The sequence below is a fragment of the Heterodontus francisci genome, chromosome 24, assembly GCF_036365525.1.
Source record: "Heterodontus francisci isolate sHetFra1 chromosome 24, sHetFra1.hap1, whole genome shotgun sequence".
Classification (NCBI taxonomy): Eukaryota; Metazoa; Chordata; class Chondrichthyes; order Heterodontiformes; family Heterodontidae; genus Heterodontus; species Heterodontus francisci.
The window spans coordinates 50934189-51078367 of record NC_090394.1 but is presented as its reverse complement, the minus strand read 5'-3'; the positions used below and the strand labels follow the sequence as shown (position 1 = coordinate 51078367).

The 144179-nt window shown below is 42.3% G+C and overlaps 1 protein-coding gene across 1 annotated transcript; it reads right to left on the bottom strand.

The window, feature by feature from the left end:
• Positions 1–54119: 54119 nt before the first annotated feature.
• gpr139 (G protein-coupled receptor 139) lies at positions 54120–119999 on the bottom strand. The gene is made up of 2 exons (XM_068056768.1): positions 119873–119999; positions 54120–55054 (listed from the first exon to the last, which is right to left on the bottom strand). Exons 1-2 carry the CDS (start codon positions 119997–119999, stop codon positions 54120–54122), a joined length of 1062 nt encoding a protein of 353 aa, XP_067912869.1.
• Positions 120000–144179: the final 24180 nt, after the last annotated feature.

The window sequence follows — 144179 nt, the reverse complement described above, 5'->3', positions numbered from 1 at the left end:
CCATGAAGAATGAGATGAGGAGTCACTATTCTTTCTATTCCAGGATAACATAGCACATAGCTGACACTAGCAGGACCTGACTAGGGGAGGGGAGACACAACTACATTCGATTACTCTCTTCGACGAGGCAGTGCTGGCGGTGATGGAGAGGGAGGGTTGGCAGATACTATGGCTACAGGTAGAGCAGTGGACATCTTGCCTGTGGATATGTAGCCAGTCCAATTTCCTTATATATCCACAACTACTCATCATCCGTCATCCCCCAAATCTATCTTCATTCAAAAGCTCCATATGGTCTCATCACATACATCCTCCTATAGTAACCACATGCGTCACACCCTAACCCTTCTAGCTTTAACATTGCAGATTCCCAGCAGCAAGACCCACCTCACCTACCTGAGGAAATGGAGGAGGAGAAGGAGGAGGATGAACTTCAGGCTGTTGGGGGCGAGGGCTGGACGTTTATCATTGTCCAAACACCTGAGCTGCTCTCTGGCCACTGTCACTCTGGCTTCTTCTGGGAGGCCCCCACCCATGGAGCAAGGAGGATCGGAGTTGGAATTCACTGCATCCTGGGTATTGCTGCTGCTAAACAAAGGAGAGCTCTTCCTGCTGGAAAAAATTGTGCAGTTCACAGCAGATGTGATAATCCTCACCACTTTATCAGGGGTGTACTGATGTACAACACCCCTGACCTGTCCAGGCACCAGAAACATGATGTAAGCACCCGATTGTCCTCACCACCACTTATCAAGTCACCGTGCGTGGACTGTTGAACATTTTGCTGTGCTGCGTGATTGGTGACACAGAATGGAGTCATTAACCGCAGCTTCAATGAGTAGGCCTTGTCCCCAAGGATCCATCCACCTCCTTGTCTCTCCCTTCTGATTAAGTCAGGGTCTTGTATTGATGAAGGATAGCGTCATCACAGCATCACTCATGCAAGATCCTTAGTTGGGCATTCCAGACAAATAGGATAGAAAAGACTGCCAGCACTGACAGCATTGAACAAATACTCTGAAAACAGTTTCCAGGCTGCAGGGGTGAGATTCCATGGTTACAATGGTCCCTTTGTTGGTCCCTGCCAGGCAGAGAGTTGAGTGAAGGACATAAATCACATTGCGCACATTATTATTTTCCATTCCGTGGTGCAGTTAATGTTTAATAATGGTGTAAATCCACTATATTTGCGATTGCCATTGACTACAACCATGGGCTCATCAACAATTTTTTTATCAGCTCAGGCAAGCCTATCGAAGGAGCTGCACAGAAGTTCCCGCAAATTATGACACAATACAACTCATGCCCTATCTTACTTACTCCAGTATTTTCTGAAATGTTTATGTATCAATATGGTGCATGGCATTAATCCACCATTAATATAGTGCAAGTTTCCAGATAATTCAGCTTTGTTAGCTGTACAAAATTATAGAAGGATTAAAGAGCATGTATGATCACCAGCTATGTTCTCTTCAAAAGTCAAAAAGAATTTAAATACAGATTTTCCTTCAGTTTCATCATCAATATTCATTGGCGGACTGGCTTGGTGTAATTACTGGGCCTATTAGTGTGAGGGAGATGAAAGAAACATACCCATTTGAAGTGTCCTAGATTAATGACTTGAGACCAATTTTTCATTAAATGGAAATGATATAAGCGGGGAAAAGTTTTTATTTCCAGCCCAGTATTAACAGCTGGGTTGTTCAAAGTACTTATTTAGATCCAGTTATTTATGTTTGAAATCCTGGTTCATTGGTGGTAGTCATACACTTGAGTAGTGAGTGCCTTTGAGGGTAACACTACATTTTTTAAGTTGAAAAGAAACAATTTTAGAAAGCTTGAAATGCTCATAGAAAATTCAGGGCTGTTTCAATTGGGCCTAAACAGAGCTGGAATGGTTGGTGGTTACTACTGCCTAGCCTTGGTTTGCATAAAATGTCCACAGGAATATTGAGCATAATGAGTAGCAAGTCGAAGGGTATGCCACAAGGATGCGGAGCTCATTGCAGATATGAAGATGCACCAATAACCTTTATTCTACTCCAGTTTTCTCCCTTTCTACCCAGAGGATGCTGATTTAAACTTTATCCAGAAGGAACTGACTCCCTTTCAAAAGTGATAGTCTGCATTAGACAGCGAAAAACCAAATACACCTGTTTCTTGCTGAATTCCAGAGAGAAGTATTGAAACAGGTGTTATCCCCAAGATTAGCATATGCAAGGAATCTAACGCCTTTAAGCAGGTTTCAAGCAGGTGCGTTGGACCATATGGGCGTTGTTGACTTCCAATTTGGCAGATGTTGCACTTCTGGGGGGAAATCAGGTGTGAGATACTGCTGCTCAAAATTCATCCTCTAACCTTGTTGATGCACCCAGTAATGGTCTGCAACACATACCAATGGTCATATGCAAAGCTGCTAATTAGAGGCAACTTGTGCCTTTGGAATTGGATTGAGTTTGCCCAACTTCACTTCACATTAAATCCTTGCAGCCAGTGGCCACAGGAGACTATTTTAATCAGTTGGATTTGCAACTAGGCCTGATAAATAAAAGGACAAAGTGCTAACTCATTTGTTTGCAGTTTAAAAAAACCCCTCCATTTGAACAGAGCTTTCATTCTATCTCCAGTGGAGCAGGATTCTGCTATGTAATATAATACTAAAGCATTTTCCTACTGCAGTATAGCTACAGCTCACCATCTGTTGGCTCCTTACAGTTAATGCCAGCCAGAAAGAAATAGCCACCTCTCTGCCAAGCATTTGTGTGAATATTTCCATCTGCTGGTTATTACCAATCTGCAAGTGGGGAAACTCATTCCTCTCTCCGGAGGAGAATATCTTTGCTCTGAATATTACAATTTACATTTTTAAAATATATTTGAGATATGAGTGTCACTGGCATGACCAGTATTTATTGCCCATCCCTAATTGCTCTTGAGAAGGTGGTAGTGAGCCATCTTCTTGAACCGCTGCAGTCCTTGGAGTGTAGGTACACTCACAGTGCTGTTAGGGAGGGAGTTCCAGGATTTTGATGCAGTGACAGTGAAGGAACGGTAATATAGTTCCAGGTCTGGATGGTGTATGGCTGGGAGGGGAACTTGCAGGTGGTGGTATTTCCATGCGTCTGCTGCCCTTGTTCTTATAGGTGGTAGAGGTCACAGGCTTGGAAGGTGCTGTCAAAGGAGCTTTGGAGAGTTGGTGCTGTGCATTTTGGAGATGGTACACACTGCTGCCACTGTACACCAGTGGTGGAGGGAATGAATGTTTAAAGTGGTGGATTGGGTGCCGATCAAGTGGCCTGCTTTGTCCTGGATCATGTCGAGCTTCTTGAGTGTTGTTGGATCTGCATTCATCCAGGCAAGTGGAGAGTATTCCATCACACTCCTGACTTGTGCCTTGTAGATAGTGGACAGGCACTGGGGAGACAGGAGGTGAGTTACTCACGCAGAATTCGCAGCCTCTGACCTGCTCTTGCAGCCACAGTATTTATATGGTGAGTCCAGTTAAGTTTCTGGTCAATGGTAACCCCTAGGATATTGATAGTGGGGGATTCAGCAGTGGTAATGCCATTGAAAATCAAGGGTACATGTTTAGATTCTCTCTTGTTGGAGATGGTCATTGCCTGGCACTTGTGTGGAACAAATGTTACTTGCCACTTATTACCCCAAGCCTGAATGCTGTCCGTATCTTGCTGCATGCGGGCATGGACGGCTTCAGTGCTGAGGAATAGTGCTGAACATTGTGCAATCATCAGTGAACATTCCCACTTCTGACCTTGTGTTGGAGGGAAGGTCATTGATGAAACAGCTGAAATGGTTGGGCCTAGGACCCTGAGGAACTCCTGCAGTGATGTCCTGGGACTGAGATGATTAGCCTCCAACAACTATAACCATTTTCTGTTGTGCTAGGTATGACTCCACTCAGTTTTACCCCTGATTATCATAGAACAAAATTGAAGTCATTTATACAACACATGTTGCACACTCCCACACTTGTGTGTGAGGGACAGATTCCTACCCTATTTTCAATTCAACAATTTGTTTAGAAAAATTGAAGTAAACAGAAAATATAAAGTGACTTCCACATCACAGGAGACATTGAAAGAAGAATAATTGGCTCAGTAGGTTTATCACTTGGTGACATTATTTTAAACAAAACACTTATTAGCATTATTGATTGATGATGGAATTGAGGTCCAGGCTGTGTTTGTTTATTCCAAATATTAATCTGATCCTAACTTGAAGAAATGAAACACCAGCCTGGCAATTTGTTACCTATTATACCCTCTCTTAACTTGGACAAGTACAAGAACCACTGCAACATGGATTTTCTTCTGAAAAGAAGGCTTTTATTGTAAGATCACACTCATAAACACTTGGATGTGTCTGAAAATTAGGTCAAAGACAGCTGGATGATAGAACAAAGCCAGTGTTTTTGGATTGAATTGCTAAAGGGTTTAATGAATCAGTCCTTTGACAGGGTTATGCTCAAACAACTAGCTCTGCAGTTTTTGGAAGCAGGTGAATGTAGCTCCAAGCATGAAAGAAGCGGCAAATCTCCAGATAAGTGGAAACCAGTTGACCTGATGTTAATTTGATTGTTACATATTAAAAGACATCTACTACAAAAGAATAACCATGGGGGAAGATTCCTTTTGTGCCATGTGTAACAAAATCATTGACCCATTTATAAAATGGCTAATAATGTAGAATGCACAGAGAAAGTCTTTCAACCGTGCAGAAACAATTACATCTATAGGGTTCAAGCGGATTGGTGAACTAAATGTAATTTTCAAAATAAGTGCATTTCAGAGAATTGTACAATCATAGAATCATAGAATAGTACAGCACAAAAGGAGGCCATTCAGTTCATCGAGTTTGAGCCAGCTCTTTCGCAGAACAATCCAGTTAGTCCCACTCTCCTGCTCTTTAACCATATTGCTGCAATTTTTTTTTCTCCTTCAGAGAAGACTTATCAAATTCTCTTTTGCACACTACTATGGAATCTGTATCCACAACCTATCAGACAGTGAGTTCCAAATCCCAATACTAAAGCAAAATATTGCAGATGCTGTAAATCTGAAATTGAAACAGAAAATGCTGGAAATACACAGCAGGCCTAGTTGTATCTCTGGAGAGAGAAACACAGTTAACGTTTCAGGTCGATGACGAAAGCTCATCAACATGAAACTTGACCAGCCCATTGGAGACAGGCTGGGAGGTGAGAGGATTGGTAAAATTAAGGCGGAAGGCATTGGGAGGGAAGCCCGACATCTTCATGTTGCGATGGAATGTTATGAAAGGCAACTGGGCTGCAAGGAGAAGGTCGCGCTGCATCGAGGCGGAAGGTATTTAAGTCTGTTGAACAGGCAATTAACAGTGATTTTACCAGATTTTTAAAAATCTTTCATAGGTGCATGGGAACAATGGAGCTTCAGAGCCTCACCATTTATAATGAGGCGGCGGCTTAGCGGGATGTCATTGTTGACTGCAGGCAGCAGCCATTGCGAGTGGTAACATGGCTTGGCAGGTAGGGTGGAGCTGGTTGGACAGCAGAAGTAGCAATCAGGAGCAGGGGCTAACTTGCTTAACACAATGGGGGCATTCCACTTGAGTGCCACTCGGACTTGGCAGCTGTAGCTACAGAGCAAGGGGTGGGGCGGGGGGGGTGGTGGGTGGTGCCCAGAGAACTGAGTGTAGCTGTTTGTCTTGGGCCTCATTCACTCGGGCTTTGAGACCCCCAGTGAGGACAGCATCAGAGAGGCAGCAGGATCAGGAGCTTGGAAGGGGCAGGGAGGAAGAGGGAGCGGAGGAACACACAACCAGCCGCTTGTGTGCGGACGACAATAACCCCTGAAGCGGGTCAATCAGCAGGGGATCAAATTCCTAGAAATATTGCAGCAGCAGTGTCGCTGAAGAATACACTGCTCCAAGGAGGCCGTTACTGAGCTGTGTGCCATGATGGCGGAAGAACTGAACCTGATGGGGAAGGGTGGGCACCCTTTGCCTGTTGTATTGAAATTCACCGTGGTGATGTATTTCTATGCCCCAGGATCATTCCAGGGATCCTCTGGGGATATGTGTATGATTTCCCAGTCTGCAGCTCATTGCTGCATCAAGATGGTCACCAACACCATGTTCAAGGGGGCCAGCCAGCTGGCAGATCTGCACTGATCCAGACAGTCAGGCTGAGAGATCCATAGGATTCAGGGCCATCGCTGGATTCCCCCAGGTGCAGCGTGTAATCGGCTGCCCATATGTGGCCATCAAGGCTCCCACAGACCAGGCAGCAGCCTTCATCAACAGGAAGAGCTTCCACTCACTCAATGTACAACTGGTCTGTGACCACTGCAAACTGATCCTTCAGGTCTGTGCAAGATTCCCAGGACGTTGCCAGGACACCTACATATTAATTCAAGGATGGTTATTAGCTGATCAGGGCTAGCCACTGAAGAAATGGCTGCTGGCGCCTATGAGGAACCCAAGCACAGCTACAGAGTAGAGATATAACATCTGCCATGGCACATATGAAGCAACTATTGGCTAACCTCCTCTGCAACCTCCATCCAGGTCTGCTTGGTCTGCCGCGCTGATCTCCTCCTGCTATCCTGGGAGAACAGGACTTCCCTCCACTCCCTCCTGGAGGAGTATATCTAGGGAGGCGTTGCTGAATCTTGGGGTGGCCCTTGATTGAGCTTTGGCCATTTCTTCCACTTGCAGTGCAGCCAGGGCTCTTTCAGTGCTCCCTCTGAGACTGCTGCCTTATCCTGTGCTGCTGCCTGGCTTTAAAGATAGCACCAGCGATTGATGCTCCAGAACAACCTCGCACCTGCTCCATCTCACTGGGCGTCTCCCCCACCTGCCGGCCCTTAATTGGGCGGCCCTGACAAGATAGCATGTGAAACTTTCCTCCCCCCGCCCGAGTGGCCACGGCACCCGCTTTCAGTCCTGGTGACAGGAGTTGCCACCTTCATGTAAAGTTTAGCCTCTTAACTCTTTCTTTCTCCACAGATGCTGCTCGACCTGCCGAGTATTTCCAACATTCCAAATCCTAACCACTGATTGTGTAAAAAAATGTTCCTGATGTCATCACTGGTTCTTTTGTCAATCACTTTAAATCTGTGGCCTCTCGTTATCAATCCTTCAATTGGAAACAACTTCTTTTTATTTACTCTATCTTAACTGCTCATGATTTTAAACACCTCTATCTAATCTTCTCTTAGCCTTCTCTGCTCCAAGGAGAACATCAGATTGGTAATAGGAAAGGTCACCCTCTTTCATTAAGTTTGCCCTTTGCACGAGGACTTCCCTCCTGCAGAGATATGTTTCCCAAGCTCTCATTTCTTACCCTGAAGGGCACATCTAAAGCTTCTTATGAGAAAGGTGCTTTTATGCCAACCTGCAACTGCAAACCCATATCATATTGTAAATCTGCAAAGCATTAGTTTTATTTAAACGCAACTACTGAATATTTCTGTAGAATGTTTGAGAGGACTCTAAATACCCATCTGTATCTCTAGGTAAAGTTCAGCATTTCTGTGGCAATAATGAACAATACATGTCTATCCTGATGGACTCCCTGTGACAACACCTCACTTCTGGAGCATTACGATAGCTGGTACACTACAAGCTGCCCCATATAAGTCGTTCAGTCTCACTGAAGACCGATGTCCATTGTGTTACTGAGAAAACTTCATATTTGGGATAAGATTTACTAGAAAATATTACTGGGAGAATGGATATGAGAATGTGCATTCATATATCCAGAGCTCTGTGCCTACCATGATTCGGTTGCTTTAGAGAAGCTCTTGCTGCTGGGCTCTACACCTTCAGTTAGTGAAACCATCATTCTTAGGGGTATGATATATGTCTATTCTGTTATCAGGATGAATGCGCCAATGCACTCGCATATTGTGCTGTTCAACATGTCGGGAGTTCCTGGTAACTGCTGTCTACCTAGCAAGAGGCCAAACCTGTTCTAGTCAGTTATCAATTTTTTTCTGATTATGCTCCTGTGAAGTGCCTTAAGACATTTTACTATGTTAAAGGTGCTATACAAAAGCAAGTTGTAGTATTTGTTGCTGTCAGCCAACGACCAATTAACGAATAACCCACTTGAGAAGATGGGAAAGGGAAATATTGACAGGGTGCTTTTGGATTGAAACGGCAAATGGCACACCTGGCAATGAAAGTTCAAAACTAAGTCATTCTTTTGCAGCAGATGTGGTAATCTGATACCTCAAACAGGCAGATCCACAGCTCTCTAGGCACACTAAAGGAATCCAGAAGAGTAGATCACTAAGAAAAACTGGGATTCTTCCCACTTGGATTCCGGTAAGTCTGAAAGCAAATACCCTCATAAATATGATGGTTTTGTTTAGACAACAGTGAGAACTTTACTTGTGCTCTGTGCTGTTAAGCTCCATGGTTATTATCTGTTAAACTCCAGCAGCACCAAGGGACATGACCTCTAAGCCTTGGCTTGGCCAACTAGTTTGTAAGCCCCTGTGCTTAAGTAATTAATGTGTTGATTATGGATAGACTGTATGTAGTCAATATTAGGTGCATAGAAATTATACTGACAGAGATTGCTTGGTTCGAGGACTTGATGGGATTCAGTGTATGTTGGACAAAATCCAATCATTAAAATGTGAATTCTGGTAAAGTAAGCCACCAGAGTTTGTTCTATCTTTAAAAATAATTACTTTGCAGAGCTTTGCACAAGCCTGTGCCCATCATTCCTAATGTGAGGACGCTGTTCCAGGTGATTTCCAAAAGATGATTGACAAACTACATCTTGGACTTACCAGATAATGTTCTAATGATACTGAAGACCATCAGTGACTCCAAGCAATCACACTAGCACTATTATGACATTGAACATAAGATTAAAGCATTGATCAATCGTTCCATACGATCTGTGGGACATATGAAGCTTGCTGTTTCTAACATGATTGATTTTTGCACCAGACAATGTGGCTGAGCAGTAACGAATAATCTTTGCTGGGAATTTCCTCAGGGTTCTCCTGATTTGTTGCTGTAACTTTGGCAGAAGATAGTCACAAGCCCTGTTAAGATATTTTATCTGGAGTTTCCATTGATCAGGAGAACCCCAGTGGAAACTCCCAGTAGTGACATATATCACTTTCTTAATGTTAACAGATCTGTATTTATGATCAGCAAGCTTGATAGAAGACTGCTTATTTTTAGGAGTAAAATGCATCATTGGAAGTCGCCTTTTTAAATGAAAATGCAATTGTCACTCCAAATTAGTGATGCATGGTGCAACGATTCACAATAAATTTGAGGTCAGTGGCATTATATTGAACATTCATTATCCTCGCACTCTTATTCAATTGCTTCTGTCAGTTATTTTAACACATGCTCATTCTGACTAAGCCACATTTTGACACCATGCCATGCTTGGACCATGCATCATTCGGATGTACTTAAATCACATTTCCAGATCATTTATGTTCGACATGTTTGGATGATGTATATATGCACTACCCCAGTTTGTGCCGATGGAAACAATAAAAATGTGCCGTGTTGCACATTCAGAATGTATTGGTGCGTAAATCCAGATGGTGCCTTGCGTGTGCACAAATACAAAGTAGGACAGAAGCTAGCCGACGTGAGGCTAATGCATAAGTTGTCTGGGGTTTGAGTAACTGGATTATGGAATGTTTCAAATTGACTGTTATAACTCATTGAGCGCAAAAATCTTGCTGCATCACTGGCTATGCATTTTTCTCTACTTAAAAGCATTGATACAATAATTGAAAATCTACTGAAATAGTTTGGACAGGAGCTTTAAAAGAATGTGAGCAACAAAATGGAGCAGTTTGTAGGTGGAATTGGTCTGTGCCAATGGAAATGAAAATTCCCAAAGTGTAAAACTGGCCATTGATCTGTTAACGGGCCCGTTTCACACGACTGATGAAGACCAATTTCATACCTTTTATCATTAAATGAACTAAAATACTTTAGGGCTGATTTTAACTTTATTTGTTTCAAAATTCATTCAATTATATTTTATAGGATAGAACTAAATAAAAGCATGATAAAGCCTAAATCTCTAAATTTCTGGGGAGAGATATTTAAACCATTTGTAATTTTTTAGTTTTGTGTAATGTTAATGTGCTATCAAGGTGAGGGAGGTGAATGGTGAGTAAAGGAAAACAGTTGAAATTTTGAAGCCCTTACCCCTAATTTTAACCTAACCTGCCCTGCTGAATTTTCCACTGCATTGAAGTTGGGGTGTAAAACAAGTGCCAGACCTGACCCCATTCCATTCCCGCTGAGTGGGTTAGGTTTAAATCAGGGCTAGGTGATATAACTGAGCACTTTGATCTGGTACATTATGGTGCAGATAAAGCTTGCGCACTATTATTGTCTTTCCTCTGACATCTGAAGTGAATGCCTTGATTGCATAAGTGTGAGTTTTTCATTTCTTATCTCAGCCATCCTGATTGCTTCTAACTGCTTAAACTCATCGCAGATTGGACTTTAAGAGGCAGAACATGCACAGTTACTAATCCATTGAATGGGCTTGATTTAGACCCTGGACCTGGATGTGTAAATGCAAATTACTGCATGAATGTAGGAATAGTAGATACAAGTTGATCAAACTTAAATAGTAGTAGTGCTGTGCAGAACTTTGACTAAAGTTGAGTGTTCACAAGAGACAGAGGGGTAGAAATTGCTGTAAGTGGGGTTTTGTGTACAAGAATGGGTGTCACAATTACCAGACCCCATAAAGATTGTCCCAAGTTCATGCCTCTCATTAATTTAAATAAAATAGGCAAGTTGGAGGCAGAATATTCAAAGATCCTCCAGTCTTTGGATGCTCCGTTGGAGGTTTTGGTGGAGGAGATCATCAGGAGGAGGGACATGTTCTATTCACTAGACAGCAGGAACATATCCAGGCAAACTGCATGGCATGATTGTGCAGAAATAGTAGAGAGCGAGTGCCATTAGTATCGTCCCCAGAACATGGCTGCAGTGCCAAAAAAGTTTAATGACCTCACAAGGCTAGCTAAGGTAACCCTCCTAACTCATACCTCTCACTATTCTCTGTATTTAGCCTTTCACTGTCTGTTGCCTCTGCACTTGCAACCCTTCCCTCCCACAATTACTAGGAGCCTTCTTCAATCACTGCAGCCATCTTTCACATACTAGCAACAATAATCCACCCTCAGTATTCTAAAAACTGAAATACTTTCTTCTTTCTTGCAGGACAAGGTCACACACACTAACAGTGAACAGGCAGCCCCAGGAGGAGGGCCATCATTCATCCATGTGTTACCCTCAACTGAAAAGTGGGTGATGGGTATTGGGTTCAGGAGACGTGTCAGGAGCATAGTGTCTGATGAGGCTAGAGTCCTACAGGGTTCGCAACCATCTTTCCCTCCTTCCCTTCTCACTTAAATATTGTCCTACATATGATGCATGGAAAATTTTTGCTGCTTTTGGAAACCAACCCTGTCTCAGCTTATCCATGCCACTAAACTTTTCCCCCATTTTTCCTATTTCAACCTTCAGGAAGAAGAAAAAGGAGATGGCAGCACTGCACAATAGGATCCATCACCTGACCTTACTCTTAGAGATACCATTGCAGAGCTTGTCCAGCTCTAACTTATATGCTGTCTTGGTGCCAATGCTGTGCACAATCAAGTCAAGCATGGAGCAAGTGGTCAGTCCTATGAGCACCACAGGGGCATCCACAGATATGAAGCTTTGATGCAAGTTCAGACTACTGCCATCTTGCTCTGGGGACCAAAAATTCCACCAGCTTACAAAACCTGAAAGAGAGCATGCATGGGGTCTTTGAGAGCCTCCCAACACACCGGTACATGCAGAGCAATGTGATTGTTGAGACTCAGCCCCTGAAGGTGTTATTGGCTTCATGGTAGAACCTTCTGTTCTCTCTCAAAGGGACATTGTGGCTGCTTCTCTGCCAGCCTCTCAACCAATACCCTTGTTGGTGCCAGACAGCCAACAGGGCCAGCTTGCACTGGCTGAAGCTGAGTTTTGGCAGTCTGCAACCAGGTTGTCAATGGTCAGAAACACTGGGAACCACCATGACCATCTCAAGGGCCCTCAGTGAAGTGAAGCAGCATTCCACCTCCCAAGCTGTGGCACTGTGGATCCAATTTGTAGGAGCACTACAATGCATAAAAGTGTGTGCAAGACAGGCACTGGAGATTTGCACACAACTGAAATGTAGATATACAGCAGTCATGTGACTATTTGTGACATCAAGGACAGAGGCTGATGGAAGTAAAAGCATTTTATTTTGATATAGCTGTTGACCATCAAGTGATGCGATAGAAATATTCATGAAGCTGCTGCCAGATGCTGCCAGACCTGCTGAGTATTTCCAGCATTTCTTGTTTTTATTTCAGATTTCCAGCATCCGCAGTATTTTGCTTTTATTATTATGGAAAGGAGGGAGTATTGCTGCTCTGGGCAGGGAAAGGACTGTTTTGGAGAATCTCTCCTTAACAATTTGTTGTCTTCCAACTCTGGCAGCTTACTTTATTGCTGTGCTTTGCTCTTCTTCTGAATCATCCAGCTCCTCATTCTCTTCTTCCTGCTCTACCTCTTCCTCATGAGGCAGCTCCAAGGCAACTCCCCTTTGGATGGCAAGTCATCAACCATGCAGTAAATGATAATAAATTCTGACACTTGCTCTTTTCTGTACTGACAGACCTCTCCTGAGCTGTCCAGATAGAAGAACAACTGTTCCACAATGCCAATAGTTTGCTCAATTGGAACCCTTCTTGCTGCATGGCTCTCATATTGGCACTCCGTATTTATACCTGGGTTCCTGACAGGAGCCATGAGCCAGTTGGTGAGGAGATGTTTCTTGTCCCCAATAAGTAGCCTGCTGCCCAAAGGGGGTCTGGATGGAACACAGGGAGTATTGAGGATTGGCACAGTATGAAAGCCTCATGACTACTGCCAGGAAGCCTGACATGGACCTGCATGAGTTGCTGCCTATGGTCACACACAAGTTGAACATTGAGCAAATGGACGTCCTTCTGTTGACAAACACAACTGGTTTGTGATGGGAAGCTCTCAGGGCTAAGTCTGTGCAGTCTATAATGCTTGTACATGTGGGAATCCAGCAAATTGGACAAATCCTCATGCTCTATCATCCTGTTTTCCAATCTCCATTAGGGAGATATTATCTGTTCATGTCTTGCAAACAGTGCATCAATGACCTGACGGTTGACTACACACATGGCAAACTGACTAATGTTTCTGATGTCACCAGAAGCAGTTTGGAAGGAGTCAGAGACATAAAAATTTACAGCCATGGTGACATTCACTGCCACTGACAATGCAGTGCATGCCCTGCTCTTGGGCTCTTTTCTTGAATACCCACATGCTGTGATGCCTCCTTTACCCTTGCCTTCTTCATGCAGCATCTTCAGGTCTTTATTGTCTTCCTTGTTGCTGTTCCTCCATCTGATTTGGGAACCTTAATGGTAAAACCATCAGAACTCCCATATTCAGTAATTCAAAACAAGCAAAATTCAGTGAAACATTTCTTGCTCTTCACAAACTCACTCTGCAAAAGCATGAACGGAGAAACACTTGCCAAAGGCCCAAAAGTCTCCTAGCAGCCTAATGTTACTAACTAGAAGCTTACTTTAAAGGAGATGAGGATACCTTTAAATATCTTGTGAAATTTGCTTATCGATTGTTCCTGCCATGATTTACTGGGTGAGTGAAGGAAATGAAATTTCAGGTGTGCATGGGCATCAATTTAGCAAAAGGGCTCTGATTCCGGTGCAGGGCCCCAATCATCATATTCAAATAATGCCTGTGCTTGTTGCAGGCAGCTGCCGTGGACGACTATTGAGCAACAGATCAATCAATATGGCATCAAAGAGCATTGTGACACTGTGCCCGACCAGGCTAAGCCCATTTTACACCCGGAAAATGTGACAGACCCATCCCACTTTCTCCTCCAGCATGTTGTATGCCAGTACTTTGGAGGAAAGTAGAAATGAAAATATTAATGAATAACAACTGAGTTTTTTCACTAAAGTTTCAAAAATAAGTTACTTTTCGATTACAGTTATACATTTATCGTGGAGATTGTGCAGAACAAGATGAAATATAATTTGAAATTGGGAGTAGAATTTGTTAAATTTTCACAGTGGGGTCCAATTTCTGTGTACTACTCACACGAGGATGAAATCGTCAATTTAATGTTATACAGCTGGCTCTACTTAGCCTATCTCAGCATCACACACTTTCCTGGCACTCCCCCGCCCACTCCTCAACCAATTTCTAGCCTTTAACCACTTGTCTCCTACATCTGTTGAAGGTTTACAGAACCAAACAAATTTATTTTCAAAGCCCTGTAAGCTGTGCAGCGCTCTTGTTCACGGGAAATATCGAAGGGGAAGACTTTTAAATATTGTCTTGGCACTGAGATGCCTTGCAGAGATGCTCAATGTCACTGTGACAGCAGTTTGGTCACGTACCTTGTGGAGTAAATTGGCACTTTTGTGAAATTTGGCATGATTATTTATGCTCATTGTTACTGTAATTAATTGTGACTTAATTTTGTGCAGGTGAATTACATCAGAAAGAACTGGGCAGTGAAAAACCACTTACTGCTAGAGGACAATGACATTTATATTTTTGGGATTGATAAATGCTGAATTTTATTCTATGTCCCAATAGTTAAAGTTTTGCAGGAATACTGTGCTGTGCTGTGCATAATTGTGTTGCTGGTTTTGTCCGAAAATATATTGTCAGCAAGAGACAGAGGTGTAAATTCCCTTGTCACTTTTGGTACATTAGCATCACTGGAACACTGTTGGAACCATTTTAGGGGAGGAAACTTGGGTTTATGGAATTCGCACAGCTTGTGTGCCTTTTAATTGCCTCCCTTTACTTTTCTTGATCTTTTTGACCCTTCATACAATCTGCCCGAGTCTTCCTACTGAGATTTGCATTTGATTTTTCGCCACCCGTTACTCATCAGACCATCTGAAGATTTTCGGAACCCCAACCGCAGACAGAGCACCTCAAGAGCAGATATACCTATTGTCCTGGCAATATATCGATGCCATTATAATGGAGGAGGAGGAAAAGCAGCACAGGTTCGAGGAAGGCAGAGTCAGGCACCATTGCAGAAAAACACATCCCACCACATATTACTGCCCACTAAAGAATTTACAAGCAATGCAGGTCCTATCAGGATCTCTCTGAGGAGCACTGCATCAGAAGAGTTTGCTTTTCAAGAGATGTAATCGGACATCTCTGACCTATGAACATACAAATATATGAATTAGGAGCAGGAGTAGGCCACTCGGCCCTTCGAGCCTGCTCCACCTACCCATAATAACCTTCCACCCCTTTGCTTATCAAGAATCTGTCTACCTCTGCCTTAAAAATATTCAGAGACTCTGCTTCCACCACCTTTTGAGGAAGAGAATTCCAAAGACTCATGACCCTCTGAGAGAAAAAATTTCTCCTCATCTCTGTCATAAATGGGCGACCCCTTATTTTGAAACAGTGACCCCTAGTTCTAGATTCTCCCACAAGGGGAAACATCCTTTCCACATCCACCCTGTCAAGACCTCTCAGGATCTTATATGTTTCAATCAAGTTGCCTCTTACTCTCCTAAATTCCAACGGATACAAGCCTAGCCTGTCCAATCTTTCCTCATAAGACAGCCCGCCCATTCCAGGTATTAGTTTAGTAAACCTTCTCTGTACTGCCTCCAATGCATTTACATCCTTCCTTAAATAAGGAGACCAGTACTGTACACATTACTCCAGATGTGGTCTCACCAATGTCCTGTGTAGCTGAAGCATAACTTCCCTACTTTTGTATTTAATTGCCCTCGCGATAAATGATAACATTCTATTAGCTTTCCTAATTACATGCTGTACCTGCATACTAACCTTTTGCGATTCATGGACTAGGACACCCAGATCCCTCTGCATTTCAGACCTCTGCAATCTCTCACCATTTAGATAATATGCTTCTTTTTTATTCTTCCTGCCAAAGTGGACAATTTCACACTTTCCCACATTATACTCCATTTGCCAGGTCTTTGCCCATTCACTTAACCGATCTATATCCCTTTGTAGCCCCCTTATGTCCTCTTCATAAGTTACTTTCCTACCTATCCTTGTGTCATCAGCAAATTTAGCAACTATACCTTCAGTCCCTTCATCTAAGTCATTTACATAAATTGTAAAACGTTGAGGCCCCAGTACAGATCCCTGTGGCACACGACTCATTACATCTTGCCAACCAGAAAATGACCCATTTATGCCTACTCTCTGTTTCCTGTTAGCTAGCCAATCTTTTATCCATGCCAATATGTTACCCCCTACATAATGAGCTGTTATTTTCTGCAATAACCTTTGATGTGGTGCTGTATCAAATGCCTTCTGGAAATCTAAGTACAATACATCCACCAGTTCCCCTTTATCCACAGCACATGTAACGCCCTCAAAGAACTTCAATACATTGGTTAAACATGATTTCCCTTTCACAAAACCATGTTGATTCTGCCTGATTAACTTGAATTTTTTAAATGCCCAGCTATAACATTTTTAATAATAGCTTCTAACATTTTCCCTAAGACAGATGTTAAGCTATATGGCCTGTAGTTTCCTGCTTTCTGTCTCCCTCCCTTTTTGAATAAAAGAGTTATATTCACTATTTTCCAATCTAATGGAACCTTCCCCAAATCTAGGGAATTTTGGAAAATTAGAAGTACTGCATCAACAATCTCACTAGCCACTTCTTTTAACACAGACTCGGTGGGCCGAAGGGCCTGTTTCAGTGCTGTATCTCTAAACTAAACTAAACTAAACCCTAGGATGAAGTCCATCAGGACCCGGGGACTTGTCAGCCCGCAGCTCCAACAATTTGTTCAGTACCACGTTTCCTGGTGATTGTAATTTTCTTGAGTTCCTCTCTCCCTTTCATTTCCTGACTTACAGCTAATCCTGGGATGTTACTTGTATCCTCAATAGTGAAGACTGATGCAAAATATCTGTTCAATTCATCTGCCATCTCCTTATTATCCATTATTAATTCCCCAGACTCACCTTCTATAGGAACAACGCTTTCTTTTTGAAATATCTCTAGAAACTCTTACTATCTGATTTTATATTTCTAGCTAGCTTTTTCTCGCACTCTAATTGTACCTTCTTTATCAATCTTTTAGTCATTCTTTGCTGTTTTTTATATTCTGGCCAATCTTCTGACCTGCCTCCCATATTTGCGCAATTATAGGATTTTTCTTTAAGTTTGATACTATCTTTAACTGTTTTGGTTAACCACGGATGGCAGGTCCCACCCTTGGAATTTTTCTTTCTCGTTGAAATGTATCTATTCTGTATATTCTGAAATATGCCCTTAACTGTCTGCCACTGCATTTCTATTGGCCTATCCCTTAACCTGATTTGCCAGTTCACTGCTATTCCCATCTTACCAGCCCATCTATATCATCCTGTAATCTAAGGCTTTCCTCCTCACTATTTACAACACCACCAATTTTCGTGTCATCTGCGAACTTACCTCCTATATTCACATCTAAATCATTAATGTACACTACTTACAACAAGAGTCCCAGCACCGATCCCTGCGGTACACCACTGGTCACAGGTTTCCACTCGGAAGAACAACCCTCGACCATCACCCTCTGCCTCCAGCCCCTAAGCCAATTTTGGATCCAATTTGCCAAATTGCCCTGGATCCTATGGGCTCTTACCTTCTTAACCAATCTCCCATGTGGGACCTTATCAAAAGCCTTACTGAAGTCCACGTAGACTATATCAACTGCTTTACCCTCTTCTACACATTTAGTCAACTCCTCGAAAAATTCTTCCAGTTTGTTAGACATGATGTCCCCCTGACAAAGCCATTCAAACTATCCTTGATTAATCCCTGCCTCTCCAAGGAGATTAATTCGGTCCCTCAGAATTATTTCCAATAATTTCCTTACCACTGATATTAGACTCACTGGCCTGTAATTACCTGGTTTATCCCTGCTACCCTTCTTGAATAATGGTACCACATTCACTGTGCTCCAGTCCTCTGGTACCTCTCCTGTGGCCAGAGAGGATTTGAATATTTGTGTCATAATTGCCCTTATTTAAGTTTAAAATCCTAGTCTTGAACCCACTCTTCTCTCCCTGAAACTGAATGTAAAATTCATTCATATTATGATCGCTGCTACCTAGGGGCGCCTTAACTATGAGGTCATTAGTTAATCCTATCTCATTGCACAATACCAGGTCTAGTATAGCCTGCTCTCTGGTTGGCTCCAGAATGTATTGTTCCAAGAAATTATCCTGAAAACATTCTATGTACTCCTCATCTAGGCTACCTCTGCCCATCTGATTTTTTCAGTCTATATGTAGGTTAAAATCCCCCATAATTATCGCTGATGACAAGCTGCCATTATTTCTTCCTTTATACCCCGTCCTACAGTGTGGTTAATGTTAGGTGGCCTGTACACCACTCCCACAAGTGACTTCTTGCCTTTATGGTTTCTTAACTCTACCCAAGCTGCTTCTGCATTCTGGTCTCCTAAACTTAGGTCATCCCTCTCTATTGCACTAATATCATCATTAATTAACGGAGCTACCCCTCCATCTTTTCCTAGCTTCCTGTCCTTCCTTAATGCAATGTACCCTTCAACATTCAGGTCCCAATCTATGTCGTCCAGCAGCCATGTCTCTGTAATGGCTATCAGATTATACTTATTTATTTCTATTTGCGCTCTCAGTTCATCTGTTTTGTTTCAAATGCTATGTGTATTCAGATATGAGCCTCTAGTTTTGTCCTTTTATTATTTTTGTAACCTCTAGCCTTATCTGTTGATTTACTCTTAGATTTGTATGCTCTCGCTTTCTGTCACAATCTATTTATCATTTCCCATATTCATACCTTTCTCTCTTTCCTTGTCTCTACTCCTTGATTTACCATATCTTCCCAAATTTGATCCCTTGTCCCCACTATTCAGTTTAAAACCCTCTCAAGTTCCCTAGTTATGCGGCTTGCTAGAACACCGGCTCCAGCACGGTTCCGGTGTAGACCATCCCAATGGTACAGCCACTACTTTCACCAATACTGGTGCCAGTGCCCCAGGAACTGGAACCTACTTCTACCACACCAGTCTTTGAGCCATGCATTAATTTCTCTAACCTTACTTGCCCTATGCCAATGTGGACGTGGCTCAGGTAATAATCCAGAGATTATTACCTTTGACGTTCTGCTTCTTAATTTAGCACCTAGTTCCTCATACTGACTATGCAGAATCTCTATCCTTGTCCTGCCTATGTTGTTGGTACTTACATGGACGACGACGACTGGATCCTCCCCCTCCCACTGTAAGTTTCTCTCCAGCCCTGAGCAGACGTTCTGAACCCTGGCACTGGACAGGCAACACAGCTGTCTGGACTCCCGCTCTTTGCGGGACTGTGTCAATCCCCCTAACTATACTGTCCCCTACTACCACTACATTCCTTTTTTCTCCTTCCACTTGAATGGCTTCCTGTATCATGGTACCATGGTCAGGTTGCTCATCCACCCTGCAGCCCACACTCTCATCCAAACAAGCTGAAAGAACCGCAAACCTGTTGGACAATTGCAAAGGCTGAGGCCCCTGTACTCCGGCCCTCTTACCTGCCTCAGCTGCAGCCACACTCTCCTGTCCCTGACCACTGACCAAATCAGAAGACCCTATCCTAATGGGTGTGACCGCCTCCTGGTACAAAATATCCAGGTAACTTTCCGCCTCCCTGATGTGTTGCAGTGTCTGCAGCTCAGACTCCAGTTCAATGACTCTGAGCCGAAGCTGTTCCAGCCGCAAACACTTACTGCAGACGTGTTTGCCCTGCATCACACTGGCATCCAGGAGCTCCCACATGCTGCAGCCGTGACACATCACCTGTCCTGCCATCCTTAATGTGTTTTAATTAACTACTAAATTATTTTATTCAATTATTTATTTTATTTTCCTTTTTTATATATATTTTATTAAGCTTACTAGTAGTTCCTTTACTATTTTAAATGCTAGAATTAGAATGGACCTTAATCACTTACCAGATACTCACCAAACAGGTAGCTTCTTCCCAAACCAATCACATATCTACTTGCCTGTGATGTTTGATGCTATGTTTGATTTAATTAAATTAAATTAAAAGCTTACCGGCTGCTCTCTGTTTCCCTGCTCTCACTGTTGATTATGACTTCACTCTGATGTCACTTTTCGATTTTTCCCTGCTCCACTCCCGCCGTGCTCCTCTCTCTCTCTGCTCCCGCCGTGCTCCTCTCTCTCTCCGCTCCCGCCGTGCTCCTTTCTCTCTCCGCTCCCGCCGTGCTCCTCTCTCCCCCCGCTCCCAACGTGCTCCTCTCTCTCTCCGCTCCCGCCGTGCTCCTCTCTCTCTCCACTCCCGCCATGCTCCTCTCTCTGCTCTCGCCGTGCTCCTCTCTCTCTCTCTGCTCCTGCTGTTCCCCTCTCTCTCTCTCTCTCTCCACTCCAGCCATGCTCCTCTCTCTCGCTCTGTCTCCGGTCCTGCTGCATGAAGATCTCAGGCATAATTATGCTCACCTCCCAATAATGCTCTCTTTGTGCGAGGAAGGCCACCAATTTTTATGACTTAGGTTTCTTTCAGGCAGCCACGTAGAGATCTCTGTAACATAAACTAGAGAGCAGTGAGAATTACATATGCCAGATTACCGACATCCTTTACAAAAATGCAGCTCACTTCATTAGCTTTGGCACCCAGACAGCAGAGTTAAAGTCCAAATGGTTCTATGGGATTGCAAGGTGCAGGGTGCTGTGCGCAGAGCTCCCCCTCACCTATGTGAATGGGAAGGGATGCCACTTCATGAATAGGCAGATAATGTGTGACACCTTCACGATACTACATCAATGCAAGTTGCTATGATTCTTAATGTTCAAGATGCCAAAAGCTGGAAAGGTGCTTTCATCTTACAGTATTCTAGGAAGGAAGTAAAGCACGTCAAAGATGACTACTGGGAGATAAGGCATACCCCTGCTGCCATAGCTGATCACCCCACCCAGACTATCCCAAACAGAAGTAGAGGAGTGGTACAATGAAGCACATATAGCAACCAGGATGGTGTTTGAAGGGACCGTTGGGATGCTGTAAACACACTTTCAATGCCCAAATAGGTTGGGTGCGGATCTGCAGTCTGAGCCAGAGGAGGTCTTTAGAGCTATCACCGCCTGTTGCGCCCTTCACAACTTTGCTATCCAGAAGGGCTGTGGTTTGATGTGGCAGATTAGAAGGCACTGGCTGCAGAAAATCTTGAACTGCAGGGATCACAATCGGATGAAAATCAGATGGCTGATATCATGGATGGGTGATCCAGCCAAGTGGCGGTTGAAAATTACCCTTAATCTCTCACTAGCAGCTTTCTCAAAACTAATTTATATATTTGACACCCAATTATCAGCAAACTTTATAGTGAACCCCTGAGGTGGACATTGTCTTACATAGGATTACATGGACATCATCTTGATAACTAATCATCCATTATAAATTCATCCTCTATGTGTCATTAACGAAAATTAATATTCTGATCCAACTGAATTTATTTTGTCCATGGAACTGATTCACTTAGATTAGACTCATAAATATTAGGTACACTTTAGTGTGAATTTTTTTAAGAATCGAGTTTAACAAATCCCAGATCATTAATCTCAAAAACAGATCTAAAACATTGAAATATTCATTTAGCATAAATGAAAGCTTGGCTCAGTTCCTGCACGGATAAAAATCTGCCTTTGCACAGGAAATTCAAGTGGAGTTCACTAAAAGCCAGCTGTAGCCCCAGCCTGATTATCAGCTTAAACGTGGGTGCTTTTTGCTTTGTGTTTCAAAACCAGATATACTTGCATTACTTAATAGGCATTAAATAGCTTCTGAAAATCTTTGTGTGTTGTAGATGTTGTTCAACAATTCAACTAATTTCTTATTTGGGAAGTGAAGTGCTTTTGTGAGCCACTTTGAAAGTTTTGCTAAGTTAATTATGTTGTCATTTAAGTTGTAGACGGGCCAGAATTGTGATGTAGAAAAGTGAAAATCAGGTATAATATTGGTTATTCAATTTGCTCCAATTAATATTTCCAATTGTCTGTTATTTAAATGGACTACAGAAATTGTTGTTTGTTCACCATATTAAGTCAATCAATTGCCTGTGTCTATGATTGTGGTAAATCAGAAGATGCACAGTTGTGCTTGAAAGCTGTGTTATGCCGTAAAATATACAGATTATCATAAGGCAAGATATATCTGGTAGAGCAATATTTGCCAATTTCTCTAATAACCAGAACATTTTAAACTATAAGGCACAAAACTATAAATAATCTGAATCTGCCACAAAGACAGAAAATGCTGCATTGGCTCAGCAAATCATACATCATCTCTTTTGAATGGATAGGAATTGAATCTTGTACTTGTTTTACTTCAGGCCTCCCAGTTGTACATAGGCTGCATGCAGAGTGCTGATTCTGGACCCCAAAAGGTCCTGAAGCATTGTCCCTGATATAAGTTCTGAGATAGCCTTCGAACTGGGGGATTCCAATATTGCATGGGGAAACTCAGAAGTAAGTTTAGAGGTCTGTGCCTTTTAATGCTGCTACCTCATTATCACTAAAATAAAAGCAAAATACTGTTGATGCTGGAAATCTGAAATAAAAACAGAAAATGCTGGAAATACTCAGCAGATCTGATGAAGGGTCACTGACCTGAAACATTAACTCTGCTTCTCTCTCCACAGATGCTGCCAGACCTGCTGAGTATTTCCAGGACTTTCTGTTTTTATTTCATCTCATTATCATTTTACTTCTGGGATTCCTGTCCAATCAGCAGCAGCAGGTGTGCTGTGGACTGTTGTATGTTTGGTTAGTCTGCCACCATTTGTATATTTGGTTAGTCTAGCTAAGAGAGATTACTGAGTCTTCAGTAATTTTAGCATGAACTCACTTATGACATTTTAATAACATTTTAACCGAATACAGTTTTACATAATAAAGGGTCAGAAAAGCATATAAAGCCATAGCTCACAAGGACATTGTTGCTGCAGCTGGGAAGTGTGACTTGGTCAGTCACAGGAAGTTGTGTGGAAGACATTGTTCAGAGGACCTGACCACCGGGGAATGAATTTCTGTACGCGGGTCTACTGAGCAATTGGTGGTGTAAGTATATACTATTGCTTGGTGAGTTAATAAAAGTGTTCCACACAGAGTGGAAATTGTATCCAAAGTCTGTTTCGTGCAATTGATACTCAGTACAGGATCAGGATCTTAGAGGGAAGTGAGTCCCCCTTTTTAAGAGTCTTACAAGGGGTTCCCTCGGATCCTGTCTGTGTTCTGCACATATCTGGCAATTAGAAATCATTTCTTCTGTACCTTTCAATATTCCCAGCCACCACATGGATGACTGAGCCCGTGCTCTACATTTTGTTATACCCATGAGGCCCTGGTGTATTTTCTCCAAGATGTCTACATGGAATGAGTCTGGAATCACCAGCCTCTCATTATATACCAGCAAATCACGCACAATCGTAAAGTGTCTTCTGTGTTCCAAGAAGATTTTCATCCTCTTACCGCTTGGATGCTGCTGCAGCCAGCCTTGCTTGAAATATTAGCTTATATAATGCATTCCTCATCTTCCATCTGAGCATGACGAATTTCTTGGACTTTTTGAACTTACCAGCCATTGTGATGCAGTGAACTGAGAATATAACTCAATCTCATAAATATAGTTAACATCCTGTCAACAGTAGCTCTGGCCAATGCATCTGCTGTCATTTGTTGCTTGCACCGTACGTATACCGTTTCGTACATGAACTTCATTAACTTCAACCGGAAGCTCTGGATTCTCAGAGGCATCTTAGTGAGTTCCTTTTCATCAAGTAAGGAAACTAGGGGTTTGTGGTCTGTCTCTATGGCAGCCTTTAAGCTGATAATATAATATGAGAACTTCTCACAAGCCCACGTGACTGTGAGACTTTCTTTCTCTATGACGACGTACCTCGTCTCGGTCTCAGACAATGCTTGTGATGCATAATAAACCGGTCTTTGACAGCCATCTGGCTGTTCTTGAAACAAGACTGCCCCTAACCCTGTAGATAAGATGGCTGCTGCAATTGTGGTTAATAGTAAGGAATTAATATGCACTAAGATATCTGGCGAAATCAGCATCTCCTTAATCCTTTGAAATGCTTGCTCCTGATATGCATCCCAGCACCATGCTTGAGCTTTCCTTCATAGTTGTTGTAAGGGTTCAGTAACTTGCGCTAGATTGGGTAAAATCTTTGCCAGCTGCATAACCATTCCAAGGAATCGTTGAAGATCCTGGACAGATGTAGGAAGTGGGAATTCACCAATGGCTTTCATTTTTTGCAGGCCTGCCATTATGCTGTTGCTACTGACAATGTGCTCTAAGAAACAAATTTCGTTTTCAACAATTCACTTTTCATTAAGTATCAAACCTTCTTCTTGGAGACAATTCAAAACTGCTTTAACCCTCAGGTCATGTTCTTCAATGGATTCACCATGGACTAAGGTTCACCAAACTAATTCCTGGGATGGAGGGATTGTCCTATGAGGAAAGATTAAATAGACTTGGGCCTTTATTCTCTGGAGTTTAGAAGAATGAGAGGTGATCTCTTCTTTGGAATATTTCCAGTGCTGATGTTATACCGAATGGTAAACGATTAAAACAAAATCTTCTGAGCAGAGTAATAAAGGTTGTCAATAACCTTGACTTCTTATTCAATGGAACTTGCCAAAAGCTTTGTGAACATGGTACTTTTGGATAACTTTGCCAAGCTTTCATCTACTGAGGACATCGGATGAACTTCTCTTGTCATAGCCTTATTATGTCTACACAAATGCAAAGAGTACCATTAGGATTAGAACTGGACCATTCCCGAGCACCACTCCGTAGGCTCAGTGACAGGAGAAATGACTCCAATTCTGGTCATCCCTTCTAGCTGATGTTGGACTTGCTTCATTAGTGGGTGCATTAGTATGCAGGTACAGCAGGTAATAAAGAAGGCTAATGGAATGATATCCTTTATTACGAGAGGAATTGAAAATACTAGTAAGGATGCTATGCTTAAGGAAGCTCTTAAGTAGCAGTTAATTGGCCACTTAAGGGCCTTGATTGGCCTGGGACAGCTGGGCCGTTTCTCACTGCTGCCGCCCCTGGTAAAATTGCAAAGGGGCGGGAAGGCATTGGGACGCATCCCCGCCTTCCACTCTATTTTACGACCTTCCCCCCGTCAACAGCCCGCTCCTGTTGAGCGGGGTGGGGGGGGGGTGCAAAATTCCAGCCACAGTATTTCCAACATCTGCTTTCCCTTGTACTGGAGTGTTGCCTGTAGTTTTCCCTTGACTTGACTTTCAGTTAAACCCCTCCTGGGCCATGTAACTGAGTTTCTGTTGGGTGTAGGTAATGCGTTGATAGCCACGGTTCGTTGTCTGATAAAACCATTACCCTTGCTCGAGTGTCCAGTTTAAAATTGGTGATCGGTCCATTGACATATATATCTGCAAACCAGAATGCCTGATTAGGGTCATTGATCTCACCAGAAAAGTTTTTTGATTTCTCTCCTGATGGAGATTTTCAACTTCATTAACAGCTCTATGCATGAAGACCTTTTCTTTCAAACCTTTAGGAGTAGAAATTTTATTTTGGCACATCGTCCCGAAATGGCCTATTTTCTTACATGCTGCTTTTTTGCAGCAACCTGTTTGTACCTATGGGTCTTTTTGGCACCACAGCGTTGGCAGGGTTTAATGGTGTCTTGCCCTTCCCCCTCCAGTGTACCTTCTTTTCTGGGGCTTCTTTTGCAGCCCTGTGCTTAAGGAACTGTACGGTTGCTGGAGATTTCCTGGACCAAGGTCTTTCTTCACCTCTCAGGATTGCTCTGTTTTTCTTCTGGACCTCTGCTTGTCTCACCAACTGAATAGCTTTGTCTAGTGTGAGGTCTTCCTTAGGCTGCAATAAATCTGATAGGATTCATCAGTAATACCTACTACAATGCGATCTCCTTTTAATTCCGCTTTTAGATCTCCATATTCGCATCCTTCATCTAATAAAAGCATTAACTGTTTCACCTGGTTTCTGGACCCTTCTGTTATTTGGAAGCAATTCTGTATCACAGACGTCTTTTTCACCTGAGTGACCAATTTTGAGTTTGATTTGGTCCTTCCATGTGTCCAAACCTCTCTGGTATTTTGAATTTAAGATCCATGGCTTTCTATTTGGTTTACTTTCTTTTTTAAAATTTTCCCTTCCGTATTGGAATTTCTCATGCTGACTGCCGCTATGGTCACCATTTCTCCCTGTGAAATCTCGCTGCTAGACTCTGCATTTGTTTCTTTCTTTAACTGCAGTTCTGCAGCGTTTTTTTCTTTTTCTGTGCTCTTTAGACTCCCATCACTTAGAGTATTGAGTATTTGCTGCCTCTTTTTTTTCCCTCGCGGTCGCCACGTGTTTGGCGCCGACCTTGAATCCGCCCTCGCTAAGGACTTTCGGTTTTCTCGGTGCTGCCTGCCTAGCACTGTTAGGAACAAATTTTTACCCTCTTTACGGGTTGCTCACCAGATCCCTGACCGTTGCTTGGTTCTACGACTCGAACCCTGCAATCGCTGGACCAGAATTTGTTCACCGATCACTCACCTCTGTGGTGCAGCCTGAATGCCTCTACAAGCCGATTTCCTGATTCTCCGTGCCTCCTTTCTTCTACGGAGCAGCTCTGGAGCTTTTTCACAGTCTCTTCTCAAGTTCCACAGTTCTGGTGCTTTTTGTCCAGGTCAGCTTTCTTCAAAGTATTTTTTAAATTCCTCTGGGTGTTGTAAGGTAAGAACCACTGCTGTTCACCATGTTGTATGTTTGGTTAGCCTGCCACTGTTTGTGCATTTGTTTAGTCTATCTAGGAGAGGTTACTGAGTCTTCAGTAATTTAAGCATTAACTTATTTATTACATGTTAACTATATACGGCTTTACATAAGTCTGTGTGACTCCTCTGAAGTCATGCTGGTTCTTCCTCCAGTCTCTGTCACATGTGATCTCTTACATCATCATGGTGGGAGGTATTCCTCATGCTGTCTCAAACATTAACCCTTTCAAACACTTATACTGCATGGACATATGTGACATGATTTCAACTCCAGTGCTTAAAGTGAAAATCCAAAAATGGAAGTTGGAGAAGTTGGAGTTGGCAGAAAGAGAAGAGGAAATCTCACAATAGAGTTCAGATGCTCAAAGACCGTGCTTCACTTTACTGATACCTCCCTTGATGTGCTGCTGAGGACTGTGAGGAGTAGGGGACAGATACTCTTTCCTGGCAATGGGAGGAAGAAGCTTGCAGCTGAAACTATGCAGCTGTGATTGGGTGTGGTAGAGGAGGTCAACAGCAGGAGTATTGTAGCACGCTCCTGGATTCAGTGTAGGAAGTGGTTTAATGACCTAATCAGGTCAGGAAAAGTGAGTACAGTAGTACATTCACCTACATCCTGCTGTGCACATCTCCCTACTCCCTCACTCTGACATGTCAAGCCTACTTCTCACATCACTCCTCACACCCACATACCTTGCAGATGCACCCATCCTTCTCTTTCTTTGCACTTCCTCACATCCCCATCTATCCATTTGCCACTCCCACTCACCCTCATCCTTATGCAATTTCATGCCTGTTCCTCATAGCCACTCTGAATAAATGAACTCCATCCATTGGCTGAACGCATACCATCACACTCACTCATAGGTCTATATATGTCCGTCCTTGCAGGAGAAGAGAACACAGAACACCAGGGAGAAGGTGAGAACTGGAAATGGCCCTCTACAAATTTCCTAATTGACAACTGCAGAGCAGGAGGCACTGGAAATAAGTGGATCGGCATCTCTGGATGTCAGAGATGGGAAGGTGGAGAAGCTCCCAATTACCTGGTGACACAATAAATTAAAGCCCCCCACATGTCATTTATGTTGATTTGGTTTCAACAGTGAGTGAAATATGATCATCTTCATAATTATAAGTTTTTTTATTCATTCATGGGATATGAGCATTGCTGGCTAGGCCAGCATATATTGCCCATCCTTAATTGCCCTTGAGAAGGTAGTGGTGAGCTGTCTTCTTGAACTACTGCGGTCCATGTGAGGTAGGTACACCCACAGTGCTGTGAGGGAGTTCCAGGATTTTTACCCAGCGACAGTGAAGGAACTGCAATATAGTTCCAAGACAGGATGGTGTGTGACTTGGAGGGGAACTTGCAGGTGGTGGTCTTCCCATGCATTTGCTGCCCTTGTCCTTCTAGTTGGTAGAGGTTGCGGGTCTGGAAGGTGCTGTCGAAGGAGCCTTGGTGCGTTTCTGCAGTGCATCTTGTAGATGGTACACACTGCTGCCACTGTGTGTCGGTGGTTGAGGGAGTGAATGTTTGTGGATGGGGTGCCAATCAACGGGCTGCTTTGTCCTGGATGGTGTCGAGCTTCTTGAGTGTTGTTGGAGCTGCACCCATCCAGGAAAGTGGAGAGTATTCCATCACACTCCTGACTTGTGCCTTGTAGATAGTGGACAGGCATTGGGGAGTCAGGAGGTGAGTTACTCACTGCAGGATTTCCAGCCTCTGACCTGCTCTTGTAGCCACAGTATTTATATGGCTCCTCCAGTTCAGTTTCTGGTCAATGGTAGCCCCCAGTTGCAACATTCTGGACTAATTTGTGTTTAAATGATCTCCTGACAGGGCCTTCACGAATGCAGCAGAAGGCAGTGAATGTGGTTGACACTGGATCCTGAGTAGCTGAGTCCTCTGAGGGTGCACTCTCACGGGACACATACTTACAATGCACCAAGTCCTGTTAGAATTTTATAAACCTATAAAATTCTAACAGGACTTGACAGGTTAGATGCAGGAAGGATGTTCCCGATGGTGGGGGAGTCCAGAACCAGGGGTCATAGTCTAAGGATACGGGATAAACCTTTCAGGACTTGAGATGAGGAGAAATTTCTTCACCCAGAGAGTGGGTGAGCTTGTGGAATTGGCTACCACAGAAAGCAGTCGAGGCCAAAACATTGTATGTTTTCAAAAAGGAATTAGACGTAGCTCTTGGGTCTAAAGGGATCAAAGGGTATGGGCGAAAGCGGGAACAGGTTACTGAGTTGGATGATCAGCCATGATCATAATCAATGGCGGAGCAGGCTCGAAGGGCCAAATGGCCTACTCCTGTTCCTATTTTCTATGTTTCTATCTTTCTACCAGCTCAGATACTTGCACTTTGGTGGGACCAGTAAGGCAGATAGCTGGGTTTTCATTTGGTGACTTACACTTCACAAGTGAGCAAAAGCTGGTGGTGACTGCGACAGCTGTGGAGAGTTCAAGTCGGAGAGTGCAGCCCTCTTCAAACTCTGCTTAGCTGGACACAGATACTAAACCTCAGAGGTCATCAATGAAAAGGAGAATCACTGAGAAGCAGCTGACAATGTGCAGTGCATTGACAGACCTTCAAAGCATATTCACCGTGATTACTGAGAGATTGGAGGAATCCTCCTCAACCATGAGGGAGCTGATGTCAAAGATAATGAGATTATGTATTCTTCCATGGATAGAGTGCTGTGGAATATCAAATGCTCCAACCAAATGAGTCTATGTAAGCCTTGAACATCACCATGCAGACTCTGGATGCCAACATATCTGCCACCTTAAGGTTGACAGATCCTTTAGCCTAGGCCTTACAGCACTCCACTGATCTGCACCAAAGTGTTCTTCAGCACAGTGGTAGCAGTGAAGTGCAGCTGGGCCATGAGAGGGATGATGGCGAAAGGGGACATTGAAGTTGGGACTCCACTCAAAGCACTTCTACTTCTCACCCACTGTCCTCCTTTCAGTCAGTAGTCCACATGCTGCCTCGTCTCCTGATGGCTGAGTTGACTCTGCACAGGTGCAGGTGGAGCAGTCTGTTGTGAGGTCCTCGCGGGCTCCAAAGCCCAAATGACGTTGTCAAAGAGTATCTCAGCAGTCAGATCAGGGATGTGATCAGCCTGCCTCTGCCTCTGCTGAAGCCACAAGGATTGTACTACACGGGAGTAACAGGAAAAGGAAGAGCAAGGCTTTGTAGTTGCACAATGTATGTACATGGGTGTCTGAGAAAATGTGTTGATAAGTTTCTGTTATTTATTTAGGTCATATAAATATTTCTTCACACCTTTCCATCTTGTCCATTCTTGGCGCTGGGTGGTAAGTGACCTTCTAACTTGTTTGATGATGAATGTGAAGACATGAATTGATGGGGACCAACGGGGGGATGTTCAAGGGGTAGTTTGTTTGTTGCAGCACTGCTTGTGGCAGTGGCCTTGGTTGGGGGGAGGGGGAGGAGGAAGTGTGGCTGTTGCTTTTCCTTATCACCTGGATCCATTGATAAAACCTAAGCGAACCTGACATCCTGGGCAGCAGTGAGCATCTGGGGTGCAATGCCCTCATCACCCTTCTCCTCTTCTTCCGCCTCTCCCTCTGAATTGTCTGAAGAGGATCTGAACTGTTCACCATGTTCCTTCTGCAGATCCAAGACTCACTGTTGCGCAGTGTGGTGCAGAGCGCAGCAAACCATGACCAGTGTATAAACCCTGGCTTGCACATACTCAAGGGCACTTCTGGATCAGTCCAGGAACTTGAAGCAAATCTTCAGCACTGTTCGATCACGCATCTGGTACATACGAACATATGAATTAGGAGCAAAAGTAGGCCATTCGGCCCCTCTAGCCTGCTCCGCCATTCAATAAGATCATGGCTGATCTGTTAGTGTCTCGAATCCTGCACTCCCATCTATCCCCGATAACCTTTGATTTTTTTTTGCCTAACAAGAATTTATCTTCTTCCACCTTCAATATATTCAATAACCCCTGCCTCCACCACCTTCTGAGGCAGAGAGTTCCTAAGTCACACAACCCTCTGAGAGAAAAAACTTCTCCTCATCTCTGTCCTAAAAGAGCGACCCCTAATTTTAAAACAGTGCCCCCTAGTTCTGGACTCACCAACAAGACGAAACATCCTTTCCACATCCACCTTGTCAAGACCATTCCGGATCTTATAAACTTCAGTCAAGTCTCCCCTCACTCTCCTAAACTCCAGTGAAAACAAGCCCAGTCTGTCCAACCTTTCCTCATAAGACAATCCGTTCATTCCGGGTATCAATCTAGTAAACATCCTCTGAACTGCCTCCAACGCATTGACATCCTTACTTAAATAAGGAGACCAAAACTGCACACAGTATTTGAGATGTGGTCTCACCAATGCCCCGTATAACTGAAGCATAACATCCTTACTTTTATTTTCAATTCCTCTCCGAATAAAGGATAGCATTCCATTATCTTCTTTATTACTTGCTGTACCTGCATACTGATCTTTTGTGACTCATGCATTAGAACACCTAGTTCCCTTTGCCCCTTGGAATTCTGTAGTCATTCTCGTTTAAGTAATACTCTGATTTTTTATTCTTCCTGCCAAAGTGAACAACTTCACATTTTCCCACATTATACTCCATCTGCCAGATTTTTGCCCACACACAACCTATTTATATCAGTCTGCAACCTCCTTATGTCCTCTTCACAACATACTTTCCTTACTTTGGTGGTCATATGTCATTCATTGTAATGCTGTTAGACTTCAGTGTTGTGGCTTTTGATGGGAGTCATGAGCCAAATTTGAAGTGGGTGCCTAGCAGCTTCTGCTTAAGTCTGCTTGCAGGTCCAAAGCCAGCGTGAAAGGTAACTGCTCCAAGACGAAAGCATCATGGTATCTCCCCGTGAATCTGCACTACTTCTGCATAAAGATCTTTTTGTAGTAATGCACCAGCTAAGCATTGATGGCGTGGAAGCCCTTGTGGTTGATGATATTCCTGGTTATTCTGGGGATGCCTGAATTGCCACATGCATAATGATGATGCCCTTCACTTGTGGGAAGCCAGCCAAAGCCGCTTAGAACCCAATTGCCTGCTCATTCTGACCAGCATAATCGGTGGCAAAGTTCACATAATTGCCTGCAATGGCACAATCTTCAGATTGAGGATACCCTCCAATGTGTTGTGTGGCAGTACCACCGTGCTAAATGGGATAGTGTCATGAAGATGCTTCCATTACTAATATTTTTTGAGGACTCGTGTTTGAAAGATTGTGAAAATTGGTTCATTTGAAAGACTGAGGAGGTGCCTGGATTTGTTTTTTTTTTTAAATATACTGGAAAGACACTTTGGATTAAAAAAAAACTTACTGGAAGAGACAATGAAGTGCAAAAATAAACATAAGGAGCCTTGCTGGCAATTGGAGTTGTTTACAGAGAAGTCAAATGTCTAAGTTCATGATTGTTAGGAGTTTTGGCTCTTTGATTTGGCTTGGACTGTTTGAATGTTCACTTGGTGTGTAGTCTGCTAAGAGAGAAGCCACCAAACTCATCCTTTTCCACCTGTTTTGGAAAATCTTCTGACAATCCAGTGTGATAGCTGAAACCACTGATGCAGTCATTCTCCTGAAAAGCCTGTGAAAAGCCTGCTTCTCGACATCTCCTGAACAGAACTGCTGCAGAAAGATCCCAGTGATAGCCATCTACGTGTACCCTGACACCAGACCAATGGCCATCTGGAACATTCCATATCTTATCCTTTATCTTCAAGAATTGACAATAACGTGGCCAAAGTAGTTTTTTTTTAAAGATGATCTCTGCAGAGCCAGTTTTTTCATTTTTCTGTATTTTTTTCCTTTAACCAATGTGTGTGCGCATGTGTGTTAGATTATTTTAGAAGGGTATATACTTATACTTTCCTATTTCAAACTGTGTGTTAATAAGCTTTGCATCTTTGTTGACTAAGTCTTGTTTTATAATAAATCAATAATTTTGTTTATTAAAGAAACCTGGTTGGCAGATTTTTAAAAATTCTGAAACTAATATAGATAAAGTATATAATTGGCCGTCTTGGTAACAGGGTAAAACATTTAAATATATGTTGTGAGCGGTGGAGTAGTGGAACTAGAGAAATACGGTGCATTCCTCCAATCTTGGTCATAACAATACTTTCAGAACAGATCTAGCAGCTCAAAACTGGGCATCCATGAGGCATAGCAGAATTGTATTCAACCACAATCTGTAACCTCTTGCCCAACATATCCCTTACTCTACCATAACCATCAAATCAGGGGATCAACCTTGGTTCAATGAGGAGTGCAGGAGAGAATGCCAGGAGCAGCGCCAGGTATGACTAAAAATGAGGTACCAATTTGGTGAAGCGACAACACAGGACTACATGCATGCTTAACAGCAGAAGCAGCATGTGATAAACAGAGCTAAGCAATCCCACAACCTGATCAGCTCTAAGCTCTGCAGTCCTGCCACATTCAGTCGTTAATGGTGGTGGACAATTAAACAACTAATATCTCCATCCTCAATGATGTGGGAGCCCAGCACATCTTTGCAAAAGATAGGACTGAAGCATTTTCAACCATTTTCAGCCAGACGTGGTACTCTCCCTAAGGTCCCCAGCATCACAGATGCTAGTCTTCAGCCAATTCGATTCACTCCACATGATATCAAGAAATGGATGAAAGTTATGTGCCCTGATTACTTCCTGCTGTAGTACTGATGATTCGTACTCCAGAACTAGCTGCACCCCTAGCCAAGCTGTTCCAGTACAGCTACCACACTGGCATCTACCTGACAATGTTGAAAATTGCCCAAGTATGTCCTGTCCACAAAAAGCAGGACAAATCCAACCCGGCGAATTACTAACCCATCAATCTACTCTCGATCATCAGCTAAGTGATGGAAGGTGTCATTGACAGTGATATGAAGCGGCACTGAGTCAGCAACAACCTGCTCACTGATGCTCAGTTTGTGCTCTGCCAGGGCCACTCAGCTCCTGACCTCATTACATCCTTGGAACTATATTGTCAATCCTTCACAGTCGCTGTGTCAAAATCCTGGAACTCCCTCCTTAACAGCATTGTGGGTGTACCTACACAAGATGGACTGCAGCAGTTCAAGAAGGCAGCTCACCACCACCTTCTCAAGGGCAATTAGAGATGGGAAATAAATGCTGGACTTGCCAATGACACTCCCGTCCCATGAACGAATAAAAAAAAATCCATCAATCACATGTCTTATGAATTTGTGAGTTGCTGATTGGGAGATCCTGGATATGTTTGCGGCAGAGGCCTGGAAGGATTTGAAGGCAAAAAAGCTGTTGAGGGTAGCAGTGACTTTGATAGCCACTGGTAATGCATGGCCACCTGGTCCAGCAGGCAGTAGGTCTTCTTCCAAGAGGTTGCAGATGTCTGAGGCTCCCTGACGTGACAACTTGAGCTTCCTAAGGTACTGCTGTTCAGGTGTGTAGGAAACTGAGCCTCTGCCTGTACACCCTGTTTTGCAGGTAATGCCTCTTGCGAACTGCTCCTTTCTGCTGGTCCTCTCTACTGGTCCCCTCTCTGGTGTTGGCTTCTATGGTGTGCAGCTACAGGCCTTTGACCAGGTGCTGCTGGTCATGTTGCTCCTCATCGGACGTCCAATCTAAGGCATCATCCTGATGTGATAGAACAAACCTCTGAAGTGTAGATCAAACCTCCACAGTGTTGAAGAAGCCTCCAAAATATAAAAGGTTTAATAGCATGTAAAAGTACTGTGAACAAACCCTTTCCACAAGCAGGTAAGAAAGCAGTTACTGGTGCTGAGTGTTTATTGGCATATTCCCTTGAGATTGAATCAGCTCCCTCAATTGCCACTGTCTGCTCGGCTTGCTTTCACTAGTGAGTTGCAGGAAGCCCGGGAAGCCCGTGGACCTGACGTTAAACTCAAAAGTCTTGGTAAATATTGCTCTAATTGAGCAATTAACATATATTAATCAGCAACCTGCCTCTCCTGAGGGGATTGCACACACGCAGCCCAATGTGTTGGAGTGAAACCTGGAGAAGTGGGTGGGTTGAAGCCGACTTTGTGACACGCTGTCACTTTCTCTGGTTTTGACCCCACCTTCACCCAAACCCACACACTCCACCTGGTTAAATTTACCCCATTTACTCCTCTGTTCACTCCACAGATGCTCCCTTGATTTCATCACTGTTTGCAGTTGCATTCTGCCTCTCTCAAGCTAAAGGTCCATTCACACCGCACTGCCAAAATGGAGGGGGGGGAAATGATTTTGCTTAAACCTTCACTGAAGTTACAGAATAAAGGCTGTCTGAGTCAATTCTGGTGCTGACACCCGATTTACACAGTGTAGTATCATTACGAAACCATAACCGCTGCGTACTGATGTTAATCTCACAGTGCTGTTGCACCCTTAGAATGAAGGAAGTTTCCTGCTGTTTACTCTCATTCTATGTAACTGCAATTTAATCCAGACTCTAATTTTAAACTGGATCAGTGAGTCGAGCACTTGCTGACTGTATGACCAGTTATTATAGTCGCAAGCTGGAAATTTCTTTCAATGTTACATGGGTTGAGAAAAGCAGCACACTCGCACTTTAAAACAAGGTGCTGATTAAAATTAAAGTGCTTGGTATGAATACAGGTGAAGAGAGGCAGAAAACTATTATCTTAAAATTCACTGCTGAATAAAATTAAAGCACCAGCGAGGGAAAGACTGACTAGGACTGTGAAGTTGTGCTATTTTCCTGATAACTACCTTGCAATATTTAGCAATTTTATATTGCACCAAATCACCTGTCCTAATTTATAGTTAATCTCCAGAGCCTGTTTATTGTATGTGGGTATAGTAGCATAGTAGTTATGTTACTGGGCTACTAATTTAGAGACCTGGACTAAATATCCAGCAGCTATGAGTTCAAATCTCATCAAGGCAGATGGAGAATTTAAATTCAGTTAATTAAATCAATCTGGAAATAAAACATTAGTCTCCACAATGATGACCATAAAACTACCAGATTGTTGTTTAAAACCTAACTGGTTCACGAATGTCCTTCAGGGAAGGAAACTGCTCTGGCCTATATGTGACGCCAGACCCACAGCAATGTCATTGCCTTTTTACTGCCCTCTGAAATAGCCTAGCAAGCCATTCAGTTGTATGAAAAACTATAATCCACATAGTCTACAGCAAGTCAAGAAGGTGGCTCACCACTACCTTCTCATGGGCAATTAGGGATGCTTGCCTTACTAGTGGCCCCCACATTCTATGAATAAAAAATCATGGGTCTCTCCCATTTTTCAACCTGTGTTTATGTGCTTTTCTCTCTCTCCAATACTTGACCCTTTGGCTAAACAGAAATATTTTTCCAATGAAAAACATTCTCAGATACATTTTGAAAGCAGAAAATTTTATTGTATAGTCACGTTTAGTAAATTTTCTTGTAAATGTTTTCATATTTTATGTCTACATCATGTTATAACCTTTATTTCCTATGGTGATTTCGCGAAGGTGCAAAATTACTGCAAAAAAGCTACTTGGGACGCAGCACTTTAAATTTGTTTGGTAGCTGTTTTGATTTGTAGTTCTCTAAAATTTATAATAAATAGTTTTTAGTTACTTGTTGATTAGTCCCCTCCCTGTTTAATTATGATATATTGTTAAACACTTTCCCGTTATACCTCCTGCCCATTATGTACCCCTGCCCATTATACACCTCGCCCGCTATACACCGCGCTCATTATACACCACCCATTATACAGCCACCTGTTATACGCCCCACTTGTTATACCTCCTGTCCGTTATACACCCTACCTGTTATACACCCAGCGCGTTATATACCCTGCCCGTTATACCCCCGCCCGTTATACACCACCCATTACACACCGGCCTGTTATACACCCCACCTGTTATGCACCCGGCACATAATACACCCTGTTCATTATACACCCCACCTGTAATACCTCCCATCCATTATACACCCCACCCGTTATACACTCGGCCCATAATACACCCCGCCCATTATACACCCTGCCAGTTATATGCCCTTCTATACCCGTCTGTTTGTCCAAAAGCGCATCTCGTACAACCGGATTGGTAGAATGATGGTAGCTAGGTAGATCTGTGTGCACCTGCCTTGTGAACATCAATTCTGCCGGATATGGAATGGTAGAACTTAGAGGAGTAGCTCTAAGATGCAGCATAGTGAAATGGAGATCCGGATTGGTCTGCCTGCACTTGAGAATGAGCGGATTTATTGTGTGGATCATGCCTTCTGCTAGGCAGTTAGATCTCGGGTAGTGAGGCGAGGATGTAGTGTGGTCTCGGCCCCATTTCTGACACATATGGCAGAAGGCTGAGTTTGCTGACAACGCAACCACTAGGTGACACATTACTGGCGCATGTGCAAATACAGCCTCATTGACTGAAACGTCACTGTCTGCAATGTCTCAGGCAGCTGTCAGTAATAAAGATGGTGATGACATTGGCGATTGCTCTGTGCCTGCTCTTTCATGCAGGCAACAAGGAGAGAAGGCTTTGTATTTAACAGCCAAAAGTTTGAGATCAATGTACGCCAGATTACATTCTTTGGATCAATTTATCTCTGTCAAGGTATTCGACCTGATCCCAGCATGCTAGAAGATATTTATGCCATGCCCATACCTCAGGACAAGGAAGACCTTCAAAGTTGTTTGGGTCTTTTCAACTTCCTTTTGCCATACATCCCTAACTTTGTGCAACATGCTTCATCATTCAGAGATTTGCTTAAGAAAGACGTTCCCTTCCTTTGACAGGAAGATCATCAATTTGTCAAGCAACAGCCTGACATAGTCATACTCACGGAATCATACTGAACAGACAATGTCCCAGACACTGCCATCACCATCCCCGGGTATATCCTGTCCCACCGGCAGGACAGACCCAACAGAGGTGGTGGCACAGTGGTATACAGTAGGGAGGGAGTTGCCCTGGGAGTCTTCAACATCGACTCCGGACCCCATGAAGTCTCATGGCATCAGGTTAAATCTGGGCAAGGTAACCTCCTACTGATTACCACCGACCGCCCTCCCTCAGCTGATGACTCAGTACTCCTCCATGTTGAACACCACTTGGAGGAAGCACTGAGGGTGGCAAGGGGACAAAATGTACTCTGGGTGGGGGACTTCAATGTCCATCACCATGAGTGGCTCGGTAGCACCACGACTGACTGAGCTGGCCGAGTCCTAAAGGACATGGCTGCTCGACTGGGTCTGCGGCAGGTGGTGGGGGAACCAACACGAGGGAAGAACATACTCGACCTCGTCCTCACCAATCTGCCTGCCGCGGATGCATCTGTCCATGACAGTATTGGTAGGAGTGACCACCGCACAGTCCTTGTGAAGACGAAGTTCTGCCTTCACATTGAGGATACCGTCCATCATGTTGTGTGGCACTATCACTGTGCTGAATGGGAGAGATTTCGAACGGATCTAGCAATGCAAAACTGGGCATCCATGAGGCGCTGTGGGCCATCAGCAGCAGCAGAATTGTACTCAACCACAACCTCATGGCCCGGCATATCCCCCACTCTACCATTGCCATCAAGCCAGGAGACCAACCCTGGTTCAATGAAGATTGCAGGACGGCATGCCAAGAGCAGCACCAGGCATACCTCAAAATGAGGTGTCAACCTGGTGAAGCTACAACCCAGGAATACTTGCATGCCAAACTGCGTAAGCAGCATGCAATAGACAGTGCTAAGCGATCCCATAACCAACGGATCAGATCTAAGCTCTGCAGTCCTGCCACATCCAGCCGTGAATGGTGGTGGACAATTAAACAACTAACTGGAGGAGGTGGCTCCACAAATATCCCCATCCTCAATGATGGGGGAGCCCAGCACATCAGTGCGAAAGATAAGGCAGAAGCATTTGCAACAATCTTCAGCCAGAAGTGCCGGGTTGATGATCCATCTCGGCCTCCTCCTGAAGTCCCCAGCATCACAGATGCCAAACTTCAGCCAATTCGATTCACTCCACGCGATATCAAGAAACGACTGAAGGCACTGGATACTGCAAAAGCTATGGGCCCTGACAATATTCCGGCAATAGTACTGAAGACCTGCGCTCCAGAACTAACCGCGCCCCTCGCCAAGCTGTTCCAGTACAGCTACAACACTGGCATCTACCCTGCAATGTGGAAAATTGCCCAGGTATGTCCTGTACACAAAAAGCAGGACAAAACCAACCCGACCAACTACCGCCCCATTAGCCTACTCTCAATCATCAGTAAAGTGATGGAAGTTGTCATCAACAGTGCCATCAAGCGGCACTTGCTTAGCAACAACCTGCTCAGTGATGCTCAGTTTGGGTTCCGCCAGGGACACTCTGCTCCTGACCTCATTACAGCCTTGGTTCAAACATGGACAAAAGAGCTGAACTCAAGAGGTGAGGTGAGAGTCACTGCCCTTGACATCAAGGCAGCATTTGACCGAGCATGGCATCAAGGAGCCCTAGCAAAACTGAGGTCAATAGGAATCAGGGGGAAAACCCTCCGCTGGCTGGAGTCATACCTAGCACAAAGGAAGATGGTTGTGGTTGTTGGAGGTCAATCATCTGAGCTCCAGGACATCACTGCAGGAGTACCTCAGGGTAGTGTCCTAGGCCCAACCATCTTCAGCTGCTTCATCAATGACCTTCCTTCAATCATAAGGTCAGAAGTGGGGATGTTCGCTGATGATTGCACAATGTTCAGCACCATTCGTGACTCCTCAGATACTGAAGCAGTCTGTGTAGAAATGCAGCAAGACCTGGACAATATCCAGGCTTGGGCTGATAAGTGGCAAGTAACATTCGCGCCACACAAGTGCCAGGCAATGACCCTTTCCAACAAAAGAGAATCTAACCATCTCCCCTTGACATTCAAAGGCATTACCATCGCTGAATCCCCCATTATCAACATCCTAGGGGCTACCATCGACCGAAAACTGAACTGGAGTAGCCATATAAATACCGTGGCTACAAGAGCAGGTCAGAGGCTAGGAATCCTGCGGCGAGTAACTCACCTCCTGACTCCCCAAAGCCTGTCCACAATCTACAAGGCACAAGTCAGGAGTGTGATGGAATACTCTCCACTTGCCTGGATGGGTGCAGCTCCAACAACACTCAAGAAGCTCGACACCATCCAGGACAAAGCAGCCCGCTTGATTGGCACCCCATCGACAAACATTCACTCCCTCCACCACCGACGCACAGTGGCAGCAGTGTGTACCATCTACAAGATGCACTGCAGCAATGCACCAAGGCTTCTTCGACAGCACCTTCCAAACCCGCGACCTCTACCAACTAGAAGGACAAGGGCAGCAAATACATGGGAACACCACCACCTGCAAGTTCCCCTCCAAGTCACACACCATCCTGACTTGGAACTATATCGCCGTTCCTTCACTGTCACTGGGTCAAAATCCTGGAACTCCCTTCCTAACAGCACTGTGGGTGTACCTACCCGACATGGACTGCAGCGGTTCAAGAAGGCAGCTCACCACCACCTTCTCAAGGGCAATTAGGGATGGGCAATAAATGCTGGCCTGGCCAGCAATGCCCACATCCCGTGAATGAATGAAAAAAAACAACTGAAGAAGTCATTGTCTGAAGATGTGTCAGTTCTCCAATTTTATGACCTCGCTGACGTGGCCACTCTGGAACTCGATGCTTTGCAGAAAGGCCTCGGGGCATACACTTTGCAAAACAGGTGACCGATGGCTTTCAGCTCCAAAGTGTGGCCATCGGCTCAAGCCAATTATTCTTTACTCTTTGGCATTATGTGCATCCATTTTTACCTGTTCATGAAGAGATTTGTGGTAGAGACAGGCCACAAGCCACTCAAAATGATCTGGAAGAAGCCATTAAATAGAACGCCGCCAAGATTGCTAAGACTTCTTGTCAAGATATGGGGTTATGGCTGCGAGTTGAAGTACAAACCAGGCTGACTCACCGTTACTTCTGATACTCTCAGCAGGCTTCCCAACCTGGCAAAGACCGTGGATGTATCGATCGACCTACAAGTTGACTTGATCAATGTTGAGCTTGTGGATGTTCCGCATGTCGATTTGGTACATTTCAGGCAGCAGAAATGTGCTCAGTTGCGTGCTGAAACAGCAACAGATCCTACCATTCAAGAGCTGTGGAGCACCATTGTAGAAGAGTGGCCAGCCTCCATCCATGATGCGAACAAGAATATCAGACTGTTTTGGGCTTACTGGGATGTGATTTGATTCCCCAAGGAATCATTTTCAAAGGCAAACAAGTACTTATCCCGAAATCATTGTGAGCTGACATATTGCAGCAATTGCACCAGTCACACATGGAAATTGACAGGACAAGAAGACTAGCCAGGGAGACAGTCTATTGGCCTGGAATTAATGATGACATTGAATCCGTTGTCAGGGAATGTCAGGCATGCTGATCCAACATGCCTAGTCAGTGTAGAGAACCACTTCTACCCACAAAGCTCCTATGTATCCATGGGCCAAATTAGCCTCTGACCTCTTCCACATTCATGGTGCTGATTTTCTGGTTGTCACCGATTACTTTTCCAAATTCCGAATCATTCGCCAATTGCACAACACGTCTAGTTCTACTGTGGCACCACATTAAGTTCAGTCTGTTTGGTGCACCTAAAGGGATACTCTCTGACAACGGGCCTCAATAAACAGGAAAGCCATTCTGTCATCGGTGCTTCCTGGGAAGAATCAACGTCCAGAGTGGCCACCTTAGCGGGGTCATAAAATTGGAGAACTGACACATCTTCAGACAATGACTTCTTCATTTGGTTGAAGACAAATTGATGATCTTCATGTCAAAGTAAGGGAATATCTTTTTTAAGCAAATCTCTAAGTGATGAAGCATGTTGCGCAAAGTTGGGTATGTATGGCAATAGGAAATTGAAAAGACCCAAACAACTTTGAAGGTCTTCCTTGTCTTGAGGTACGGGCATGGCATAAATATCTTCTAGCATGCTGGGATTAGGTTGAATACATAGGCTGAAATAAATTGATCCAAAGAAATTAATCTGGCGTACATTGATCTCAAACTTTTGGCTGTTAAATACAAGGCCTTCTCTCTTTGCCGCCTGCATGAAGCAGTGTAAATTGCGGTCATACTTTTATTTGTTCTTCCCCACAACAGCTATGTCGTCAGCGATGCTTCTACATCCTGGTACTTGTAGGGTCATGCGATTCATATGCTGCTGAAAAATTTCCTGGCTTACCAAGAGGCCAAAACGAAGTCACTGAAAGCTGCAATGACCAAATGGAGTGTGGAATGTCGTCAATTCTTTGGAGTGTTTTGCCAGGTGGACCGATCAATACCCATTTTTCACATCCAGTTTGGAAAAGAACTGCGCACCTGCAAATTTCGGATTTAGTTCTTCCAGCATGGGAATCTTGGGAGGGCAACGCTTAAGTGCCCTGTTCAATTTATGAGGCACCTAACACAGATGGTGCCATCTTTCTTAACAACACAGATAATGGAACTGCACAATCAGCGTGCCCCTGCACTTTTTTAATGATCCCATCTGCTTCCATTTTGTCAAGCTCGATCTTGAGTTTGCTTCGTATGTGCAGACTGCATTTGCAAGGTGGATCAATTGATGGTGTCGCATCATCGCATAGACGCAATGTGGCGTCTCCTTTGAAGCTTCCAATGCAATTATATCCTTTCTTAAGTAAGGGATACCGTGAGGTGAGATCACCGATGGAACTGATTGGTCTGTTTTCTACATTTGGTCTGTTTCCCTCTTGATGGTTGATTCCAGGTATTGTAACTAGAGTTCAGTCCCGACACACCTGTAGGCCTACAATTGCTGGTCCGGTAGTTTGAACCATATAAAAGAGTTGGGATGCCCACGCCAATTGGTTGTACCGACAATCTATTCTTATGGAACCCAAACATGGAATTGCTGACCCATTATAAGCTGTACGCTGGACACTTTTAGGCATCATCATGGCTTTCCACATTTTTGGGTACATGTTTTTGAGCATCTGTAGAGAGAATATGTCCGCATTCGTCCCTGTTTCAACTTTTGCCGATAGTGCATGTTTGCCTTGTTTCTTAGGACATATGATCTATATGGATGCAAAAGCTTCCAATGGATTGATGGAATCAATCACTTTGTGAAAAGCTTGCTCCTCATGCCCTGTGGAACCTGAATCACAAAAAATTAGTATGCAGGTACAGCAAGTGATTAGGAAGGCATATGGAATGTTGTCATTTATTGCAAAGGGAATCAAATATAAAAGTAGGGAAGTTTTGTTACAGTTGTGCAGGGCGTTGATGAGACTGCACCTGGAGTTTTGGTCTCCTTACTTAAGAAAGGATATAATTGCATTAGAAGCAGTTCAGAGAAGGTTCACTTGACTGATACATGGGATGAAGGGGTTAGGTTGGACAGGTTGGGCCTGTGTCCATTGGAGTTTAGAAGAATGAGAGGTGATTTTATTGAAACATATAAGATCCTGAGGGGACTTAAGAGGGTTGATGCTGAAAGGATGTTTCTCCTTATGGGAGAGACTAGAACTAGGGGACACAGTTTAAAAATAAGGGGTCTCCCATTTAAGATGCAATTGAGGAGAATTTTTTTTCCTCAGAGGGTCGTTAGTCTGTGGAATTCTCTTCCCCAGAGAGTAATGGAGGCAGAGTCATTGAATATTTTTAAGGCTGAGTTAGATAGATTCTTGATTGACAAAGGAGTCAAAGGTTTTTTTTCATTCTTTTGTGGGGTGTGGTTTCGCTGGCAAGACCAGCGCTTGTTGCCCCTCCCTAACTGTCCTTGAGAAGGTGGTGATGCGTTGCCTTCTTGAACCGCTGCGGTCCATCTGGTGCAGGTACACCCACAGTGCTATTAGGGAGGGAGTTCTAGGATTATGCTCCAGTGACAGTGAAGGAATAACGATATATTTCCAAGTCAGGATGGCGTGCGACTTGGAGGGGAACTTGTAGGTGGTGGTGTTTCCATATGTCTGCTGTCCTTTTTCTTCTTGGTGGAAGAGGTCGTGGGTTTGGAAGGTGCTGTCAAAGGAGGCGTGGTGAGTTGCTGCAGTGCATCTTATAGTTGGTACACACTGCTGCCACTGTGCATCGGTGGTGGAGAGAGTGAATGTTTAAGGTGGTGGATGGGGTGCTGATCAAGTGGGCTGCTTTGTCCTGGATGGCGTTGAGTTTCCTGAGTTCTAGTCTCTCCCATAAGGGGAAACATCCTTTCAGCATCAACCCTCTTAAGTCCCCTCAGGATCTTATATGTTTCAATAAAATCACCTCTCATTCTTCAAAACTCCAATGGATACAGGCCCAACCTGTCCAGGAGCTGCACCCATCCAGGCAAGTGGAGAGATTCCATTACACTGCTGACTTGTGCCTTGTAGATAGTGGACAGGATTTGGGGAGTCAGAAGGTGGGTTACTTACTGCATAATTCCCAGCCTCTGACCTGCTCTTGTAGCCACAGTATTTATATGTCTGGTCCAGTTCAGTTTCTGGTCAATGGTGAACACCAGGATGTTGATAGTGGGGGATTCAGCAATGATAATGACCTTGAATGCCAAGGGGAGATGGTTAGATTCTTATTGGAGTTCGTCATTGCATGACACTTGTGTGGTACAAATGTTGCTTGCCACTGAACAGCCCAAACCTGAATAATGTCCAGGTCTTGCTGCATATGGACGCGGACTGCATCAGTATCTGAGGAGTTGCGAATGATACTGAACACCGTGCAATCATCAGAGAACATTGCCTCTTCTGACCTTATGATGGGGGGAAGGTCATTGATGAAACAGCTGAAGATGGTTGGGCCTAGGACACTACCTTGAGGAACTCCTGCAGTGATATTCTGGCATGATATGATTGGCCTCCAACCACCACAACCATCTTTCTTTGTGCTGATTGCTGATCCCCAACACCATGGGAATGGCAGTGATGCAGCAGGACCAGCACAAGTTGCCGTCTCTCAGGATATTAGCAGGTCTGCTCCCTCGTAACCCTCATAACCAATACAAACCATGGTGCCAGAAACCAGCTGGGCCAGACTGCATCAGCAGCAGATGAAGTGCTGCAGTCTGTATCTGGACACACTCAGCTCAAATTCCCAGAAGTCTCTGGCCATTGTCATGCAGGCCCCCACCTGCCAAGAATGAGGCACATTAATTTTGCCACATGGACATTAAACTTCAAATTGTTGCTGGAAAGAAAAGAGGGTCTGTTACAGGGAATTGCCTGGCCCCTATCCAGAAAGACATTTTTTGCATACTAGCAGACAGTGTTGGAACAAAGGAACCAGTTCCTGCTCCCAGTACGAGGACCTGGTCAGACAAGTTTAGTCACATGACTAACTGGCTGTTGCAGAGTTTTGAACTGAGAGTTTTAAATTGGTTACAGAGAATTTGAACCAAAAAAGCTGTTTGCTCCTGGACTGAAAAGACCTCTCGTGGCTAGCTTGCCACAGCCTCTCCTATCTGCTCTCATCTCTTTCTCACCAGCTTTGGAATCCATTGAAAACACATGAACCCCAAGAGAGAAAAGTCTCCTACAGTGAACAAGGTTTAAGGAGAATATTGAGGCCCAATGAAAAGCAAGAATTACCTATAAGCAAGAACTACCTACAAAAGGACTCTACAGTGGGTTCGAATCCCACCACAGCAGAAGGTGGAATTTGAATTCAATTAATAAAAAATCTGGAATTTAAAAGCTAGTCTAATGATGGCTATGAAACCATTGTCGATTGTTGTAAAAACCTATCTGGTTCACTAATGTCCTTTAGGGAAGTAAATCTGCTGTCCTTACCTGGTCTGGCCTACATGTGACTCCAGACCTACAGCAATGTGGTTGGCTCTTACATGCCCTTGAAATGGCCGAGAAAGCCACTAAGTTGAAGGGCAATGAGGGATGGGTAATAAATGCTGGCCTGGCCTGCGACGCCCACATCCCATGAATGAATAAAAAAAAACAACTCATCAGATATTGCCTCAAACCTCTCTACTTTATTTTTCTTCTGCTCTTTTCTGTCCCTATCTGCATGTGTGTATCACGTATGCATGTTAGCATGGGCGCGTTGTGTATCCTTAGGCGTTAACCGCATTAGAGTTTAAGTTTAAGTTTTAATAAATTTCACTTTTCTTCTTTAAACCGAAGAAAGCCTGTTTGTGCTCATTTCTTTGCCTTATAATTGGAAAGCGGTGAACAAGGATTCACCAAGGGGGAGCTCAAAACACGATGTGTTTAAAATTAATCCCTGTTACAGTAAGACCATGTGAAGGCTGAAAGCGACCGCTAGACACCTTTCTCAACTGGTCGTAACACCATATACAACACAAACATCTTCACATGAACAGTAAGTTGCAGAAGCAGTTGTCTTAGGTCTTCTTTTAAGATAAGCACTATGGGTTGATCAATTGGGTAACAAAATAATTCAGGACAACATTGTGTTTGGATTTAGAATCAACACCTTTATAACATTTGGCTCTTTAGTCTATAGTTTTTTTGCATTATTCATCTGCATTGCCAGAATGTCATTGATATAGATGTTAGTTGAATGATGAAGGGGTAACAAGGGCTGTAAATGCTGAGCAGCTTTGTCTGACTTGTCAGATAAGGGGATTGAGGAGGCCACTGAAAGTGCTGCTCCATCAACTGGTCCCTGGACTATCTAACTGCAATACGTTCTGCCACACTTTCTTCTTGTGGTTCTACCTTGCCTTCATCCTACTCTTCCTCATCTGATGATGACTCCTTTTGTTACTGTGCCTCCTCTAACTTTCAATTCTCTTTGCATTGTCGGGTTGGGCAGAATGCAGCAAACTACATTGCTGTGACCCACTTTGTCTGGGCCATATAGTAGGCCTTCCTTATAGTGATCACACGTTTGGTTCAAAATGCAAATGGTATGCTCTATGATGTACCTGGTGTTACCATGCCTTTCATTTACCTGTGTTGTTCAGGTGTGGTGAGGTTGTTGCAGCAGTGGTAGGATAGATAAATGTTGCAGAATGAATGCTCTGTGGCAGCTGCCAGCAAAACTGGCAGAGACTTACATTATTCTTCGGTGGTGACCACATACCAGTTTCCTGAGGTCACAAAAGGTGCTTCAAGTCTTTCTTTTCGTTCTTTACCAGCTGAGTATTGATGGAATGGGAGCCCTTCTGTTCATTCCAGGCTCCACATTCAAATCACACGGGTCGCTATCGACCGCAGCTTTCTGCCTCAATCATAACCTCGATCTGTCCGATTGCTATCTTGACCCTGCCAAATTGCGACCTTGATCCCCCCCCCCCGATTGCTGTGGCACTCTCTCCAGAACCATTCTCAATCATGGCACTCCCTCCCTCCCTCCTGGTCGCTTTCCCCCCTCCCGAGTCCTTTTAAGGGAATTGTTCTCCATATGCTTTCTCACTATAGTGATTGCACTTTAATGATAATCATCTAACTATTCTTTCTATACTGGGGCTGTTACGACCAGGTGAGAAGGGGCCTAAGGTTCCCTCTCAGCCTTCACCTGGTCTTGCCGTAACAGAGTTTAATTTTAAACACACTCTTTTTAAGTCCCCCATGGTGAATCCTTGTTCACCGCTTTCCAATTATAAGGCAAAGAAACCAGCCAAACAGGTTTTCTTAGGTTTAAAGAAGAAAAGTTGAAATTTATTAAACTTAAACTCTAATGTGGTTAACACCTACGGATACATGACATGCCCACGCTAGCATGCATACGTGATAAACACACATTCAGATAGGGACAGAAAAGCACAGAAGAAATAAAGTGGAAAGGTTTGTGGCAATATCTGAAGATGGTTTTTGGTTACTATTCTTGGAGCTTGCTGTGGAGTCCTTGATTGTAGGTAGATCTTGCTTTTCGTTGGGGCCCAGTATTCTTCTTAAACCTTATTCGATGTAGGGAACTTTTCTTTCTTGAGGTTCATGTCTTCAGTGGATTTGAAGTTCCGTGAGAAAGAGATGGGAGCAGACAGGAGAGGCTATGGTGAGCCAGCCAGGAGAGGTCTTTACAATCCAGGAGCAAAAAGTTTCTCTCTCTGAAATTGTCTGTACAATTAAAAAAAACTCAGGTTGCTCAGCAGGTTAGTCATGTGACTAGCTGGTTTGACCACATCTATTTGTGGATTTGGCCATCTTAGCAGTCATCCTGGAATGTGCGCTTCCTCATCTTCAATGTCTGGTGATCAAAGTCCATTATTGGTTGAATGTGTGAGGGAATAGTCCTTTGTCTCCACAAACACTGTCTGTTAGTATGTAAGTGTTTTATCCAGCCACAGCTGATCTGTTTAATATGTCATTTCCTCGCTCCAGCAACAGTTTAAAATCAATGTTCATATGACACAATTAATATGCCTCATCCTTGGCAGCTGTTGGGTCTGCAGGACAGGGACCAATGACATAAAGAATAATGATAAATTAGCAACCATTCCTGAAAGTAATTGATCTTTGCAATAGTTGTCAACCTTGGCTCAGTGGTGGAACTCTTGCCACTGAGTCAAGTGGTTGTGGATTCAAGCACCAGATACTTGAGGACAACGTCTAGATTGATACTTCATTGCTGTATTGAGGGAGTGCTACAATGCCAGATAAAAAGATCCATGAAGAAAAGCATGGAAGTTCTCCTGGTTTCCTTGTCAACATATATCCCTCAACCAGCATAATTAAAACAGCTTATTTGGACATTTATCTCATTGCTGTTTTTGGGACTTTGCTGATTGCAAATTGGCTACTGTGACGACACTTCAAAAGTACTTCATTGGCTTTGCAGCACTTTGGAACAACCTGAGGATGTGAAAGGGTGCTATATAAGCGCAAGTTCTTTTTCTTTTTATTTCACTATTTAATGGAAAGAAACTATAGTGAAATTTATGTGCCACTTTTTTCCTCCATTTTCCACACCAAACGTCCCTCAAACCACATCACCAAAAACAGGATGAACAAAAAGCAAAATACTGGGGATGCTGGAAATAAAAAGCAAAAGCAGAAATGGCTGGAGTCACACAGCAGGCCAGACAACATCTATTCAGAACACAAATCAGTCAATGTTTCTGACACAGATCTTTCCTTAAAAACAGCAGAAAATAGATGACCTGGCCATTAATCTCATTGCTGTTGGTGGGATCTTGCTGTGTGCAAATTGAATCCATATTTGCCTACATTACAACAGTGACTACACTTCAAAATTGACCATAAAATGCTTTGGGTTGTCCTGAGGTCATGAAAGGTTCTATATAAATGCAAATTCATTCTTTCTTTCCAACATTTTATTAAGAAAAATCAATATGTATATATTTTACACTGTAAAATACAGAAGCATTACAATCTGTATTTAACAAAACATTTAGACATATACAGCTGTCAAATATACTGTATTCATAATTTAAATCAATTCACTATTAAATGTTTATACTTTTTATTTTTATGCACAAGTCCCATATCTTAAATAGTCCACTAATGAATTTTCATTCAATACATTTTTGTTGTGTATTTATTCTTCATAACACCATGTGATATAGTAACTTAATTATTTAATTAAAAGAGTAATTTCTAAAAAATGCCTGATTGAAGTACATCGGAACGGCAATGTTAGGTAGTAAGTATAAAGGAACAAGGTACATAAAGGTAACATAATATTTCTGGACACTTTTTCTTCACACATTGGTGGGTGAAGTTAGTCAATGGCAACAGTGCAAAACAGGTTTGTAGTGAATCGGCAGTGAATGTTTTACCTTGCCAGTTTATATTTTCCATTGACTCGGAAAACTTTGCCAAGACTTTTAATTTCAAACCAAAAGCGACAGTGAAATTATGAAATGATTCTCCAAAAAGAGTTTGAACAATTTTTCTGTGAACTTCAGTGGAAAGAAAATTGGGCTGTTGATTTGCTATGAGCCCATTTCATACTGCTGCTCTAGACCAATTTCACCCCCATAGTTTTGCTATGGCTCTTGCTCTTCCATCTCTATAGCTGATGTTTTATTTACCAATTTACAATGGCAGCAGAGGAACTGCTAATGCTAATAGCTAGATTTTTGTAGTTGTCTATGTTTGTATCCTAATAATAAAGACCCAACTATCAGGAACTTAAGGATATTGCTGTATACTTTCCACCCTAGATTTGTAATGAAAATGCTCACTATGATATTTTAATGCCGTATTTTCTCTGAAATGTATTTTTTAGCAACCATTTTATGATTATTTTTGATAATGCTGTTTTAATGACTATTGGAAAGTATACTGTCTCTTCCTTGTTCACTTGCCAATATTGTGATATGATGTACTATGATAAAAGCCATTTTACTTTCCATTCAACACTTCCATAGTATGAAATATGTAAAAAGTTATATCCAGGCATATTATAGTATCGCTTTTACTGTTTAAATATACAGAATTTATTTATTTAGAGGTACAGCACTGAAACAGGCCCTTCGGCCCACCAAGTCTTTGCCGACCAACAACCATCCATTTGTACTAACCCTACAGTAATCCCATATTCCCTACCACCTACCTACACTAGGGGCAATTTACAATGGCCAATTTACCTATCACCTGCAAGTCTTTGGCTGTGGGAGGAAACCGGAGCACCCGGCGAAAACCCACGCAGTCACAGGGAGAACTTGCAAACTCCGCACAGGCAGTACCCAGAATCGAACCCGGATCCCTGGAGCTGTGAGGCTGCGGTGCTAACCACTGCACCACTCTGCCGCCCACAGGAGACTATTTAAGTCATTTAGAAAATAACTCACTATGTGCTTATACATAACGATTTGCAATGGAGAGATAACCAATGCAAGGTCCTTTTTAAAAATTGAAATGTGCACTTTAAATCATTCACTGTAAATACTGAAAAATCAAGAAAAGAAGATTATTCTGTACATAATGTCATGCAGGCCCCCACCTGCCAAGACTGAGGCACACATTATTTTGCCACATGAACATTAAAACTTAAAATTGTGGCTGGGAAGAAAAGAGGGCCTATCACAAGGAATTGCCAAGCCCCTGACTGGAAAGACATTTGCATGCTGGCAGACAGTGTTGGAACAAAAAACTCAGTCCCTGCTTCTCCAATACATTGAAGACCTGGTCAGGCCAGTTTAGTCACATGACGAACTGGCTGTTTGAATTTGAACTTGCTGAGAGAAAGAAACTGAGAAAGCTCTTTGCTCCTGGACTGAGAACACATCTCTCCTGTCTGCTACCACCTCTTTCTCATGGACTGAAGACTCAATAAAGACACATGAACCCCAACAGAGAAAAGTTTCCTACAGTGAACAAGGTTTAAGAAGAATACTGGGCCCCAACGAAAAGCAAGACTACTTACAAAAAGGACTACAGTGAGCTTGAAGCAAGTAAACAAGAAACTCTTCTGATTGCCTCAAACCTCTCTACTTTATTTTTCTTCTGCTCTTTTCTGTCCCTATTTGTATGCGTGTATCGCGTGTGCATGCTAGCATGGGTGCGTCGTATCTCCGTAGGCGTTAACTGAATGAGAGTTCAAGTTTAAGGTTTAATAAATTCCACTTTTCTTCCTTAAACCTAAGAAAATCTGGTTGTGCTCATTTCTTTGCCTTATAATTGGAAAGCGGTGACCAAATATTCACCAAGTGGGAGCTCAAAACACAGTGTGTTTAAAACATAAACCCTGGCTGGAATTTTACGGTGGGCAGATGGGAGCTGGCCACCAATGTAAAAGTCAGTGGCGAACCTGCTTCCGCCTCACCTGGGGATCCATTCCGTATTTTACGGGTCCTCAGGCTTTAAATGTTATGAGGCAGGACTTCTACCTGCTTGAGGGAGGAAGTCCCGCCTCATTAAGCTGCTGTCCAATCAGCGGGCTGGCAGCTCTTATTCCCAGCAACACCACCAGGAGTGGTGGCCACTGCTGGGACTGCAGCCCAGCCAAAGATAGAAGAAGACGTGGAGCCGGGAGTAAAGGTAAGTTTTGGTTGCCTCGCCGGGGGTAAACGGTCGGGCCCCGGCGAGGCAAGGGTGGTTAGTTGGCGGGAAGGGGGGAGGGTGCATGTTGGGTGTTGGGGGTGGTTGGGTAGTGGGGGTGGCTCTCCATCCCGGGACAATCGTCAGCTGCCTAGTTTTCCCAGGTGGCTTTTCCTGGCTCCAGGACGCCGCTTGCCATGCGTAAAATCCGCGCAGTGGGCGAAGGCCCTTAAGTGACCGTTAAGTGGCCACTTAAGGGCCTTGATTGGCCTGGGATGGGCAGGCTGTTTTTCACCCCTCCACCTCCGCCCCACATAAGGGGCAGCGGAGGCAGGAGCGGGTCGGGAAAGCCTTCTGGAGCCTCCTGCTACATTTTACGCCACCCCCTCACTACCATCCCGCTCGTTGGGGTAAATTTACGGCCCCTGTTACAATAAGACCAGGTGAAGACAGTAAAAGACCCCTAGACCCCTTTCTCACCTGGTCATAACAATAAAAAGACATAAGAGATTTATCAAAGAGTAAATTCGCACAATTTTCAGCAACTTTGAATACCGCCTGGAATAAAATAATAATGGAAATCAAAACACAAACAAAGCACATTTCATTTTGAAATTGATTTAAATGTAGTAAAAGCATTACTGAAACAAAGATAACCGAATCTGATCCAGTACATTCTGTGGAAAGTGTAGGCTTTGGTTGATTTCTTAACAATAAGAAGTAGCTTATGAGAAGCCCACTCCTGGATAATGTTCATAATTAAGGCAGTAAAAGAATTTAAACTACTATTATTAGCCCATAGGTGAAAATTTAACAATTAATGAACATATAAAACCTGTCAGCATTCTTTTAAATTTATTGTGCAAAGTATTGTAAGCAAGAATAATAATGTTCAACAATCACAGTGCATTCACAATACAACCATTATTTACTGTTACAAAAAGTGTTTAAAGTTCTAATTCTGTCAGTTAGATGTTTTGAATAAAGAGTACAATGTGGACCTATCATTATCTGCAGTCCTAAAAACCATACCCCTCCTGCACAATTTAAATTTTTTGAAAATGTGATTACAGAATTATTACATAAATGAAATAGAGATAAGCCGTTATGACACGGACTGGAACTACTATTGAGTTCTTTTGTTGTCTAGTTATAAAATGTGCCGTAATATTCATCTTCACAATGCTGTTAGTAGCACACAATTACAAAACCTACGTTTCAGCAAATGTCTGAAGTGCTGTTTATAGAACAAATACATCTCAAGACCTCTAAGTGCAACTTGTGTTTGCTGACAAACTGTTTCTTGGTGATTGCTTCTAAAAGTTCAATAAGCTCATATATTCAGGATAATCAATCAGTAACAATCTCTTTGCTTCTGTGTATAAAGTCCATACAATTATTGTACACATTCTCTGGAATTATTGGGTTCTTTTTCTTTTTGTAAAGTAATAGATATGATAAATTATTGTGTACTGCTCGATGAAACAGCATGTGAACAGTTACTAATTAGCTTTACGTTTTGGAACAGAAACCATAAATGATTCTCTCTCTGCCCACCCTTTTTATAACTATTAAATGTTAAAGCAAATTCCACTGAATTTGTGGAAAAAGCATGTTTAAAAATTCCAATTAGAACAGACCAGGCAACAGAGAATTCACATTTACTCAAATATTTCACCTGAGTACCTCTCTAAATGATTCACATAGTAAATTAATTAGGTTCATGATATGTTTGCAAAAAACACCCCCTCTCCCATATTTGCACTGTAGGATCCGACTGAGTTAGACACTAAAAATCCAAGTACTGTCCTTCCACTCAACAGAATTTGTATCATAAAATCCTTAAGGACCCTTAAGGAATATTACTGATTAAAGAATACATAGCATACAATCTTTTGGTATAAGTGATTGTAAATTAAGCACAAAGTCTTTTTTTTTGCAATCTGTTATCCTTTTGCACCTGTTTTTGCTACTCTTCCACAATTTTTCTGCTCCATTTTGCATGCTAAGATCTCACCGTAACTTACATATTCTTAATTTGCTCTTGGAGAAGATGTGATTAATGCCATATGTGCAGAAGTTACTAACATCTCAATGGTGAGCAAAGTCACATTAAAATACTGGAAAAGGTAGAAGTTGACACTACAATATGCATTTATTTGAACAGTAAATGATCAGGCATTGTGATCTTCAAATAATGTTTTCCCAGTTAGGCATTAAATTTCCAGATCATGGTGATATCTTCAGAGGTTTTCCATCCTTATCATATTGGTACACAAGCATCTTGATACAGTGGGAGTTGGCGGGGGAGATCCATGGACTGCTGGTGATTGAGAAGTTGTGGTTTGTATAAAATTGCACCGGCTGTTTCTGGCACTTAATGAAGGCCTTCAGTGTCCCAGCTGCCATCGTGCGGAAACGTTTACTGATAAAGCAATAAAGGAAGAAATTGATGGCTGTGTTCAGCAAAGCAAGCATGTTGGCTATGTCTGACAATATGTGCACTAACCAACCATTATGTATTGGTGATACGTAGAGGTGGTAGAGAATCATTACCATTCTTGGTGCCCAGAGTATTGCAAATATGGTTGTAATAGTGAGCAAAATAGCTGTTGTCTTCCCTGTGGAGTACCCCCGCATGCGAAAGTTACTTTTCCTTTTAAGTTTGTGAATAATAATTGAATTCAGAACAAAGAAAATTGAACATGGCACCAAGTATACAGTAAAACAGTGGACCCAGATCAGGATCTGATGCATGGAAGTACTTGTATAATTTTCACTCCAGATGTTGGGCCACCAGTAGTATGGTATGCTGGTCAAGAAGCATATAACATACACACTCACTATGACTTTCCGAGTGCGTGCAGGATAGGACACTGTATGGTACTTAAGTGGGTGACACACAGCAATGTATCTGTCAATGGTTAAAGGAACAGTTATCCAAATAGATGTGTGATTGGAAGAGAATTCTAGGACTCCAATTATTTTGTCCAGTACTTGAGGCAGTTGTTGGCCCAGAATGAAGTCTTCAAGCAGAAAATCAAGAAAGACAATGAAGAAAAGGACAAGTATATCTGCAGCAGCCAGGGCCAGGAGATAATTGTAGGAGGACTTCTGTCTCCGAGCCACCAACCGAGAAAGGATGATTACCGTGAGTATGTTAGCTGGGAAAGAAAGAAAAGTTTATTCAGACATTCATATACTACAAGGCAATTCGTCACTTTAAACTTTTTGGTGCATTGCGGTTACTTTATTTAACTAAAGAAGAACTAAGTTATCTCTCAATTGATTTCAGGCAAAACATTTTCCATTTTCTTTCAATTATGTGTCGCTACACCAGAAAAGAATGTACATTTTGATCTTTTCCTTGAGATAAATAAAGTAGTAAACAATCTTGGTCCTTTTGGCATTCTTAAAATGCACAGTCTGCAATCCTGGTAGTCGTGTAAGGGTCACTATCGTGACTGTCCTGCAGTGTTGACCCAACCAGATCAGTGGAAGGGCACTTTACTAGAATTGCCCTGCACCACTACAGGCACACTTTAGGTGCACACAAACCCCACGTTGTTGGAAAGCCCAGTACCTGCAATAACAGCACACAGTTATTCCAGGGAGCGGGGGTGAAGTTCCTGGTCTTGCCTCTGCCCATCCCCCATCTCACCAAGGAACAATTGGTAAGGGAGTCGATAACAATTTAGAATAAAATGATCTTAAACTTCATGGGTATAGCTCGCCTGAACCCTCCCAGTGGGACCCACTTTTATCCTTCTGAAGGTGGGCACATTCACTTCACTAAGATTACCAGTCTCCAGCCTTCCATAAAGTGTCTGATAGTCTGGACTGACCTGAGAAAGCTCCCACCCTTACAAGGCCGAGCAGGAACCCCCAATGTGAGCTGGGACCCATGTCGTTCTGCCACACCTCTGCCAGGGTTGCACCGGGAGAAATTGGCAGAAATTGCATCCAGTGCAACTTGAGTTTCTGTGATTGTTCACACTAGTTTAAAAATATTACACAAGAAGTTGTCCCTGATCCACAAAACTGGCCAAGTTCTCTCATTGATTAATCACCATTGCCAGTTTCTGCTAATTATGCTTGTTTGCAAACCTTTATTTATTTTTTTATTTAGAGATACAGCACTGAAACAGGCCCTTCAGCCCACCGAGTCTGTGCCGACCATCAAATATTTATGCTAACCCTATGCTAATCCCATATTCCTACCACATCCCCACCTGTCCCTATATTTCCCTACCACCTACCTACACTAGGGGCAATTTATAATGGCCAATTTACCTATCAACCTGCAAGTCTTTTGGTGGTGGGAGGAAACCCATGCAGACACAGGGAGAACTTGTAAACTCCACACAGGCAGTACCCAGAATTGAACCCAGGTCGCTGGAGCTGTGAGGCTGCGGTGGTAACCACTGCGCCACTGTACCGCCCCCACTGTGCCGCCCTTTGATGAGATCCTTAAAATTAAGCTTTTTGTTTAGTGGCAAGGACACTAACAGACACATTTTAAGAGACATTGGGGGAAAATATTTTGCATAGCGCTACGCAGATTATGGCGGCTTGTCAGAGGCAGGGAGCACTGTGGGCCGCTATCTGCGCAACTCGTGCAGCATTTACCATTGATATCATTAAAGAGACTCACAGAGGCAGCAGTCCACAGTGCTGCCGGCCCCTGGGGAATCGATGTAGTCTGCGTAGTGCCCCCTGAAATCGATCGTTCAGTATAGTTTTTAAAGGTAGTTCATTAAAATCGGGGTCCTCAGTGGTGGTGGACTAGGCAAGCTCATTAAAAATGGTTATTTTTGCAAAAAGCCTATTTTCAACTGTATTAAGTCTTAACTCTTAAATAATTATTTTTATTTAGAGATACAGCACTGAAACAGGCCCTTTGGCCCACCGAGTCTGTGCCGACCAAGAACCACCCATTTATACTAACCCTACAGTAATGCCATATTCCCTACCACCTACCTACACTAGGGGCAATTTATAATGGCCAATTTACCTATCAACCTGCAAGTCTTTGGTAGTGGGAGGAAACTGGAGCACCCGGCAAAAACCCATGCAGTCACAGGGAGAACTTGCAAACTCTGCACAGAGCAGTACCCAGAATTGAACCCGGGTCCCTGGAGCTGTGAGGCTGCGGTGCTAACCACTGTGCCGCCCAAATGTCATGGCATATTTTTAACATATAATTTTTAAAAATATTACTCTCTAAAATGTTGCATGACTGCACTGGTTCATGGCAAATTTTATATTTGGTTTTATGTAAATGAGTTTGAGGTGAATTTTAAAGAAAAAAGACTTCTCAAAAACTACCACAATCGCCAGTTGCAAAGTGGAAGCTCTATCCTCTTGCATGATCCTTCGCTGCTTGAGATATTTCATAATATGATGGGCACCTTGAATATTAATATGAACTTTAAGCAGGAGCTTCAAAACCTTTCTGTCTTTCTTTCAGCTACATTGACAAGACATGAAAAAGCTTGTCAAAATCCTAAGTATGTCAACAAAGCAGTACTTATGAAAACTTGTAAGCATTAGCTGCAAAATGAAAGTATTGATTAGCTTTTGGCCGGTTTTTGAAGTTGTTTGGGCAGAGAGACTGACTTATCAGGACTTGATCAAAATTTTTAAGCTTTTGACCCAGAAAACTATATATTATTCATCACCAAGGAATATTGTGCATCATGTCATTTCCTTTGAGCAACAAACCAGATGACCTTTTAACATAAATGGCTGTTAGAAATGATGAGTACTTCCACAGGAGAATGGGAGTGGGGCAGGGCGGACAACACTTTTGGCTTAAAATAGAACAATCTGTTGTTACGGTGACAATTTTTAATGATTTCACATTGGTATAAAGCTTCAGAGTGGGGGAGGAGGAAATTGACCTGAAGTGTCCCGTGGAGGACCAGCTAAAATGCCATGGGTGACTTCATTGCTCCTTTTCCATTTGGGTCCCAACTATCCTAATTTTAATCTGTTCTTCTCAGCAGGCGGCAAAGGCATTTGCCTGAAGCCGAGCTGGGGGGTGGGGAGGATCCTTCTTTAAATATGCAAGTTTGGGTCCAATTATGCCATTTGTCTCCAACTGTAATTTTAAGCTCTGGCTTGAGTGGGATTTCTCTGAGATTGAAACAGCTCAGATGAAATTTGGGATGCGAAAGCTAAGTTTTTGACTTTCCTGTGTGGGGCCAGGAGGAGTAGGGGTGGGCCGAGAGCATGGTAATCCGGTAATGAAGGCCCAACAGTTAAAATTAACATGGCATCATTCTGCCGCAGTTTGCCACTGGCTCCAAAGCCTACCACAGCCACCCTTTCAGAAAGAGGCCCTGGTCTAGGCCGAGAAGCTGGCTTGAAATATGCAAATGGGCCTGAAATCAGAAAATGGATTGCCATCAGGGGCTCATCCATGCAGTGGGTTCAAGTCCTGCCTCATGAAAGATCTTCTGAGGTCCTGCAAGAGCAGAAAATTCTGGCCACAGTGTCCTAGTGCATATACTTTCTTTTGTCCTTCTGGTCTGGCCTTTCAGTGTATTAAGCCAAACACTGGAATTAAACTCAATATACACATAATCTGTGAATTATTGCTGGGACTGTAAGGCACCACATGTAAGCTGCCAAAAAGTATTTAACTGCAAAGTGCCTTAAACTAGTTCCATAAAAGCACTAACTCAGTCCGAGACCTAAATTATTCGTATTATTTGCAGCAGGATATATAGAAAAATGGATGTCTGGCAGAGAGCTGAAGGCAATTTGATTGAGTATCTCTGATGCTCTCATAAACAACTGAGTGAAGTTCAAGCAGTTTATGAATGTCAGTTCAGTTGTGAGAGTGATTTACTGCCTTAGATTCATTCCCAGTGTGCCACCCATTTCCTAGTATCTTTTGTTAGTGTACTAGGATTAGTGTGACATAGCTGAGACAATAGTAGCAATTTGGGAATAGCTTCTAACAGGACACGGCAAAATGCAATACATGCTAATATTCAAAAATGTAACCAGAGCTTTGAAATAGTATTTAAGATGCAGTGCTTATAAATATCTTTTACTACTACACAACTGACTAAAAGTCATCGATTTGAAATGTTGACTATTTCTCTCTCCACAGATGCTGCCTGACCTGTTGTGTATTTCCAGAATTTTCTGTTATTATTAAGTTTCACATGTAACTCATAATTAAATATTAGAAAGAAGGTGCAACCAGTTCACCTTACTGCTACACATGTATGTCTCTGCATCAATTTTTGCTCCTTCAATGCTTTCTCTGCGAGACCATAGAGTGTGTGTCATCTACTTCCTAATTTTGGGATTACTGCTCCTCAGTGGGAACCTTGTGGACTTATCTGTGGTTAAGACCAGTTTTTGCTGGTATTAACCATAAGATGACCCTGTCAGTACTGTCAGCACTGCAACTTCTGAGCTGGCGTGCTACTCCTGTCTCCTACCTGCCTCTTCTTTAGTCTGCTGGCAGGAGCAGTTGAATGCTAGCCTGACAGGGCAAGGCCTATCTATGGCTGTTCCTGGTATGCCCCATTGTTGGTTACCCCTTTGGATAATAAGGGAATTGGGTGGGACCCAGACCCTCATCTGATACTAAAAAGCACAAAGCCTACAATCAAGGTCCTCGCCAGCTAATCTGCTGATATCTAATGACAATCTCCTCTAATGTTGGTGCCCGAGACCTCAATAATGATTGACATAATATTGATAAGCGAAACTGTGTCAATACTCGGGTTTATCCCTGGGAGCTCCCCCATAGGGGGTTGGATTTTTAAATATGATCAGGGTCCAGACTGGAGACGGGCAGGCGTGCAATTTGGTGTCACTGGATTCTGTGCCAGTTCGCCACCACGATCCCGACCCGAGATATTTTGAATGAGGGTGGCTCGGGGTCGGATCGGCTGTCTGCCGCTTCCCAGCAGGCGGCCATTTGAGACCATTTATTGGTAAATTACGGGGCACATTAAGGTCCTGTTCCCGCACCGATTGGAATTTCCAATTGGTAATGCGGGCAGCCCACATCGGCTGTCTTGAGCTCAGAGCTGTGGGCGGGGTCAGGGAAGTGATGGATCGTGCAAAGGGCCCTCCCCTCCCCGGATCCATAATGGCCGTTGGGCAACAGCTGTGGCTGCTGGGCGTCCCCAGGAGGGGATGCCCCATCAGGATCATGGCCAGGTAGCTGTGGCTTTTTAAAATATTTTTAAAAATTTGCCTGGCCTTCTCCGTCTCTCTCTCCATCTTCAGACCAGCAACTCCCACCTGAGTCGGTGAGGCTCCCATTGGCCCTCCAGCATCATGATCCCACCCGCCGGCCTTGATTGAACAGCGAGCCTGTTCTCTGGCCTTTAATTGGCTGAGGATTTGAGAATCCCAGTGGGTATGCTTAAAGCATGCTCTGGAACCACCCCTCAATCCCGGTTCCCGACCCCTGATTGTTCCATAATGCTGTACAGGTGCTGAATCTGTCTTTCATACCTACATAAATCTTAGAGCAACATTGCTGCATGTAAGTAGTTAAGAGAACCATCATGAATTTATGAGAAAACCTGCTGGAGTTGTGTTAATGAAAGAAAGTCTATCTCTTTGGTAGCTACCAAATTGGAAGTGCAACTCCAGCGACGGTATTTGTAGGTTTAAGAAGTGGGAGATGTGGGCAGTGCTTTGCAGGCTACATAGAAGATGTAGCATACTATGGGCTGAGTGCTTGGTGCGTACATAGTACAAGCTTGTTTTGATGATCACACCCATTAATGCTCCCTACCTTGTACTCTTCCTCAGTCTTGAGATTTATAAATGCTGTGCAGAGAGGACTGAATTCACATGATCGACCATCTTCTGCCATGCTTGCGGTATACCGTGCCAAAAGTAGACACTTCCTTGCGACTATATGTTCCAATAAAACCTTCAGGCTCTCCGCCATGAAGGGGCAATTTGCTACACCTGTTACTCTATCCTTTCATTTACTAACTATGAAATAATCAGCTTAGCAATTTGCATCTGGCCTCTTTTTACTAAAGTGGTAACCAGTCCATCCTTGGGAAGATTAGAAAAGGCAAGTGTGGTGGTCGCAAATTCCAGTTTATATACCAAGTGTTACACATTCCAGGTGTCGTTGTCATAAAACCAGATTTTGATAGAGAAAGTAAATTCCCAATTGTGAGGTCCATTTATGGGTGAGACTGGTGATGATAAGATGGGAGAATATGGTAGAACCAAAATTTTTAATGCAAACTTATTTAAGCTGCAGAGTTAATTAAATCCATGGAATACTCCCTCCTAGACTTTAATAATGTTTAAAAATTCCACTTTGATGGTTACTCTTTTAAAAAAAAAGTCCTTGAATTCTGCAAATATACTTTACAGGAATTTTAGCAAAAATCAGGGTGTAAAAACATTCACTAAAACAAAGATTACATTCAATAATTCTTTTCTTCCTGTCTAGGTGATCAATGTGCTGGTTCATGTATTTCATTTTTGTGACTAAGGTGGTGTTGCACTGGCCTTTCTACAGATGCACAAGTGCAATTAACCTAAGATGTAACCCTTGACCTGTTGCCATTTTTGTTGTCATGAGCGACAACAGATAGGCAACATAGATCTTTGATTCTGATCATGGAAACAGCTCTATAAACACTAGTATTACTCGACAAATCACTGGTTATGGTTTCACACAAAGATAGACAAAATTGCAGATGCCATCCCCAAAGTCCTGGTAAAAATCCCAGAAGCAACAGTTACCTGAAAAGACAGAATCCATTCTGCTTCGATTTTTCAGTTCCAAAAACATTCAGTAATCCTGCTGCAGCCTGTTTAGCCCCAATAATTACTGGGACAGGATTTCCGAGTAGGGAGAGGAGTTCTTGTTGGGAAACCTAGATGTCCCTATTCAGTTTCCCCAAACGCTGTGGTGTTTTTTTTAATGGTTTCCCTGCCCAGAAGCCAGCCTGATTGGCAGGATTGGCTTCCTGTCAGACAGGGAATGCTCCAGAAGAGGCCACATCATAGGAACAGGTATATTATCCACTGTTCAGAATATGAAAGGGGGATGGATACAACGTGGTTTTGGAGCATTGGGGGGTGGATTGTTGGGGGGGGGGCAGGGCATGGGCCTGAGAAAGAGTGGGGGCAGAGATGGTGGGTTGGGATATTCAGTGATTGTAGGGAGGGATTGGTCCAATCGTGGGAGGGGAGGCAGGGCGTGAGGTCTGATTGTGTGATGTGGGAAACAGGTTTTCTTGGTGGGTAGGCTGGGGAGGGTGCTGGTGCCAGGAGGAAGCATTTCTGCTTCTCTTGGCCCACAAGCAGTGCTGAAAAGCTCTTACATCTTCCATGCAGTAGCTCTCACCTTCCTTTAGCTGCCAGGTTTCCTGAGGTCCTGGATACTCAGCCGGCCAGCGTTAAAGCTGGAAGATAGACAAAATGAGGAACGTAGCCTCATTAATCTATTAAAATGAGTGACCCACCTTCTGGGGGCAGTTTGGTTTCCAGTCCCTGTCCTGTCTCCATTAAAACTGGAAGTGGACAGGTGGGTTATGATTGGGTTTAATATTTCTTACATTTTAACATCTCACCCAACGCAATCCTGCTCGTTTTGGCAGTTAAAATTACCCCCTTTGAGTTGGGAAAAGGTTAAAACTTGTCTGAGCTGTACCTGCAGCATTTCTGGGCAGATACAAATTATAGTAGTTGGATAAGTCAAATTCCTTTCTTATTACCTGGCATTCTGGGACTTTGGGTCTCATATTTTGCGATTGTTTATTGATCTGTGTAAACAGCAAATTAGCAGGCTAAAATATACAAAGGAGTTGCTTATCCAATTAGACCAATAGTTTAGGGTAACTGAATAAGACAAATTCTGTTTACATTACATGGGATTCTTGAATAGTTACATGATGTCGGGGTTTAAATTCCATGGGGGAGAGGTTAATCCACCCACCCAGCAGGAACAGGGTGGGGAGTCCCTGCTTGACTGCTGTTCACCGCTATGTTAACAGAAAAAAAATGTTTGCTTTTTACATAATTGGGGAGTTTGTGAGGTGTTCTGGAAAATTCAGTTATTTTTTTAGTTAAGTAACTTCCCACAGAAAACTTCATGAAAAATGTCATGATTGGGGATTATTGGCTACTAGACCCTGGAGAGATTTATGGTTTGAGCTACCATATGTTGTTAATATGAATTTATGTTCAACATTGTTAAAGATTAATTCCGAACAGTCAAGCATATTCCCTGTTACCTTGACAGAGAGATTGGAGCCACCAAGAGATAGAGGGGATTCAGAACTTAATGGCCTCATCCGAGTTCATAATCTAGGCTGACACTCAAGTGCTGTTCGGAGGGAGTGCTGCATTATCCGAGGTGCCATTTTTTGGATGCGAGCTTAAACTGAGGCTCTGTCTGCTCTCTCAGTTGGATATAAAAGATCCCATATCTCATATCCCATAATTTGAAGGCCTGGTCAATATTTAGCACTCAGCCAACAACATAAAAATAAATTATCTGGTCACGATTTCATTGCTGTTTGTGGAACTGTGCTGTGTGCAAATTGGTTACTGTGTTTCCTATATTACAGCAGTAGCAACATTTTAAAAGCACTTCATTGGCTGTAAAGCAATCTGGGACATCCTGAGGCCATGAAAGATGTTATATAAATGAAAGTTTTACTTTCATTCACATTCCAAGTTGATAAGTCAGCTATTAGTTTTATCAATCGAGGGAAGTAACTAAGTCTGTAATACATTCAAGCGTCTGCAGTAAAATTTGATATATTTAAGACTGGAATGTCTTATCCTTTTGAGCTCTGCAAGAGTTTCTTTCAAGAATCCCACACTTCGCGCTGGGCAGTAGCCGCTTTAGAAAGGAGGTATTTCAGCTCACTACACCTGTGCAGCTCTTTGAAAGATCTTCTGATGAGTCCCACTCCCCTACTCTTCTTACATAATCCTGCACATTTTTCCTTTTCAAGTGTACATCCAATTCCATTTGAAAGTTACTATCGAACATGCTTTCACTGCTCTTTCAGGCAGTGCATTTCAGATTAGAACAACACTAAAGCAGTTCTACTGATTAACCCCAGATCAGGAAAGGACTCAAAAAACAAATTTCCTATTGAGAGAGGCCACAAATAAAATAAAGTGAAGTTCCATATTTTCAGGATCTGTTGGGATTGACAGCATACTTTAAAAAAAAAACCAACCAGGCCTGGGGGCAATTTTGGTTGAATACTTCAATTGCTAAAGAGGTAACGTGATGGCCAGTATGGAGTCTTAAGCTGCAATACCTGTTTAACCCACGTTGAGTGCAAGATGCCATCTTGGTAAAGGAGTTGAAGCCAGCACTAGTAACAGCCACTCAGAGGATTATTAAGAACCTGATTGATAATTAAATTGCCTGCTTATGCTCATTAAAGAGGCTGCATGCCGTTTTGATGGATAATGCTTCATTTAACGACCTCTCCAAAACATCAACCAGGAGTAAACAAGTCACTGTTGAAAATTTCAAGTACTACTTAAAGTTATATCACCTTTTATTGTTCTCTTGCTGCTGGAGGTTTGAAGAGGACTTGTGAAACACATTGGGAGACTTTCCTGGACATTTTGTTAAAACTTCACCAACATTCATTCTAAAAATTCTACGAAGACGTCACCTAAAAGACGAAGTGCTGTGCTACTTTATTTGACAAATGTAACAAGGAGAAAGGGAGTACTTGATCATCGGCAATTTGCTGGAGGTCCCCCTTAGTCTGCAGGAGGAGGACCTGAGACCAGACAGAGCAGCACCAGCTACTGCAGGAGAGAGGAACTGGAGGGTGAGGTGGCACCCTTCCCTCGCATGCGGGTACAGGACATCCCTCCTCCTCTGGATCTTGCACCAGGACCTCCAGTGCCACGTCTGGGAACCTGTGAGCCTTCTCACTCGGTCCCTGAGCCATCCTGAAACCTACCACTCTCAGCCAGCCCACTCCTCACCTTCAGTGAAATTGAATGCGAGGAGCCCACATATACTGTTCCATGAAAAATGCATCTAATGTTGGGTGTTAAACCAGCAGGTATCTGAATTCAGGTAGGTTCAAATTATGGTAATCAGCAATTCGGCCCAAAATTGTGTAGTAAAACCAGACTTTTAAACAAGCCCGTCTTATCAGTACAAGGACGCATTCAGGGCCTATTTTCACATTTCACCAAAATAAACCCCCTAGAGTCCAATTCCGTGATAAGGCTGATCAAAATAAAATGTTACCCAGACAGTTAGCTGGGACAGCGTGATGTACTTTAATTATTTTCTTCATGCTGAGGAGGGACTGAAATTAAATGGAGTAAGGTGAGATTAGTTATACCTGTTATTCTATACTTTCATTTACTGACTGTGAAATAAAGCAGCTTAGCAATTTGTATCTGGGTTTGATTTGCTGAATTGGTTATCAGTCTGTCCTTTGGAAGAATGGAGGAGCACGTATAAAGGCAGGTGTGAAAGTCACAAAATCCAGTTCATATAATAAGGAGGTGGGGTGCACATTGTTACACAACCCAGGTGTCACTATCATACAACTAAATTGTGAGTAGTGAAAGTAAAGTCCTGATCGTGAGGTCCACTTACAGGAGAGACATGTGATGCTAAGATGAGAGAACATCCAAAGTAGAACCAACATTTGTAACACAAACTGAGTTAAGCTACAGAGTTAATTGAATCCATGGAATACTCCCTCCTAGACTTTAATCATGTTTTAAAATTCCATTATGACGATTATTCCTTTTTTTAATACAAATCTTAAATTCTACAAATATGCTTACTGGAATTTTAGTAAACATCAGGATGTAAAAGCATTCACTAAAATACAGATCATATTCAGTAATATACTTCCTGTCCAGGTGATCAATGCGCTGGTTCATGTATTTTACTTTTGTGGATTAAGGTGGTGTTGCACTGGCCTTTCTACAAATGCACAAGGGTAGTTAACCTAAGATGTAGCCCTTGACCTGTTGGCCCTTTTGGGGGACAAGAGACAGGCAGAGCTAATTTTTAGTGACTCCCTTACTGGTGCTCTGGTATTTTGGCCTCGCTATTAACCCCCAACTTCACCCCTGCGACAGGCGCAAGAGGACTGGGGCTGGCGGGTAGTGGGGGGACAGGGGGCGGGGGGCGCGCATTGAAAATGAAACCGGGGGAACCATGTCCCCAACCTGCTGTGTACGTGTCCCTTGCCTTTTTTACAGGGATGGGTTTTGTGGCTGAGAGTCCCACCATGGAGAGGGAGGTGACTTCATTAACACATTCAAATTGGGCTTCAATTGTGCAAAGGGTCAGGAAAGCTGACAGTGAAAGGGAGACAAGAGCTGACAGCTGCACAAGGTAAGTGCCTTTTACAGCACTCCTTGTAGGCTCAGAGGAGCAGGAGTGCTCCATCCAGTTCCTCAAGGAAGCCTCAGGCCTCCCTTCTGCCAATCATTGATCTCTCTTCCCCTATGACACAATTGCTGACCTCCCTGCAGCCCCGCCCGCTCCCGATCTGGTGCCTCTCTCTCATGCAACTGATCACAACTGATCCCCAAGACCTTCCCATCAAGCCTTGATATCCCTCTCTCTGTGCTGCTGAATGTGACTGATCTCCTGCACCTCCTCTCCAAGCTCCAATGTATTTTCTCCTTGCCTCTGATCACAGCCAACTTCCTCCCTAGCCCCTATTGCCAGGGACCGTTCCCAAGGGCCTCAGCTGTGGCCTCCTACTGCTGTTTTTCCCACCAGGCAGTTGGCCAGGATGTCAACTTGGCTGACTGCTGGGTGAGAAACGGACAAAAAATACTTAAATAAAAGCAAAATACTGTGGATTCTGGAAATCTGAAATAAAAACAAGAAATTCTGGAAATACTCAGCAGGTCTGGCAGCATCTGTGGAGAGAGAAGCAGAGTTAATGTTTCAGGTCAGTGACCCTTCTTCAGAACTGGCAAATATTAGAAATGTAAAAGGTTATAAGCAAGTAAAGTGGGGGTGGGGCAAGAGATAACAAAGGAGAAGGTGTAGATAGGACAAGGTCACAGAATAGCTGACCAGAAGGTTGTGGAGCAAAGGCAAACAATATGTTAATGGTGTGTTGAAAGACAAAGCATTAGTACAGATAGGGTGTTAATGGACTGAAAATTGAACAGCCGCAAGTACAAACATGAAAAAAAGTGGTTAAGCAAACTGAACAAACTAAGATGAAATAAAATAAACACAAAAAATATATTTAAAAAAGGAAAAAGAAAAAAATAACCAAAAATAAAAGTAAAATGGCGGGGGGGGGGGGGGGGAGGGGGCCTGTCATGCTCTGAAATTATTGAACTCAATGTTCAAAAAATACTTAAGTTTGGCATAGCATTACTGTCCTGGGCCTTGCAGAGTTCCATGGCTAGTTCTTGATTTCCCCCGCACCCTCTTGGTAAATATTGGGGCCTTTGACTCTTTAGATTAGATTAGAGATACAGCACTGAAACAGGCCCTTCGGCCCACCGAGTCTGTGCCGAACATCAACCACCCATTTATACTAATCTTACACTAATCCCATATTCCTACCAAACATCCCCACCTGTCCCTATATTTCCCTACCACCTACCTATACTAGTGACAATTTATAATGGCCAATTTACCTATCAACCTGCAAGTCTTTTGGCTTGTGGGAGGAAACCGGAGCACCCGGAGAAAACCCACGCAGACACAGGGAGAACTTGCAAACTCCACACAGGCAGTACCCGGAATCGAACCCGGGTCCCTGGAGCTGTGAGGCTGCGGTGCTAACCACTGCGCCACTGTGCCGCCCCTTTCTCTTCTCTTCTTAAATTCAAAGAGTGTTAACTGTTAATCTGCCAGTGTCTGTTTATGTCATCAGTTGGTTGTGACGGCTTTTTGTGAATATATCATCAAAATCATAACTCAGTCTGCTATTGAGAACTGGTATGAGATATTTAATACATTTTACTAAGATATGTTTAGCTTTGTTTTTGTTTGGAATGAAATTTATTAAAAATGATATTCTAAGTTATTAAGGTAATTTCTGAACTAATACTACCCCCATTATTAAAAGATTGCTAAAAGCATTAAAAATTGCTGCAGCATGAGCTTTTCAATCAGGGTAAAGAATTGAAATAAGTTTATTAAGGCACTATTTTAAAGAAAACAATGTTCCAATACAATGGTGTTATAAACAATCAACAGGCATTTGATCATAAAAGGTCTTAATCCTGTTGATAAACGTTCAAAATCATCTTTACAGAATTTGTTGTATAAATGTTCAAAATGTCATCATTGTTCTCAAAACTCCATTCATAGACACCCCCAAAAACTCATGGGGCAAGTGTAGTACTGAGTTATACTGAGCAGACCCAATCCCAGATTAGGTTGCTGGCTTGTGCTGAATTAACTGAATTCAGGAGCAGCAATGGATGTCTTAAAATTGATCACAGCGACTTTGGGGTAGAGATGGGGAAAAAAAATCAGTTCAGGTTTTTATTCTCGATCATTATCCACTGACCAGAGATGAAAAGTACAGCTCTGAGGAAGTCAAATGAAGAGAGGATTCAGCTTAACTTTGATATCTTCAGTTGTTGAGTCGCCTTCACTTACCCTCTGTGTAGATTGACATGTGAACAAAAACCATTTGGTCAGGTACTGGAGAGCTACTGGTATTGGTGGAACGTAACTCCTTTCAGGACAAATGGGGTGAAAAGAAGCTCCATTTAAGCTTCTTGTTTCCTATTGTACCTTTAATTTATCTTTATTGTAATCTAACTTCTAATGATCAAGGACGCTATTTTCCAGAGTGTACAAACGTTTTCCTTTTTCCCAGATCCTAACTGGGACAATCAGAAAGTTTAGTTATGTTAATAGTAATTCCCTAATTTACATATCAGCCAACTCTTTCATCGAATCAATCTATTTCTCTAAAATCTAGCATTTGATGAGATTTCCAATGAATTATATTTTTCATAATGAAAAAGATTTATTTAAAGTTGCTGGAAGCTGGAGGTAAGACACTTTCCCAGCAAACATACTTCAGGAGAAAAAACAGTACCAGGCTCTACTCTGGTGGCCTACAACTATTTCCACAGAATTTCTTTATATTTGGATATTGCCATAATAAAAGTTCCACTTTCAGAAGTGCTGTCTTTTAGATAAGACATTAAACTGAGGCCCCATCTTCCCTCTCAGGTAGATGTAAAAGATCCCATGGCACTGTTTCAAAGAAGAGCAGGGGGGTTTCTCCCTGCTTCCTGGTCAATATTTATCCCTCAACCAACAGCTAATAAGATGGGTTACTCTGCGGTTTCGGACTACATTCCATGAAAGATCAAGAGAAATCACCAGAATACGGGACCAAGAAAATGACTTTAAATATTTAAACACTGAGAAGACCAAACCCATCATCTTTGCCATCACCAGAAACTCTATTCCCTTGCCACTGATTCCATCCCCTTCCTGGCCACAGTCTCAGGCTAAACCAGACTGTTCAATTTCCCATTTGACACCGTGCTAACCTTTCAACTCCATATCCCTTTTTGACTTCCAAACTCCACTACTCCAATGTTTTCTTGGTAGGCCTACCATGCTGCATCCGGCATAAACCAGCTTTTCCAAAACTCTGCAGCCCATATCCTTTCTAGCTAAGTACACCTCACCCTTATTCTTCATGAAAGCTAACATGCAGGTACAGCAAGCAATTAAGAAGGCAAATGGTATGCTAGCCTTTATTATAAAGCGTTTTGAATATAGGAGTAAAGATGTCTTGCTGCAATTATATAGAGCCTTGGTGAGACCACAACTGGAGTATTGTGTGCAGTTTTGGTCTCCTTACCTAAGGAAAGATATATTTTCCATAGAGGGAGTGCAACAAAGGTTCACCAAACTAATTCCTGGGATGAAGGGATTGTCCTATGAGGAAAGATTAAATAGACTGGACCTTAATTCTCTGGAGTTTAGAAGAATGAGAGGTGATCTCATTGGAACATACAAAATTCTTACAGGGCTTGATAGGGTAGATGCAGGAAGGATGTTTCCCCTGGCTGGGGAGTCTAGAACCGGGAGACACAGTCTCAGAATAAGGGGCAGGCCATTTAGGACTGAGATGAGGAGGAATTTCTTCACCCATGAAATTCTCTGCCCCAGAGGGCTGTGGGGGCTCAGTCATTGAGTATATTCAAGACTGAGATTGATAGATTTCTACATATTAAAAACATCAAGGGATATGGGGATAATTCAGGAAAATGGTGTTGAAGTAGAAGATCAGCCATTGTCTCATTGGATGGTGGAGCAGGCTTGAAGGGCTGAATGGTCTACTCCTGCTCCTATTTCTTATGTTCTTATGACTTTCATTGGCTCTTGGTTCCCAGCACTTCATATTGAATGCTTCCATCCTTGTATTTAAATATCTTTATGGCCTCACCTTTCCCCAGCTCCATAACCTCTAGCCCCACTGCTTTCCTTTGTCTCGGGCCTCTTATATATCCACCACTTCCTTTTCTCCATCATTGGCAGCTGTGCCTTCGGTTGTCTAGACTGAGATTTCCTCCCCAAGTCTTCCTGCATCTCCACCTCCTCCTTGACTTTAAAGGCAGTAGCTGTTTAATTCCAGATTTATTAATTAATTTAATTTAAATACCCCCTACTACTATGGTGGAATTTGAACCCAAGTTTCATGTGTGTTAGTTCAAGCCTCTGGGCTACTAGGGCAGTAATATTACCACTATGCTACCATTCCCCACCCCACATGCTTGCTAAACATTTTAAATGACTGAAAAGTTGTATGAAAGTTTTGTATGGCGGATCAGGTTCGATGGGCTGAATGGTCTACTCCTGCTCCTATGTTTCTATGTTCCTATGGGACTAGCCAAGTAGCTCTAGCAGGGCGGAATCTTCCTGGTCCCGCGGTGGCAGACTTGAAGCCAGGATCAGGAGGAAATTTCGACATGAGGGTGCCAGGTCAGTGGTCCGACATGTTCCCGCCTCTGGGCTATTTTGCCAGAGGCAGTTCATCGAAGACAGTGGCTACCTGCCTGGCAATGTTTGGTAAATGGGGAATTGGGGTTGGGGTTACTGGTATTGCACATGGATGTGTTCCTCGGACAGCCTGGGCTGAAAGAGGCTTTCTAGGTCCTCTCTTCTTCCTCCTCTTCCTCCTCCTCCTCCTCAACTGCTTGCTGTTTAACTAGTGAAAAGGCCTGTGCCCTTGTGATGGTGAGGTTGTACAGCATGCACCACAAATTGTGACACCTGCTCTGCCGAGTATTGTAGAACTTCTTTAGAAGGGTGTGGACAGCAGAAGCAATGGCTGGAATTTTATCGTATCTGATATACAGTAGAGTTGACATGTGGCACATGCATAGTGATGTCCTTGCACTTATTGGTGCCCTACGTCATGGGGAAACCGTCAATCCTAGTGAAGACACCTGTTGGCAAGCGAGAATGAAATGTAGTTAGCTCTCTTTGAATAGAGAGCATCAGTGTGCTCCCTGTATCTGTGAGTGTGAAAGGCCAAATCAGAGTTACATGTGCTTAATGGTAAACATTTAAATTTATGTTACTTCAACATAATGCAGTTTGATGCACAGCACACTCTTTTCAGATGAACAGATCAACTAAACTCCTTGTCTGAGTAAAGCCACTGCCAGTGTAGTATGATTGTATTACATGGACCAGAAGCTGTTACTTAAAAGAAAGAAAGTAGGGTTGTATTTATATAATATGTTATCATAACTCTTAGAAGAAATGTCAAAAACGCTTACATGTAGTGAGGTATTTTGAAATGTATGAATGATTGTTATTTTGGTTAATTCAGCAGTCCCTTTGCACAATAGCTCCATGGGATCTGCAAAGCTCACCTAAACCAGTGGAACATGAAGATAACGGCTCAGTTTAAAGTCTAATTTGAAGAACAGTTCAGCATTGGAGTGCTCACCTAGCCTATCTGCTCACCAGGAGATGAAATACACTCACAGTGACTCTGCATTCAGGTTTTTAGATTTTAATAAATTAGCTCAGAATAACAAACTCTTTAAAGTTGATTCATCATAAGAGCATAAGCAACCACAGAACAAAGCACAGTGGCGCAGTGGTTAGCACCGCAGCCTTGCAACTCCAGCAGCCTGGGTTCAGTTCTGGGTACTGCCTGTGTGGAGTTTGCAAGTTCTCCCTGTGACCGTGTGGGTTTCCGCGGGTGCTCTGGTTTCCTCCACAGCCAAAGACTTGCAGGTTGATAGGTAAATTAGCCATTATAAATTGCCCCTAGTGTAGGTAGATGGTGGGGATGTGGTAGGGAATATGGGATTAATGTGGGATTAGTATAAATTGTTGGTTGGCACAGACTCGGTGGGCCAAAGGGCCTGTTTCAGTGCTGTATCTCTAAATAAATATCAAACCTGTCCCTTTCACAAACACTAATCAACTTACCCTACCATGGATTCTGTCCAATTTACTTTATCAACTGAAGAAAATTTCTCTCTAAGGACATATGTCCAGAACAGGAAATGTTACTTAGCCTATTAAGGCCACTCCATTCAGAGCCCATAAATGATTATCCTGTCAAAAACTAATCCTCACCACTCATTTACCCCCAAGTTTGAGGAGCTGTAAAATTCTGATGTTCCACAGGTGGCCGCCTATTTTGATTGGGTAAACCAGGAGGCCAGTAGCAGCAAAGGATTGGGAGTTTTCCCACTGAACCTCCAGCTACTTTATGTGGCAGCATAAGTTACTCAGGAATGGGCTGCTTCATTTCAACATACATTGGTGCTGTGTCCATCATGAACACCATTACCCGATGGTCAAATGTACAGGTTGCCAATTCCAATAATGAATGGGGCCAGCCATGGCTCAGTCTTGCCTCTGTTTCAGAATGTTGTTGATTTAAGACCCACTCCAGATACCTGAGCATAAAATCTCGGCGACCACTTCAATGCTGGGAGTGTTGCATTGTTGGAGGTCCGTCCTTTCAAATGAGATGTCAAACCAAGGCCCCGTCTATCCCTCAGGTGGATATGAAATATCCCATGGCACTGTTTAAAGAAGAGCAGGAGAATTGTCCCCAGGTCAACATTTAGCCCTCAACCAACATCTCTAGTACAGATTATCCGGTCATTATTATACTGCTTTTTCTGGCACCTTGCAGTGCATACATTGGCTGCTGCTTTTCCTACAACTTCAAAACAAGTACTTGGCTGCAAAGCATTTTTGGGATGTCCTGAGGTCATGAAAGGTGCTATATAAATTAGTAAGGACACACATGTGAAATGGGTATTAGGGTGTTAGGGAATCGGACTAACTTGAATATTATAAAAGTTCCAGTTTAATGCTTTATCTCTATTTTTTAATAATTGTTTTTCCATAATTAAAGTTTTGGGAGTGACTGCACTGGGAGAATTTTATTTATTTATTCTGATATTTCAATTTGGCTTTCTGCCTATTTAGAATAAGCTATTGTTACTAATCTAGAATGCCCCTCAGTGATGGAGCATCCACAATCCTCTGGGGTCGACAATTCAAAAGATTCACAACTCTCTGAGTAAAGAAATTTCTCCTCATCTCAGTCCTAAATGATTGATCCCTTATCCTGAGACTGTGCCCCCATGTTCTAGATTCCCCAGCAGGCAAACGACTGTTCAGTACCTATCCTGTCAAGACTTTTCAGAATCTTATATGTTTAATGAGATTACCTCTCATTCTTCTAAATTCCAGAGAATGTAAACCCAATTTACTCAGTCTCTCATCTAGGATAACCCTCTCATCCCAGGAACCAATCTAGTGAACCTTCGCTATACCGCCTGCAATGCAAGTATGTACTTCCTTAAATATGGAGACCAAAACTGTGCATAGTATTCCAGGTGTGGCCTCACCAAAGCCCTGTACAATTGTAGCAAGTCCTCTTTATTCTTGTACTGCAACCCCCTTGCAATAGAGGCCAACATGCCATTTGCCTTTCTAATTGCCTTCTGTACCTGCATGCTAACTTTTGGTGTTCCTACACCCAAGTCCCTCTGAAAATCAACATTTACAGGTTTCATGCCTTTATAAAAAATATTCTTCTTTGCTATTCTTACTACCAAAGTGAAGAACCTCACACTTGCCTACATTATACTCACTTAATCTGTCTTAATCTGTAGCGTCTTTGTGTCCTCCTGACAGCTTGCATTCCCACCTAGCTTTGTATCATCAGCAAACTTAGATACATTACTCTCTGTCTCTTCATCTAAGTCATTAATATAGATTGTAAATAGCTGAGGCCCCAGCATTAATCCTTGTGGCACTCTACTAGTTACAGCCTGCCAACTTGAAAATGCCCCATTTATCCTTACTCTTTGCTTCTTGTCCATTAACAAATCCTCTATCCATGCTAATATATTACTGCCAACTCCATGAGATCTTAACTTGCGTATTAACCTGTGGTGTGGCACCTTATCAAATGCCTTTTGGAAATCCAAGTATACTACATCTACTGGTTCTCCTTTATCTACCCTAATAGTTACATCCTCAAAAAACTCTAATTAATTTGTCAAACATAATTTCCATATCATAAAACTATATTGACTTTGTTTGATCATATTATGATTTTCTAAGTGTATTGTTAAGACTGTCTTAATAATAGATTCCAGCACTCTCCCGACGACTGATATCAGGCTAACTGGCCTGTAGTTACATTTGTTAACTTCCAATCTGCCGGGACCATTATAGAATCTAAGGAATTTTGGAAATTCATATCTGTTGCATCCATCATCTCTGCAACTACTTCTTTTATAACCCTAGGATGTAGACCATCAGGTCCTGGAGATTTGTTGGAATTTAGTCCCTTAAGTTTCTCCATTACTTTTTTCTCTGCTGATATCAATTACCTTAAGTTCTTTATTCTTGTTAGCCCCTTGGTTATCCTTTATTTCTGGTATTAAACTTATGTCTTCTACTGTGAAGACAGGTACAAAATATTTGTTCAATGTCTCTGCCATTTCCGCATTCCCCATGATAATTTCTGTGGTCTCTGCCTCTAAGATACCAAGGTTTACATTAGTTATTTTCCTTTCTATATAGTTGCAAAAGCTCTTACAAAAATTTTATATTCCTGGTTACTCTCATTTCCCTTTTTATCACATTTTTGGTGGCCCTTTGCTGTTTGTAAAACACCCAATCCTCAAATTTACTACTATTCTTTACAACGTTATAAAGCTTTTCTTTCAATATAATACTATCCTTAACTTCCCCAGTAAGCCACAGATGGATCTTGCTGAGTTTTTTTTTAATGGAGTATACTTTTGTTGAACATTTTGGGTTATTGCTTTAAATGTTTTCCACTGTTTATTTACTGCCATACCTTTTAGTCTATTTACCCAAGCAACCTTAGCCACCTCTCCCCTCATATATCTAAGTAATTTGTCTGTTACTCATGCAGATGTCAGGCAAACCGCAGCAAACCCCCCACCCCCCCCACAACTGCCAAGACTGAGGCACACATGATTTCGTCACATGAACATTAAAACCGAAAATTGCAAGCCCCTGACTGGAAAGACATTTGCATAGTAACCAACAATGTTGGAACAATGGGGACCCAGTTGTTGCTTCCCCAATACGCAGAAGAAGTTGTCAGGCCAGTTTTGGTCACATGACTGACTGAATGTTGGAGGTTTTGAATTTGAACTTCCAACAGACAATTTTGAACTCAGAAAGCTGTGTGCTCCCGGTTGGAACAGAACCTCCTCTGCAGTCCTGCCTGCCTCCATCTCTTTCCCACAGGAGTGAATCTTGTGAAAACACATGAACCTCAAAGAAAGAAAAGTCTTCTACATGAACAAGATTTAAGGAGAACACTGGGCCCTGACGAACAGCAAGACTACCTACAATCAAGTGAGCTCGAAGCACAGTAAACAAGAAACTCTTCTGATATTACCTCAAACCCCTCTCTACTATATTTTCCTCTCCTCTTTTCTGTCCCTATTTGCATGTGTGTATCACGTGTGTATACTAGCATGGGCATGTCATATATTTGTAGGCATAAACCATGAAGTTTTAATAAAATTTCATCTTTTTTCTTTAAACCACAGAAAACCTGTGTGAATTGGTTTCATTGTCTTATAATTGGAAAGCTGTGAACAAGGATCATAAAGGGGGAGCTCAAAACACAGTGTGTTTAAAATTAAACCCTGTTGCAATAAGTCCAGGTGAAGACAGCAAAAGATCTCTAGACACCTTTCTCACCTGGTCGTAACACAAAGCTTTAGTCACTTCACGGTTTTGAGCATTTAAGCATTTGAAATTGAATCAAATTGCTGCTGTAGTTTCTGCACATGTTTTCCGCCGCTCTTAACTGTTACTTCTTTGTGTTCTGACAATGGTACCCTTCACTGTTAAGGTGCTGTTAGAGGTCTTTCACATTCAACTGCCCTACCCAAGTTCCCCTCTCTAGATCGGTGAGCTGCCTATTGGGAAGCATGTTTTGCGCTGGCTGTTCATCAACTACATTATTATTAGGACCCCCAAAACAAAATCAATAGTTCTCGTACTGCTCCCTTTGGTATGCCTGGTTAACATGCAACATCAAAATCACCTCTATAGTGTTATAAGTAAGCACTTTATAATGAGAAGCACTTAAGAAGAACTCATCATGTTCAAAATATATCTGAATTTCTATGGAAAAATAACAGGCTAAACCATGATATACGACAACCTAGTTTCAGCAATACTGCATTTTTTTGGAGGAATAAAATCCAAATAAATATAAAATCTAATACAATTAATTCAATGCCTGCAACTTATCACGACTTTAGCGGAGCAGCGTTTAGTGCCAAGATAATCATTGTTGTGCTGAAAACTAAGATAAATATACAATTTCTCACACTTAACAGGTGAATAGCTAATGAAGGAAAGTGCTAATCTAACCCTTTGGGAAATGTAGCAGCATTTCTATGCCAAAACAAAACCTGGCAGCATCCAAGTAGTGTGAGAATACTGAAAATGAAAAATGTTCTAGATCACATTTTTTTCTTAGCATTGCAGTGATGCTTTGGTATCTTGGTAAAGTGTGTTCAGAACAATGCTTTGCAAAGACTTATATTGTGTGTAGCGCTGAGTTAATGGGCAGTTAAGGGATATTACATAATTAGCAGTCGCACATCAGACACCCAATGAATAGCTGTGCATGGTCACAAAGTAACAGCACCAAGAAAGGTTTAACGAATCATGGGGGAGAAATTCAACTTCTATTACTTGTGCTTTACGAGGGTGAAATGGGTGCATTGATGACGAGTTTCGCAGTGTGATGGCCTGTGGCAGTCTCTGCACTTGCGTGCAGTTGACCGCTAAATTTATCAGTGCCTTTTTTTTAAGGAGACCTTTGCAGCTGAGGATTATAAGTTGCAATAATGCATCACAGCCACAGTCATAGGGGATTCCATTTGTAACTTTGGTTAGAACCATTATGGTGCTGTGGTGGGAATGGAAACCTGTTTGGAGAGGTTCAAACTTGGAGCTGCAAGAGAGACAGCACAGATTTGGGAGGAACAACACTTCCAAGAACTTTGGAGAGTCTAGAGTGAGAGTGGAGAGTAAAAAAATAAGGTATTTCATCGCACTTTCTTACCTGCTGTACTACTCTTTGAACATAATGGTTAACAAATTGGACTACATCTTACTAGCTTAAAACAGGTGCAACAAAGCCCAGTTGTGGAAGCCAATGTCCTGTGCTCCAAGGACCCCTGAAAGCCATCTGACACAAAATTGGATTTGGTTATTTTTCAGGCATCCCTGGCAATCACCTAAAAGACGCATTAGTTCCCTTACAACACGTATTAGGCGCTATTACAAAAATCGGTCTGCGATGTGCATGGACAGATGTTGGGCCTACCCTGCTCAGGACCCCTCAGTGGCTGCTATGGCCCACCAATTCCAGGACTGGCATTAAGGTTGCTGCCAGTGAGGGAAGCAGCACGATATTTGTGCAAGTAAAATAGGTGAGCTGCATGTGGAGGTGCAACAGGCGCCAACATCTAGTCCTAATTAAGTAAATGAGGGCCAAGGCCCAATTTCTGGTGAGCTTTAGGCCTCCGGGATGGGGTGTGTGATCCATGCACACCATTGGCTATCTGCCCGAAATAGACCATAACCAATTTTTATCCTGTTCACTCTCATGTGGTTTGTGATTTCTGCTTTTTTTGTTCTTTCAAAATGTCTGCACTGCATTAAAAGGTTTTATAAATTGCACTGAGCTTCAAGCCCAACTTTGGCTGTGTATTTCTATAATTAGATATGTTTGTAGTTATTGTATAACCTTAATGTTTTTAAAAGTCTTACAATGTCCTATAGTTATATATTTCATAATGATGTAGTTAATTAAATACATTTATAATTATATATAATTATTTGGATATAATATAAACACTTAGATAAAATTGGGAATCCAGGAGATCTCAGCTTTCCATGACTCATTAGAAAAAAAATCACAGCTAACTAACTAATAATTCACCCTTTATAAATGGAAATGTTGTCCTCTCTCAGGAACTTACAAAGTTCCCTTTTGAAGTATTATAACAAGTCCATATTCACAGCAAATCAGCAGTGTATTCCAGAGGTCAGTAACATTCTGTGAAAATAAATATTTCCTGGCATCTAAGCTCATTATCTATGGATTTTATTGTCATGATTCTCGTCCTGTCATTCCCACCTGCTTCAAATAATCTATCTAACGGGACTGAATCCATCCCTTTATCATTTTAAAACTTTCTAATATGTTACACTTAACTCTTCATTTCTCTGAAGTTACAACTCTGATTTCTTGGAGCTGATCCTTATAACTAAGGGAAGTTTTGGCATCATCCCGTTCGTCTTCCTCTGCACCCTCTCCAGAGGCTAGATATCTTGCATCATGTGCAGGCAAACACACTGGATGTAGCACTCAAAATACAGGTGTATCAGATCCTTATATAGCTTAAGTTTAGTACTCTTTGCTTTGTATTCAATGAACCAATGGTTCTCGCAAGAGAACCCAAAACTCTATTTGCTTTCCCAATAGTAACCTCACACCTTTTCTTATTTGCTCTCAGGATGTGAGTGATGCAGGTAAGACCTGATTTATGCAGATCCCTAGTTTCCCAGAAAAATTATTGGGGCTTCTCCTTGAACTGCTGCAGTCCTTGGGTGACAATGCTTCCATGATGCATTAGGTAGGGACTGCCAAGATATTGACCCAGTGATGATGAATGCATAGTGATAAATATCCAAATCAGAATGTTGGCGAGGAGTGCAGTGTGATGGTGTGCCCAAGACATTCCTGTTCTTGTACTTTTTAGTAATATAGGTCACAGGAAAAGGAACTGCTATCAAAGTTACCTTGATAAGCTGCTGCAGTGCATCCTCTAAATCCTACTTACAGCAGCCACAGAGCACTGATGATGGAAGGGGCAGATGTTGAGTCCATTGGCAGAGGCATTGATCAAACAAATTGCTTTGTCCTGTATGATGTTGACCTTCCTGGGTGTTGTTATGGCTGCATCAATCCAGAAAACTGATGTGTTATCCATTACATTCCTAACATGAGTCTTGTAGATAATGGAAAAGCTTTCTGGGATTATAAGGTGAGCCACTTATCACAGAGTACTAAGCCTCCACCCTGCTTTTCTAGTCACAGCATTGATATGGCTGGTACAGTTAAGTTTCTGGTTAAGGGTGACTCCCAAGATGTTGATGGTTGGTGACTCAATGGTGATAGTGTTGAAGGTAGGGGGAGATGGCTAGGCTTTCTCTCATTTGAGATCGTCATTACCTGACACTTATGTCATGTGAATGTTACATGCCACTTGTACTACAGTAGGCTGGCCATGGGTTACTCCATTACTGAAAGAGGTGTGAATAGAGCTGAACACTGGAATCATCAGTGAACATCCTGTTACAGTCAAGTGAAGAGTTGTCGAAGGGCTTCCTTCCCCTTCCTCTCCTTGTTTGACCACAACAGGCCCAACTCCTTCCTAAAGTGGATGCACTGGCCAATCCAGTTGGTGTTTGACTACCCACCTGCCATGATCACAACAAGAACCAATCGGACAGGTTCTCCTGAGTCAACAAAGAAAGAGGCTAACTTTATTGTACCCAAAATGAACCAACAAAAACAATAAACAACGCACCAACTTTCACTCACACACACACTAGAGGTTTACATGCACACAAATAGGTTACAGAGTAGGGAAAGGTAGATGGGTTGAGTTAGAGTCCATAAAACAAAAGGTATACAGTTTGTGAAGTTTGGTGATTCGGCTGGCTTCTAGCTGAATTAAGTGGTCCTGAGGCTTTTAGTTTGAAGAGGTAGATGACTGGTTTGGTGAGTCTCTTGGAGATAGCAATGTGGATGATTTCTTCCAATGGGGTTTCTGATTGGAGCCAAAGTATGCAAAGGTGGTCAGTCAACAGCAGGATTTGAAAGCTTTCAAGCTGGAATGGAGAGAGGGAGAGAGAGAGAGAGGGACCCTCACTTATGGTCTGCTCATGTCAGAGTCCAGTTGCTTCTCCTCTGCTGCAGAGGAAAAAAACAGCTTAAAACCACAGATGGGGAGGGGTTTACTACATGACAATCACTCAGTCATTCAAATATAGCAGTTAGCTGTATTTCTCTGCTTGCTGAGAGAACAGGTAGTTCCTTTAAACTTCCTGTGTCTTGGTTCTTGTTGGGATATTAGCAGACATTTCGTCTCACTCCTCACAAGCATTGCAGTATAGGATACAATGTTGGAAATTAGGTGATCATCTTAAGCTGAAAGGATGACTTTGCTGGCAGCTTGTCTTTCTAAAATGTGTTTTAAAAAATACAAATTCAGATCTCCAACCAGTGGATAACAGAAAATTATCATTCAACAAAGCCATTGGAGTAACAATCCCTACTGCTGACCTTGTGAGAGAGAGGTCATTCATGAAGCAGCCAAAGATGGTTTAGCCAAGGACACTTCTCTTAGGATAGTGGTCAACTATCACATCCAGGTCTTTTTCCAGATCTGTTTCTTTTAATGGATCACAACATAGGACCCTTCCCTGCTATGAACAAACCTGGTGTTTCGTAACCCCATATACCTGACACCCCACCTATCCACATCAAATGAAATCAGTCACACATCAGTCTATTCACCCAACCTACTTAAATTGACATACAACTGCTTTGTTCTGAATTACTCATATTTTTATTTGAGAATGGTTTAGTTTGCACTGCCCTGATAATTAATCCAAATATAAACAGCAACAGATCCAATATATTTAGTTGTTTATGAGTAACTATTATTTAATTTCAGTCTTCAGGTTGTGAAGCACTTGCCTGCATAATTCCAAAAGGTAAAGGTTCACCATAAGACTCCCAGGCCATACAGGAATATAATTGCATCTTCCCCTGCACCCGGGCCCCGCCACCCCCCCATCTTCAACATATGCTCACAATAAGATTGCTAAGGAATACAGATGTTTCCATTCTCTTTAGATTGTTATGACTGTGGTTGGAGGAGTGCACTGTCTCTCTCTAGTTCCACTTCTCCACTGGTCACATCATTTATTTAAATGTTTTACCCGGTTACCAATACAGCCATTTATATACTTTATATTAATTTCAGAATAAAAATCCACTAACCAGGTTTCTTTAATAAACAACACAATTATTAATTTATTATAAAACAAGACTTACTCAATAAAGATGCAAAGCTTATCAACACACAAATTGAAATATGAAAGTGTAAATATATTCCCTAATAAATAACCCACACACACACACGTACACATATATTTACATGCACACACAAACACACATATTTACATGCACACACACACACACACACGTTAAAGAAAAATAAAGAAGCTTTCTCTGCAGACATCAGCATTACAAAAATTAAAATATTTTGGCCAAATAATTGTTAATTCTTGAAGAAAAAAAGGATAAGATATGAAATGTTCCAGCTGACCTTCGGTCTGCATCCCGGTACATGTAGATGGCTGTCACTGGGAACTTTCTGGAGCAGTTAGATTAGATTAGAGATACAGCACTGAAACAGGCCCTTCAGCCCACCGAGTCTGTGCCGAACATCAACCACCCATTTATACTAATCCTACACTAATCCCATATTCCTACCAAACATCCCCACCTGTCCCTATATTTCCCTACCACCTACCTATACTAGTGACAATTTATAATGGCCAATTTACCTATCAACCTGCAAGTCTTTTGGCTTGTGGGAGGAAACCGGAGCACCCGGAGAAAACCCACGCAGACACAGGGAGAACTTGCAAACTCCACACAGGCAGTACCCGGAGTTCTGTTCAGGAGCTGTTGAGTAGTCTTGCTAGCTTTTTGGGAGAATGACTGAAGTAATGGGTTCAGCTACCACACTGGATTCTCAGAAGATTTTTCAAAACAGGTGGCAAAGGATGAGTTGGGTGGCTTCTATTTTAGCAGGATACATGCCAACTCCCCTCCAAACAATCGCTGAAAACAAAACTAAAACTCCTGAGCCATAAATCTTCTCTGATTTCACTGTAAACAACTCCAAATAGTTCCATAGTCCATAAGACTCCGGCTGTTTACTTAGCTTAGGACAAGTGACTTCCAGTAAGTGTTTGTTTTTAAACAAAATCCCAAGTGTCCTTCCAGTGACCCTTTAAAAAATAAGTCCAGCATCTCCTCAGGTATTTTCCACAGTCTTTTAAACATACCTCCTAAAAAAATATTAATAATGGAAGCATGTTCATGACAATGTGTCTAGAGCATGAGTACATTTCTCTCTATCAAATGGTAGAGATGAGTGAACAATTACAACATTGACACATACTGTTACGGACAGGTGAGAGATGATAGGGATGGTTCCCCCCTTTTCACTGACCGAAGACAGCGTCTTTTAAATAGTCATTTGGTAGTACAGAACTTAAGAATTGCTGAAAATAGAGACATGTTGTCGAAGCTTTTTGTCTTGCACTCATCAGGACAATACGCAAGAATAACCAATATAAGGGTAAACAACAACTTATACTGCATGAGAAGAGAGTGCAGATTGGTTAGCAAGTGAACTCTGATTGGTAGAGGCATTGTCATGGCGAATGCACCAGTTTACGGTGACTAACAGTTAACTGCCAAGCTTTGTTTGAAATTTAAACCAGGCATTTTGACTCTGATTGGTCAAGGCATTGCCCTGAGGAATGAACCAGTGAATGGCTATTTTGTTTTGCTGAAATAGGCGCAATATGTGTACATGTTCTTTCTGTCTGCAAAGAACAGGGCCCTATGTATTAATGTATGTAGCTTCCAGTATGCGCAAATGCGCCACACTGCGAGCCCTGCTGGCAATCTTAAATTGGTTGTCAGTGTAATTCTTAGCACACCGCGGATTATTTAGCAAATATTGTCCAATTGCAGAATCACATCTAATGTTGGACACTGTGTTTTGAGTTTTGCAAGCACGGGCTGGTTGAGTACAGCCATTACCTTTACCGTTGCGAACAGTGGAAGAGACATTTTTTTTTTAAAAGGCGTTTTTAACCCCTGAGTGTTTTCTCATAAGTTTAAAAGAAAGATAAATGTTTATTATACAACACCCACAATATTCACAACAACAACCACTCACATTCATACTGATATACACACACTCAAGAAAAGATAGAGATTATAAAGATAACATGCATTAGGTTTGATGATTTGTAGCATTCTCTGTTAAACTTGCTTTTCCTCGGGGTGAAGAATGAAACAGTGCAGGCTTGTAAACTTTTTCCTTATTCACTGAAGAAAGACCTGGGAGGTTCAGAAAGGCAGATGTCCTGTTGCAGACTGCTCTTGTTATATTCCAGCCAAAGGTCAATGGCGAAGTCCTGGTATGATTTCTCAGGTAGGGAGTTCAAGGCCAACTTCAATCACTGCCTACATATAGTTCAAAGCTGGTAATCTTAGGTAGGGTCCTTTCTCTTTGATGGCATAGATGGGACTCTTTTGTCTGCCCAGAATATACCTTTATTAAAGCTCCTTATCAGAAACCTAGTTTCTGTCATGTGACCATAGTTTCTCTTTCCATGGCACTCATAAATGGTTTCTGATTGTGAGGCCATTGTTTGACAATGGAGTCAAGGTGTTATTCATCCTCATCTCACCTTGATGATGTAGGGCTTTTTACACTCATTCTTTGGAATTTGAGTTCAGAGTCAAAAAGTCTGAAACATCATTGTTGCTCTAATTAGTTGGAGAAAGGCAGCCATTATCCCTGAAAGGGTCATTTGTATCGTAATGATTTCTCAGGAATGTGGCTAGAAAAGTCATTTGTATTTTAATGTCTCCTCCAAGACTTGTCCAGACATGAAAATTAACTCAGGTTTTTATGGTTCTATGGGTATTGGCAGGAAAGGAAAGGTGACCTGACCTCTTAATTTCTTTTTTTTTACAAGAAAAGTGTCAGTTTTCGGGTTTACTTTATAAGTTCATTTTATACTTCAGATGTTTGGATTGATAAGAGTGAAATCACCCATCACAAGACTATTGCCTGCAGGATGTATTACCAGGCTACATCTAGCTCAGACGTTGCTTTAAGTACGAAACTATCTCATGTACAAATTAAGCCATTACCCACACTTAGCCACTTACCTTCCGGGAGAACAGCAGAGAGGAGTCAGGCACACCGGAGTTTGAAAACAAAGTGAACAGTGATGTCACAGGAAAGCTGCAAGGTTGATGAGTAACTGCCATTAGGGAATAATTCTAAATAGCTCAGTTAGTACACTACTGTTAGGGTGTGTGTGTAAATAGCATAATAATAAGGAACAAGTGAGTACCTGGTTTTTTTGAGTAAGGTTTATTTTAACTAGTGAACTGTGTTGATTTTTAGTAGGATTTATCAGCACTAGTAAGGTTTTATTAATAATTCTAAGCTGCTGTAGTATTGGTAAGGTTTTTTTAGCAGTAGCAAAGGGTCAGCTAATAAAGAAATGGCAGGGTTGATTCAACCTTGACAAAGCACCTCTTGTGCTATGTGGGAGCTCCAGGATGCTTCCCATATCCTGGAGAACCATTTGTGCAGAATGTATCATCAATTGAAGCAGCTTGAGCTCCAGGTTTTAGAACTTGAGCAGCAGCTGGTGACACTGCGGTGCATTCATGAGGATGAGAGCTACATGGATAGCACATTTATAGATGTGGTCACCCCACAGCTTAAGAGTATGCAGGGAGAGAGGGAATGGGTGACCACCAGCCAGTCAAAAAGAATCAGACAGGTAGTGCAAAAGATCCTTGAGTGCATCTCACTCTCCAACAGGTATTCAGTTTTGAATACAGAGGAAACTGATGTTTCACCTGGGGAGTGCAGTCAGAGCCAAGTCCACGGCACCACAGGTAGCGCAGGTGGCTCAGGTGCACAATAGGGTACAGAAAAGACTGGCAGAGCCATAGTGATAGATGATTCAACTGTCAAGGGAACAGATGGGCATTTCTGTGGTCACAGAGGTGAATCCAGGATGGTGTGTTGCTTCCCTGGTGCCAGGGTCAAGGATGTCACTGAGTGAAAGATATTGGTATGGTTCTTAATGAATACCTTGCATCTGTCTTCACAAAAGAGGGGGATGATGCAGATATTGTAGTTAAGGAGGAAGAGTGGGAAGTATTGAATGTGATAAACATAGGCAGAGAGGAAGTATTAATGGGATTAGCATCCTTGAAAGTTGATAAATCACCAGGGCCAGATGAAATGTATCCTAGGCTGTTAAAAGAAGCAAGAGAGGAAATAGCAGAGGGTCTTACCATCATTTTCCAGTCCTCACTGGATACAGGCATGGTGCTGGAGGATTTGAGAATTGCTAATGTTGTACCTCTGTTTACAAAGGGAACGAAGGATAGACCGAATAATTACAGGCCAGTCAGTCTTAGCTCAGTAGTGGGCAAATTATTGGAATTTATTCTGAGAGACAGGATGAACTGTCACTTGGAAAGGCACAGGTTAATCAAGGATATTCAGCATGGATTTGTTAAGGGAAGATCTTGTTTGACCAACTTGATAGAATTTTTTTGAAGAAGTAACAAGGAAGATAGATGAGGGTAGTGCAGTTGATATGGTCTACATGGATTTTAGCAAGGCTTTTGACAAGGTCCCACATGGCAGATTGGTTAAAAAAATAAAATCCCATGGGATCCAGGGAAATGCAGCAAGGTGGATACAAAATTGGCTCAGTGGCTGGAAACAAAAGATAATTGTTGACGGCTCTTTAGAGACTGGAGGGCTGTTTCCAGTGACGTTCCGAAGGGCTCAGTACTGGGTCCCCTGCTTTTTGTGGTGTATATTAACGACTTGGACGTAAATGTAGGGGGCATGATCAAGAAGTTTGCAGATGACACAAAGATTGGCCAGATGGTAGATAGCGAGGAGGATAGCTACAGGCTGCAGGAAGATATTGACGTCTGGTCAGATGGGCAGAAAAGTGGCAAATGGAATTCAACCCGGAGAAGTGTGAGATGATGCATTTGGGGAGGTCAAACAAGGCAAAAGAATACACAATTAATGGGAAAATACTGAGAAGTGTAGAGAAAGTAAGGGATCTTGGAGTGAATGTCCACAGATCTCTGAAGGTAGGAGGAAAGGTCGATAAGATGGTTAAGAAGGCATATGGAATCCTTTCCTTTGTTAGCCAAGGTTTAGAATAGAAGAGCAGGGAGTTTATGCTGGAACTGTATAACTCATTGGTTAGGCCACAACTTGAGTATTGTGTGCAGTTCTGGTCACTTCATTACAGAAAGAACGTAATTGCACTAGAGAGGGTACAGAGGAGATTTATGAGGATGTTGCCGGGACTGGAAAAATGCAGCTATGAGGAAAGATTGGATAGGCTGGGGTTGTTCTCCTTGGAACAGAGAAAGCTGAGGGGAGATCTGATTGAAATGTACAAAATTTTGAGGGGCCTGGATACAGTGGAGGTGAAGGGTCTATTCACCTTAGCAGAGAGGTCTGTGACGAGAGGGCATAGATTTAAAGTGATTGGTAGAAAAATTGGAGGGGAGATGAGGAAAAACATTTTCACCCAGAGGGTGGTGATGGTCTGGAACTCACTGCCTGAAAGGGTAGTTGAGGCAGAGACCCTCAACTCATTCAAAAGGCGTCTGGATATGCACTTCAAGTGCTGTAAGCTTCAGGGCTATGGACCAAATGCTGGAAGGTGGGATTAGAATAGGTGGATCGTTTTTCAGCCGGCACAGACACGATGGGCTAAGTGGCCTCTTACTGTGCCTTAAACTTTCTATGATTCTATAACATTAGCCATTCTAAGAACTGTGGAGCAAGAGTAGATAAGTCAATAAATAAAAGCAATGACATCTGAATATTTCTGAATTCATTCTAGAATTAGATGCATATTTGAACTTCAGAGATCACTAGAAAAGTTACATGATTAGAATCTCTCTGCAAATACCATCAACATTGCTTAATAATTGGCCAGCAGGGCATGATTCAAACCATGATGAGCTGGTCATGTTTACTTTATCTGAACTACTGATATGGAAGGTTTTGCCTCTACATGAAATCCATTGCTGATCTAAATGAGATTTGACACTGCTCAACTTATGAAGGGAAGGGACATAGCAGCAGTTCTGGAAATCAAGTACTCTTTATGCTTGAGGTATTGAAAGGTCGGCCAGCTTATGCTGTGATTGAACTGTGATACATGGTATCTCATTATAAAAGCGTGGTCACATAAATGAGATAATAAAATGCAAAAATCCTAATAATGTGGTCTTTGTGCGGTTTTAGTTCTTATATAATCCTGTGTGTTCATCTCCTTTAATTAGCAAAGGACATTTGCCAAGGAAATTTGCCAGGCTTCAGGAAATCTTTGAATTATCTTTACATAGGTGTCACGACACAACAAATTCAAAGCAAAAGTTTAAATCTGTACATTTCATGTAAGAATTACATTACAATCGTATGTGTTAATAGAGCAATGAGGAATAAAGCATTATCTTTGCTGGGAGACTAAACGTTTCAAAACCAGCATTAGCAGTTGGAAAAATTTGTCTTTCTTTCAAGCATGGTAAGCTAGTGACCTACACTGTACTAATTGAATTTAAAGTATGTTGAAGGTTTCCAGCATATTACTGGAACTCATGAAAACATTTGTTTTCTGCAGTGCACATTGGTGACAAGGCCTAGTTTGTCTTTGAGTGACATTTAATTTTTCCCCTTCCGTATGTGGAACCTTGCTTGTTGATAGCGGCTACTTCTGCCATTTTAAAGATGATGGGCTAGAAATTCTAACTGCACCATTGGGCCACTGGAGGTGAGCCCGCTCCGCCATTTAGCTAGATCATGGTCTTCTACCTCAATGCAATTTTCCCGCACTATCCCCATATCCTTTGATACCTTTAATATCTAGAAATCTATAGATCTTGATAGATGTCTTGAACATACTCAATGATTGAGCCTCCACAGTCCTCTGGGGTAGAGAATTCCAAAGATTCACCACCCTTTGAGTGAAGAAATTCCTCCTCATCTCAGTCCTAAATGGCCTACCTCTTATTCTGAGACTGTGTCCCCTCATTCTAGATACCCCCAGCCAGGGGAAACATCCTTGCTGCATCTACCCTGTCGAGCTCAGTAAGAATTTTGTATGCTTCAATGAGATCACCTCTTATTCTTCTAAACTCTAGAGAATATAAGGCCGGTCTCCTCAATCTCTCCTCATAGGACAATCCCGCCATCCCAGGAATCAGTCTGGTGAACCTTCATTGCACTCCCTCCCTGCCAAGTATATCCTTCCTTAGGTAAGGTCTGTCCACCATAACATCATTACGCTGACTCTGCCATCCATTTCAGGGTCAGATAAGTTAAATATGGAGAGCTGTGCTAATTATGTAAATCTTGTGGTGGGGAGGTGGTTGAATGGGATGAGCTGGGTGTTAGGTCCTGAGTAAACCACAAATGGTTAGTGGCTGGGGAGAAATTAGTTGGAGGAGATGTGGAGATGCCATGCAACAGGAGGAGATGAAACCTGATGCTGCTGTTTGCCAGTGTAATGTTTTTGGAATGTAAACATAATAGCAAGAAACGTGATTGTGCACCTTCAAACAGCCCATTGTCCCCTTGCATTTTTGCCAATTACTTTTCATCTGTATCCTCTGGTTACTAATCCTCCTGTCAGCAGAAACAGTTCCCCCTATCGACTCCATCAAAACCCTTCATAATTTTGAACACCTCTACTAAATCTTAAATTTAACTTTTTCTACTCTGACACCTGAACTATATGACCAGCCCAAGAAGCTGATGGTGGATAATCATAGCTTTGATGCTTGTGGTGCCTGCTTGTGAGAGGACACTGTTGTTGGTGCGCCTGTCCTCCCACTTGATATGTAGGCTCTTCTGCAGGCAGCATTGATGAAATAACTCCAGTGCTTTGAAGTGCCTCCTATACGTTGTCCATGTTTGAGCCCTGTACTGTAAGGTAGGGATCACAACTCCAGACCAACAACAATGTGGTTGACGCTTAACTGCCCTGTGAAATGGCCTAGAAAGCCATTCAGTTCAAGGGCAATTAGGGATGAGCAACAAATGCTGCCCACATCCCATGAAAGAATTAAAAAAAGGTAGGCAATGAGCTTGGTTTCAGTTTTGATATTGTGATCTTCAAACACTCGCTTCCTCAGGTGGCCAAAAGCTGCACCAGCAGATTTCAGGTGATGTTGGATTTCTTCGTCAATGTCAGCCTTCTGTGAAAGATAGCTCCCAAGATACTGGAAGTGTTCCACATTTTCCAGGCATTCATTTTGAATCCTAATCAGTGGGGCTGGGGCTTGTGCATTTGGAGCTTGCTGTTGGGGAACTTTGGTCTTCTGAATGTTGAGTGTAAGTCCCATCTTCTCCTGTTTCTCAATAAATACGTCGACGATTCTCTGAAGATCGGTTTCTGACACAGCACTTAGCATCATCAGCATATTGGAGCTCAATGACTGAAGTCGGGGTGGTCTTAGTTTTTGTTTGGAGTCGCCATAGTTTACTGTCCATTCAATAAATAAGCTGCATTCCAGCAGGGAGCTCATCTCTAGTCAGACGGAGCATGGCTGCGAGGAAGATCGCAAAGAGAAAAGTCAGGGTGATGACACAACCTTGTTTAACTCCTGTCTTAACCTCAAAGGGATCTGAAATGGATCTTTTGCTAAGGATCACCACTCGCATATCATCTTGCAGGAAGCAAAGGATGGTGATGAATTTTGGAGTACATCAACAGAATCTTCCAGAGTGCCTCACGATTTACAGAGTCAAAGGCTTTTGTCAAGTCAGAAAATGCTATGTGGAGAGGTTGATGTTGTTCACAACATTTGTCTTATAGCTGGCAAGCTGTGAAAATCATGTCAGCAGTGCCTTTTGATGGCCTAAACCCACATTGAGATTTGGGGAGTAGCTCTTCAGCAAGTGTAATGAGTTGGTTCAGAAGGGTTCTTGTAATGATCTTTCCTACAATGGAGAGCAGGGAGACACCTCTGTAATTCCCACAATTGGATTTATCCCCTTTCTTGAAGATTATCACAATCATACGGGCAGCACAGTGGCGCAGTCTCACAGCTCCAGCGACCCGGGTTCAATTCTGGGAACTGCCTGTGTGGAGTTTGCACATTCTCCCTGTGTCTGCGTGGGTTTCCTCCCACCACCAAAAGACTTGCAGGTTGATAGGTAAATTGGCCATTATAAATTGCCCCTAGTATAGGTAGGTGGTAGGAGAATATGGGATGTGTAGGATTAGTATAAATGGGTGGTTGATGGTCGGCACAGACTCGGTGGGCCGAAGGGCCTGTTTCAGTGCTGTATCTCTCTAAAAAAGAAAAATAGCATCCTTGAGATCATTCTGGACTTCCACTTCATTCCAGATCTGTAGGATGAGGGCGTGGATCTGTAATGTTAGTTCCTGTCCTGCATGCTTAAAGATTTCAGCAGGGATTCCATCACCTCCTGCCGCTTTGTTGTTCTTCATTTGTGTGTTGGCTTTCATCACTTCCTTAGGCATTGGTGGAGTTCCGAGCTCATCTCTAACTGGATGTTGTGGGATGGAGTTGAAAACATTCTCATCAACAATGGATTCTTGATTGAAAAGGTCTTCAAAATGCTCCCTCCAATGGGCATTGACAGCTTTCCTTTCCTTGATCAGATTTCCCCCATCCTTAGGCCTCAAAGTAGCTGGTCCTGGAGTACTTGGGCCATAAATGGTCTTTGTGGCAGTGGAGAAGCCATGGATATCATTCATGTTAGTGGGATGCAGTATTTCCTTTGCCTTTCTGCCCACCAACTGTTCTTCATGTTGTGGGTGCTCCTTTGTACCTCTGCCTTTGCTTGTTGGTAAGCCAGTTTCTTTTGCTTTGAGTTTGGGTCATTCTGCCAGGCACAGAAAGTCTTGCACTTGTGATCAATTAGTTTGTTGCTGTCCTGATCATTTTCATCAAACCAGTCCTGCTGTTCCCTGACAGAAAGTCCAAGTGTATCTTTGCAGGCTTTGATGATAATGGGCTTAAGGACATCCCAAGCACGTTGGATACTCTTCTTCTGTTCTTGATTGAAGTTTGAAAGTTTTCCCCAAAGGTATTGCTGGAATCGGTCTCTTTTGATTGGATCCTTCAGAGCTTCGATGTTGATCTCTCATGGACATCTCTTCTGTTGAATCTGTCGTTTGGGAGCCAGTTTGATGGACATGATTGAGCAAATAAGTCGGTGATCAGTCCAGCAATCATTAGCTCCTGTCATTGCTCTGGTGGTGTGAACATCTTTGCGATTCTGGGCACAGACGATGACATAATTGATCAGATGCCAGTGTTTGGACCGTGGGTGTTGCCATGATGCTTTGTATTTGTTCTTCTGGCGGAACAGGGTATTGGTGATAAGCTCTTGTTCTGCACATTTGTTAAGGAGAAGAATGCCATTGGAGTTGACATCTTCAACTCCTTCCCTGCCAAAGGTTCCATTCCAGAGAATGGAATCTCTTCCAACTCCGGCATTGACATCTCCGAGAAGAATAAGCCTGTCCACAGACAGCTTTGTCAAGTTTGGCATAGAAACTTTCCTTGGTTTCGTCGTAGAGTTGGGGAAAATGCACTGATCACTGTGGCATATTGGCTCCTTGCCAGTTTGAGATGACGAGTCATGAGGCACTCATTACTTCCAAGAGGGAACTCATGAAGCTGGTTGACAATTTCATTCTTGATGGCAAATCCAACTCCGTGAATTCTGTGTTCTTCTTCTGATTTTCCCTTCCAAAGAAAGTATAGCTGCCTCCTTGTCCCTAGAGCTGCCACTCTCCAGCTCACTGGGTCTCACTCAGATCGGTGATGTCAAAGTCATATCGCCGGAGTTCTCGCTCGACAAAAGCAGTGTTCCGGGTGTTCACTCACGGGTGTGTCCATAAGGGTCCTGATGTTCTAGGTCCCAAACGTTACTACTTGTGTCTTTTGTGTGTTTCTACTGCAGAAGGTGATCCCTCTGGACATGGCTATCTGGAGAGGTGAGGCAGACTATGTTTAGGGCACCTTTTCTAGTCCCCTCCCCAATAACAGGTGAGTAAAGTGGATCTGAAACAGGGCTACTCAGTCGCAATTACCGATGCCAAAAGGCACCCCTGCCTCATCCAAATGCTAGACAACCACCTCGTAAATGCCGCCTCTGTGCCAGATAATGACTAGAAGCTTCCAGACAACACAATCCTGCTCCCGTCTCCATTTGCTGGTCGCCGAAGGGCTTGGAGGATGTACTTGGAAAGGAAGGTGCCTGTGCGTGACATCTTTAAACGTGGAGGAACTGTTGCACACCAGCTTCCACACGTATCGTGACAGAACAATGCCTTGATCCAATGGCAAGGAAACCAAGACGATTGGGGGATTTCGTTCTGCTGCAGCCTTCGTCTGCCAGAACAGCCGTTGAGATATTTCTGATGGCACATCTTCCTCCATCTGTTCTACCGTTGAGGACTTGTTTGCCAGAGCTCTGTCTGCTTAGTATTTCTAGTATTTCCTAAGAGGCCTTCACAGTAACTGAAGGGGCCCAGGACATAAAGAGTCCCACTGTACTTCACCCTGTTTTGATCAACCCTTTCTTACTCATTGCCCAGGTTCCACAACAAGGACAAGGGGGTGGACTTTAGAATCATCTGTTATTATCCTCCTCACTGTTTTCTACATTTCCATGCTTTGAGTTTTTTTTAGCTGCGTAACAATATAAATCTCTTCCTTTTCATTTCCTCTAGATAATCTGAAGCAAACTGGCATTAAGCAGCAAGAGTTATAAAGAGGCTTTCTACCTCTCTGTACCCAGCCACATCCTCACCCATGCTGCCATTCACTGTTTCTCCCTCACTTACTGCCCACAGAAATCCACCTGGGAAGTAGGTAGTTATGTAGATTATTCGGATAAGGTTTTTTTTGTTGCTGGGTGGGACAAAACTGACAAAGGTGCTAGAGGACCAACCTGGAGTACCTGAAAAAGAATCACAGTGGAGCCTAATGCCATCCTCAGTGCCAATATCCAGAAAGTATTTGACGTAATATAGCATTTTCTCGCGTGACTGGCACTACTAGGAACTTTTGCATCTGTCTCCTTTGACAGGAAGGCCTTCAGACCAGTCAGCGCATGGATGCTTTGACTACTACCATTCAGATTTCAAGAGAATGGAGAGAATGATGACAACCAGCTTCCAACAACTATTGGGTGCCATCTCCCAGGATATCCAGGAATGCATCAAGTCTGGCCTCCTGCTAAGCAATGGGACTCAGATCAAGGACCCAGTCCAAGTAAAGTGTCTAGGGTTCACATTCAAGATGACAACTTAACTGACTTTTCCAGCCAGCCCCAGTGATGCCTGAATGTTTTGGACCAGGTTACTCATGCAGTTGTGCCACATTCCACTGAGGAGTTCTTCAGGATTTTAGAAACCCTGAGAAAAGGCCTGTCACAGTCCCAAGGCACTTACACCACAGTATAATCAAGAAGAACAGGAACCCCTGCTCCTTACTGTCCAAATTCCTGACCTCACACTTCCTGCCCCGGCAAAATTGTTGTGCTAAATAATTTGTACTTACAATATATAATTTGGAATGGCATTCCTCATTATATTTGTATTGTGTTAATTATGTTGCAAACAGAAATAAGAAAGGTATTATTATACATATTAGGATTAAACGAGGCCATCCTGAAATGATTGAAATTATTGTATCTTGAACTACGTGTCAGATCTAGCTTTTGTTGAACCCTTTCAGGTCTTGTTTCTTTTCTCTCTGTGGGTGGCAAATCCACATGCCTATTCTGTCATCCGTTTTATTTCACAACCAGCAGTAACTGCTGCATTACATTATTCACAAATGACTTCAGTGCTTAGGCCAGATTCACAGTCACCACGAATGCTAAGGGGAACTGCAAAGTCTAATTGCAGAGTTTAATGAGGTCCGGGTTGTTCTTTCCTCCATTTAAAAAGGAGGCAGTTTAGTAATTACCCCTTCTACTGTACTTCTTTCCTACCAGCTTTAGCACCAGCTGGAAATTTGTTGTATTCCGTAAGGTTTATTACTTACAAAGAAAATTATTTGAGAGAAAAACAGGTATCATTACTGTCCTAAGATAAATCTGAGCTTAAATCTTGAATTTGCTTTTGTACTACATCAGAAAAAAAAATTCCATTTATTTTGGGTTATGTTGATCTATGTAGCTTAGACTTATCTATCAGTTGCTGAAGCGGGGTGCTGGAGTATTCACTATTCTTTAGAAACTTGATATTGCTGTAGAATATCTCCAAGCTTTTGCTAGTTTCCTATAAATTGCAGGGTTAAATTGATGAAATATTTGTCATTGGTACAGTTGCCTCTAGCCACCCCCTGCTATGTTGTCTAAGATGAATAGTATTGCAGAATTTTGTGTCCACAAATCTAGGGAGATAAAGCTGTATAAGGTAAATTATACATTCAAAGGATTCCAATTGTATAGACAAGTTTGCACCAGATCAGTTTGGAGAAGTGAACCTGGAAGGGGAAGGTGGTTCCTCCTCGCTGTGACTATCCACTGTAAGATATTGTTATACCTTAACAGCGGTCTTTTGCATTTTTAGTAATTAAATTATGGTGAAAACAAATTAATTAAGCAAACTTTTAATTCAACTCAGTGAAGTTCAGATATGGACTTGCATTCTGAAACTATCCACCTCCTTGATGACTGCTGTGCAGCTCTGAAGATAATCCTAGGAGTTGTGCAATGTATCTATTCACCGGAAGCCATTAGGCAACTGAAGTAGAACTGAAACATCAAATAAAAAGACATGGCTGAGCTTCATCTTCATTTTTTATTAAGAAATTAGTATGGGCAAGGCTCACAAAAATATTTATGTGACTTATCTCCATAGTATTGCTTAAATAAGTTTGCCTGGAAGTGTTGAAGCAACTTTCTCAAAAAATTTAATAGTAAGATTTATTTAGTTGGTTTGAGTCTACTGGAAATTGAGTCATTGAGGATGCTGTTATAGCTGTAAGCAAACATCCAGGCTTATGCGATACAAATGCTTATGGACATGCTGGAGGAGACTTGCAGCATTTCAGCAAGCTTTTTTTCTGATACTGGATTTATTAAGTTGCAAGTTATTCTGATGGACTGCGCTGAACATCAGGAGATTAGTGGATTACTAATACCGTACCAACAGCAAACACATTTTTACTCTAGAGAAATATGAATACAAGTTATAGTATAATCTATATACTTTATAGCAGCCTTAAAGCAGATAGTCAGTACTTTCAATGCCAGCCACGACTACTTTGTGATCGGCTAGTTGCTAACACTTTCTTCCATATTAAAAATTAATTTAGATTGATTACTGGTGGCAGAAAGATGTTTTACCACTAAAAATAACTTTATACTATTTCACACATGTAAAATTACATTTTTGATTTTTACAAGTGCCATTATACATCCTGTCAGGTCTATTTTGAAATAGGTCAATCTGAATGTAGGGCCTGTTAAACCTAACCCCATAGGTATACAATAATGGGTTTCTACTTAAAGAGGCGAAACTACTTAAAAAAAGAACCAAAATCAAGTTAGATTTTGAACCAAAATGTACTAAAATAACAAATTAAGTCAAAATGATAAAATCAGGGCAAGTCCATTAACACTATTGGGAAACGATCATGATTTTCCTGTAATTATTGATAAATCACTGGAGGTTTCCATTTAATATAAAACCATTGTAAACAAACTTAATTAAATACTCAGATATTTCTCAAGGGAGCTTGACTGTAAATGGAAATCAGTTATTCCAACCTAGGAAGGCAACAAATGGAATGTTGTATATATTTATGATCCTGCCTTCATTAAATGTTGAGATCCAGTCATGAACAATTAGCAATTTCCTCTGAAAAACATTGATAAGGGTGAAGCCAGTATCTTTGGCCTTCACTACAAACTTTGTGGCCTTGTCTTGCAATTCCATTTCATTCCCTGATCACTTTCTAAGGCTGAATCAGACTGTTTATGAACTGGGTATCCTATTCAGCCCTGTGCTGAGTTTCCAATCCCATGCCCTCTCCATCAGAATGATAATCTACATCCACCTCTGCAACATAAGTCACCTCCACCTCAGTCTCAGCCAATCTTAGAGTCATAGAGTCATACAGCACAGAAACAGGCCCTTCAGCCCATCGTGTCTGTGCCAGTCATCAAGCACCTACCTATTCTAATCTCATTTTCCAGCACTTGGCCGGTGGCCTTGTAAGCTATGGCATTTCAAGTGCTCATCTAAATACTTCTTAAATGTTGTGAGGATTCCTGCCTCTACCATCTCTTCAGGCAGTGCGTTCCAGATTCCAACCACCCTCTGGGTGAAATTTTTTCCTCAAATCCCCTCTAAACCTCCTGCCCCTTACCTTAAATCTATGCCCCCTGGTTATTGATCCCTCCGCTAAGGGAAAAAGTTTCTTCCTATCTAATCTATCAATGCCCCTCATAATTTTGTATACCTCAATCATGTTCCCCCCTCAGCCTACTCTGCTCTAAGGAAAACAACCCTAGCCTTTTCAGTCTCTCCTCATAGCTGAAACGCTCCTACTGAATCTTCTGAAACTGTCACCCAAGCCTTTGTCTACCTCCAGACTCCAATATTTCAATGCTCTCCTGGCTGGCCACCCATCCTCCACGCTTGGTAAATTTAAACTTATACAAAACTCTGCTGCATGTATCCTATCCTGCATCTAGTCTCATTCACCTATCACTCCTGTCCTCCCTCACCTACACTGGCTTCTAGTGCCTAATCACCTCAGATTTAAAATTCTCATCCTTGTGTTTAAATCTCTTCATGACCTTGCCCCTTCCTATCTCTGTAACCTCATTAAGCCCTATAAACACTCCAAAACTCTACACTTCTTACTCCGGCCTTTTGTGCATTGCCCACTTCCCTTGTCTCCATTATTGGTGACTATGCTTTCAGTTGCAAGCTCAATGTGCTGGAATTCCCTTTCTAAAACTTTCTGCCTCCATCTTCCTCTCTTCCTTTAAAACGCTAAAAACCAAGTTTTTTGATTAAAATTTTGGTCATCCCTCCTAATAACTCCTTCTTTGGCTTGACATTCAGAGTTTTAACACCTTTGTGAAGCATCTTGGTGCTTTTTATTCTACATTAGAGGCATTATATAAATACAATTGACTGTTGTTGAAACATGAGACAGAATTCAGAGGAAGAACTTAGAACCATAGAAAAATTACAGCACTGAAGGGGGCCATTCAGCTCATCGTTTCTGCGCCAGCCGAAAAAACTAGCTGCCCAATCTAATCCCACTTTCCAGCACCTGGTCCATAGCCTTGCCGGTTACAGTACTTCAGGTGCATGTCAAGGTACCTTTTAAAAGAATTGAGGATTTCTGCCTCCACCACCATTCCTGGCAGTGAATTCCAAACACCCACCACCCTCTGGGTGAAAAGGTTTTTCCTCATGTCCCCTCTAATCCCAATAACCAATCACATTAAATCTGTGCCCCCTGGTAATTGACCTCTCTGCTAGGGGAAACGTGTCCTTTCTGTCTCCTCTATCTGGCCCCTCATAAATTTATACATCTCCATTAAGTCATCCCTCAGCCTCCTCTGTTCTAAGGAAAACAATCCTAGCCTATCCAATCTTTCCTCATAGCTGCCATTTTCGAGCCCTGGCAACATTCTTGTAAATCTCCTCTGTAGTCTCTCCAGAGTAGTTATGTCCTTTCTGTAATGTGGTGACCAGAACTGTACACAATACTCCAACTGTGGCCTAACCAGTGTTTTATACAGTTCCAGCATTACATCCCTGTTTCTGAATTCTATACCTCGGCCAATAAAGGAAAGCATTCCATATGCCTTCTTCCCCACTCTGTCTACCTGTCCTGCCACCTTCAGGGACCTGTGGACATACACTCCAAGGTCTCTCACTTCTTCTACCCCTTTTAATATCCTCTCATGTATTTATTGTGTATACCCTCGCTTTATTTTCCCTCCCCAAATACATTACCTCACACTTATCTGGATTGAATTCCATTTGCCACTTTTCCGCCCACTCAACCAAACCATTGATAGCATTCTGGCGTCTACGGCTATCCTCTTCACTATCAACTACATGTCCAATTTTTGTGTCATCTGCAGATTTCCCAATCATGTCTCCCACATTTAAGTACAAATCATTAATATATATACCACAAACAGCAAGGGACCCAACACCGAGCCCCGTGGAACACCATTGGAAGCAGCTTTCCAGTTGCAAAAACATCCGTCGACTACTACCCTTTGTTTCCTGTCCCTGAGCCAATTCTGGATCCAAGCTGCCATTTCCCCTGTATCCCATGGGCTTTCATTTTACTGACCAGTCTGCCATGCGGGATCTTGTCAAATGCTTTACTAAAATCCATGTAGACCACATCCACTGCACTACCCTCATCAATCCTTCTAGTTACTTGCTCAAAAAATTAAATTAAATTAGTAAAACATGACCTTCCCTTAACAAGTCCATTCTGACTATCCCTGATTATCCGTGGCTTTCTAAGTGGCAGTTTATCCTGTCCCTCAGAATTGATTCTAACAATTTACCCACCACCAAGGTCAGACTGACTGGCCTATAATTATTTGGTCTATCTCTCGCACCCTTTTTAAACAATGGTACAACTTTCACAGACCTCCAATGATCTGGTACCTCGCCTGTATCTAGTGAGGATTTGAAGATGATCCTCAGCACATCTGCTATTTCCTCTCTGGCTTCCTTTAACAACCTGGGATGCTATCCATCCAGCCGTGGCGATTTATCCACTTTCAGGGATGTCAGACCCTCTAGTACTTCCTCTCTCATTATGCTTATCGTATCTAATATTTCACACTCCTCCTCTTTAACTACATGTCTCCATCAACCCTCACCTTTGTGAAGACAGAGACAAAAACTCATTAAGAACCCTGCCCACATTGTCTGCATCCACGCGTATGTTCCCTTGTACATCTCTGATAGGCCCTACCCTTTCCTTAGCTTTCCACTTGCTCTTAATGTCCTGATAAAACATCTTTGGGTTTTCCTTGATTTTACCTGCCAATAATTTTTCATGTCCTTCTAATGCTTTTCTAATTTCCTTTTTTACTTCACTGCTGCACTTTCTCTACTCCTCGAGACTTTCTAAAGTATTAAGATTTTTATAATCGTCATAAGCTTTCTTTTTCTGCTTTAACTTACGCTGTAAGCTCCTAGGTAACCACGGGGCTCTGGATTTGGCAGTACCACCCTTTATCTTTGTGGGGACATGCCTACACTGTGCCTGTAGAATCTCATTTTTGAATACCTCCCACTGGTTTGCCACTGACTTTCCTTCAAGTCGCTGTATCCAGTCCACTTCCGCCAGCTCACCTCTCATCTTCTTAAAATTTGCCTTCCTCTAATTTAGAATTCTTACTCCTGTTTTATCTTTGACCTTTTCCATGATTATGCTAAAACATACTGTATGGTCCATATCTCCAAAATGGTCACCAACCTTCATTCATTGTGTTTTCGGGGTGTCCAATAGTACTTTACAAACAATGAATTTTTGTAGTGCAGTCACTATTAAGAAGAAGGCAGCAATCTAACTTAAAAATACATCTTCTATACCCTGAATCCAGTGCTTGACAAAAGAACATTCTTGGATCCAATTTCTACATATCCATGAGAATTCTACAGACCTCGATCAAGTCCTCACTCATTCACCTCTTCTTCATGGAGTCATGTTTCTCATAAATCAGCACTTTAACTGCAGGTGTCAGCCTTATAGCACTGCTCTGGAATTCCTTTTAAGAACACTACATCTTGCTATAGTAAGAGACAAAGCTGAACGCAATACACCAGATGTAATCTGATAAAGGGCAGATACAAATTCAACATCACAGTCTTAGATTTGTAAGTCATATCCCTAGTTATACATTCCAACATTCACTTTCCTACTCGATCACTCCAAACCTATTACCATTTAATATGTAATTTATATTCTTGCTTTGTGACCTAATTTCATGACTTTAGACACCCCCTATGCCATCTCTCTAACCATTGACCTAGCCTACCCAGATCTGTTTGGATTATCACACATTAGTTAGAATGTTGACCAACTAAATCCAATTTAGGGCCATCCACAATTTAGGCACCTTGAACAATACTCCATCATTTAAATCATATTTAAAAAATTATAAACAGCAGCAGCCTCAACACTGACATTTGGCAAACTAGTTTCTATCTGGCAATTCTCCTTTGACATGAATTCATGGCTGGCATATTAAAAAGAGAAGCATAACAAAGAGCCAAAATATTATGTTTGGCTAATATTTAGAAAACAAGTTTTTTTAAGTTAATGATGTGTTTATTGCCATTTATCTGTATTGAGATTTCTTCTTCTTCTTTGGCCTCCTTGTCTCGAGAGACAATGGGTAAGCGCCTGGAGGTGGTCAGTTGTTTGTGAAGCAGCGCCTGGAGTGGCTATAAAGGCCAATTCTAGAGTGACAGACTCTTCCACAGGCGCTGCAGCTAAAATTGGTTGTCGGGGCTGTTACACAGTTGGCTGTCTCCTTGCACTTCTGTCTTTTTTCCTGCCAACTACTAAGTCTCTTCGACTCACCACTCTTTAGCTCTGCCTTTATGGCTGTCCGCCAGCTCTGGCGGTCACTGGCAACTGACTCCCATGACTTGTGGTCAATGTCACAGGACTTCATGTCGCATTTGCAGATATCTTTAAAGTGGAGACATGGACTGCCGGTGGGTCTGATACCAGTGACGAGCTCACTGTACAATGCGTCCTTGGGAATCCTGCCATCTTCCATGTGGCTCACATGGCCAAGCCATATTACATAAGTAATTGTAACAAGCAATAATTTTCTTCTTGCAACTAGACTTTGCAGTTCTGCAGAGTTTCAGAGGCTTTATGAAAAGAATCAAAAAAGGGAATATTGTACTTTGAAAGGAGGCTTTTGATATTCTTTAGTTCCAAAGAGAACAATGGATACCATTGAATGAATTTCAAGTGATTCGTAACTGTCATCTTAAGTCTGAAATGCAATTACTGCCCTGACATAATTTCCATCAACGATTGTTGAAGTGTTAACCATGGAGCTGGTAATTAGTCTTTCTTCCTTTTATTCCATTTGTTTGTTGATGGTCAATGTCCTGAAGACACTAACAATCCCGATATTCCATGGAAACAATACACAATAACATCCGGACTGTGGGATTAATGGTCAAATAAATACTAATGCCCTTATCCTGATGGCCTGTAAATGTGAATCTATTTACTGTATTGTTAGATAAAGAGTAGGTTTTAGTTGTGCAAATAGGGTTGCATCAATGTTGCTCTCCTATAAGCCAAGCTAAACAAGCACCATTATAAAAGCTTCTCTGGACAAAGGAAGAAGAACTGGCCAGAGAGTTCTCTCTCCATCACAACAGAAACAGAAAATGCTGGAAATACTGAGAAGGTCATGCAGCATCTGTGGAGAGAAAAGCAGAGTTAACGTTTCAGGTCAATGATCTTTCAGCATTTTCTGCTTTTGTTTCAGATTTCCAGCATCTGTGGTATTTTGCCTTTGTATTTGCTCTCTCCATATCTGCCATAGGTACATCCTGGTGTTTGATTGAGAAGAACATGCACTGCACTTTACCAGAGCTAAATCAGCAAACCTACACCCATATGTGCCTCAAGACTGAGCATAAATGTTATGAATGGGTTATGACAACACTACTTCTGGAAAGACACAAACACAAACAGTTCTAATGAAGAGTCACTGACCTGAAACGTTCTGCTTCTGTCTCCACAGATGCTGCCAGACCTGCTGAGTATTTCCAGCATTTCTTGTTTGTGTTTCAGATTTCCAGCATCTGCAGTATTTTGCTTTTATTCTCCTTCTGGAATTTTTGTCAATATGCTATAAACTGAGTGTCATGGTACAGCTTGTTTGCCTCAATAAATTATTAATATCTGAGAAACTGAACTGGTGCTATATTTGTAAATTACATTTGTATCTAATTGCTAAGAAAAAAGTGAAAATTGTTAGAAGTAGATTTACTAAAATTGGCAGAGAGTGGTGAACTTAATCTCTGGGAAAGGAAATAAATATTCTATTCATCTAAGAAATGCCAGAGAATAAGATATTAAATAGTCCATTAGCAGGATACACAGATAAAACCAAGGCTTTGCAGTTTCCAATGAAGTTGAAAAGGCACTTCTAGGGAAAAGAAAAACATGTTCAGGTATGGGGCAATAGCAGGGGCATTGACTATTTGACTAGCTCTTTCAATGAGCTGGCAGAGGCACGATGGGCCCAATGGCCTCCTTCTGTGCTGTATGATTCTATGATTTTAGAAAGCTAGTGCTAGTGACTTTGTAATATCAGAGAACTGTAAGTTGGTGACTTTTTCCTCTGCATTGTCAAGAAAGAAGGAACTTGCATTTATATAGAACCTTTCATGGGCTCAAGATGTCCAAGATATCTGCGCTCCTCTAATTCTGTCCTCTTGAGCATCCCCAATTTTAATCGCTCCACCATTGGTGGCCATATCTTCAGCTGTCAAGGCCCCAAGCTCTAGAACACCTTCTGTAAATCTTTCCACCTCTCTTTCCTTCTTTAAGATGCTCCTTTAAAAGCTACCTCTTTGACTATGCTTTTGGTCATCATGTCGTTCAGTGCCAAGTTTTGCTTTGTAATACTCCTGTGAAATGCTTTGGGATGTTTTATTACATTAAAGATACATTATAAATACAATTTACTTTTGTCCCAAAGCACATTACGACCAAGTAATTAACTTTTGAAGTGTAGTCACTGTTATATAGGCAAACATGGCAGCCAATGTGCACACAGTAAGGTCTCACAGTGGCGCAGTGGTTAGCACCGCAGCCTCACAGCTCCAGTGACCCGGGTTCAATTCTGGGTACTGCCTGTGTGGAGTTTGCAAGTTCTCCCTGTGTCTGCGTGGGTTTTCTCCGGGTGCTCCGGTTTTCTCCCACAAGCCAAAAGACTTGCAGGTTGGTAGGTAAATTGGCCATTATAAATTGCCCCTAGTATAGGTAGGTGTTAGGGAAATGGTGGGGAGGTGGTAGGAATATAGGATTAGTATAAATGGGTGGTTGATGGTCGGCACAGACTCGGTGGGCCGAAGGGCCTGTTTCAGTGCTGTATCTCTAAACTAAACTAAATAGAAAATTAATAAATGACCAGATAATCTGTTGGTTGAGCAGAATACTGTCTAGGACAACAGAAGATTCGATGCTGTCATTCGAATAGTGTCATAGAATTATTTACATCCACATAAACTGGCAGATGTTGCTTTAACATCTCATCTGAAACAGGCTGCGACCTTTGCTGTATTCCTTCAGGTGTCTGCCTAGATTATGTGCTGGAGTGGAGCTATGGGGAGAAATATGCATATTCTTGCAGAAGTGTTTGATTGACAACTTGCAAAACAATGACTAAATATAACTAGACTAGAATTGGAAAATTTGGTCCTGAAAAACCATGGGCTACAAACCCTGGAAGTTATGATAGAATTGTGCCACCATCACTGATCCTGCTGGAGTTTGTAGGGTCAGTTAAAGGGCATCTCATATGCATAGCACTGGCAGGTTGTGTCAGTGTCAGTACAGGTGTACCGCAGACTTCTGTGTATCCCATGTTTCTGGAGACTCGGGTTTGTGGGAGGTTGCTCTGTGTAAGTGACCCAATCCTAAAATTTTTGCCTGTCCCTTGGAGATTTAGACACTTTCCTGGCCTGCGTGTTCCCCCACCCCACCCTGCAGGCCCCAACACCTCTGCCCTTCTGGTGTGCCTCCTCTCAATCAGTGTACTGGCCTCTAGTGTTACTTTGGATCCCTTATGGTCCAGGGCAGCAGGAGCTCCCGGTATAGAGAGTCCCTCCCCACTTTGAAATAGAAGCAGAAAGTGCTGGAAATACTCAGCAGGTCTGGCAGCATCTGTGGACAGAGAAACAGAGTTAACATTTCAGGTCTGTGACCTTTCATCAGAACTGACTCTGACATGGCTGCCCTTGTATGGGGCCTGTGAAAGACCTGCCCAGTTTGGGATCCAGCATATCCAGGTCCCACAGTTTTCCGAGTGAATCTGTCAGATTTAGGGAGGGAGACAGATGAAGCTGCTAAGGAAACTTGGTTCCTTTGTTTTTTTCCCCTCTGTTTCAGCTGTCTCTCCCCCATCACCCTCACTAGTAACTTGAAAAATTACCAGATTCAATGGTGGATACCTGCTGAGATAAGTATTTCATCTACCTTAAAAGTAAGATATATCTTTTCATGAAACAAATGCCTTGAAATTCATGAGGCTGAAGATAGTGGGAGGTCTGATTTCTGCCCAGGGTAGCCCTGAATTTGGGGTGGTTTTGCCAAGATAAGGTCCTCTCAGGCTAGCCTCTTTAAAGTCAGGCAGGATGTCTTGGACAGATATTCCACATGCTGCTAGCCTCCCAATTCATGGGGGCAGATGAGGGGGAATTCTATGGATAATGCCCTGAAATCCCTCAGTGGAACCCAGGCCAGCTGAGAATTTTGGGACCCAAGAGCCATTCGAGGGTGGATTGGGGAAAACAACAGGAATGTGGCCTTGCCGCTGCAGGCAGCTGACCATCTCCAGGATTTGGGACAGGCTCTCGAGCCAGATCCACGGGAGGCTGGGGCGCTGCTCTACCATATTTTCTCATGCAGAATGGAATTTCAACAACAACAACTTACATTTATATAGCACCTTTACTGTACATCGCATTTAACAAATATGTGGATGTGAAGTTGAAGTTCCGTAACCTACAGGCTATGGACCAGAAGGTGGAAGGTGGGATTAGGCTGGATAGCTCTGTTTCTGCTGGCACATAATGGCCTGAATGGCCTCTTTCGTGGCAAAAGTTTTATGATTCTTCTTCTCTGAAAACATTCCAAGGTGCTTCACAGGATAGTTATCAGATATACACTTGACACCAAGACAAAGAAGGACACATTACGACAGGCGACTAAATGCTCGGTCAAAGGGATAGGTTTTAAGCAGAATCCTAGAGGAAGAAAATGTGTTGAAATGGCAACAAGGTTTGGAGAGAGAATTCCATAGCTTAGGGCCTGGACAGCTGAAGGCACAGCCACTAGTGGTGGGGCGAAGGAAGCGTGGGTGCACAAGAGGCCAGAGGTGGAGGAATGTAGAGTTCTCTGAGGTTGTCGGGCTGCAGGAAGTCATGGGGAGTGGTGAGGCCATGCTGGGATTTGAACATGAGGAATGAGAATGAGGATTTTAAGTTCAAAGTGTTGGTGGACCAGGAACCAAAGTAGGTCAGCATACACAGGGGTGATTGGTGAACCATTAAGGTCAGAGTATTTGACTTAAGCTGTTTTAGTTAGCTATATTCAGAATAACACTTGCTGAGCTAGGTCTAATTATGCGTACTGTTGACCTTTGTCTGCTGATTGATCAATAATCTGCCTTTCAATAATCCAACTAGTGAGTATTCCACCTCTCCATTCGAATTTGTTGGAAAAAGAAAAGACATGAATCATAGTCTTCCTGAGAAATTATGACTGCATGGAGCCCCAAACACCCATATATATATATATATAAAAGCAGTGCATAGGACAGTATGGGAGGAGAAAAGGTCACTTACATCATCATGCTAATTCTGTTCAATGGGTACAATTTGCATTCTTACCCTAATTTAGTTAATTAATGAGAAAGATGGCCACACAAAGAGTGGAAAAGCATTCTCCAAATCTTCCCTGAGCCCCAAATGTGACGTGATGACAACCTTTAAACCTGACCAGTTCCATTCTGCATGTGACAGTTCCATCACTCCTGCAGGTCTGGAGCCATTGCATTCCATAGTTTATGATCATCTATGTGTATGGTTATCCTCACACACTTCAATCGTTTTCTAAAACAGATATTTATCAAATTCTTTTTTAAACAAAATCATTAATCAACATGTATTGCTTTTAATGTGGATTAGTTCTACACATCTTTTACCATACAGGAAAAAAACAAATGCCTTCTCTCTTGTGGTCTCTTTTAAGGTTTGCCAATTTTACATTCATTCTCTTCAGCAATGCAATCAAAGTTTAACTTAAATAACCTGCTTCCATCTGCATTAGCTAAACCTTTTAGCATTTAAAGACTTCAATCATACCTTTTAAGCTTTGACCTTTTGTTCTCATCCCTGGCACCCCCCTTTGCTTTCTCTCAGTGTATCTAATCATTTATTCATGTCCTGGTATTGCCTTGTATACTTATTGTAGTTTATTTGTAATTATATTTTTGCAGCTGTGTTATTTTATGTATGAATAATAATTTCCTTAAAAGACACCTGAATTATGTCTTCCCTCAATCTTTCTTTCAATGAAAAAGAATTCAATTCTGTGAGCTCATTGTGATAGTTTAGACATATAAATTATTTTGTGTGGTACTAATTTAGGAACACTTACCATGCCAAATATAATTCCTTCCTTTGTTATTTTAACATAGGTGTCAACAGGTTAATGCCTCCACTGAAATACCACAGGAATGAATTTCATCAAAACACATTCATATCTTAGTGCCTTGTGAGGCAATTCAAGGCCCATTACTTTTAAGTCCCAGAATCATTGCAATTTTTTTCTTACCTGAACCATTCATACCTTTTACAATAAGGTGCATGATCAAATTGCATAGAATGTTCTAAATATGGCTTGATCAATAATATGGCTTGATATATAACTTAATCAAAATTCCTGCAAGATGCATTTGGTACACTTAGTTCAGGAGATTGGTCTCGCACTGGAAACCACATGGTCGGTAGCGCGCCTGCAATGCTCATTGAAAATTGGGCCTTAGTTCTCATTTACATAATGCTGGCGAGCTGTGGATGCTGATTGGGCATCCCGATGCAACTCACTGGTCAGGGCCCCTGAAAATTCATTCAGGTGCAATACAATATGGCGGGGGGGGTGGATTGTGGGGAGGCACATGGGGCAGTCGGGTGAATGTGGGCCAGCCACGGTCACTGTATTAATGTGGAGGCAGAAGGAGCACCCCTGCTCCTCCTAGTTCCATATTAAAGTAAGTAAAAAGACAAAAACTTACCTGTTCTTCAGCAGTCCCTGTAAGAATTGCTGGTTAGGTTGGTGTAGATCCAGAAAAAAACAGATTATGTGCATTTTTTCTGCATTTGGCAGTGAGCTCTTAAAACAGCCATTAGCCCCAATTAGTAAATTTATAAGAGACCATCTAGGGATTGAATCCGAGGCATTCCTAAGTCATTGGTTGCCAATTTGCCAGCTGGTGCACTTCTAAGGGGTCTCACCCTCTTAGTCTTGTTTATAAAATCCCAATTTCAAATTAATTATTGATAACCAAGTCAACTTTTTCCCATTTTAATAATCTTTCCTCATTTGTGCAGGAAACATGAAAATTATGTGTACAACGTATATTATCTGCATTCAATCAACATTAAAATCCATCTACCTTTTCTTAGCCCATTCACTTCAGTTTTACAACGTTCTTTGAATTCTTTCAGCGACCTTACACTAGTCACCTGGCCCTGCTGCATATATTATCACTAGGAAGGTTTATAATGTGTGTATGTCTCAGAAATGCATTCTGTATCTTACTCACGATTACTGCATATAGGAAACTGCAGAACTCCATCTAACAGTTCCTCTCAGACAAAGCAAACCAAGTTATCATTATGACTGAATTTCTATTGTTACGCCAATCTTCAATTTAGTTAATTAATTTACTATTAATTTCAAGTGCTTTTATCTTTAAAATTCACAAAGATGGAGATTTAGAAAGCACCTTCTGAAAGTCCAAGTTAAATTATACGCTAGATAGAGAGGTCTCATCTGTTAATAACTAGAGTCATAAAGAGATACAGCACTGAAACAAGCCCTTTGACCCAATGAGTCTGCACCAATCATCAATTTATACTAATCCTACATTAATCCCATTTTTCCCTCTCACATCCCCACCTTCCTCAATTCTCCTACCACCTACCTACACTAGAGACAATTTTTTTTTTTACACTGGCCAATTTACCCATCAACCCACAAGTCTTTAGCATGTGGGAGGAAACCTGCACAGTCACAGGGAGAACTTGCAAACTCTGCACAGACAGTACCCAGAACGCTAAAGCTGTGAAGCTGCAGTGCTAGGCACTGCACCACTGTGCTGCCCTAAACTACTTAAACAAACTTCAGTATTCTTTTACAGCCTACTGCAACAAAAACAGCACTGACTGCCCATGGCACCTTTCATAACCTCAGACCATCCCAAAGTGCTTTACAGCCAAAGAAGTATGTTTGAAGTGTAGTCATTGTTGTAATGTAGGAAACACGGCAGCCAATTTGTGCACAGCAAGCTCCCACAAACAGGTGATAATGCCCAGGTAATTTTTTTTTAATCATGTAGGTTGAGTGATTAATATTGGCCAAGACATTGGGAAAAACTACCCTGCTCTTCTTTGAAAACATGCTGTGGTGTCCTTCACATCCACTTGAAAGGGAAGGCAGGGCCTTGGTTTAACATCTCATCGGGAAGACAGCACCTCTGACATTGCAGCAGTCCTTCAGTAGTGCCTTACTTTTTAAATGATAACATCCAGTAAAATGCTTGTGCACATTTTCCCCAATATCTGTATTAAACTAATCTGTCTATGTAAAATTATTTTTTAAACCAGTCGATCTCCTGTGGCGCTGCACACAGGAAGCCAAGACCAAATGCTGGGTAGAGGTGAAATAAGAGTTAGAAGGCATGGATAAGTGGACTGGGAGAAAGCAGGCATAATTTATCATACATTTTATCCTTATTTTTGACTTGATACTATAGTTAAGTTGCAAAACTTATGGTAATTTTGGAACCGGTTAAGTAGAGGTACAAACTGAGGAGATGGGAGACGTTAGTCGAGAAATTGGGCTCGTTAGCGCCTGTTTTTGTGTGTGGTGAGTACCCATAGTGCTCTAAAATAGTGTTCACAGTGGGCTCACTCTTGTGGGGAAAATCACACTAGATATTCAGAGATATTCAGAGGGCGGCACAACGGTTAGCACTGCAGCCTCACAGCTCCAGCAACCCAGATTCGGTTCTGGATACTGTCTGTGTGGAGTTTGCAAGTTCTCCCTGTGACTGCGTGGGTTTCCACTGGGTGCTCTGGTTTCCTCCCACAGCCAAAGACTTGTAGGTTGATAGGTAAATTGGCCATTGTAAATTGCCCCTAGTTGTGGGTAGGTGGTAGGAGAAGGGTGGGGATGTGGTAGGGAATATGGGATTTATGTAGGATTAGTATAAATTGTTGGTTGGCACAGACTCGGTGGGCCGAAGGGCCTGTTTCAGTGCTGTATCTCTCTATAACTAGACCTGCATCCTGGTTTACACAGTACAAAAGATGGGCATTTAAACCTAATGGGGAATTATGTATTTTTTTATCCTTTCAAGGGATGTGGGCATCACTGGCGAGGCCAATATTTGTTGCCCATCCCTAATTACTCTTGAGAAGGTGGTGGTGAGCTGCCTTCTTGAACCACTGCAGTGCATGTGGTATAGGAACACCCACAGTGCTGTTAGGGAGGGTGTTCCAGGAGTTTGATCCAACGACAGTGAAGGAATGGTAATATAGTTCTAAATGATTGCGTTTCCTGCCCTTAGGAATTGCTTATACCGTGAAGCTTCTGTTCCAATGACATTTTAGTTGAAGGTACCACTAAAAGGAGTATCCTGGCCTAAAGGGCTTGTGGTTGCAGTTTTTCCTTTTCTGCCTGTTGGGGAAAAATGTACATGATGGTGCCAAAATTCCTGGGAGCTCTACTCTGCCAGTGTTGATGTGGAGTTCTTGTCCATCCTCAACCCAAGATGTAGACCCTGTCCCAAACCCCACGCACCCAGTCATATACATGGCTGGGGCAGGTACTTCAAGCCTGCAACGGGCCACCATCAGCAGCATCCACTCTGAACTGCCAGCCAGCAGGTCAGAGGGGCACCATGCTGCTCCATAGACAGGAGCCTCAGCAAGGCCCCAAAGAAACTGTCTTCACTCTTCTGCTCCCAATGAACCAGGCAGGTCTCTGGGATGGGAGCTGTGTTTACTGTTCTCCAGCAAAGGTTTGATGCCTTTGTTACAGGCTGCCATGGAACTCATGCAGCTGCCAGCTCTAAGCTGTTATGAGGTCTGCTGAGGCCAATGGAGTACATCAAGGGCAGAATTCCCACATAGCCAAGGAGCTCTTCCAGATCCACCCGCTTTGCAGAGAGTGAGCTGAAGATCCGTTCGCTTCCTCTTTTGCTGGAATTTAAAGGGCCACAGAAAATGGAACTGAATCAAATTCAATTGGTACATTGGCCCTTTTGATAGTTCCTCTTTTCAAAAACTATCTAATTTCCTTTTAAAGAATTTATGCACTGCTTCAACAATGATTTGTGCCCTGGAACGGTTTGAATCCTAGTGCTCCAGGAACTTGAACTCTTCCCTCCTACAAAGGCAATAAACCATGGAATTACCTTCATAACCTGTGGCACATTTATTATGCACTGTTTCCAGTCACTTTTAAGTAGTCTTTCCATCTCTTTTTCTGCCTATGATGAGATCACTTTCCAGTTGTCAATGCGCCACAAGAGATAGAGATGATGGGTTGGATTTTATGCAGCCTGTGGGTGTCCTGACGCCAGGCCTAAAAGGTGAGGGGAACCCCATCTTGGCTGTCTGGGGGACCCCCAGCTGCATTTTACAGTGTTTGGGCAATTAACCGCCCGGCACTGGGGTCCCAGTCCCTTTAAGGATGGAGATTCTGCCTCCAAGAGCTGCTGACCAATCAGAAAGCTGGCAGCTCAGCAGTCCCAGCAGCACCACTGGGAGTGGTGGCCACTGCTGGAACTGCAGCAGTCACCAGACCAGGAGCAGCCATGGAGCCTCAGATAGCAGGTAAGTGGGGGCGGGTTCACCGGGGTCAGTCAGACAGGCCCCAGCAATGGGTGGGAAGGCTGGATAGTTGAGGGCAGTGGGGTGGGTGGTGCACAGGGACGGCTGCCATCGGGGCCCTCCGTGGGTCACAGATTGCACATAGAGGAGGGGTCCCCCAACCAACCCAGTTACTGGGCGGTCTCCTCATGTGGCGGACGGCCCCCCACCCCCACCACCGGTAAAATGCCAGTAGTGGTGGGAAGAGGTCCTTAAGTGGCCATTAATTGGCCTACAGGTGGAAAGGCCGCCTGTTGCCTTCCCCATCCCGGACTAAATTCCTTGGCATTGAAAAGGCAACGGGCACTCCAACCGCACTTTCCCTCGCAATTTTATGGCCTCTCCCCACCACCCTGCCTGTCCTTACAGGGCTCATAAAATTCACCCTGATATTTTGGCTGTCTTCTTTTATGTCAAAGGATGAATGAGCAGACACATTTGTGGCACTGGTAATATTCCTGAGATTACTATCTTTGAGGTCCTGATTGTTAAACCAAACGTCTGGAACTCTCTTGACAGAATCCGAATCATATTCCAATTCTAAAATGTGCCATGTCTTCTGGTTGATCTTCTCCCTTTCCAAGAGTTTTTAATCTGCTCCATTATGTCCCTTACCATGGCACCTGGAAGGCAACACACTATTTGGAATTCATGTTTACAGTCACAGGAACAAATGTCTACTTCTCTCACTACTGAATCATTGTGTTCCTACCCTTAACTATCCTCCTTGCTTAACTAGTTGCTTCATGGTGTGTTGCTTGTGAACTTCCTCCTGAGTCACTGTCCTTGTCTACATCATCAGTATCCTGCACCATCCATCAGCCACCTCGTGGACTGTGTCCACCTTAGTCTTTCTACCCCTGTGGATTGTTGCCTTCTCTCTTCTTCCCTTAATCTCCAACTATGTTTCTTCAGCTCAGTAACTTGGAGTGCACATCAGTCCAATGGGAGACATTTCTTTATTTGTGGCTGTCCTGGCCACACAGCTTCTAGAAATTCTCACTCTATGCACATTCCAAATAGGAGAGGTTTCCATTGCCTTGTTATAATAAACCAACTCAAAGGATTGAAGCTTGAATAACTGAAAATAGTTGTGAGCCAACTACACTTCAGTACCAAATTCCTTTTCAGGTGAAACATCCTGTACTCACTCAGCTTGTCTTCCTGCTTCACCAGTCTCTAACAGTTGCCTCTTCCTTGTACTGTCTACTTCAATTCTTTCAAATCAGCTCAGTCCGCAGACACACACTTAGCTGCCACATCTTGCAGATGCAGAAGCACTCTTCTTCAGTGCTGAACTCTTGTTCAAGCCAAACTCACGGCCCTAGCTTCTTTCAACAACAACTGATTGTCAGTTACACTGCATTAACCTCTCACTAGCACAATCGTATTATATATCTACAGGAATCTAATTGATTACTTACTTGGGAATTCATTCAACTCTCTTTGTCATTCCTTCAATTTAAGTTGTGCACAGTTAATTAAATTAACTTTGCAGTTAAATTACTTAATTTTAAAAACCAGCCCACTCCTTGCACTGGCTCAGTTACATCAGCACAGTTACACAACAGGGTTTCAGGTCAAAGGTGCTTCGCTACCCTCTCTCAGCAAAAACTCAGTCAGTCAGGCTGTCACAACTCTTGACTGCGCCCTTTTTGGAGTACTTTGTAAAGCAGTAAAATGAGAACAGTGCTTGTACATATTCCAGGCATATCCTGATTTTGTTTGCTAACCAGATTTTGGCCCATGAACAAAAATTATTCAATAAAGAAATGAAGAAAAGTATATTTTTTAATTAAGAAAATGCAAAAGTCAATAAAACATGCTCCTATTTTTACAGAGCAACAAAAAAAATTAATTGCATTACTCCCTTCTTTCACCACAAGCATTAACACACTCTTTGCCTTTGTCCCAGGACAGTTTTGTTATTTAATCTCTCCTGCCCTCTGCCCTATCACACACCTTCCCTTTTGTTCTCTTCCCCACCGAACCCCCTCCCCCACCCACCCCTTCACTTTCTTAAAACTTAATTCTTTTCTAACCTATGCCAATTCTGATGAAAGGTCACAGACCTGAAATGTTAACTCTGTTTCTCTCTTCACAGATGCTGCCAGACCTGCTGAGTATTTCCAGCACTTTCTGTTTTTATTGCATTACTGCCTGGGTTGTTTCAATATCTTTAAAATGCTTATAGTGGAGTTTTCGGTGGAAGCATCAGTGCTGGAATTTGCCAGAGTCTGACTGAGGTCAGCTCAACAGAGCCATTTAGTTAGTTGTCGAAATCCCACTAGTGACATCCTCCTGGATAAGATAGCAGGTGGTAGATCTGTCAACAGATTGATGGAGCATCATGCTGTTCAGATGGAAATGATCTACTTTCATACCTGTATGCATAGCAGCAAAGTTATTCTGCAGGAGGGGGTCATTCTGTAACGCTTGTGTTATGTTTTGAATGCCCAGAATTAGCAGCAAATGTTACACAATTGTCATCGGATGATATGGGCATCTGCAAGTGTAATACACAACCTAAGTAATTGATATGTCCCTCGTATGTTTGGATCTGAGGGTCCTCTTTTTTTGATGGCTTGCAAACAGCCTGTGCTCAGTTCTCTCAGATGGCAGACTGGAAATCAAAGTATCTTCAATATTTTCTTCATGTTCAGCTCTGTGACGTTGGCTTGCTAGATGTTTCCTAATATGGATTCTTCTGTGTGGGTATAGCATAACAACTGTGATATATTCCATTTTATGTTCAGACAATTAAATACAATCAGCTATGCCTATTAGCAGGACAGCAGACTAGATAAAATGCCTGGATAATTTGGCATAAGTTAATGAAGACACTACATTGCTATGTTAATGTACTTTTTTGTGTTATTACAGTATTAATTTTATGCTGTATATATTATATATATATATATCTTTTTTTGAATTACCTCACTCAGATTTCCATCTCCTTCTTCCTCTTCACGATGAATAGCTGTGCAATTTCCGCTCTGTTGGTGACAACATTTATCTTTTGGCTAGATGCTCCCTTTTGTTAACATGTCTTTAACTATATCTTCATGCGATCTTCTTTCTTGTTGCATACTCCAGGTCATTGTGAAACTTTCTATAATCTCCTGCTTTCCTCTTTAGGACAGAAATATTATTAATATTTTTGCCCAAGTAATTCCCTCACAAGCAGTCCAAGGTCTTTCACCCTGTACCACAATCTCCCTGTGCTAGGTATTTTATTTACAACTTCCCCCTCAGCGGAATCAAGTCATTTGTAAGGGTCAATTAGGTCATTCCTAATTGTTTAGTTGATTAATTTACACAATTAGAGTCTGCATTTGGTTGGTAAATGTGAGTAATCACCCGCAGTAAAATGATACTTGCAAAAAGATTTTTAAAAGTTGCATGCCAGCATTTGCCTTATTTTTTTCACTCAAATACCCTGATGTCTGTCCACTGGAGATCCAGTATGATACAATCAGAATATTCTCATAAACCATGCCTAGTAATGAATACACTAAGCAAAGTGTATTCCTTTCAAGGTTCATTCAAACTACTATTCACTACTCCATCACTTATGCCTATTCTATGATTATTTTGTTAATCATGGAAAAAAGTCCAAGATTTTTTAAATGAAAATCCTTGAGTTAAATTAGGCCACCTTAACATAACCAGTAAAATGCTGAGTTTAATAATTAAATCTAAAATAACAACTTTAAATGAGGAATTTAACTAGAAAATGTGGTATGTGTGTGACCCTCTTCTTTACATAGACAATTATTCAGCCATTGTGAACCATAAATGTTTGATTATTTTGGAAGCAATTTTAATTTAATTAAAAATAGATGTGAGAAATAAAAAAAGTAATGTTTTATCTTTGAATAATTACTGCAGGTTCCTGTGGTGAGTCATTAATTTTGGTTAGTCATTGGATGCAGTTCTGAGCAAAGGCAAGGAGAGTAGCCAATTAAAAGAAAAGAAAATCAGTTTGAGATCACACTTGAGTTCTCATTATTGGTTGGGACCAAGTGACACTTGCAGATGTGACAGAGGTACATGCAATCAGTTGTCTGTCCTCTAGACTGGAGTCCAATCTATAAAAACTGGAGAAAATAATAAATAAAACTGAATTGAAATAACTTTGTTTTCTATTTCCACACATTATTCTTTTCACAACAAGAAGGAGTGTGAGAGCACAATATGATAGGGTTATACTTTCGTTAAATCTGTGGTCAAAAACACTCCCAATTAATTTAATTACTTCAAAGTGGAAACTATTTTCGTGAAAGGGGCAAATACTTACTTTGGAGGATTAGAAAACCAATATTGTCTATGGTGTATTTGATGTCAAGGCTCATAGAACCTTCTCATCCTTTCCCCAGTGGCTATGTACTATTTTGGGACAATTTCAATAACCTTATAGCTGCCTCTTCCCAGTAACAAATAACTAGCAAAGCAAACATAAAAAAAATGCAGATTCTGGAAATTTGAAACAAAAACAGAAAACCCTGGAAATAGTCAGTTGGTCTGGCAGTATCTGTGGAGAGAGAAACAGAGTTACTGTTTCAGATCTATGACCTTTCATCAGAATTGCAAGATGTTAGAGATGAACATCCAAGGAAAGGAGGGGTGGTGAAGTCTGAGAGGAGGGGTAGGGGAGGTAATAAACAAAAGCTGTAGGTCTATGATAGGGTAGATTTCTGGCCTCAACATCAAGTTTAACAATCTTAGATCTTAACCACTGCTACCATCTCCTCTCAGACAGGGGGTTCTGGTAATGGAGGAAGGCTGCACCAGAACCATTGGGAGTGGAAGAGCTGTGGGCTGGTAATTTGAATGGGGATCCCTGAACATTACATGACCGGGAGGATGGTCCACTCTCCTTGGAGTTTACCCAACTTTTTCTGCCACATGGGAGTCTTCTCCTCTTTGCCAGATTTTCTGTGCTTTCCTCGTCCTCCACTATTCTGGTGTAACCATCTACACCTTCTCTGGACCCATGATATGTTTCGATACTTGTCACATTATCACCTTAATTTGCCTTATATCACCATCACTTTTGTCATTTTATCACTTCAGCCCACCACTCTATTCTTTTTGTTCTTCTGTTCTTTTTCTCTGGTTCTACTCTTGAACGAAAGCTGTTTATCTCTAACATCTCCCAGTTCTGATGAAAGATCTTGACCTGAAACTTAACTTTTAAACAGTCTGGGCTGGATTTTAAGAAGCTCTCGATGTCATGATCCATGGTGGGGGGTGGAGGGGCCTGAAGGTGGCTCCGGATGAGGCCCGCCAAGGACCTTGACGCCGGGAGGGCCCGGCCCGATCCTCTCGGCAGCGGCAAGGCGCCGTGGCAGCTTCATCCAGAGCCAACTTTAGGCCCCTTCACCCCGGCATCACGACATCCAGAGCCTCTTAAAATCCAACCCAAAGGTTCTGATCCAGTCAAATGAAAAAAAGTGAATGATTGTTACAGTTTTCAAAAACTGATTGCTGCATTATCAAAGAAGAAATTAATTTAAATCCTGACCAATCTGTATTTTCTAGATATGGATGAAACCCCTTTTTAATGTATATCAAGATAAAGCAGTCTCACACATTTAAAAACATTTGTTGAATATGCTTTTTTGACCTTGAAAAAGCTTTGAAAAGTAATTTTTGTATTTTGATGAGGAGACAGATGTATCTCATCTCATGTAGCTAGGTGCACATCCGCATTTGTTTAAAATATGACTGAAAATACAAAAGTTTCTACCGGAAAAATAACAAGTTCAATTTCACAAATGCTGACTTGGGCCATTTAGACATCAATGTGTTAACCCATCAATGACATATTCTGCACATACCAAAACTTGTTTTTAAATCTAATTTCATTTAAATAATAATTTCATTTTTACCTAATGTGATTGTCCAATAAAAATTAAGATCTCTTCATTGTAATCGGTTTATAGTTAAAAATAAGATCAGTTATATAATCTGACAGGAACTCCAGTCTGTTAGCATTCATGGATTTACCAATCCAGTTAAATTCAAGTAGCTCATTCTGTGATGTTTTAAATTAACAGTAAACGCTCTTGGGTCTTTATAGCGTTTGACCAAATCAAAACAAATTCCAGCTTCAGCTGTTGACAAGTTAGAAGTTACGCTTTATTTCACTGGCTTTCAGGTGAAGTTGTCCTTTAGTGTCCTGTCACCCACAGATGGTTGGGTATAAAAATTATCTTAACAACAATCATTACGTATGTTACTGAGCTTCAGTTGAAAATTTTCTGTTAATTTGGAAGTAAATTTGATTAAAATTCAGAGACAAATGCTGTTGTAAAACTCTGATGGAACCCATACTGATTTGTTTCTGATTTACTCCAAGGGCATTCTTTTAAACACATTAAGGGCAATTTTAAATACCACTGCCTGTCGTAAATGGACCAGTGCCAGTTAAAGTCACAGTGGTGGCCATATTCCTGTTCACTTCCCACCTGTCGTCATATTGCTTGTGGCGTTTTCAAGGCAGTTGAGATGGGAGCTTCAGGAATCCGTGAAAATCAGGGCCTCATGATGTACACAGAACCACAATGCAATTTTAATGCTTACTGGGAGGAGTGTGTACTTTAGTACAATCTGCTCACTAAAACCAGGCAGGCAAGAGGGAGAGTGACATTTTCAGATTATTTTTGTGGGACCATGTGGGCCATCATTACTCTGGACTCTCATCCCCGCTCTTGCACTTGCAATGCTTCACCTGCCTCCCAGGACCTGCTATTTGTCAGCCTGGAGCAAGAAATCTTGGCGCATGTATGTTAATGAGGCACAGCCCTCAAAATGGCCCACGCTTCCCGCCGCAGGTATAGAAGAGAGTCACAGAATAGTACAACATAGAAGGAGGCCATTTGGCCCATCACGTCTGCACCAGCTCTTTTGAAGAGCAATTCCGGTTAGTCCCACTCCTCAGCTCTATGCCTGCATTTTTTTCTCTTTCAAATATTTAACCAATTCCCTTTGAAAGTTACTATTGAATCTGTATCTACCGCCCTATCAGATAGTGAATTCCAAATCTTAACCACTCATTGCATAAAAACATTTTTCCTCATGTTACATCTGGTTCTTTTTCCAATCACCTTAAATCTGTGCCTCCTAGTTCTCGATCCTTCAGCCATTGGGAACAGTTTCTCCTTATTTACTCTATTTAAATCCATCATGATTTTAAACAGCTCCATCGCAACTCCTCTTACTTAACCTTCTCAACTCTAAGGAGAACAATCCCAGTCTCTCCAATCTATCACATTTTGCTGGAGAACTGCCCAGGAGTTAAAATTCCTCCCCACACCACACTGCCCCCCCACTCCACCCCCAATCTATCAATAATGTATTTTTAAGTGTGAATAATATTTTTACCTTCTGAAAAATCAATTAATTGCAACACGGATTTAATTTAATTCATTCTTTTCATTTTTACATTGAACCTCTGACAATATATATTCAATAAGGACAGAAAAGTTTTCCTATAATGATATTCTATATGATGAAATAAACACTTGGGTGACTGTTACGTATTTGAATAATATTAATATAACATTTTAACTTTAGTATTTACCAATGAAAAGGTCAGATGAATTGATTATATCACAGACAAATTGCTGTGATCAGCGAAATGTGTCACAGCTCCCAGCCTCATGGATACTGGAATTATTAAAGCTTTTCTCTGCTATGCTCTGATTGCCACCTATACCATAGATTATTTTATACCTTCTATTACTCATGCATGAAGATGGGGATTTGTACTCCTAATAAACATTGATGCATTTTTTTTTTATTAGTAATATTGTATTCTGTAGCTATATTAAATAAATTGTACATACATAAATATTATTCTCTGTGTCTAATATTTCAAAATGATTAATTACCTATGTACTAATTTCACTATGTTAAATGTCCATTTTGATAGTAGAAATAAAAAAATGCATCAATAAACAGAAATTTAAATCATGATACCTGCAAAGATCATTATATATAAATTGAAGAGGATAATTGCTATGCTTTCTATTAGCTAAAGACATTTTTAAACTTTACAATTTGGAAAGCTCACATTTGGAACTGACGCACTGATATAAGAGAAGGACTTTTAATTTTGAGAGCTCACAAAAGAAAACACTGTGACCTTATAATGCTTCTTCTCCTAATTCATTTTCTTTTAAATTATCCATTCATTAATTGGATTAGCATCAAGTAAAAATAACGTGATTGTTTCCCTAAAGTTTTGCAAATCATTATGTCCCAAATTAACAATTTTTAATTTGAATACACGATGATTGTACATTAAGAAAAATATATTAGATACAAATTGACAAAATATGATCTAGACACAGTTAAGATGTACGAAGACCATGAGATAAACAAATGAGAGTTTTTTGTTATGGGATAAAGGGTTTATCATTCTTTTACCATTTCATTAACTATGACTGACAAAACTACGATTTAAATAAATGTTAAAACAGCAATACAATTTTAAATATGAATGTTCTTTTACACGGCTGCTCTTCTTAGGCAGATAAAAATGTGCACTCACCTGGCAAACCTAAGCACAGAAGAAGACTGTAGTAGATAACACGTACATATCCTAAACCACATCCGTACTGCTCTCCATCATGGGAGAGTAGAGTACTGTCGGTGGTGAAAATATGATTATGCTCCATGGACTTTTCTTGTCAGCTGGCTCAGTCTAAAAGAAGAACATAGACAATGAATGCCGGCACCTTCACTGAGGTTCTGTATCCAGTCTCAACCTCTATCCTTCAACAAATGTTTGTCTCTAGATTCTTCCACCTGCTGCTTGCTGCTAAGCTGGCATAATTAGGAGAAAGTGCAAAGCTTTAACTGCCTTGTTCTTAAGGGAACTGCACTGAAGTGTCATTAAAGTAGGTAAATTAATACATTAAAATTTGATGATGTATAGTCACCTCTATTGGTTGCATCTCTGAAGAGTATAATTCATGCAGTGCAAAAGCTCATACTAACTGGTTTGCTGCTTACTAAGCTACACAGTACAGTAATTGGAATACAGCTTGTGGTTTAAAAACAGTTCATTCTTTTCCTTTGCTGCTACAAATGCTTTTATCTAAAGCACTTACCTTAAGGCAGAGAAGTAGGCATTGAATGTTGTCGTTATAAGAAAATAACCATTTTGCCTTAAAACAAGTGAAATCAGATAAATCTTTCTGAAGATTGTAAGGGCTATTATACGTTGCCTACAGACAACAGTAGAGTTCTGTCAAGTGTCATTCTCAGTGTGTCTTGCCTAGCCACGTGATGAATGGTTTGAGAATGGCGAGCATGAAAGATTAGAATGACGTACCACAGAGGCACGTTGCAGCTGCGGATAATAAACTATATGCTTGTTCCTCTCAAATTCTAAAGCCTGAAAACTTTGAATCCTGAGGAATAATAACAGTACTTTCTGGCTCGATAGTACATGCAATACAGGATAAGTGGCAGAATCAAAGTGGCTTGAATTGGATCAAAATACTCAAATTTTAAAAATGAAACACTTTTGATCCGGTTCCTATAGAAAAATGCTACAATGTAGGTTGAAGTGACAATTTGTCAGTTTGTATCCCTCTGTAGTTGTCACCTCAATGTTTGACAGTAAATGTCAAATATTAATAGCTGGAAAGAAGAAGTTTTAAGAAATGATTTTTCAAATATTGTTCCCTCTCAATAAGTGGACTCTTTTTAGTGATGGATTGGTGGCCCAATGATCTGTATCTGATTTGTATTATGCTCTTTTAATGCATGTCATCAAACTGTTCACGGATGTTACTCAACCTTTGTGACATTACTACTGTAGCAATATGGAGTTAGATTTTTTGTGGGGCAAAAATGCACTGTAATTTCAGACCTGCTAACAATGTTCCAAGAATGCAAGGTTTTGAGAAGTATGCTTCTTGAGAATACAATTTTGCAGATGATAGTTGGAGTCTGACAATGAGTTGTTATACACCTACAGCAATGAAAATGTAACATTTCTCAGGTAACTAATGAGCCCCTCAACCAATATAAAGTTTAATCATTCATATGTGGAGCATGCAAATTATTCTGATAGTGGTTCAATGACAAAAGTCTAATTTACTGACAAGTTCCTGTATCTGCTGGTAACCTCTAAAATGGAACATCTTAGAATGGTCATCTTAAATATGCTAAGAAGGCAGCAAGGTTGGTTATGTACCACTCAAAGTGTGAACTCCATGTCAGCTACCTGGCTGGAAATCAGGAAGAAGCTACATTACTTAAAGAAAAGCACAAAGGTATGATTTGAACATTAATTTGTCTGTGGATTTGACCTGTAATGCTCCTTTACAGTAAAGTAGTAACTCTTAAAACTGATATGCATAAGATGCTATACTGAGAAATGTTAGTAAGAGTTTGGAAACGAAGTAGAAATGGAAATAGTTGGGTTATGCACATTTCATTATACATGCCATGACGGGAAAGAAATGAATCGCAGAATGGAATTTACGCAGATCAATACAAGACACCCTCCAGCAGTGACATGCATAGTGTAGCACAGGTTGATACAAATGTCAACAGTATGTGCCATCATGTAGCCTTCAGCAAGTGACAGTAGGTACCACTTCCAAGAGACAGCAATGATCTCACAGTAAAGAATAGCCTTGGCATTTCCACAAGTACTTTGGGTTAGTCACAGATACAGTAAACAAGCCTTTGCTCTCACTTGCCCTTCGTAGTCCAACATCTGCACAACCAACATGGAGACATTCATAAAGAATAAGGGTCAAAAGGGATAACAAACACACAAACATGTACAGCTTTAAAACTACAGGACTTAATAAATCAAATGTGTAATCCTACAGTCTACTATTCTTTTATTTTGCAAATAAAGTTGTTTAAAATTAAAACTAACAGCTAAATCAAGTGGCAGTTATGTGATTACAAGAGAAAGCTACGGTGCCTGACTGCAGAGCTCACTGGAAGAACTGGTCAATGAACTCTTGCATCCACTACTCTGCTTGAAATGGATGGACTGCTGCTGATGTCTATTGTTCACTCCTGGTCTTCCAAGACTTGTGGCTGCACCTCATCCAATTTAAGGTGAGGCATTGTGCTATGACAACATTGCGCAGCAGAGCATGATCAATATCTTCTCAATCAGGTTACTTTTCAACCTTGTTGTATTTGTTCCTTGATGAGGCATGTTTTGCACAGATGTATATTGCTATCTGGTGTGATTATACAACAGCTTGCTTTTATATAATGTCTTTACTGTAGAAAAATAACTCAAAGCACCTCACAGAAGTATAATCAGACAAAAATGGACACCAAGCCAAATAAGGAGATGTTATATAGAACTACATAAAATATATAGCACAGAAACAGGCCATGCAGCCCAACCAGTCTATGTCACCGTTTATGTTCCACTCAAGCCTCCTCCCGTATTCCCTCATCTAACTTTATTAGCATAACCCTCTATTCCCTTCTCCTTCATCTAGCCTCCCCTATTTGCATCAACCATTCCTGTGGTAATGAGTTCCACATTCTCATCACTTTCTGGGTAAAGAAGTGTCTTCTGAATTCCTGATTTGATTTCTTGGTGATCATTGTTTACCAATGGCCTTGAGTTTTGCTTTTCCCATAAGTGAAAACACTCTGCTAGGCCAGATTTTACCCTTGGCGGATGGGAGCCGTCCACTGACTGAAAGGTCAGTGGTGAACCCGCTTCTGCCTGGCTTGGGGATCCGACCCTCATTTTGCGGGTCCCTAGCCTTTAAGTGTTCTGAGGCGGAACTTCCACCCGCTCGAGGCAGAAAGTCGGCCAATCAGTGGGCCGGCAGCTGTTAGTCCCAGCAGTGCCACCAGGAGCTGTGGCCACTGCTGGGACTGCAGCCCAGCTTCAAGACAAATATATCGGGGAGCCCAGAACCAAGGTAAGTTTTTGTTGCCTTGCTGGGGGTGATTGGTCGGGCCCTGGTGAGGTAAGGGTGGTCGATTGAGGGGGGTGGCGGGGGTGCGTGTTGGGTATTGGGGGTGGTTGGGGCAGCGGGGACGGCCCTCCATCGAGCACAGGGTGACCGATCATGAGGGCACCCCCACCCACCCCCAGGCCATCAGAGAGCTGCCTGCTTTTGCCAGGCAGCTTCTCTCAGGCCTGGGATGCCCGCCTGCCAAAGGTAAAATCCCCGTGGTGGTGGGCAGAGGCTATTAAGTGGCCACTTAAGGGCCTTGATTGGCCTGGGGTGCACCGGCCGTTGTGTCCCCGCCGCCCTGTGTAAAGTGGCGAAGGTGGGAGTGGGTCGGGAAGGGCCTCCCGCTCCATTTTATGCTCCTCCCTCCCCCACCCCCACTATCTTCCCAACCTTTGGAGGGCCGTAAAATTCCGGCCCTGATGTCTATTCCATCCAAACTTTTTATGATCAGATCACCCCTTGCTCCTCTTTTCAAGAGAAATGAGACCAAACGTGTTCATCTTTTCCTGATACGTATAATCGCACAGATCTGGTATCATCCTTGTACATCTTTTTTTTTGAGTAGGGATCAAAAAAGTGAGTTATAAGGGGAGTCTTAAAGGAGGACAGGGAAGTGGAGATATGGAGGGACTCAGGGTGTCATTTCTAGAGTTTATGGCCTCAATAACTGAAGGCATGGCCACTAATAAGAGTGCTGGGTATCGTCAGTGCTATATGTAGAAGCTCATACGAGTCTTCTTCTTCTTCTTCTTTGGCCTCCTTATCTCGAGAGACAATGGATAAGTGCCTGGAGGTGGTCAGTGGTTTGTGAAGCAGCGCCTGGAGTGACTATAAAGGCCAATTCTAGAGTGACAGGCTCTTCCACAGGTGCTGCAGAAAAATGTGTTTGTCGGGGCTGTTACACAGTTGGCTCTCCCCTTGCGCCTCTGTCTTTTTTCCTGCCAACTACTAAGTCTCTTCGACTCGCCACACTTTAGCCCCGCCTTTATGGCTGCCCGCCAGCTCTGGCGGACGCTGGCAACTGACTCCCACGACTTGTGATCAATGTCACAGGATTTCATGTCGCGTTTGCAGACGTCTTTAATGCGGAGACATGGACAGCCGGTGGGTCTGATACCAGTGGCGAGCTCGCTGTACAATGTGTCTTTGGGGATCCTGCCATCTTCCATGCGGCTCACATGGCCAAGCCATCTCAAGCACCGCTGACTCAGTAGTGTGTATAAGCTGGGGATGTTGGCCACCTGGAGGACTTCATACGAGTAACCCCTACATAATGCTGCAAACCACTGTCCTAATGTGTAAAGACAAGTTTGATAAGCCTTCCAGAGCCCTTTGTTGATAAGTTGTGCTGTTTTAGCTAGTTAAACCTCAGACATTTCCCAATGTTTACAGGTTCTTAATCTTTGGCTCTTTGGACTTATGCAAGTAGATTAATGGAAAAGTGTCCATGTGATATATCGGACAACCAGAAACAATTGTTAATTAAACAATAGCTTGCTTTGGAGATGCTTAAAACACAGCAATGAATTTCTGCATGTACAGCTGACCAATAAAAGGCACCTCTCCCTGATTGGCTGCAGAAAGCCACAACCAAAAGTTGTCATTAAGCAATTTTCTGTATTGTATCTTTCAGATGGGTATATTTACTTAGAAATATGTTTAGAATTGTGTAACAGATTAAAAAATCTAATTGGGGTATTGCGTTACTTACTAAATATCTTGTGGCTATTTATGGGCATTAAATCGCAATTCCTATTTATGTGATTTAGTGACAAATGCGTGGATTCTCCCTCTTTTGGTGTGCAAGTGTTATTAACTGCGATCTGGTGACATTGCGGGAAGAATCATAATATTCAGCTCTATCATATCCTTGCCACTTTTACGTGTCATACAACAAGATGTCTAAGTAATTGCTGTTACCGGAACACAGACCACAGCACGAGTTCTGTTCAGGATAATTTAACTATCTGGGGTGCCTGAGGCCTGGCATGCTTTTCAGCCATAATTTACAATGTGCATTTGTGATTCAGCACACAAGGCTCACATCACTTTTTGCCCTCATGTATTTGAGATTAGGTTAGTAAAGAGAGTGCATTTGTGCAGGATATGAAATTTAGCAATTCCTCCTAATAACAATCAGATACTAAATCACACCATATCCTATAATCTAACCTACACATAACTTTTCCAATTTTAATCGGAACATAAATGTGATTTATATATATTAACATAAAAAATATGCTCAAAGCTTGCTGTGCAAAGTTAAATACTGCATGAAATAATAATTTGTTATAACGATTATTTGACTGTTCCAAAATCAGCATACTTAATTGGACGAGTGATCTACATGAGGTACTTAACGAATTAAAGCGATACATATTTAAAATAATTGTCTACTGACTTCATGCGCAGCTGCAACAAATGATTGTAGTTCTGCTGTTCAAAGTAGAAATGCCCAAATAAATGAGGTGCAACAATGTTTAAGGAGATGAAGATTTATTTAGCAGTTCAAAAGCTGGATTCCCTTCCCTATGTTTGTTGGAGAAAATTGTATACTCTGAAAAGGTTCGAGAAAAATAAATCTGTTTACAAACCTTTTAAAACATAAAGTTAAAAATTTAATTGCAACTTGGAGGATCTGCTGTTTTATAAAAATAGTGTTGTTTATGCCATGACATCAGCACCTCCAATTTACATTAACTGAATCAGAGAATGGTTACAGCACAGAAGGAGGCCATTCAGCCCATCATGTCTGTGTTGGCTCTCTACAAGAGCAACTCATCTAATCTCACTCTCCTGCCTTTTCCCCATAGCCCTACAAAGTTTTTCTCTTCAAATAATTATCCAGTTCTCTTTTGAAGACCTTGATGAATCTGCTGCCACCACACTCTCAGGCAGTGCATTGCAGATCCTAATCACCCGCTGCGTAAAAAAGATTTTCCTCATGTCGCCGTTGCTTCTTTTCCCAATCACCTTAAATAGGTGTCCTCTGGTTCTGGATCCCTCCACCAATGGGAACAATTTCTCGCTATCTACTCTGTCCAGACCCATCATGATTTTGAACATCTCTATCAAATCTCCTCTTAATCTTCTCTTCTCAAGGAGAACAGCCCCAGCTTCTCCAACCGATCCACATAACTGAAATTCCTCATTCCTGGAACCATTCTCGTGAATCTTTTCTGCATGCTTTCTAATGCTTTCATATCCTTCCTAAAGTGTGATTCCCGGAACTGGGCATAATACTCCAGTTGAGGCCGTACCAGTATTTGTGTTACTGAATGAAAAATTCTGTGGTTCTAAGATTTCTAACCATTTTTTGGGGGTTTGATTCAGAGGGACCATGACAGATGGGTGAGATTGCACCCTCGATGTTCTATTTGGACACATTCTTATGCTGATTCTACTGTATACAGGGCCAAGGCCTTTCATCTGAACCAATCTTAAGAAATCTGCCAACAGCAAATTAAAAAAAACCTGAAGGAAGCCATCAGCTGAACAGCAGTTCCAGCACAGGGATGGCTCTGACAGTGGCTGTCAAGGTTACAGTCACTTTCAACTTTTATGTGGCAGGTTGCTGTCAAGTGTGGGAAATCTTTGTCACATCTACTACCCTTCAGTCTACAATTGTACCAAACAGCTTACTTATGCATTGTTTGCCAAGGGCAGGGAATTTGCCACATTTTGGTACAGAGGGAGGCATATAACAGAAAAGACCAATTTGATTCATTTGGCAAACGTCAGAGTTCAAAAACTGAATACAGGTTTCACTGAAATTTCCAGCAGTCAGCAGCAAGAAAGAAGCCCGCACTTCTACTGTGAGATAGAATTCTCACTCGTGTAGGGTATAATTGACTGCACTTACCTGGCCTTACATACCCTCCAGCCTGAGTATAGCAACATTCATGACTGGAATTGAATACAATTACATCAATGAACAGATTGTATTCCTGTGGGTTTAGACTATCAGCCACAGGAATGTACGCTTTCCTATTATTCGTTCATTCTGTAACAGTTAAATTTGCCAGCTTTGTTTTAAGGCCAAGAGGATTCAAGAGAGCCAAATGGTCCTGACTTCGGCTGTGCGATGCCCAGGAGGTTTTAACATAGCAGGCCTCATGCTCCTGCCCAAATTGACTGGAAGTGGCAGCTGGCTGGCAGGTGGGAGCATAATAAAGAAATGGTCCCCAGTGCTCAGGTTAGGTTCAGGGAGGGGTTCTGGGAGGGCCTTGCAATCAGTGAGTGGCGGGGGGGGGGAGGGTGCAGGGGGGAAGCCGAAGGCAGGGCTAAACTTATATGGTGGACCCAGGGGGGTGGGGGTGGGGGTGGAGGTGGGGGTGGGGGGAGCTCTCATGCTCCTCCTGGTCACACAAAGAAAGTCAAAAAAAGTAAAAGACTTGCCTTTTTGAGTCTTTTCTGACCCCAGCTCCTCTTGCCTCAGGGTTGACCTCATGACCTTGCCACCTTGTCAACCCAGTATCTGTTGGCCAGGCAACGTTAAAATCTCCCCCTTACAGTGGAATATACCTTCAGTGTCTTGAAACTGAGAATTCATTGCTTGGACCAATCATGTGAGTGCTACATTATAGCCCAGAGGCCTGCAAGCTTATTGTTGCCTGCTGTGCCCTTCACAACTTTAATCTGCAAGGGAGCCCGGAGCATAAAGGACAGCAAGGAGCTGGAGAGAAAAGATGGGTCAATCGCAACAAGAAGAATTGTCCGAACAAGCTGCTCAGATTGCTGTAGTCATCAGTCAGGATCGAACTGACCAAACCTTCCATTATTAGTATTTCTCTGCTTAAACATGAACTGTTTTCCCAACATGTGCCAGTCTCTGTGCCAAATATGATCATAGGAATGGACAAAATTATCAGACAGGAAAAGACCGGCTGGTCTATCAAGACTGCCACATATTGTGATAGCTGGAGAACACGGCTAAACACTTTATCCCTCTACCCTCCTCCTACTCACTGCCACAGTCATGTAATCTCCTGGGAGAGGCAAAAAAATGGGAAAAAATAGGGCCAATAAGGAAAAAGTACTTAGGCACTCAAAACTAGATCAGAAGATCATCTGGAGCAAATGCTATCTATAAAGACCCTATAAGGACCGTCTATATGATGTGATCTCTGCCCCAGTCAAGAGCATGTTTAGCTCTCTCGTGAAGGCATAGAGAGAGAGTCAGCACCTACCACAATGTAGTTCAGGGGATCTACTACCTTTCGGGGAAAAGAAGAACTGCCTAACATCCAGTTTAAACTCACATGCTCTGGTCCTCCCCAATCTGGAATAATCTATCAGTTGGGATGCTATTCAGCACTTCAATATTTTATAGCTCTCTATTAGATCACTCCTAAGTCTATGATGCTTTAAAGTAAATAGACCAAGATTCTTGAGCCTATCTGAGTAGTTGAGGTTCTTTAAGTTAGGAATCATTCTTGTAGCTCTTCCCTGGACCTTTTCCACAGCCACTATATTACCTACCATGTGGGGGATCAAAACTGGGATGGTACTTCAGATTCAATCTGACCAGCAACCTGTACAGTGTCAAAATGGTGTCCATTGATTTATACTGAATAGTTCCATTAATACAACACAATAAGCTGTAAGCTTTAACTACAGTTTCTCTAATTGGTCATGAACATTCAGTAATCTGTGCACAATAAAACCAAAATTATCTTGTCTCTCAGCCTCTATCAGTTTTGTTTCCTGCAAATGATATGTGTATTCTGTGCTGGCCCTACCAACATGCATGACACTATGGGCGTGAAATTCATTGCCATAGTGCCGCTGGAGGCAGTGCTATGGAGGTCTAGCACCAGTTTGCTGGGGCACGATGTGCCACTGGCCTCTTCCTGCGCAGCCTGTGTGGCATTCTATCAAGAAAAGTGCGCATGGAGAGGCGTCCTCTGTATGCGGGTCAAGGCTGTGAATGTATGCTATCCTGACGTCACACAGCCCAACTGGCTGATGCAACACCAGGATACCAAATTTGTCCACACTGGTCCAGGCAACAAATTTGTCTACCAATCAGCAAACAACTAGCGTGAAGCTGCACGATGCGTCTTGCAGCGGTGTTCCTTAAAGGGCCAGGTACCCAAATTTCAGGTATGTATATGAATTCAACATATCTGGATTCGCAGGCAAGGACAGAAAAATCTAACATTACAGGTTATTACATTTTGCGTTCAAATATCGCCACTATTGTATTTTGTTAGTGTCGCATTATTTCTTTTTGACTATTCTGACAGCAATTTTATTAAGATCGGATAAAATACAATTATCAGTAAAAATTAAATTTCTGCCCATCAGCTCAAGTATATTAATCTGCAGAAGTAAATATATGATTTGGTTCTTTCTAATTTATCCGTGAAGGTTTATAGGTTCTGAATAAGCTATAGACTGATGCTTATTTGTTACTGATTGTGCAGGAAATTTGGTGATACAGTATATTAAACCCTGTTCATTGCATCTCAGCCACTGGATCAAATCACACCTCCAGAGATAATACAAAAGTTCCCTTTCTGATTGTGGTTAAAAGCCCTGTGCGAATGAAGTTTCACAATTTCTATTCAGTTCACAGAAGCTCTCAGTTCATAGCACTAACCAACAGTAATGTGGTGATGCTGTTTTATAGACCTTAACTGTAACAGAGTGAGATGTGGAAATATCCATTTGGTGAGAAGTACTCAAAGGCAAATTTATTGAATGCATCAAAATGCGGAAAAAGTAAAGGGAGCTTGAATTATATTGTGATTGTAGCATGTACCGGCCATGAATGTCTAAAATCGGCAATGCCTTTGGTCTAGTTGGGCAGTTAACATGTCACCATGGCTGAGGAATCCACTTCTGGAAATTGTTAATAAAAACACAAAAATTGTTTATAAATACGGGGTCTGTGCAAAGTACCCAGGAAGCTGCCATGATGCATTTATCCTGAAGGAGTAGAACATTCAACCCTGCAAGGATGGCTGATATGGCTAATGACAATCTTGCACAATCCCAGCATGCCCGAGCATCATAGAAATAAGCAACTCACCATAGGGATGCTGAAACAGAGGCTCAGGTGTGTCAACCAGTTGGGGACTCCCTACAATATTCCCCCAATAGAGTATCTTCCATCATTGTGGTGTGCTGCATATTGCATATCTTCTCACTAGGGGAGGCAGAGGTACTGATTATCATCAACAACTTAGATTTATAAGGCACCATTAATGTAGTAAAACATCACAAGGTGCTTCAAAGGAGGGTTAGCAAAGAAAATTTGACAGATAAGGAGATATTAGGGCAGATGACAAACAGCTTAAATTAAACTGTTGGATTTTAAGGAGTGTCTTAAAAGGAGGAAAGAGAGAAAGAGTTGGAGAGGTTTAGGGAGGGAATTCCAGAGCTTGGGGCCTCGGGAGCTGAAAGTACAGCCACCAATAGTGGAGCGATTACAATCGGGAATGCTCAAGAAGCCAGAATTAGAGGAGCAGAGATATCTCAGAGGATCGTGTATGATTTAATCAAGGGTGTCACAGATTACCCAAAATGGTGGAAAAGTCACAAGCAGTCTATTGAGGAGTGACACTTTAAATACAACAAATAATCAAGAAAGACATACAACCTGTAATAGGTGACAATGATTTATCAGCCCCAGATCAGGCAGACAGATGACAAGGCAGAACAGTTTGATCTTTGCAGCTGGTGGTAATGATCTCTTCTTCTTCAGTCATCTCTCAAGCTGGCTGAGGTGTTAAGTCAAAGCTGGCATGGATCCACCTCAAGGTTAAGCTGACCGACATTAAGCCGAAGCTAGTATGGATTCATCTCAGGAGCTCTCCTCCATTTGCCCTTTTTCTCTTCCCAACAGCCCATTTATATACCTTATTTTATGGGCTGGTAGATACCTCATGTCGATCGTTCATTTAATTACATTTACCCATTCAAATTTCCAATTACTGGGGAATAGATATTTAAGGGGAACCCCTCCTAACCTAGGTTCCAACCCCATGAGATCATACCTGCGCTTATCTCTTGTATGGACGTCTTGTTACCTTCTCCCAGACAGTTTCTTTAGCTATGCAGATCATGAGGCTCCTTACCTAACCTCTTATCAGGCCCAAAAATGCCAACACAAAGACCTGTTTTTGCATTGGCCACGTAACAGGCCCTTGTGAGAAACCTCATTTAACATTTGGTATTGTTTAGTGCCAGCTCAGGCAGACTGTTGATGAATTTCCCTTAACTAACTAACTTAACTAACTCATGTTTCTATAATACTGCTATTCCTTACAATTCTATGACATTACCATTTCTTACAGTTGTCGGCTTGAGGGCTGGAGGACGGTAGAAGATTACAAACATAGCGAGGCCAACGCCATAAAAGGATTTGAAAAGATGAGAATTTTAAAATCAAGGTGTTATTCAATTGGAAACCATTGTAGGTCAGTATGCACAGGGGTGATGGGTGAATAGGATATGGTGTGAGTCAGGATATGGGTAGCAGATTTTTGGAGAAGCTTAAATTTATGCAGGGTAGAGCATGGGAGACCAGCCAGAATGGTGTTGGAATATTGAAGTCCAGAGGTTACTAAGGCATGGAAGAGGGTTTCAGCAGCTGAGGAGCTGAGGTGAGGTTACGAAGGTAGAAATAGGTTGCCTTAGTGATGGTGTGAATATGTGGTTAGAAGCTCATCTCAGGGTCAAATATGACACCAAAGTTGCAAGCAGTCTGGTTCAGCCTCAGACACTTACCAAGGAGAGGGATGGAGTTTGTAGCGAGGATGGAAGACAATGAATTTGAACCTCAAAATATTTAATTGGAGGAAATTTCTGCTCATCCATTACTGGATGCTGAACAAGCAGTCTGACAATTTAGAGACAGTGGCGGTGTTTGAGAGAAGTGGTGGTGAGGCAGAGCTGGGTGTCGTCAGCGTACATGTGGAATTATGGAATGAGGAAAACCAGGACTAAGGAAAGGAATGACCACTGTGAGGGATCAGCTGATTGCTCAGCCATTTTGCTGATCAGTTCATAGCCCTGCCCTGAACTTGCAGAATCCCTCTGCATGACAGTCCTTGTTACATCATTCCCTCATAACTTTGAATACCTCCATCAGGTCTCCCCTTAACCTTCTCTACTTTAAGGAAAACAATCAGAGCTTCTCCAATCTCTTCACATATCTGAAGTCCCTCTTTCCTGGTATCATTCTGGTAAATCTCCTTTGTATCCTTTCCAAGACTTTGACATCCTTCCTAATGTGTAGTGCCCAGAACTGCACACAGTACTCGAGCTGAGACCTAGCCTGGGATTTTATCTGGCAACAGGAATCCCAGCAGTGGGCCTGAAGTGGGTGGAGACCCTGCCTCTGCCCTCAGTTGGACCCCTGGTGGAATTTCATGGCGGGCAGCCAATTAACTGCCCACCTTCGGGGACACATCCCTTTAAGGGACAAACTCCAGCCTCTAGAGCTGCCAGCCAATTAGAGGGCCAGCAGCTCTGCCGTACCAGCAGTGTCACCGGGAGCAGTGGCCACTGCCAGTATTGCAGGAGGCCTGCAATGGACAGGATGCCGAAGACCCTGGTAAGTGGGGTCGGGATCAGGGTCACTGGGGCCAGTCAGGCAGGCCCGGTGGGTGTGTGTGCTGGTGAGGATGGGAAGGCGGTCTTGGTGCAGGAGCAGCTATCGCCACCGAGGGGAGCCCTCCAGGGCTATGGATTGCCCCCAGAAAAGGGGTCCCCTGAACCCACTAGGAGGCCACCAGGTCTCTCCTGACTGTGTCTACATGAGGCGGCAGGCCCCTCTGTTTTCAGTAAAATCGGTGCAGAGACGCGAAACTACTCTTAAGTGGCTATTAATTGGCCACAAAATGGCAGGGGGCCAGGACAACTTCGGCCAAGCTGCCTGACCAAACACCATGCCATTTTGTGTGCCCTCCCACCCCCGTTCCTGTCTTCAAGGGCAGGATAAAATCATGTCCTTAACCAGTGCTTCTTGCTTTTGTATTCAATAACAAAACATTCTATTTACAAAACCATGTACCCCATATGCTTTCTTAACCTCCTTATCAACTTGCCCTGACATTTTGAGGTTTGCGGACAATAAAATTTTTTGAAAGTTTTACTCCCTATGAACAAGCCCAGGATCAAGAAAAAGCAATGGTCCTAATCTTGCACTCAAGGGGAGCCCACTGCATACTACTCTCCAATCAGAAAAACATGCATTGACCACTATTCTCTGCTTCCTATCCCTTCATCAATTACATACCCAAATTACCATGTCCATTTGTGTTTCTATTTTCCAAATAAGTCTGCTATGTGGTATTTTATCAAATGTCTTTTGCAAGTCCATATGTACAATCCTGTGTAACATGAAGTGAAGAAGGAGTGCTAAGAGGATTCAGTGACTTCAAGAAACAGGTTGTAAGAGAATGATGTTACTGTGTGGTGTGGAGAGAGGAAATGAAGAACTGAATATGCTTGGAATGAGAAATTGAGATGCTACAGTGTACCATTGTGATTGTATACTGAGTGATGGGAGGAGAGGGAGAGGGAGAGGGAGAGGGAGAGGGAGAGGGAGAGGGAGAGGGAGAGGGAGAGGGAGAGGAGATTGCCAGGAATGATAGGGAAAGGGTGAAAGCAGGGTTGTCTGATGCTGTTGAGAGAGATGGAGAGTTGTACTCACTCTTACTGCTCTTGTGATGTAATTGAATCTCTATCTGTGGGGGTAGTGTTTTGGGTGTTGGAGCATTCAACAATCCTTTCCAACAGTAATCTGGGTAGTTTATCCAAACTCTCTGTTTAAGAGATGCATCATCCTCCTCTAAGTTGGCCTCAGGAATCACACTGGAACATATCACGTTGGCAAGTTGCTCAATTCATCATGTGATCTGGAGAGCAGCTGCCAATCATATTAAAATGAAGCACAGGAGTTAAAATGGGCTTGGGCTTACGCTGACAATGCCGTCTTGCCTCCTACCTTAAGTTAGAATCAGGCCTGTGTTGCACACGGTTCATTCTTTGATCTCCGTAATTGTGATGAAGCTAAATTGAATAGCTAGGTAGTGCAGTGTGTGTATGAAGGCATATTGCACTCAAGAAAGAAGGTTGTTCTTGTGAAACAGCTCTGTGAGAACAATTGGACTGATAAATTGTATAATATTGCATTGCTAAAAAATACTTATCAGTCCATATAACCTTATATAAATACAGAAGAAGAAACTGCAGAGATTGGCAAGTTTAAAAAGTAATAATGTTTCAGATATCATCTGAGTGCTGAGATGGGTGTTATTGCTTTTAACTCCTTCCAATTGGAACAGCCTGTTCTCAGTCTCTGATTCTTATGTCTTTATCCTGTTACCTGCTACATTTGAAGTATGAAGTGACCACTCCTATTTCTTAGCCTATTGGTTATCCTATTCATTGTCACTTTCCTCACTTTGAACTTGCTTTATTCTTTCCGATGCATTTTCCTCCAGCAGTTGGAAGCACCTCATTTGGATCAGCAAAATCAGCCAGAATTCACAACCCAGAAAGACTAAATTGTCAGGCATACCAAAGTTCTAGCATTTGAAGCTTAAGGCTGAAAGTGCTTGCAAAATCTTTACGAGCTATGTAACCAGCTGCTGATAGTGTCTTTTCAATTAGGTGCTTCAAATGGGCCTACACATATTAGTGCAGCTTCTGGTAGTTTGTAGTTTAATTTTCATTAGGTAAAGACATCACACAATCTGTGTTGCAGTGAATGAGCAGCAGTGCTGGTTTTCTTCTCTGCCCAATATTGCTTTGCTTTTTCTGATTTATCTGAAACAATTTACTATAGACCATTTTGATTGATGGATAATTATTCTCAGTAACCCAGTTAGGATCATTAAGATTAAGAACAGGATAGTTTTAAACTCAGCTGACTTCTGGCAGCTCATTAACACAACTGAGGAAAATCTAGGGCTGAATTTTAACCTGGAGGAGCTCATGTGTTCAGGAAGCCAGTTTCAAACTGCTGGCTTCTGCACTTGACTGGAGAGCGTTAGGCTGTTTAAGGGCAAACCCCTCAGGAGAACAGGGTTGTCGATTTCCATAGGCTAATCACAAAATGAGAGTGTCATTGACACACTGTGGGCCCAATTTTAACCCATTCAAAACCCACCCACTTGCACAGAGTTAAAAGAAGGCCCACGTTTTTTGGTTTAATGTCAGGTCGCCTGAAACTTGCTAGTAAAAGCAAAACAAATACGCCACCGTAATTGAGGGGGCTGAAGCAATCTCAAGCAAAGATGCCAATAAATCTTTAGTACTCACAGCTGCTTTCTTACCTGCTGGTGTGAAAGGGTTGGTTCACTTTTGCTGAGATGTTACTTTGCACAATTTAGAAGTTATTTTGGAGTTTGGCTCTATCACATCGGGATTGGTGTTGCTTATAGTACCTTCGATTGGACCTTGGGTAAGGACACCAGAGAAGGGAGTAGCAGAGAGGTGCAGCTCACAGGAAGTACCACCCACAAAACATTGTTTACAGACAGAGGCTCAGTTTCCTTGACAGGTGTGAGCACTGTCACAGGAGGCTCAGGTTGTCATGTTCGGTGATGGCAGACATTCCGTATCTAGTACTGGATGAGCAAACATTTCCTCCAACTAAATATTGGCACAACCGAAGCCACTGTCTTTGGTCCCCACCACAAACTCTGTTCCATAGCCACCAATTCCATCCCTCTCCCTGGCAATTGTCTGAGGCTGAACTACACTGCATGCAACCTTGGTGTCATACTTCCGACCTTCACCATCACTAAGACCGCATGTTGCAACCATTTCAACATTGTCCAATTTTGTCCCTGCCTTAGCTCATCTGTTGTTGAAAGCCACATCCATGCCCTAGAGTTGACTATTCCAATGTACTCTGTCTGACCTCTGTAAACTTGAGGTCATCCAAACTCTGCTGTCGTGTCCTAACTCACGCCAACTCCTGTTCACCCATCATCCCTGTGCTCACTGACTTACGTTGGCTCCTGGTTAAGCAACACTTCGATTTTAAAATTCTCATCCTTGTTTTCCAATTCATCCATGGCCTCGCCTCTCCCTATCTTTGTAAACTCATTTAGCCCCACAACTCTCTGAGATATCTGCGCTCTTCTAATTCTGGCTTCTTGAGCATCCCCGATTTTACTTGGTCCACCATTTGGGGGGCCATGTCTTCAACTGCTTGCACCTTAATCACTAGAATTCCTTCCCTAAACCTTTCCATCTCTCTACCTATTTTTCCTCCTTTCGGACGTTCAGTAAAACCTATTTCTTTGACCAAGTTCTTGGTCATCTGCCTTAATATCTATTTATGTGACTCAGTGTCAAATTTTGTTTCATAATGGCCCTGTGCAGTGCCTAAGGAAGTTTCATTATGTTAAAGGCGCTATATAAATACAAGTTGCTGACATTGCAGAAATCTGCAGCCTCCTAGAAGACGACATGCTACCTGCTTAACCTGGTAGCAATGCCTCACCAATGCTGTCAAAGTCACCAGCATGCTCAACATTTTTGACTCTGGATCGTTCCAGGACTGTAGACATATCCAGGATTTCCCAGTGGCTGCCCACAAATACATAAGACAGGTGACTGATGGGTTGTTTGGCAGGACTGGCAATTATGTCAACTTTGCCACTGATGATGCCAGTCAAAATGTGCAGAATGCTCAGGTTTGTGGCTCTGGTTGGCATCCCACAGGTGCAGGGCATCATCAACTGCACACTCGAGGCAATTTGGGCACTCCCAGCACTACCAGGAGTATTCATAGACTGCAAGGGGATTCCACTATATTAACATAAAGGTGGTGTCCAACCACAAACTGTATTTATGCAGGTGCATAAGGGAGGCATCAGAAAAGTGTGGGGAAGCCTCGGGATGCCTCCCCAGGCCAGCGCTGGCCCTCTGAGAACCTTGCTGCTCCATTCCTCTAGGCAACGGCAAGCCGAGTCATGACTGCCATTTGCCTTTTAAAATCACCCTACGTGATGAGGTCCTGCCTCCAGGCTGCTCCCAGCACCACTAATTGGGCTCAGAATGCACCTCCGGGCCGATTAGGGACTTTGCATTTAAAAATGGGATCGCATCGCTGACGGGGTTGGGACCTGGAAATGATCCGGCTGTCAGGGTCCCTACCCTGGATTGAAAATCCAGTTCTAGGTAGCTGGGAGCTCCCTGCACCCCCTGCTTGCAGTGTTTCTATCAATACTGGAGTTGAGATTGTATCATGCAGATCATGCCCCATGCCACTGATTGGATGGGAAGCCTGAAAGTAAAGCTGAATTAAAAAGCCACTGAAAGACACACTGCACCTACTTCCAAGTTTTCCACGTGGCTTAGGATCCCCACCCCCCTCCCCTCCCCACAACCCTCCACTCCCAGTGCACTGTGAAATTAAAATTGAGGCCCTAATGTCTCTGTTCAGTAACTATCTGTTGCCAGTAAGTGGATTTTAACATCCTATTGAAGGTTCAGACTCCCACTCATCTCTTTTAATTTGCCGTTTGAAAACCTATTTGCAGAACTCTTGCTTTGATTTTCTTATTGTCAAGCTGTGATAATTTATCACGAGAAGCCTCAAGAATAATTTTCATCCAGATTGTTTGTCCTGTGAAGTGTTCAGAAGTGTCTTTCCAGATTTTAGTTACACCTTGTTCACTTGTATTCCTCCTCAGAAGATGATCTTTCTGTAGAAGAAAGGTTACATTCATTTCTAGGTTTTAGGAACATTACCGTCTATGGTTAGTTACGCAACATGTCTGGGAAATCATTTTTGACAATTGACTTAAAAAGTAGTATCCCCTAAGTCAAAAAAACCATGCAGCTTTTCAAGGTGGATGTCTCTTCCTCTTAGTACTGCATAATTAATTAGTTCTTCTATGATATCAAGGCTCCATCTGTGCACTTTGGCCCAATTATGTCCCGTGCTTTCACTCTGCTTCACCTTAAAATTACAATTGGTCTTGACTCCCCATGGGAAATGCTATGGCATATCTATTCATCCACAAAAATATTGAGAGCAGGATCATTATATTCAGAAGTAAAAAGAAACTAAATGACAAAGGAATATAATTACTATAGCTGTTACATTTTGAAGGTCCATCTTAAATAAATAATAAAAGGCAATTTAATCAAAGCTAATTCTTTTACTCCAGGAAAGGGAAGTAAAATCAATTGGTCATGCAACAATGCTATTCTGAACAGTAAATTGTTTGCATCTCATTATCCTATGAAACCGATGGTAATCTTCTATGCCAGGCGTCCTTTCTAGAGTTATGGCCCTTTTGGTGGTTATCAACAAACAGGTTATTCCACTATTCCACTTTTAAATTGTTCAAACCTTCAAAATTCTGTAAGCAAAATCCCAAATATTTTACAGCTTCTGTTTTTTGATACCAGTGTTATGTTTAGCAAAGACATATCATATTCCTAACTTTTAAGATGCAAACTTTATTCAATATGGACTCTTTGAAATTGACTTTTCCTTTTTTTAAAAAAAAGTGGACAATGCTGCACAGATGGCCACCAAAGGTCAGATGACCTGGCCTGAGTATGCAACAAGTGTCTCACTGTCTCGAAAGGACAAAAGGATACATTCCAGTCTAAGAGTTGTCAACCATCAAGAGACATTCCTGAATTGAATTGGTTTTTCTTCTGAGACAAAGAAGGTGTGAAGTGGCCACATTCTAACAGATCACACATCAATAGATGGCCATGGATTCCACATTCTGGTCCATTGTGTGATTATACCAGGGAAGCAGGCCATGTGTCGACTAACAGAAACTCTAATGTGATGGATTTTGACTTTAAAAGATATCCCTCTGAAGGGAGAGGAGAGATCACAATATTACTGAAAGCAGTTCAGTGAAAGGCTGTGGAAAGAGATCCAACCTAAACAAGGAATGATTACTTCTGCTAATTCTACACTTCAACTTTATGTAGCAGAGAGTCGAATGTGACCTTTAAAAGAGACTCTCCTCTTTAAAAGATTCAACAGGTTTACCATGAACCATAAACACCTACCTCACTTTAAACTACTTGCTCTTCTCCTCTCTTTCTATCTACTCTTGTGTATGCGTTTGTGTGTGAATATGTGCGTGAGTGAAGTTGTGACCATTTCAGGAATTGTGTAAAAATAAATATTTATCTTTTTTTAACTTCTGAGAAAATCTGTAATTTGTCTGTTTATTTGACCCTAAAAACACTCGGGGACCAACTCAATAGGGAAGTGGACAATGGGAACCACCCACACTCCTTTCCACCTGTCTGTAACACCAGTTTTACTATTCAGTTTAGAGACCAATGACCTCTGCAGTCCCGCTGCGTAACTGTCAGCTCATTTCTACAATTTTCTAGCAGTTTGGAGGCATTCTAATGACATGCCAAGAGCAGTAAGATGGACCTTTAGATGCTCGCAGCCATTACAGGGTTGCTGACTGACGTTTCAGTGCCAGGGTTTCTTTTTAATTGCAACCTTAGGCACTGCAGTCACATTTGGGAGCAGCTCCATTTTTTATATTTTTCAGGAACCTAATAATCTTTATAAACAGCTTGTGCTAACTAACTTCATTGGGGTGTGCCAGCCTTCCACGCCCAACAATCAAGTGGTGAGCATCAAATGCACTAAAAAAAAACTTAATTCAGGATATCTTAGAGTGAAAGACCTAGAAATTGCATGGTGCAAGTGCCCATTTTTCACCTGTTCCCTGCTCATGCCCAAATTAAGTTAGAGATATCAAACAACTTGCATTTTGCTTTAGTCGTAATAGTTAAACATAACACAATGGCAGTAGAAAAAAGAGACATAACCTAACATTAAGATATAAACAGAATCCATATGGATTGAGATAACGGGTAAAAAAGGATTGATCATACAAATTGAGCAGTTGTACTAATAGGGAAAGCAACATGGAGGAAGAAATATATAGGCAAATCTATGAAATTAGTAAAAAAAACAGGATAATAATGGTGGGAGAAAAAGGCAGAGACAATAAGGATAGACAATAAAAGAGAAAATGGCAAAAGGGAAAATGAAGAGATTAGGAAAGAAGTCAAAACAACAATTAGGAAGCAAAGAGGAACTACAAAATTAATTTATCCAGGAATATTGACACATAAATAACCAAAGGAAAATTAGGATAGTGTTAGGACCACTAAGGCATGTATAGGATAAACTCAGAGGCAATGACAGTGAAATGACAGTCAAGCAGGTCATGCTTGTCAAATCTTTTGGAATTCTATGAAGACATTACGAGCAAGGTGGACAATGGGGACCCAGTGGATGTGGTGTACCTAGATTTCCAAAAGGCCTTCGACAAGGTGCCGCACAAGAGGCTGCTACATAAGATAAGGATGCATGGTGTTAGGGGTAAAGTATTAGCATGGATAGAGGATTGGTTGACTAACAGGAAGCAGAGAGTGGGGATAAATGAGTGCTATTCTGGCTGGCAATCAGTCACTAGTGGTGTGCCTCAGGGATCGGTGTTGGGACCGCAATTATTTACAATTTATATAGATGATTTGGAGTTGGGGACCACGTGTAGGGTGTCAAAGTTTGCAGATGACACTAAGATGAGTGGCAGAGCAAAGTGTGCAGATGACTGTGAAACTTTGCAGAGGAGCATAGATACATTGAGTGAGTGGGCAAAGGTCTGGCAGATGGAATACAATGTTAATAAATGTGAAGTCATTCATTTCGGTAGGAGTAACGGTAAAAATGAATGGTAAAAAGTTGCAGCATGCTGCTATGCAGAGGGACCTGGGTGTCCTTGTGCATGAATCGCAGATGGTTGGTCTGCAGGTACAGCAGGTAATTAGGAAGGCAAATGGAATTTTGTCCTTCATTGCTAAAGGGATTGAGTTTAAAAGCAGAGAGGTTATGTTGCAGCTGTATAAGGTACTGGTGAGGCCGCACCTGGAGTACTGTGTGCAGTTTTGGTCTCCTTACTTGAGAAAGGATCTACTGGCACTGGAGGGGGTGCAGAGGAGGTTCACTAGGTTGATTCTGGAGTTGAGGGGGTTGGCTTATGAGGAGAGACTGAGTAGATTGGGATTATATTCATTGGAATTCAGAAGAATGAGGGGGGATCTTATAGAAACATATAAAATTATGAAGGGAATAGATAAGATACAAGTAGAGAGGATGTTTCCACTGGCAGGTGAAGCTAGGACAAGAGGGCATAGCCTCAAGATTAGAGGGAGCAGATTTAGGACTGAATTGAGAAGGAACTTCTTCACCCAGAGGGTTGTAAATCTATGGAATTCCTTGCCCAGTGAAGTAGTTGACGCTACTTCAGTAAACGTTTTTAAAGCTAAGGTTTTTGAACAATAAAGGAATTAAGGGATACGGTGAGAGCGTGGGTAAGTGGATCTGAGTCCACGAAAAGATCAGCCGTGATCTTATTGAATGGCGGAGCAGGCTCGAGGGGCCGGACGGCCTACGCCTAGTTCTTATGTTCCAAATGGAAAAACACTGAATAACTATTTTGCCTCACTATTTACCAGGGAGACTAAAACAGTGCACATGCCATTAGAGGAAGGGATCAAAAAAGATCTCAAGACATTTAGGATAGAAAGGGGGGAGATAATTGATAAACCAGTGAAATTTAGATAGGATCACTGATCTGGATGGATTGCGTTTGTGCATACTAAAATAAGATGGGGAACAGATAGCAGAGGCACTATATATAAAAGTTAATTAGAAAAGGGAGTAGTACTAGAGGACTAGTGGACCGCTAATGCTATTGCTATATTCGAAAAATAAAATAGAACAAATGCAGGGAACTAGTTAGCTTAATGTTGGTGGTACAAAAGATAATGGAATCTTTACTCAAGGATGTAATGGAAAAATATCTAGATATTGAAGATACAACAATGAATAATCAATATGGATTTCAAAAGGGAAGGTGATACTTGGTCAACTTTAAGTAGATAAGGGTAATGTAGTAGATGCAATACATTTAGATTTTCAAAAGGCCTTCAATAAGGTCCTGGGTAGAAGACTCATCACTAAGTTCAGAGCAGGTGGAGTCAGGGGCAAGAACAGATAGCAAACTGGTTACAAAATGGAAAACAGAGTTTAGGGGTTGAAGGTATTTACTCAGACTGGTAGAATGTGGGAAATGGTGTTCCAACGGGATTGGGCTGAGACCACCATTGTTCTCCATTAACATAAATAATTTAGAGTTGGAAATCATAAGTACAATTTCAAAATTTACAGCTGGCACCTAGTTGTGAGGTATAGTTAATACTGCGGATGACTGCAACAAAACACAAGGAATATTAATAAACTTGCAGAATGGGAAGGTAAATGGCAAATGAATTTCAATATACTTAAGAGGGAAGTGGTGCAATTTGGTAGGAGGAATAATGAGGCCACATACTGCTTGGAAAAAAAAGAGTCTACTGGAGTAGATATGCAAAGCGATCTAGGAGTACAGATTCACAAATCATTAAAAGTACAACATTAAAAGCAACACAGGCTAGCCAGGCCATAAAAATACAAACAGAGAATTGGAGTTCATTTCTAAAAGAATAGAATTGAAAGGCAGAAAAATAATGTTGAACTTATATTGAACTGTGGTCAAGTGCTGGAAAATGGGATTAGAATAGTTAGGTGCTTGATGGCTGGCACAGACACAATGGGCCGAAGGGCCTGTTTCTGTGCTGTATGACTCTATGACTCTATGAGATCACACTTAGGGCTGGATTTACTGTTCCTGTTGTGGCTTCTGGCAGCGGATCTGGAAGTGGGCACCATCGCCGCTCATCACGCATGTGGCCAACCCACCACAATCACGTGGCGGGCAGCCAATTAAAAAATGGAGGCGTGAGGCCCGGCCAATCATGCGATGGGGGCGGGGTTCGAGGTGCCGAATGCGGCGTCGCAAGACTCTGGAGCAGTTGCTGGCGCCTTTTAAAGCCCTACCAGCCCTGTTTTCACTGCTGCCTTTCAGTCATTTGCTGTTAACAGCTAAAACTGGTGCTGGAGCAACTCCTGGACCCCCACTTCCCGCCTCTGACAAGGACGCTGCAGGATGGCAGTGGCAAGACACTGGGTGGCCCCATGGTTTAGTGATACCTCCCTTGAGATTCTACTCCAGGATGCAAGGGAAAAGCAGGAGGTCCTCTTCCCCAGTGACGGAAAGAAGAGGTCCTCCCACCTGACCAAGCAAACCCAGGTGGAGATCACAGAGGAGGTAAGCAGCCATGGGGTTACCCGCTGAACAGGGGTCCAATGCAGGAAAAGTCAACTACCTTATTTGGTCTGCGAAGGTGGGTGCTACATACCATTCTCCTTTTTTTGGGATTGCATGTGGCTATGCAGGACACTGTGTGACATGGGGAGGGAGGCACTGCAAAGGTGCTGGGAAAGGGGGTTAGGCATCACCACATCCTGCCAGATGCATCTGGGCCACAGGCCACCTTCTTTCACAGCTCATCCCCATTACCTCCCCTGAGAGTGGACGTGGGGATAAGCTATATAGGAAACCCCAGCAGCGGATGAGGGGCTACTATTAGCAGACCTGTCCTGTAGCTCTGCCTGTGAATTATGACTATCTCCCTCTTTCCACTTGCAGGACAGGAGGGCCAATAACTGCAGGGAAGCCTCGTGGACTGGCAGAAGAACTGGAAACATATGGCCTCGCTTTCAGCTGAGAGTGAAGCACTGAAGCTAGCGGGGACCCAGGGTGGCCGCTCAATAGCGGATGGTGAGACTGGAATCTCCACACAAGAGAGTGAGGATTGTCTTCCATTGACATCCAGCACAATTCTGGCGACCCACATCACGCATGGATTTCATGAATGAGATCTGCACAGCCTAACTCACACATGTTTGTGTGTTCCGCAGCAGACTCCATCAGAAGGGGAACAGCAGTCAACCTCTGAGGATGAGCAGTCAGC

Excerpts from the sequence above, each read along its gene's own strand:
- gpr139 (XM_068056768.1), bottom strand. The coding sequence starts at position 119,999 with ATGGAGCATAATCATATTTTCACCACCGACAGTACTCTACTCTCCCAT. Across the intron at positions 55,055-119,872 it reads TCTGTGCTTAGGTTTGCCAG|CTAACATACTCACGGTAATC; the intron begins GTGAGTGCACAT and ends TTTCTTTCCCAG.